General features: G+C 43.2%; 1 protein-coding gene across 1 annotated transcript; it reads right to left on the bottom strand.

Annotated features, from left to right (window-relative positions):
• Positions 1 to 15,801: 15,801 nt before the first annotated feature.
• On the bottom strand, positions 15,802 to 104,293 carry CDYL2 (chromodomain Y like 2). The gene is made up of 7 exons (XM_059713894.1): positions 104,132 to 104,293; positions 47,849 to 48,443; positions 35,706 to 35,923; positions 27,999 to 28,171; positions 23,769 to 23,979; positions 22,763 to 22,906; positions 15,802 to 20,498 (listed from the first exon to the last, which is right to left on the bottom strand). Exons 1-7 carry the CDS (start codon positions 104,153 to 104,155, stop codon positions 20,340 to 20,342), a joined length of 1,524 nt encoding a protein of 507 aa, XP_059569877.1. The 5' UTR covers positions 104,156 to 104,293; the 3' UTR covers positions 15,802 to 20,339.
• Positions 104,294 to 105,888: the final 1,595 nt, after the last annotated feature.

Here is a 105,888-nt window from a genome sequence, read left to right as displayed (position 1 = left end):
CAGGTGAAGTGGAACATGCCCTTCTTTGCCAACTGCGGGGAGCAGAATAACTACAGGCGGTAAAATTCAATTCCAACTTCCGTGACACCTGGTGTTAGTGCCTGAAGGTGCAGACAGATATTACACTTGCTGCGCGATCGGCCCCTTGAAAGCGACCTACAACTGTGCCCTAACAGAAGAGCGCGGCTGCAGAGCGCTCTGACCGCACAACAATTAGCCCTCATTATATGAAGATTCAAATGAAGGCACTCCAAAGAGGAGTGCCTTCATTAATTTGTCTGCTCCAGCAGCTGGGCTGCTGCAGCCCAGCCCTGCCACTGGTGCCATCTCAGGATGGGAGGTGAAGAGAAGGGAGGGGAGGGAGCTCAGGCTGGTGTTTGCCTGTGCTGGTGTGGGGGTGGGTAGATTGGAACCCCCCCCCCCCCCCAGGCCCCAATCCACATGCCCCCACACCAGGGCAGGCTGGGCAAGCACTAGCTTGAGCTTCCTCCACTCCCTTCTCCCTCCTCTTTCCCTGCCCCGCTGCATCCTCAGACAGCACCAGAACTGGGAGTGGGGGGGCAGAGCTAGGCAGAGAGGTTGGAGACATGTAGCCCCTTTTCCTGGATTGGCTTAAAATTTGGAGCTTAATTCTCCTGCCCTCCTGACCCATTAGCTAATGTCTGGGGGCATATGCCTCTTGTGCAGTGGTGGGATCTCTGCCTTCCCCCACTTCCTGCACCCCATGGACGAGCTGCTTGTGGCTCTGTCCCACACCCTGCCCCAGCTATGCAGCACTGTCCCCAGGCGCAGCCCCACTTGCTACCTCACTGCGGGGGCCTCAATCTGTCCCCCCCTTAAAAACAAGAAAAAAATATATAAAGGGGTACATGAGCTGAAACTTTGAGAGAGACCAGGGATTTTTCAACCTTTTTTTTAACAAGTGTACCCCTTCTAACTCATAGCACTTTGTGTGAAGCGCCATAAGCTAGACCAGGGAGCTGCACTTCTGTGTGTTCTTTGAGGTTTTGGCTGCTAAATTCAAGCTCCTAAGGGCAAATATAAGCCATTCTTTCTTCACAAGCTTAATATTAGTCAGCACTGTGTTCTTTCTAGCAATTAAATGGCTTGCTATTTGGCATGTTGCCATGATGAAGGAGGATACCATGGCAGGAGTGCATACATCATGGGCTTGACCTAAAAGCTGCTGAAGTCAATGGGAAGACCTCCATTAATTTTATTGTTTGTTGACTCAGCTTTTATGAGTAAAGATGATGATGATGATGGTGTCACCAGCTCTGCGAAAAGAACACCAGTCTCGCTATCTCCATTTTGCTCAGAGTTGGGATTCTCTGGAGCAGTATAAAATTGGCTTTGTGGTCATCTAAAACTTGCTGTATGATTACAGAAGATCTTATTTCCTTTGAAGAGCACACCTAGGCTTTCTGGTGGGGAGGAGGGTGAAAGAGCGAACAAACTGCATGTAACAGATATGACTCTCTGTGGGGAGGAGCTCGGACACTGGAGCAATGGGAGTGGGATGCCCACAGAGTAGTGTAGCTTTTATTTATGCAGTTCTGATGTCTTGGGCAAAGGCAACAGAAAAATAAAGAGGTTCAGATTTGTGTGGGGAAAACTGTGCATGCATATTTAGGCATCATAACTAGACATAGTAAAGTATGTGTGAATGTAAACAGTAGTTAGACACCTAAAGGTCATATTCATATGTAATAACTTATTTTGCACGTACAAATATAGATGCCTTGTAGCACCAGGTTGTTTTGCCCAAACAGCTGAGAGTCTGTCATTTGGGGCTTTTCAGGCACAAGCAATTAGTTGCAAAATGTGGCAGGTGCAAGTATAGAGCCAGATGGTGACCCTGGCAGTGTGCCTGTACCTGGGAATAAAGGGGCATTTTGGGAATTGTAGCCTGCTGAAGGGAACAGCTTCCTTGGGGCAGGCTTTTTTTTTTTTTTCTTTCCCATTAAAATAGGTGGGGGTTTAGCATTGCAGGGGAATGATGCTGCAGTAGGACCAGGTAGAGGAGTGGTGCAGATGGCTTCCCCTGGGGAGCTAGAGGAAAATCAGAGACTGAGCTGTAGCTTTCAGAGATTTGGTGTCTCATCTGGTATTAGGGAAGTGCAACTACATGTTGTCTCTTACTTGAGGCTTGCAGTGAATGACCCTGAAGATTACTTTTGCAAGGACAGCTTTGTGAATTTTGGGAAGTGTTATATTTGTTTCACCTACGATGCACAACACAAGTCAAAGCCATGAAATAATCATGTAGTAAGTGGTGAGAGGCTGACTTAAACTGACAAGCACTGGGGGACCAAAGCCTGCAGTCCCTAATCAAGCAAAATGCTATTTGAAACCAATGAAGCTTTTATCCAAATAGCAACCTAGTAAAAACTGAACGTGGTAGGAAAGACCATATTGTTTGGCCAAGAAATTTTGACTCCCCTTCTGTACCTGGCCAAAGATGCTATACTTATTGCACAGCAGCCATGCAGAAAATACTTTACAGCTGTAACCGAACAGACAGTCAGGGCACATCGAGTGCTGTAAAAATGGTGGATCCCGCTCTAAGATAACCCTGGATGGGTGTGGTATCAGACTTCAGCGCTATAGGTTAGAGTGCTGTTACAAACATTGGTGCCGTTGTGACTCAAGGTAGGTCACATTCTGCCAACATCCCATGAAGCATTGTAGTACCCCACTCGCCCACCCTCATGGAGCGGTGGTTTAGCCTAGGCCAGAGCTAGTCTCCTCTGCCTGAGCACCAGGCTGGTCCCTCCCCTGGGTTGTCACTGAAGCCTCTATCACCAGCCTGTCTTCTTCCTCCCTCTGAGTAGCATAGCACCATCCACACACATAAAACTGCTTATTACTGAATTTCTCTTATTGCATATTGTCATGGGTGCAGATCAATAAGTGCTGAATGTGAACCTACTTCTATGTTGCTTCTGCTCAGAGTTAACCTATCTTAAGAACTGATTCATCTGGACTGATTTCTGGCCATGGGCAAGTTTCCTAATGGAAATAAAAAATGTACTTGAACATGGCCAAAATCTACAACAACATATCTACGCATACTAATACGTTGCATCACTGCTAGGGAACTGGGCTTATTTAGTCTGAAGAGGAGAAGACTTGGGGGTGTTAATAGCTACCTTCAACTACCTGAAGGGAGGTTCCAAAGAAGATGAAGCTGAACTGATCTCTGTGATGGCAGATGAAAGAACAAGGGGCAGCCGTCTCAAGTTGTAGCAAAGGAATTTTTACGTTGGGTAGTAGGAAGAACTTCCTCATGGGCGTAGTAAAACACCGGAACAGGTTACCCAGAGAGGTGGTGGGATCTCCATCCTTGAAGGTTTTTAAGACTTGGTTAGACAAAGCCGTGGCTGGGATGATCTAGTTGGGGATGGTCCTGGTTTGAGCAGGGGGTTGGACTAGATGTGACCTCCTGAGGTCCCTTCAACCCTCATTTTCTATGATTCTATGCTTTCTGACTTGTCTGGGGAAATCAAATGCATGTGTCAAATGTAGACTGTGAGAAGCACTTATAATGCCTGTGCTCAGTACAGGATGAAGGACCAGAAACCCATGAGTCTAGCTCACAGACACAAAGACCCAGAAATCTTGGATGCATTCAGTTGTCTATAAAGAAGCAGAGTGTTTTTCTCTGTTCTCATGTCTTAAAGCTAATTTCTAATAATCCTGGTCACTCAAGTAATAGTTTGGAACCAGGTGCACTTGATAGAAAGCTGGTTCATCCAGTCTGTTACAGAGTTTGAGGTTTGCTGCTGGGAGTCCCAAAGACAGATATGTAGTGCAGCTAGCTCTGTTGGTCAAGCTCCCACGTTGTTTGTTTTTAGTTACTGTTGTCTAGTTGTCACTTTTCCTGGCTATATGAATAGTAACATCCAATGGGCTTGAAAAAAACAAAACAAAAAAACCAACCTCTGGGAGACTGTTCCTAAAGGGAACATCCTGGACATTATCTGACATTCTTCAATGGAAGGAGAGGAAACTCCCCCTCCCCCCCGCCCCCCCAATCTTCCTAATCTTCCAAAATAAGCAGTGATTTGATTTCACCACCCCCCGACTTCTGCACCGAGTAGATTTCCTGAAATCTGCACAGAACTTTGCAAGCCATCAGCAAAAAGCATCACTCTCCTGACGCCCTGATGAGTGGAGGCAGTCAGGTTGTCCCATTTGCTGGCTCATGCCCTAGAAAGGATGATTTAGGATCACCAGGGACTGTCAATACTCCATCAGTTCTTTTTTAATTGCCTGGAGCCCTAACATTACTAGCCGGTCGGACGCATTGTGTATTTGCAGGACACACAGTGTTGACATGATCCCGTAGCCCAGGACAGTACACTGTTTACCAAGAAATTGTTCCAAGGCTTTCAAAAGCATTGGATGTTTGCACTCCAGGCAATTACACTTCCAAGTGGGTGTTTTCTGAAGTGGTCTAGTGGATAATGCAGTGAACTTTGGGTGGGGGGTGGAGTTGAGTTTATCACACAGCCATTCAGTCGCATGCGAGTTTTAGAAATGTTGTCTCACTTCAATCTGAAATTGGGGTAACTTTCCTTCGATTTTCAAATGGAGCAGGGTTAGGTCTTTGTTTACTCTGTAAGGTACATCTCTAGCCTGCCCTCATTTTGTCTTCTTGCAATACATTAGAAAAATTGCCTGAGTTGGGTAATCATTAAGAGCAGCTACAAGTATGCAAAAATTGTACAGTTTGGGGAAGGGAGAGAGAAGATTGTGTATTCAGGAGTGAAATTAAGTCCACTAAGGCTTATTGGGTAAAGCTGCTGAGCTTTTTTACAGGTATCTAAAAAAAGGCTAGTTATGCATTTGGGTATAAACTAGGAAGCAAAATCCTCCCTGTAATATTTGAATAGCACTCCATTCTATTACTCCATCTGGAAGCTTTTGTGGGGGGCAGGGGTGGGAAATAACCAAAAAGTAAGCTTCATTTTGTGTTTTCAATCCCTACAATCCATAATATCTATTCTCGCCATCCTGCATTCTCCAAAGTGATTTCAGAGGCATTTGATGCAATAAGCGACTGCTTGTACTCAGAAGCATTTTGTAATGTCCTGATGCAAACCGTGTCTTCTTCAAACCAAGTTTGTGTTTGCCTGAGACTCTGAACCAAAAAGTCTCTGGACTTCTCTAATTCATTCAAAAATCACTTTAACTTACAGAAGGGATAAAGCTTTAAATATGAACTTTCAATTCAGGTGCATGGGGGAGTGATTGCATTAGTCTTGCATCTGAACCTGGTGTATGGTTTGGGTTCCAGCACTAGAATGGTTCTGCTTATGTCTCCTCTTAAAGGGTTACAGCTCTGCATAGTGGAAAGTAATGAGAAATGATTTCTTCTTATCTCTGTCTCGGACCTCCTCTGCAATCTTCTTCCTTCTAAAATTGCATGCCTTTCCAAACTGCATCTGCTACCACAAGTCATCCCAACTTTCTTCCTTGCTCAGGTTTCTATAAACTACATATCTAGATGTGTTTTCTTTTTTAAATATTGAAATAAGTTCAGAATAACAGAAAACAACTACTTGACAATGTGGTGCGTTGTGCCTCCTCACTTGTGACATCTATATTTACCTTGAAATCGCCTCAAAATGGGGACTTTATACACTGCTAATTAGGGGGGGGGAAGAATTTAATAAAATTCGGCAAGTACCATTTGGGGTTGAGATTCATAACGTTCCATTACACTGGAGTCCTCCATGTTGTAAGGGTGGCTGAGTTGGGTCCTAAATCTTTGCCATCCTTCTTTCTTTTGGAGGAAAGGCTCCTGCCATGTCTCATTCTCATTCAGTGCAGGTGGGCTCCCCTTCTTGATCACTAATCAGACAGCTAGTAGATTAACTAGCTTGTTGTGTGTGTGTGTAGGAGGAAGTGTGGGGGGGGTGGTGCACTGAACCTCTAAGCCAGGGTAAACTGAGACACCTAAGGCACCACTTGGGCCTCAGCATCTTACAGCCTACACGGGGTGTGTGGTGTTGCCAAAATTATGGGGTGTCAGCTGAAAGCCTCTGGACAATTAAGATTCTGGAGGTGACACGAGCAGTAGAGGCCAGGTGATACAGGAGGAGGTGCCCCTGACCTCTGAACTGAGAGTGAGAATCGCACTGAGAACTGCACCCTTGTGCTTCCACTGCTGCTTCCATCCATGCATTCAATAGTCCAGCTTTCCATCTATCTCCTTGCAGCCAGACCATCGCCCACCCATGGATGCTGAGACCCCAATGAGAAGTACCATGGACAAACCCATCGGGTCTGCCCCTAACACTCAAAAGTGGGGCAGTAAGTGGCATTTCAGGAAATAAAGGAACTTATTGTGCAAATCCAGCACCAGCTCCAGAGAGGGCATTGAATCAGAGGTGTCTTTAAGTGCATTGCCGAGCAGATGCAGGTGAGGGGTTCCAACAAAGAGTGGGAGCAGTGCCTCACCAAGACCATGTTGATGAGGAGGCATTATTGCCATGTGCTTAATACTAGACAGTAGTTTGGGAGCCAGGGGCAGACCATGCTGTTCTTTGAGAACCTATGCCATATTCTTTGCAAGAACAGGGCAGACGCCACCCCCCACACTGGAAAGACCAGGGGTGTTGTTGAGGAGGGAGGCCCCATGACCCTGTTCCCCACACAGGGGCTGTGGCTCCTGTTTGCCAAGCCCTTGCACATCTCTGCACCCTTCCTGGAGGCACGGAATGCATCCCAGTACCGGCAGAGTGGCTGCTGCACTGGTATGACCCGCAGGGCCCGTGCCCGCTCCTCCTGACACTTCTGATGAGTTGGGCCATGTGGGCAGATGCCATGCAGTTCGTGATCATAAGGTTCTCCCCAGTTCCATGCAGTTGTGATGGGGATTCAGTGCCTGGGGAAATGTGGAGCTCCTGGGAGGGGGAAGGAAGGGGCAGTAGGGGGAGCCAAGGCCACCACAGGCCCCCCTCTGTAGTCATAACCTTCTTGGATCATTAAGACTGAGATGCCCACCAAGGGCTGGGGTTGTGGGGGCAGAATGGGAATGGTGGGGTATAGGGGGAGGGTGAATTGCTCACTTTCCCCCTCCCTGCCTGGAGTTCAGCCAAGGTGCCAGCCCCACCCCCACTAACTCTTAAGTGCTTGAGAGCATGTCCCCTTCAGTGAGATCATGAATTGGCATACTTGACATGTCCTTGTCATTTCTGTCAGGGCCATGCTGCGCCCCATGGGAGACTCAAGCCTAAGTACAGATACCCTGAGCATTTACATATAAAGTTTCCCTCTCCCACAAAGGCACATGCAGAAAGTTGTCAATACCGTTTATTGAGGTCGGCAGCCAAAAGGGTAAACAACAGTTTCTTTCAGAGAGTACCCCAGTGCAGGGATGGGAGATATCATCCAGCTACGTCTCTCGGACACTGCAAGAACAAGAAAAAATTCCCCCCTTGTCAAAAAACCCTCAGACCGACCATGACATTTCCATTCAATAATAGGTGAATGTACTGATACTCAGTGATAACAGAAAAGAAACAATACAAACAATCAAGCAGTTCTGTATATCTACCAAATCCTAGGGCTGTCATCAGTCAAAGGACATCTGGCCAGGACTCAGTCTTCGCTCTGAGGCTCTATCTTAGGTGTCACATGGCAGCAGTCTGGAGGTAGGATGCTGAGGCCGCCCCCTTTTCCTTCCCCCCACTCCCCAGTGGGGTGGATGAGATGGGCTGGTGGTGCGCTTTTTGTCCATGGTGGCCTTGGGGACCCCTTCTAGGGGATGGCGACTCTCTTAGGGAGGAGGAGGAGGACCCAGGAAGAGGACCCTTTGTTACTTTCAAGTCTCTGCTTTTGTATTCTCCTTCTCTCTTGATGACCCTTCATCTATGACTATTGCTGCTTGGTCTCTCTGTGTCGTTGTCATACATCCACATAGCTCATCACATGCACATATACTAATTTGGTCTTTCTGAGCTGCCTTCTAATTTGGTCTGTTCTCCCAAAACTGGGACTCAGGTCCCTTCTCTCTGGGCCCTTGTTAGCTGGTGCCACCCTTATCTCATGTTATGGAACAATATGGTACATGCCCCCAGTTTCTCAGACTGTGTGTATATCTGTTAGATGGGCTGTCTAACACAACAAGGCCGCTTCGAAGGCAGTGTGAAACTGTATGTGAGACTCAAGCTTCTAGAAGTCAATTAACCCTTGCTGCCCATTCTGAACCATTCTAATGCATATACATATACCTATAAGCCAATTCCCAAAAAGCAAATGTTTAAATGCCATTCTTAAGCCAGCACCTCAGGGCTACCCCCAGCCCTTCTGGAACTGTGGGCCCATCCGCAGCACACTCTTCCCCCACTCCTGCAAGCTAAGGAACCCTTCCTCCTTGTCTGGAGGCTCTACAGCTATGCACAGAAGGCCAGCTCACAGCAGACAGCACAGTGAATCCAGGACAAGTGGCTGAATACGTGCTGAGCAAACAAAAGTTGTGCATATAAGTCATGGGCAAAATGAAGAGATGTTACAAACTCCAGTTGTAGCGTCTGAGCACAGACCATCCACTGTGGACTTCTGTCGCTAGGGGCTGTGAGACTGGATGGGGATACAGATCTGACCATATATGGTGGAAATGGACAGGCTGGTGGGCACTTCTACCCAGGTTGCTGAGTCTGTGACCCAGGGGCTCCAGATGGCCACCCACTATTTGGAGGATGTCAGATTATTAAATAATTATCTCAAAACCAACCCTAGCAAAACCCAAATTTGTGCTTTCCATCTGAGGAATCGGAATGCAGAATATCACTTGAATGTCACCTGGAGTGACCAGAGTCTCGAACATCAGAAACATACGGTCTGCTTAAGAGTAACACTAGCCCGTACGCTTTGTTAAAAAAAGCACATATTAAATACCAAAGCTAAGGTCAACACACAAAACAACATTCTGCGTAAGCTCACAAATTCCAAATCAGGAGCACACCCATCCCTACACACTACTTCCATAGCATTTTGTTTCCCTGTGGCTGACTATGCTGCTGCACCACCTGGGGATGCTCAAGTCACATTAAACATATTGAAACTGCCCTAAATGATACATGCAGAATTATAACAGGCTGCCTAAAACTGACTTCTGTTCCCTGCCTATACTCACCATCCTATATAGCACCCTCTTACATCAGGAGGAAAGAACCAGACGACAGTGACTGGCAGGTACAAGAGTCAGATGACTTCCACCTGCTATATGGATATCAACCAGTGCATAGTCATCTCTCATCAAGAAATAGCGTTTTGTCCTCTACCACACCATTGACCACATCACCAGAATCAGCCAGAACTACCCTCTGGCAAAAAGGATGGGAGAAATTAGGCATCAAAGCTGTTGAATGGAGCTGGCAAGGAATTATCCCCAGTGAGGAGTTAGCATCTGGCTTCAACTACAAATGCCATACATGGCGAAGCCTGAACAGATTGAGAGTGAGTCTTGGAAGTTGCAACTTCTTCATGAAACCATGGGGCCTCTATGCAACTGATCAATGTGTTTGGCAGCAGAAGCAAGCTATGGCTCATTTCCTGAGGTGACCTGTAGTACCACAAGGAACCTCACAAGATCTGCTAACACCAGAAGCAGTGGCCTGTGCAGAATACTGGAAACAGATCATATAGAAAGGCTGGGTTGGAGACATGACAAAGATGAAGAAGATGTGGAGGAGATACCCCATGGTGCAGCGGATCTGAGAGTTGCAGCACAAGGATAGGGACGTAATGCACACAGTCCTGGACCACTGCTGGTCGCCCCATAGATGCAAGCCCCCCAGGCAGGTCCAGGTCAGTCCTGAAGGGGCACAGGAGTTCTCTGAACGGGCGGGAGAGTGCAGCCCACCATGCTGCTGGGACAGCTTATGGCAGCCCTGGTTCATCCACCACCCCCCCCCCCCCATATCAGGAGGCCTAGAGGGAAGCTCATCTGCTCCCCATGGCCCCACTCCTGACCCAGGTCCTGCTGCAGGGGAGCAGGGCAGCCATGGTGGGGAAAATGCAGCCCCCAGTTTGGTATGGTTGCCTGACATAAGGCCCAGGTGCTGGTGAGGGCTGTGGGTCCATGGCCTTTGAAGGGGAAGACATGGCCTCAGGGCCAGGGGTCCTGTGTGGGAGAGCCACCAGTCTTTGGTGCCCACTGCAGTGATGCCTCCCAGTCCACAGCTCTCTGGAAGACACTGGGTCCAGGATAATACAGCTGTCCAGCTCCTACATGGATAAGCCTTGGTTTTGACTCTGGACCCCTGAAAGTAGGGGTCAAAAGCCCCTACCTTGTGTTTCCCCTCCAAGGTTTCATGTTTGGTGAGTTCAGGCCCTGCAGTGTTCCCCCTGCCTCCAAACCCCCTTCCAGATTCTGTCAATCCATCTCAAAACCCTGCCGCTGCCAAGGTTTGCTGTTCGGGACTGGCCGGGATCTGGTTGGGGGGCCTGTGCCTACAGGGCAGCCAGCATTGGTCCAGGACTGTGTGCATTACCTCCCTATCCTGGTGCTGTTTTATGTTAATTGGGAGGAGGGACCAGGCTGAGACACAGGCAACGTTCAACAGGTTTTCTTTATTAGACACAGGAAAAGTTTGACAACCACAGCATTTTAAACTGAGGCATGGCTCTTCCTTGTGCCACACTCCCCTGCACCCTGGTATGTGCCCCTGGGAGGGACTAGGGTGGGAGAGGGGATGGGGGATGGTGCCCAGGCAGTGGTGCCTGTGATGCAGGACCAGAGGAGCTTGTGTCAGGGGACCCATGGCCCAGTGCAGGGTGTGGGCAGTCATCTCCCTACTCATCTGGGCCCTACTCATCTGGGGTCCCCCTACCAGCTGTGCAGGCAGGCTCTAAGTGCTGTTCCCCCCACCAACAACAGCTAATGGTTGTTCTGCTTCCCCCGAGCTGAGATGGGGTACTTAGAGTAAAGCTCGGAAGTTAGACCATTTCCGCTGAGGGCTTCTTGAACGCTTATACGTAGCGTTTTTGCTGGCCACTCCTATATCTTGCTGGTTTTTTGCACTATAAGGCCTTCCCACTGCTGAGCGTTTGCTTTGCCAGAACTTCGTGTCGTTCCATGGAAATGTCTTGCAGGGCAGGCGGAACGGCAGGCAGCAGGATAGTTCTTGTCTATTCTTTGTGCTCTGGGCACTTCCCAGAAACAAGGCAATGGCATTGTGCAAATGCTTTCCCTCAGAAAATGTGCGTGGAGTCTAAAATAATTCAAACTCTGGGTCTAGCTCAAGAACGTTTATAGGGGAAAGCTCTTGCGTGCATTGAAATATCTTAACACACTCATCACTGTAGTGTACGCTCAGTGCTTATCCTTGTCAGTGCGGATTTTCTTTTACAAATATACACGCCTTTATGTCCCTGTGTCATTGCCCTGTGATCCTTGCTGAGAAATTAATTTATTCCCTGCTAAATGACAAACCGTTTCTTTCTCATTATTTAAATAAGAAATCACATTTTTATTTGCAAAGTATACTTTGACAGCTCAAGGTGAAAATTACCATGTCGGACCAGACGGACATAACAATTGGAACCCAACAATGCTTTGAAGCATTCTGTTGTTATGATACAACTGTAATAAGCATGTTTGTAAAACCAAAAGAAAGAAGAGTTGAATGTTTTAAAGCCAAATGTTCCAGCTATAGCAGTCTAAATGGTGTGAATTCTAGAACTGATTATCTCTGGCTTTTTTGAGAACTTGAAATCTTTCCAGACTATGATTGCTGGGCTCTTTTGACTTATCCGCAGAATAAGTAAGGTGTCTGTGTCTTATGCAGAGCTGGGTCTCACTCTGTTGAACTTAGCAACCTTCCCAGATGCTACTCAACAGTACCAAGACCCTAGGCTGAAATCCTGGTCCAGCAAAGTCAGTGGGAGTTTGCCATTGATTTCCATGGGGGTCAGAATTTCACCTTCATGCATTTTTTGTTGTTATGCTGACTTTCTCTTCTTCCATGTTATAGAGCCTCTCTTCAATTTGATGGACAGCCAGTCTGCATGAGAAACTTTTCCTTGAGGTCCTTGTGCTCCTTCAAGTTTTCTCATGAAGTCCTCCCCTTGTTTGCTCCAAGTCTCCTTTTTTTTTCAGTTCCTATTTTTCCCATCTCATGAAAGGACTTGTCATAATTATATGGCATCTTGGGATGCTTTGCTTTCTATTTTCTAAAATACATAAATTAACATGCAAATATTTTCTTCCCTGTGTCTACAGTGGCGTGCGCGCTTTTTTATCTATTTTTCTCTAGAGACATTCATCACTGGCATTGGCTTGATGTTCCTAGTACCTTGCTAGGGCTTTAACCTACACCACCAGGTTTGAAATATATGTGAGTATGTGTGTACATTTGTATGTATGTATTTTAAATTAAAATTGGATTTAAATTTAATCTTTCTTTAAAAAAATAAATCTGAGCTGACTGTAATCTAATGAAATCTATTTAAAGATATGCAAGCCATGTGTGTTGTTTGAAATTGGTGAAAGTCAATGGTTAAACCCCTGGAACCAGAGGTCATTGAAGTGATTAAACTGGTTTTGAAGAGCAGTAGCCCATTTCAGCTTAACTAGTTCAGTTGAATGGGCAGCTAATTTAGGGATGACAAACCAACTGGCAGTGGAAAAAGTAGGAAAGCTTCTTTAGTCTTTGCATAGAAACAAAATGTGAGAGGAAAAGATCTACTGGTCCTAAAATCTCAAAGGACATGGTGACCAGAAACAAACAATTCAGTTCACTACCTACAGATAATACTTCCTTTGTTTAATAAATCTGCAAATTATAAATAGATACCATGTTTAGATAACCTCTTTTTTTCCTTATGGATCCATCACGCTGTTTAACTCAAACCCCACAAAAAGCAGCATTTAAAAATGTTTTTTATTGATTGAATCCCAATTTCCATCCAAATGCAGCATGATATAAATTATGGGTAAAAATTAATCATGATATGGAAATCATATACTATATGTATCATTCACTATATTCTGACATAAAGTAAAAATCAAGAGCCAATGTATTAAGCTGCATAATAGCTTATTAAATGTGTATGGATACAGCATATGCTCCTTTTTATCTGAAAAAAATTCCAGCTTGAATGTGAAAGCTATATTTAGTTTGCAGCTAACAGGTTTTATTAGTTAACAACCAATTAGAATCAAGTTCTCTTTAGGAAAATAGCCACAAATTGCATAAGCTTGTAGGTTTAAATAAAGATTTGACTAGGTGATTTAAATATTCACTTTGCATGCTACCACCTTAGCCTCCCAAAGTGATTTTTTTTCCAGTTATATATTTGGTGAAGACATTGGAGATAATCAGGACTGGAGGCACTCATCTCCATCATTGATTCCTGTTGCTCAAGATAAGAAATGCAGAATAGAAACAAGGAGTGTCAATGGTGCTAAGTAGATTAGAAGTAATCAAGACTAAAAATTTAACAGTCTAAATGGCTGTTGTAGTATTGATGAAGGAATGTCTTTATAGGTTTCAAGTTGACCAATATGGGTGTGTACACAGGTGTGTAACTTTCTGATAGTTAAACTGACTTAACTTTTTTAGGACGACTTAATGGTCAGAGCATACACACGTACATGGAGCAGAGTTGACTTTAAATGTGGTGCAAGTTAATACATCTCCGAGGTGTATTATCTTGAGTTGCATTAGTTAAGTTGACCTAGCTGACAAGATGGCTGCTGCCATGTGAAGGAGCTGTATGTGTGTATGCTCTGATGTGGCTTAAGTTAAATCGACTTAGTGAAGTTGCCTTATTTTAAAATGACTTAGTATGCATGCATGCACCCTGTCTTCTTAACTTTAATGCTCATCAACACCACATTAGCTGCAAACCACGTGGAGGTAATTGCCTTTCCATGTAAAGTATAACAAGTTAACCTCTGACAAAAAGACAGCATTTTCTGACTTAAAATAACTAATTTTATAACTTGGTGATGATTAAATGAGATGACAAGTGTGTGCAAATCCAGGAAGGAACTAATATAATATGATATTTGGTTTCAGAGGAAAAATACTATGCATATGCGCAACCAATCAATTTGTTTCAAATTAAGAGGAGCAGTTGATTCTCAGTAACTCCATCTGCTCACTCTTTACCTGATGTAAAAATGGGCAGCTATTTTAACTGGGGCAGTTTAGCTTTCTTTCACTGAGGGCCACATGCAGTAGTTACTGCTGGGTAAGAGTGGGTGGATAGGTGCCATACATTGGCTGCTCTGTGCTAACTTTCCCTCCTTCTCCATTTTAACTTGTAGCAATCTTGCAAACACATCAATTAGGCCTCCGAGTGTAACAAGTTGATTAAGTCTCATAACACTTTTTTTAACATATGGGTGGGGTGCGGTATAAAGATGTAAGTGACTGGTTGAAGGGCATGTGGCAAGTCTAATGCAGAGCCAGGAATAGATCGCAAGAGTTCTGGCTCCAAATCCCCAGCTCTAACTAGCTGACCACATTACCGACTAACAATATGTGTAACCTCAAAGCTAAGTACTTTCTGTTGCACTGGAACAAAAGTGTTGTACAGTTCTTTCACTTAACTTTAATTTCTGTATTAGAATGGTGGGTTTATATATGCACCTTTGGGCTCGTACAAGAGAATATGAACACACCGTTTGTCTGATTCAGCTTTCTAGTAAAGGAAATTTTGGCATTTCCAATCTTTTCTTTAAGGATTTGCTGCAGCCTAGTTATAAATAATTTGTGACAGCATTATATGAATGTGTGTGCTTCCATTTATTTATGCAAAATAAGTTATGAATGTAAAAAAACAGTACCACCAAACTTTTGTTGAGAATCAGGTCAGGCCTCCAAAAATCATGTAGTTGTCTTAAATGTCATGGGGTAGGTTGGTTCCCATAGTTTATATTTCTGTTTGCCCTCTCATTTTTAAGCCTTTGGGTAACTCTTAGGACACACTTGTCAGATCTTTTCCATAACCATAGAAACTTAATTGAAAAAAAAAAAAAAGAAACCTCTGATTCTTCTAAAGTAACACGTTCCTAGCGTCAGGGCTGTAGGGAGCCAGGTGGTAACGGGTCCTTATGAAAACTCCCTCCTTTACGTGCCTCATACAGAGGGCATTTCCATTTGCTTTGCTGATCATGAGAAAGAAGAGGACTGTTCTTTTTTTAAAAGACGTGTACCTCAGGGTTGTACAGGTAGGTTGGAGAGCTGATCCCAGGTGATGGATAGGTTGAGGCATCCTGTCTGTTCACATGAGAACCCATGGAGGATTGTAGTCCTCTCTGAAGTTCCACGGTGGTGGATGCCAATTGCCCAGCAGACTTCTCCATGAGGATTTATCATTCAAAATCAGGCATCTACTAGCAAACCAAACCAGTTTTAATATCTGTACTGAGAACTGAATTGTTGCTAGTGATCCTTGGCTCTGGAATGACACGAGGCAGACAAAATCACGCTTTCTGTGATCCCATCTTTAAGTCATCTTAGAAGCTTCCTTTTGAAAACAGTGCTGCTTTGTGGTGTTTTTTTTAAGATTTGAACTGAAATCAGGATCAATGACATCAAACTCTGTTACATACCTGACAGTACTACTGATAACCATCCATTGCAGTTTTATGTATTGAAGTTCAGGTTTAAGGTCTGATGGTTTGGGGTTGTTTTTTTTAATAGAAACTTGTATTTCTAGCTTCTTTTTAAAATACTCTATGAAATATTTGACTATATTACTTTATAATGCAGAAAAGCAGCTGTTTACAAGTTTATAATGATCCCTGTAAAATTGAAAATCACTAAATTGAAATGAAGTTTCAATGTTTTTATTCAAAGCAGCTTCTCACAATGTATAAATACTGCATATTAACACACATGAAAAATACAACTTCTAAGGCACCCAGAAATGTGTCCATACACTAGTTACAGGACCATCAACAAATATATTGTGTACAATTTGATCTAGACAGTCAATATTTGATATATCAGAAGATACAAGTCCCTCAGTACTGTACCAGTTTCAGAAAATATTTACAACACTGTGATAAAGGGGTGCCTTGTACCCTTATAATAGTATATTATGTATTCATCATTACAAATATTAGAAAGTGTTTTAGACGGTTCCATGACGTTTGGACAAAATAACTTAAGGGCCTAATTTGAAGAGTTCTAAGTTCAATTTCTTGTGCAAGTCTGAAGTCAAATAAATTTACATAGACAAATTTTGGGATTTTTTGGTTCTTTGCTTCATCTCAGAGGTTTGGTAATAAGCCTTACCAATAGACATGCCATCATAGCTGACCATCACTCATTTTCCAGTAGCTTAGTGGATACATTTTTTCCCCTCGCACTTAAAAAGGAAAGAGAACGAAGTATTTGTAGCAGGGAAAGACCATTTGATCTTCACCATAAATGTCAAACTAGTTCACTTGCTAAATAACTAACGCTCTGTTAGAATAATGTAGTTCTTTGGTCCTTTTGTTTTTATGGAAGGCATATTTTTATTCACTAGAAATTGAAATCTTGTCAACATGTAGGTACGTTAGTGAATGACTTTCAGTGTAGTATTTAAAGTAGCAGGAAAGATATTTAATATGGCTTAAAACATATGGTTAATTGGGTAGACACAGATAACACATCCAGGTACTGAGTACTTAAATGTACTATGATTAAGATTGTCTATAAGTCTCTTATGTAAACTTCTTTAGTGTCTCCTAAAGAGTGCTGGCTTTAGCCAGATTTGACTTTTATAGACCCAGCCACGAAAAGCCTGAGATTAACCACTGTGGTTGGGAGCACAAAATGCACAGTTTCTATAGAACAAAGCCCAAAGTGACAAGTCTAACTATGTTGTTCAAAAGAAACAACCCGTATTCTCCTTTTCACAAGAAAAACTTAAGGCCCTGTACTCTGATTTTGCTAACTGTCTTCCAGCAATTACTTGGGGAAGTCCTTTGCTACATATGCAGGTATGTAGCTTACAAGATCTCTTGTACCTAATGGTAAGGCTTATTCACAAATGCAATACATTTACAAATTACACTTTAAGCTGTAAAGGCTGGCAAAAATGAAAAAGTAAAAAGACAAAACAAAAAAAATCCAACCAAACCTGCCTGTATATCCCTAGCATTAAAAGAGCATTTTATTCTAATGAAAAACTATTGGCACAAAACCAGTATGTCATAGATTAAAAGAACAATTAATAGTAGTGAAAAAGATTGCCTAAAACGCATACCCTAACCTACCACAGAAATATAAAAGTTTATATTCTGAAAATATATACTGTATTAAAGTTTGTAAGCGTATTCATTTAAACAGAAATGTACTGAAGTAGTAAACTAAGCAACACTTATCTACAGCAAAAAATATACATGCAAGACGACACAAAATAAATTGCTAACCTTTAATATCTACAAATGCAAAACTCTAGATTTTTTTAAAGATTGTACAAAACAATTTACACAAGAATAAAATAACATACTTAACAACAAATTGCATTTATAGTCTTAAATACTGTGGATATTAGTAAAGGTACCCAGACAAATATGTACAGTACATCTATGTATCTGAATACCAAATAAAGACAGAAACACAAGAGAGAATCAATTCTGAGCCTTAAATCCTCAAAAAGGAAGCCTTTAAAGTTTGTTGTTAATCTTTTTTTTTCTGACAGGAAAAAAATAAAGATGCCATGGAAAGTAGATTGTGACTGTATAGATATGAATAATTAAAATACTAAATACTGTTAGCACTTGCTTTAATGGAAAAAATAATAATAGAAAACACATTTCAGCCATTGTTTTGTCAAAGAAAATGCTTAGATGCAGATATTTGAAAATTTAGTTGATATGATGCATTTTAAAGGTCAAGAGACTTGAAATTCTTCTTTGCTCTAAAATCTTATATGGTAAAACATACCTTCATGTTGCTGAGAACAATTTTTCTAGAGATATCAGCACAAAAAAAACATAGTATTGAAATTGACTTCCTAATATTTTATGAATGCAGGACTTGGTGTATCTCTCTGGATGGAAGAAAGGTTTTGGGGGGGGGGGGGGGGGGAAGGAAGTTGGGGTATCCTGGTACTTTTCCACTAGGTTTTCCTGACTTCTAAAATCACTGCAAGCCTGATTGTGCAAATACTTCTGCATGTAAGTAACTTGGCTCCCATGAGTAGCCCCACTGAAATCAGTGGGGTTACTCAAATAAGGGATTCATATGCATACTAAAGTAGTAGGGTTCCAGCACAGGCCATATGCCTAAATTTAATTTTAAACCCTTTTCGGGGCTTTGCTGGAGGTCTGTATGAGTAAGTAACTTTTAACCTTATAACAAGTGATATATCATCCATTTGATATTTTACTGAAAAAGTTACTCTTAGGAGTACATTTTGGAAGGCAAAATTCACTCTTTATTCATGCCGACTATTGCTTTTGAAAGTATTTAAAAGAAATATGGATTAGGGATTAGATTCTGTCCATTTTTTAAGTGGACCTTCAATGGTGTGTTCTGACTTCAGTGTGGACCCATGCTTAAAATCAATGGTACAGCTGGGCCCCTGGAACATAAACATAACTCAAGGGTGAAAAGTACTTTCCATCTGACGATGCAAAGGGAAACTGGATGAAGTTTGCTGAAGCCTACAATTTCCTGTACTCAACATCTTGCCAATTTGACAAAGGCTTTGTTGAGACTCTGCATTGTTGAAGATTATGGGGAGAGCGGGGGACTTCTAACAACTTCCTTGTCATGGAGTTCCAAGCCATAATCCTTACACCGCGTTTGGGAACGGAGAGCAAGTGCACAAATCACAAAAGGAACAAACGTGCAAAGTTTCTGCTTCAAGAGGTTTAGATTTGGGCATACGAATATGGCAGTTCACTTGAGAGAACACGCTTATGTTAATTCCTCACTCACTGCCTACTAGCAACAAGGAAATTAGATAGATCCAGTGTTCGGGAGTCAGTCAATGTCACTGAAACAAAATCGGAATCACAAAGGCAATATATCTTGCTTTTGTTGGTTTTTTTGTCACTTATTGTGGACTGCTTCTCTCGACAGCCATAGGTTCTTGTAACCGGGTGGGAAGGTGGCCAGATGTGGACCGCTGGAAAAGCAAAACAAAACCTCTCTTCTATTCCATTCAAGGCCTAGCACCTTTTAAAGAACTCCTGGCCCCCACCCAGAGGCATCCGGAGCAGTGATAATTTCCCACACCTGAGGAATCGGACAACTAGTCTAAGGCTCATAAGGGTTTGTTTCTACACTTCAGACCAAGAGAGGATGTTTAAACCTGAAGAACAATATGATGCCATGTTAACGGCACCACACACCCTGTTACTAAAGTCCAGCTAACAGGAAAATAGTAAACGTAAATAAAGCATTCTGCTGGCAAGCCCTTCAATGCTCCTCGAGAAGGCAGGAAGTGAAGAGAGACGTGTATGGGACTTGCAATTTCAGCTTCCACTGACTTTTCTGTTTTTTTAACTCTAACAACCTATGATTCTACTTCATACATCTTTGTACAGTTTCACACGAACAGGAACGTACATGGCCGTCATGTCTAGTGCCCACAACATCTTGTGTGTTTGCTTTCTGTTCTTTATTGTCTACACAGCTCGCTGCTAAAAATATACTGGACAGCTTGCACTTTCATGTGATACCATTAATCCAGTCAAGGGAAGTACGGAAATAATATCAATGTGCTCAACAAACAGTTGAATACGAACCCAAAATAAATAAGTTAAATAAGTCCAATGAAGGAAAAAAAAACGAACAAACTCCTAGTAGTTTTTGCAAAACTAACTTTACATATTATACATATAAATTATCAGGTTTTCCTCATTACATTGTTAGAACTTTAAAAAAATAATTAAAATATTTCTAAAGTATCACGTTTGGGTCTCTAACATGTTATTTTGACCCAATGTTTAGACTGAGCCCTCAGTGTCAGTACAGATATGTGTTGCAATAGCAAGAATAAGTTAAAAAGGACAGAAAAAAATAATCATTACAGATGGTATGCCTTACTGGGCCAGAATCGTGCTTTTCCGCACATGGAATGTACCCTCCTAACTGGATGAGCATGTGAAGGATGCAGCGCTCAGTAGAGTTTATGTGCGCTGAGCAAGTCTGCCTCCATCTTTGTCACACCAAACCAAACCAGCCAGAAGCAGCTGTGTAACTTCTCAATTAAACTCACAAGGAAATCGACACAACCAGAAGTATTAAGATACACTTGTCACAAATTCCTCTCAAGGATGCCTTGCTTTTGCTTTTCATACACAGGTAATTTTTCAGCTCTGTTTTACGCTTGAAGCATTTTCTCTCTGAAGTTATACCAGGACCTCAGACTTCATAGATTTTGTCTTGCAAGTAGCTGAATAACGAATCCAGTCCTTTGGAAGAACTCCACAGCTGTTTTAACATCTGACACTCTTTCTCATTCACATCTTCGAGTCCAGATTTCAGGAAGCTCCGCACCAGGCATTTAGACTCTTCTAATACCTACAGTGAAAATATTAGTCAGTGTTTTATTTTAGTTGGCTAAAAGTACTGTGAAGAACAGTATTAGCAGCATGTTCACAGTACTGAATCTTGCAGCTTTCTATAACCAGTATAATCCTCTCTGCATTATATAGAGAAATCGGGCCCAGTACTGAACATCCATAACTCCAGTAAATTGGGATGGGAAGGTGGACTGTTTGTACCCAGCATCTTTGAGACCTCTGGCATTTGTATTTTTATACCAGGGCCAAGATTTTTAAAAAGTAACAACTGCCTTTAGGTAGCTCCATTACTGAAGCTTGAGATGCCTTCAAGAGGCCTAGTTTGCACAAGCGCTCTCTGAAAATCCATCCTCCTTGAGGCACCTCAAATTGGGCACCTATTTTCTGGGCACTGGACTTCTGCCAAACTGGAGCATCTCAAATTATTGTTTGTTTTTAAAAATTATGACCCTCTGTTAATGTCTGCTTTTTCATAAGTTAGATATGAAATCAGAACAGAAATGAAGAGGTGAAGGTCCCCCCCAAACACCTGTATATATTTATTTATCTCAATGTTTAAATCCACAAACCATTTTCTGTTGTAACATGTGGGTACAGCAGGGAAATGGTTGAGAACTGCTGACATAAGGATTTTTTTTATTAGAGGATCTCATTCCAAGTTCTTAATTACACGAGTAGGGTGGCAGGGTGTATTTTTCCAGGATGGTTTCAAAGCCCTTGATTAAAAGCTGGTTTAAGCCAAATGAAACATTTCCACATTACATATTTTATGTACAAAACTTATTTAACTAAAATTGGGATGGTAACAAGTGTTCTTTGCTTCACTGTGCCTTGGAGGAATGGGCTTTAATAGAAGCATTTGTAGAACAATGTTCTCTATGCAGCTCTTTAGTACACCTGAGTCTTTTCTTTCTTTTCAAGAGACACTTTAAAATGTGACTATTATAAACTGCAGGGTATTTTTGTGCATGAGGAAGGGGTCCATGTTATTCAATTTGTTTGTGACAGCCTATTTTGCATCTAGGCACCCAGACGATTAACTTGAATCCTTTTGATATTTGTAACCTTTCCCACAGGGAGCCTCCCACAGGTAGTCTACACCTTAACACCCGCCTTCAGTCTAACAGACATCTGCAGAGGATGTCACTGGTACTATGCTCAGTCAGTGAAGTAATGAAGAATGCAGGAGGGGCCTTGGGTGTTTTCCAGCTCATATAATACACCCTGTATCACTCTGCTCACATAGGCTGATGCTTGGTGGGTTTCATTCTGAATGTCTTTTATGAGATGCAATCTACGCTTCACTTAATTAAAAACCTTCTGTGCCTCTACTGTGTTTTTTACAACAGGTCTTTTAAGTGAAATCAGGGGAGGCTACGATTGTGCCGAAGACAGGCAGTGCAACTAAACCATTAAGTACAAGCGGTTCCGAATGATTTTATTTTGTTAGTGTTGTTTTACTGTGGCCATAATATTCATTACTGCTTTGCATGCCGCATTTTTAAGAACAAAGATACCTGGTACAAGGAAGGGGGCTGTGAAGCGGTATTTATTCACTCAGTCATTATACTCTAATGACAAAACAGGGAGCTAGTAATATCCTGTGGCCAGCCTGTGCTCCTGAGATCCACTTAGGGATCTGCCTTCCCTCCATGGAATGAGAGGCCATTCTCATCCTGACCCCAGTGCACCCTTTGTAGCACTGCAGGGAGGGGGGCTTTGCAGGGTCAGGAACTACAGGAGGTAAAAGAAAGCAGGGTTTGGGCAACTCAGTGGTGGAGCAGATGAGCAGGAGGAGGCCATTCACTGTCCCCTCGGTGGTTCTGCAGAGACCCCCCAGAGCAGTTAAGACCATTTCAGACTCATGCACCCTTTCCTTACAGCCCCCTGCACACTTTCAAAGGCTGTGGTACTGGCAACATGGAAGTACAGGCCTCTTGTGTACCCCCTGGACTGCATGTGGGTCCTCCAGGCTCAGTGATGAGGCTGACCATCCATTCTGTTGTAGGGAAATGAGAAGTGAAACAACCGTTCCTTCCCCTGGAACAAGGAGGACCCCAGGAGGTGTTTGGTGATTGGCACTCAGATTTCCTCGTTAGCCTATCTGGGAGGTATGGCTCCAGCTCCCTGTTCATAACTAGCTGTCTTCGCCTGTTCCCACTGACCTTAGTGATAAACACCTTTTGCCTATTACAGAACAGGATTTCCTTTGATTCTTTAATGGGAGTTGTAATCCAGTCTCAAAGCTGTCAGAGCACTTACCACAGCACTGCAAGATGCCATTTCCTTTACTCGCAGCATCACTTCTTGACTGAAGGTTGTTGGCCAAAATACTTGCGACACAAGTCCTCTGCTGCAGGCTTCCTGTGCTGTTAGCTTTCTCCCACAGAACAACATTTCATTTGCCTGAAAAACCCAAGAGCCACTTGAGATATCTTAGGTAGTGGTTTCCTTATATCTGTCTTCTTTTATGCCTGCTGCCTACTGTTTTTTCTTCCTGCTTGTCTCCCTATTGAGAAATATTTACAAGAGGCCTGTGGCAGTGATATCTAAATGTTATTCATCCCGAGAACTCTAGATGGGAAAATTTAAAATAGAAATATGCTGATATGCATCGTCACTGTACCATGGTGATTTTGTAAGAGTAGGGTGAAAGAGAACACCATTAAACTGTGTGAGCAGGCATGCAGTGTGCTGGGGTCACAGTCTGCTCTTTATTATATAGGTATAAACTGAGTGACTTTAATGGAAATCTTTTGGATTCGTACCAGCTGGGGAGATGCATGTGGCCTATTTAACATCTACCCATTGTGTGATCCTGGCTTGACACAGAAAGATGTTTCGTATCCTTCTTCCTGAGCTCTATCAAGATGCTTTGTCCCTGCTGTGTCATACTTTGGAAACTACCACTCTTGCAACCTCTCCTAGGCCCTTCTTGAATGTAGACTTTTGACTACATCGTGGTTTTTAGCAGTGGAAGGCCAACCTTTTATGGAACAAATTAGCCCTACAGCCGCCCTGAGTGCCACCCTGATCCCTTTCTTCTGCCCAATCTGCTCCTGTGCTTCTTGTTGTACGCTCCCTGCTTGCTCTGCTTTCTGCTTCCTGCCCCATCTGCTGCTATGCTGCCTGTTCCATCCCTGATCTGCTGCGTGCCACACACACACTGGTATTTAGTATTGCTAAGGGCAGTTTAGAGGAAGATTCATAAAAACACAACAGAACAGCATGAGATTAAATAGTATTGAACAATGCTAAAGAGTCTTACCAGTGCAACACCCAGGATTTGTGGGAATGTGTATGAGGAGCAGCCAGCAGGCGTGAGTCGGATTGTTGCATATGGTGTCTGAAACCAAGCCTTCTCACTTGCCCAAACGATATCACATAGTGGTAAAATAGAAGCTCCCAACCCAAGAGCAGGGCCGTTGATAGCAACCACAATTGGCTTCTTAAACTGTATAAAAGCTTTTACAAAATCCCTAAAATAAAAAGGGAAGATCTTAAATAGACACATTCTTTATTTAGACACATTCATACATTTAAATTCCTGAACATGAAAACAAGGATATACTTCAAATGAACAGAAGAAATGCACTAGCCAGTGTTTATGAGGTCAGAATTTCAGAATATCATCTAATCCCCACCTGTGCAGTTTTTCAGCTAGACAATGTGTTGGTAATTAATTTATCAGAATGCCATGGAATATCAAATAATTTCACCTAATTTAGATTTGCTTTGTGTTGAATAATTGTGATTAACCATGGGTGCTTTTTGCAGTATGGTTTGTTTGGAGATGCTGTTACTTTGTGCGGGCAATGATGGCTCATCAGTGGGTGATGAGTTTTAGGCTTGCTGGCTTTCAAACTGTTCAAAGGTATCAACATGGATTGAGGTAACTTTGCTTAACTACCTTGATGGAATTCTCTGAACACACGGCAGCATGAAACAGAAGGGAAAATCAGTGGTTGTATTGCTGTGCGCTTATGTTAAAGAAATAACTTAAGGTTGTATATCAAACATTAATAGTAAGGTACTTATACAGAGCCATGGAGTAGGAGGAAAAACAGGGTGATTTATAGGGCAAAGCTGAAGACCAAGAAGCAAAGAGGAACAAAAAATGGGAAAATCTTACAGTGGAAATATAGTAGGTGAGTCATAGCCTAGAGGTCGTTTTTTTGTAACTTTCATCTAAATACTACAAATTAAGGTAAATCAAAGTAGATCTCCATGTTGGCCTTTAAAGCAATGGAAAAACGATGATGAAGCAGTGTGATCACATGTAAAATGCCTGACTCGTTTGGGTGAACAGACTAGAGCACTGTAAATCCATCAGAAAAGTCACCTGCCACCTAAGAACTGTGATAAGGAATCCGTGCTGAACGGAACAGGCACTGATCAGGAAAAATGTGTGGGTGTAATTGTGGGCAAATTATGGGCTCCATAAACCCAGTGCACAGCAGGAGTAAAGAAGGCAAACAAGATACTGAGTTATATTGGTAGAAAGAAAAATACATATCAAATGCAAAACAAAGAGGTGGCACTGTTACTGCACAAGCTGTTTGGTAGATCCTATTTGGACTAGGATATGGAGCACTTCCACCCTGCCACAGGAAGGACATGATTGTGTTCTGCAAGCTTTTGGATGTGATTGAAGATCTCCCATTGAGAGGTTTCTGTCCAGAGGAGGAGGAAATAAAGGAGAATAGAGTTTGATGTTTGGGCAGGGTAGGGGTACCTGAGGGTAGGGCTGGGGACTGAAGCAGAGACCTGCTAGAGAATGTGGAAGTAGAAGTGGTTGGGTATGAGGGAAGCCATTTCTCTAGACGGTGCTTGAGGCTGAAAGCAGGAACGTGGAGTTGGGGGAGATGGAAAAGAGACGGGAAATGTGAGGCTTTTTTAGTGAGGAGGAAACTGGGAATTAGAGGGGGGATGGAACCGTGGAGAGGGGAAGGGCATTACAAAGAAACCCTGGGGTCAGGAAGATGGGGGGCACTACACAAAGCCCCTTGGAGGATTGGAGAACGGGGAACAAAGCACAGCATGTGGCATGAGGGGAGGTGCAGGGCCACTTGCAGAGAGCCCCTGAAAGAGTGGCATGGGAGGATGGCACCCAGGGACCTTGTGGGTGGTATGAAGCAGTGCGAGGAGCCCCAGGGGTGTGCAGTGTATTGGCCTGCACAGGCTACATAGTTTGCACCTCTGTTGTCCTCCCACCTTACTGTCTGGCCATTGCTACAGCAGCCATTGTTGGTTCAGATGGCTTCTCTAGACCTCCAAAGTACTGCGTGCCCATGGCTCAGATCTGCAAGGCTGCCTGTGCAGTTATTGGGTTAAAAGACCCTGGCTTCTATTCAACATAGTCTTACAACTGCACTGGATGTTCTAGGGAGGAAAGAAGAGAAGAGGGGAAATGGCATGTCTGGAAGGCTTTGTTTTAACTACAAGAGACGTGAAAATATGGCCACTGTAGGCACCTTTGGGTGGTCTCTGTGGGTGCTGTGGTCTCTCTGACGCATCGGGTCCTACATTATGGAGGAAGCAAGCCCGAATTCTATCACTTGGGACTGCGATTGGTGCATGAGCTTGTCTGGGACCCAAACAAAGAAACCACAATGTGACAAGAATTGTTTTTCATTTTACAACGACATGAACTGCTCTGAGTTGACACAGGAGTAAGAGCAGAGGGGAATTACTGTGTACTGGGGATGTCCTAATCAATAAGAGAAAGCAACATTTTTTTTTCACTCTTACTTCTGTGGTTTTTATACATTTTCAGGGAACAACTGGTCCATAGATAAGAACTGAGAGAATTAGAGAGAGAAAGTTATAATCTTTCTATGTTCATGATAAAATCTAATCCCAGTGGAATGATTTTTACTTTTCTGATGAGTAGGAGTACATTTCTGTGTGAATACAACTGATTTTACTGATGTGAGTAAAGATGGCAAGACTCAAGCCAATGCTATTTGAAATTAACGGTAAGGTTCCTACTGGTGTTGGTATGCATTAGGTCAAGCCCTATATTGTGCATGTATAAATATATATCTGGCCACACTCATCCTTAAAAATTTTAGATGAATAAACATTTAATGCACGTTCACACTTGGAGTATGCATGTATGCCCAGACCTTTTGTGCGTGTTTCCAATAATTTGGGGCTTGTTAGTTTTTGGGTGCCCAACTTGGAGAAACCTCAGAGTCATTTAGAGAGAGTACTCAGCACAGCACCCACCTTCTGAAAATCAGGCTCCTTTACGGTGTCCCAAACATTGTCAGATTAGAATCTAGGCCATAACACGACATAATTGCGCAGATTTTTTTTCTACTTTCAGAGTTTCACAAGGGTCAAGGCATCCAAAATGTACTGTAATAATCATGTTTAGTAACTGAGATACTGATACCTACCATACTGAAATCACTATTCAGATTGGCTTGGCTTCTGATCCATAAAGGAAATATTTATCATGAGACCTAAACTAGTTGTACTAACATGGCTAAAAGTCCGATCTGAAGCAAGTCATCCCCTTCAGTTTGCTTCATAAGCATCAGCATGTCCTTCACACACAGGCAACTGGTAGTGGAGGTATGGGGAGGGGAGGGGGCATGTGCCCCCCCAGATTGGCCTCTGACTTGGCACTGCTCAGGACGGGGCAGTTTTTTTGCCATGCAGGCCAGCAGCATGTTGGGGGTGGGGAGGGGGCGCTAAGTCGTGGCACAGAAGTACAGAAGTGGATATGGGGCTTTTGGCCCTGGGCCCACCCACAAATTGTGCCCTCCACCCCAGACTCAGGAGGCACCAGTTGCCTCTGCCTGCACACAATATGAAAACTCTCAAAAGAAGATGTATTTGTGGGAAATCTAAATTTGTAGTCCAAATGCTCAGTGGTGCAGAAAAAAGTAGTTCCATTGACCTTAATGACATAATGCTGAGGATCTGGCCACATGTTTTTACCTCTGTGATGCATGTGGGCATTGGTGATTTATAATGCAATTGATTTATAGACAACATGTCATAAATCCTGGTTTTCTATTAAAATAATCTGATACATATTAACTAAAGTCATAGTTTAGTCATGAAAATAACACCATATTTACATATTATTTAATATAAATTTAAATTTAAGAAAAATAGCAGAAAACGTGCTATTAAGACTGAAATACAGCAGAAGCCAGCTGTATTGAGTGAGTCTGGGCTCCACGAACAACATGAAGCCACAGCTAATTTTTTAAAGAAAAATAAACTTACATCTTAATTTGAATTTCAATTGAGGCAGAATTTTGAAATGGTATAGATACAAAGAAATAATGCAACAACATAAATCTTTACTGAAATAAGAAAGAAAAGCTACAGAAGAAACTCATTCATGTTTTCCACTAAATATACACTCCTTTGAATGTTTTTCACACTTGAAATATGAAACATTTTTGGACTTGATAAATATCTTTGTAATCACACACTACATTTCATCATTTAGAGATCACATATAAGCTTGGATCACCTTATAGCTTCTGCAATCCTAGTACTTTCCTTTCTTCTGTCATTGGATAACCTGCCAATTAAATATGAGTAATCTAGGCCACTACAGAATACACTTCCCACTGCGCTGAGAAGTAAGAGTTTACTGTCATCAGCTGATGCATTGCACAAGGCTCTCCGAACTTCCTTCATGATCTGTGGATAAAGAAAAGTAGACAATTTGGCACGCATGCCTTTGCAAGATCATTTTTCTAGCTAAACTGCATTGACTCTTGGAAACTTGCATGTTGGCCACTATGAGTCATATACTTACATGAATTATAAATATGTATATAATTTTAATATGCTTGGAGTTCTAATGCTTAGTGTTTAAAAACCCCTTTACATGTACTTCATTTTTAATAACCTAGCTTTTGTTTTCTTTTTCTGTGGGAAATTCTAGTTATCTAAACAGTATATGCAAAAATGTTTTACTTGGTACATCATTGTATTCTCAGTAATATGGTTACCCCAGCAATAGCGTAGTAACCTCAGTATCGATGAGTGAAACATATAAACTCCGCTCTTTGTTTCTTCATACAGTAGCATGGTTTAAATGAGAGGTGGGACAATACAGCTTTGAATACAGACTTATGGTGAATTTAGAATGCAGCAGGAATAGCCACTAAAAAGACAAGCTAATCCACAAAACGATTTGCTACTGAATCAAATTGTTCATAAATATTATTCAAAATTTGTAAGACTTTGAGCTGCTGGTACCATAGGAATAATAACCTACTATCCCAGTGGAACATTTTTCCTAATCCTTTTTTTAAAAACGGCAGAAACTTCTGCAGGGTAATTCTCATTATGACCCAATTCAGAAATGCATGCATACTTTTAGGCACATCTGTAGCCTATTAATGACTCTTACTGGCTTCAATGGCACAGGGCTTCGCCCAGTGAAGTCCATGGGAATTTTGGGCTCAGGTTCAGCAGGCAGACTTTGCACTCACAAATGCTACGCTTTATGAGAATAAAGATTCATTTGCACATGCAAATCACACTGTATGGTGCCGGCCTACTTAAATTCCACAGGCAAATAGTTTGTGCTGAAAGCTTTGAATTCTGGTCAGCTCAAGAGCTGCCCATAAGAGATGGCACAGTCAGTTTTGAGAAGGTCAAGCTTCCCTTTTGTAGGTGCACATCTGAGTGTTTGCAAGCCTAAGCCTACCCCTAAACAAATCAGGTAATGAGGAAGAAGCATTTGGAAATGACACTAGTGTGTTCTGCTCCCTTGCCCCTAGTTACACCTGCATTTGTAAATGTTTTACCTTCTTTGGTATTACCATCCTGTAAAGAATTAGGTGTTGCTTGGCCAAGACATAAATATGTGGCTCTTTTTTTCTTAATCTTCCGTTTAAGAAAAGTTTATTGATTTAGATTTAAATGGATTAAACCCAATAAAACCACATAAAACCAAACTTTTGAGAAGGGGTTTTACTGGTTACATATAAAAACACTTCTACCACCTCAAATTTCTCATCTTCTCAGCGTGAAAACTGTTTGCAGAGGAAACCAATAGGATTTTAAGGTCAGTCTCTGGGAACTGATACCTAGGATTGAGTTGAATAAGGATAGGCCACATTTGGATGCTATTCAGGGAAAACATTTATAAATGGCAACAAAACCTTATTTGCATTCCAACAAAATTAAGAAACATGCCCAAAATCAGACAAAAACCTCAGAATGTTTGCTCGTAAGTCAGCCCTTCCATTCTCCTAACAGTTTTTTGGTGTTCCTTCTTGACGTTGTCAATGTCTTTCTTGCAAAAAGTGCTCAGAAGTTGAACAGAGTATTTTAACCTTGCCAATGTCAAATACAATTACCCCGACCTGTACAGCCCAGAATTCTTTTGGTTGACAATTCATATTTCAAGTATCTTTTGGCATTACACCTACCCACACTTCTGTTTTTCGTTGATTCTCTATGGTTTTGATTATTTTCTCCCAGATATTTAAACATGCATATATAGACAAAAAAAATTGATAATATCTTTTATTGGAGCAACTGTGTAGTTGGGGAAACAAGTACAGTTGGTCCAATAAAAGATATTACCAAACAGACCTTGCTTCTTGCATGTTTCCTGGATCATTATGGCTGTAACAACACTCCAAACAGATGAAGCAAAGTTATTATTGACCACAGAGGCTGAGCACAGAGTTTGCTTCTAGGGATGCACAATAATGTATTTACTTGCAGTATTCCAAGATGAATATCATTTGGGTTCATGCCATCACCAAAGTACAACTCCCCAGTAAAATGGTGGGTGAAATGCATTCCTTTGTTGTTTTCTACCTGTTTCTAGTATCCCTCTAGGTTTTCAAAATATTTCTCTCTGGCATTTGCAGTTCACTTCCTTTTGTAGCCCTGCAACCGGTTTTCAGTTGATAGGGACTGTATTTCTATCCAAGTCTCTTTGATTTAGTTTTGTGAGGAAATTTCCATAAAACATAAAATTTCCATAAATCCCTACTTGGCTTAAATCAATCAAATCATTGAGTCATTTGCATCAGCTCTGTCCGTACATCTGTTGCTGAAACCACACATATATAAAGACCGCTATTTTTTATCCCGCTGCTTATTTTTTAGTCCTGTCAAAAAAGATCAAGCAGGTTTATCAGTCAGGATCCCCTCTTAATAACCCTTATTAAGAAGTATATAAATGTTTAACTAGGCCACTAACTTTCTAAGAGCTTTTTTGGGTAGGCTGTCTTTCACTATGAGTTTTCAAAAGCATTTTGGTGCCCTTCTCTCTAAATTTTACTTATATTCAGAAAGAATCTATAACATGGGAATTTACCCCTAAATTAATCAAGGGATCTTAACCCCCCCCCCCCCTTTTTTTTAAATAGATAGAAATACTAGTTGTAAGAGGCTAAATTTAATCATATTACTTTTAAGTTAAGTGTACAATTGTTGATTTCTTTTTAAAAGACAAATATTTTCTAAACAGACTGAAGTGGGAATAATATTTAGAGACATTTGCAATTATTTTTATACCTCTTTTGCAGGTATTACTTTTGGTGGTCTCGCATGAATTTTACATTTACTTTTTGTTGTTTATTGATGCTTCTCTCCATCCTTACACAAGGCTATCTGAGATAAAAACCCTACTGGGAAGACATAGCAGGCTTCAATCGTAAGTATTACCCTAAGAAGCAATCTGTCTTGCTCTAAGGACAATAATACAGATAGCTGTCAACTTGTACCTGCCATGTTTTATGAGAAGAAAAGTGAAGGTAAACCAGTGATGTGACATACATCCAATAAAACTACAAGCATTGCATTTTACATGGCGAGAAGTATGAATGTTGACATTTTATATGTGCACCTCCACTTTCAATCTTCAACTCATAATATGTACGAAGTAGTTAGATCAATCTTTATCAAAGCCATTAGCTGTTCAGACTATATTTTCTTGTCTGTTCTTCTGCTATTTAACTCAATGGAGTGTTAATTCCCAGCTGTATTGTTACCCTACCTGGGGAAAGCAAGAACAATGCTCTTATGTTTTTGATTGAAAGCTGCTCGGTGAAAAAAAGAAAAGAAAAAAGTATATTTAGGGGCTATATTTCCACAAAAAGTTGAACTCGAAACTTCAAAATGAGCATGTGACCTACAAAGTTAAATATATGCTGCTGGTGAGATTTATGCTGATTAAAAATATTACAGCTCTTTTAAAAAAAATAAACAGAAAAGCAAGCAAAGCAAAACTCCCAAGCCCCTCAAAACAAAAGAAACCCGTGCTGTTGCTTGATGCTAGTTTTTAAGAATTACAGAGTCTAGTTAAAGATATAGAGAAACAATCCTTTAGTGACATGATAATTTCCCTCCCCCCAACCCAGTTACAATAGTGGCACTGAGCCAATTTCAGGCAATGGAAATCCTAAGGGAAGGAACATAGGTGCAGTTCATGCTAAAAATCACCTGCATGAACTACAGCTGTGATATAGTTATTCACCATGTATTATTAAGTTTCATTTAGGCGTAGCCCACCTCCCTTCACTCTGATCAGAACAAGCCTAGTGAAAAGGATGTGAATAGCAGACTGGTGACGAAGCCCATTTCTTTTCCAGCATAAGTTTGCTGCCTCTTTGCTTGGCACATGCAGAGAACGCTATAACATGACCTCCGGATTCTTACAGGTCTTTAATTAAATGGAGAGAAGCAGCATAAGCTACTGGTTAAACAAAATTGTTAAGCCTCAAAGGAGGTATTGCCAGATGGCAAGAGCAGGAGAAATGACAATGGAAAGCAGAGCAGTTCGGGGCATCGGGGCTTTCACGGAGTTTGTAGCTTTATCTACTTATTCTTCCAGAGGTGACCATGTTTCCAAGCTCCTAGGACTGTAGCTATCATGACGTGGTCTGAGCAGATGTGTCCTTCTGCATTAGACAAATATTGTTTCCTGTGTTTGTAATCATGTTGTATTTTCTAACAAAATGGACACTCAGCGTTTTGTGGGTGTGTAGTTCGTGCTGGTAGGTGGCAAAACTAAAGCTCATCGTTCATCCACCATATATTGCAAGCTTCCCCAAGCTGCTCCACCAATTTGCCTCAACCGTGCCCACAAAACAGTACGTTTCAACACCAGGGATTTGTGCTGTTGAAGGCCTTGCTGTAATTGGTAACAAGGGTGTCAGTCTATGTCAGTCATGGTGTTGGATTTTGTGATGATACTTGAGGGCTGAGCCACTGATAGGGAGAGAAGGGGTTGAGTGCTTTCTGTTACAATGGGTTTGAACAGGTTTTAAACAGGCAATCTCAATCTTGGTATGTTACGGTAAAACCCTGTTTTTAATGAAGCTTTAAAAAAAAATTTCAGTGTTTGTACCTCAGCTCAGACCAATCTGAGTCCAGTGCTGGGCACAGTGGATGCTGTAGTTCTGAGAAAAAGAATCCAAAAATGTATGTTTAGTTCATGGATATGTGTGTGTTGCTGTTTTCAGCGCTATTGAAAGAAGCCAAGTAAATGAAAAGGGGTGAGCTCTATTGACATTTCTCATTTAACCTGAGCACTTCCTGGTATTATGGGTATGAGGTCTTGAGGACAGCAGCCCAAAACTGTGTCTGCTCAAAGTGTCGTGGCAAATCTTTGGTTTGCTTTAGTCCATTCTAATAAAACCGTTTCATATTGCTGTATTAATGGAGTGATGGATTCTATTGGAATGATGGATTTAAACTAGTATGTATTTAGAAGGGCAGTATCATTAAAAATGGATGTTTGGTTTACCTTCACCATGTTATTTCTTTATAAATATTGCAAATCTATTCATTATTTTAATAATGTAGGTGGTAAATGTCTATTTTTGTGGCACCTATTACCTGTGTGAGTAGATGAAAAACTGAGAATGCACTCTCTGCTGGATCTTAACGATTTAAAAAAATAAAATATAAGGTTTATCGTGCTTGGTCATGGCTTTAACTATTGGGCATCAATTTTAAACTGACACATTTCTTACTTAATAAAAGCAACAAAATCTTCTGTAGGACAGGGTTCAGTGTAGTGCCTTCCTATATTCTAACATTAAGAGCTTTGTAGTGACTTTATAAGCTAGAGCATGCTGGAGTGTCTGAGGAGGCAGTGAGGGTCAGATTGCTGAGGTCCTGCTATCATTTCTTGTGACTAGTCAGCCTATAGACCACCCAGGCAGACATGGTACTTCTGGTGGCTGTGGCAGAAGGTAGCTTCTACACTGTCTTTCCAGAAATGCAGGATATGCTCTTCTTGTCAGGCTAGCTTCACTATCACCAGCCAACGTGGAAAGGGTCTCAGCCCTTATCCTATACCCTCTAGAGCAGGCTGGGGACAAACATTCAATAAGCCTGAGTCTGAATTGATTCAATCTTTGCAGGTTAGTCTAAACTGGCTAGGCTGAACCGGTTTGTAACTGTACAGACATTACCTCTGGACTGAGGAAATGCAGGCACATACCTGCAATGACTCAGGCTAGAAGCCAGGGGGTGCCAGAGTAGACCTCCCTTCCCTTCTATAGAGCTGAGCTGTGAGAGGCGTGGCCAGGCCCTGGCAGGATGCTCTGATTACGGAGGGATTCTCCCCCCCTCTCGCTGCTCCTGACCAGCAAGGAAGCCAGCAGAGATTTGATAACACAGCATTTAGCACCCCATCAAGAAAACAAAAGTCTCTCTCATTAGCTCAAGCTCTTCTTAAACAACTTTTTCCATGGAAGGAACACAGAGACATTACCACCTACCTGTTGATTAGCTCTAAAAAGTCCTAAGCAGACACTGTCCTGTCTGCCTTTGTCCTGTCTGCCTTACACAGACACCTCTCAGCATTAGCTAGCATACCACATGCTAGCTATGTCTGTACTGTGGGAAAGGGGGAGGAGGGCAATCCCTGCTTGAGCAGGGAGTTGAGGGGGGTGGGGGGAGCACAGGGAAGCCAGGCAGATGCTGCTTTGCCTACGGTCTCTTCCAGAGCTCCAGCCAGGGAGCAGTGGGGTAGGGCCAGCCCTGCTCTGGAGCAGAGAGCCCTGCCCAGGGCTGCAAAGCATCTGGGATGCTGGGAGACTCAGGTTTAACTTAAACCAGGAAGGGGTCTGGGACAGACATTGCATAAACCAGTTTGACCCAAATCAGTTAAGTCTGATATTGCATTCAACCAGGTTTATTTCCAACTGGTTTCAGCCATTTTCAAACTGGTTTATGTGCACTGAACATCTGTTCTGTTACAGATTAAAACCCGTTTCTGATCACTTAAACCGGTTGATGTGTAATGTGTGTACCTAGCCCCAAAGTTCTGCCCATGGAGGGCTGCTTAGTGTGTAGGACATGCCGCTGACAGCTGCACATCAAAATGAATCTGTAGTGCATTACCTTCATGCAACAGGTATAACATCATTTGGTGTCCAGAGTGCCACCATTAAAAGGTCTGTTTGTGGGCCACATACAAATGCTTTGTGGGTTGCAAGTGGCCTATGGGTTGTCTTTTAGGAACCCCTGCCTGAATTGGTCTTCTGTTGCTCTTACAGTCAGGTAATGCATTATGTGATCAAAACTACCCACAAGAGGGCAAGGAATGAGGAAAGCTTTTTTGTCGTCTTCTCCCCTTGACCTTGTGCACTGGCCTACAGCAAGCCAAAGTCTGGCCCTGAGTACAGGATGACTGGAGCACATGGGGAACCACTGCATTCTGTGCATGCCTCCTGCCCCTTTGCAGTTCAGAGTAGGGTCAGTGCCCTACTTTGTAAAGAATTCAGTAAATGAGTGTCAAACAGGTGTTTAAAAATAATCAAGCCAAGAATCAAGTTGTACATTGCCACTTTGCAGTCTCATCCTTAGATGCACAGCCTGAGATTTGTGTGTATGTATGTAAATCCCTTGAAGTACTATCCAGTTCACATTACTTAGAGGTCATAGTTTCACTAAAGGGGGTAAAAGGCCATTAAACTATTGGATCTTAAAATGCTAAACAGGGATTACTGATCATGTCTTTCCTTTCCTTTCTCCTTATCTTCAGTTTAGAAAAACATTGAAAAATTAATTTCCATCACATTTAATCATCATCTCCTGTTGGATTAAACCCCAAGCATGTAAAATAAGGGTATATTTGACCTCAATACATTTTTAAAGATAACATGGAAAAAAATCAGAGTAATTTTGGGGTTAACCAGATCCCCACCTATTCAGGTGGCTTCTTTTGCTTTTTTGGCTGCATGCTTACCTCTGGGGTCAGTGCATTGTTATCTGATGTCTGGCTAGACAGCAGAATGTGCGTGAAACCATCTTCCTTCCGGACCACAATGTCCCTGAATCGACAGTTACTTTCATTTTGACGCACGCTGTACCTTAGCCTCTTATCAAATACGTAATCTTTCTCCCCATCCAGTTTCCTTTTCACAGTGCTGTGCAGGTTCAGGCCTCCATTGGTCAGAGAGGTACCTTTTAAATGCAAACAACCAAAATGTACACATGTAATCAGGTCTGTACAGGCAAAGAAAACAGCACAGCATCTTTTACCAGCTTAAATTTCACAACACATCTAAGTCAGCCTTTTTCAGGGGTGGTCAAAAATGTGCACAGCAAGCCAGCTGTGGCTAATAGATATTTTGTGGCCTCTGGCCACTCTTGTTTCTCCTATGGAGGTGCAGCTTTTACAGATATATCGCAGCGTACAGTGCTCTATCATGCTTCAAGCCAAAAGCCACTCAGTGCAGATGAATCATGGCATATGGGAGTGGTAGTGACAACATGCTGCACCTTTGTAATGAAGATGTGAGCAGTTGTAATTTAGTCTTTTATGTGGATTTGGGGTGATGGTTAGGTTCATGGGAAAATTCCAATTCAGTTTTCTTCGACAAAGCTTAGCATGATTGATTTAGTCTATTTTCTCTCTTCCAAAAGTACAGGTTGTTCTATTTATAATGAGCAAAAGCCACTGTCAATTCCAGCAGGATCCTCGATTGTACATCTTTATAGTGATGTAGCGGGGCAGGGCAGTTCTTATAAAAATATGCAAATAATTTACTACTAAGCTGCTATTCCTACCAAGCATCTCTCCCTTATAAGCCCAGCAGTCACTATTAATACGACGAGCTAGCCACTGCAATTGGGATGTTGTGGTATTTGAGCTTCTGAAATGTTTTCTTAGGTTTATGAAAGGACATAACTGTGACATGTCCTATACTAGTCTGTAATAACAATAGGTATACATTGCTTTTCACAGTCACCCATATTTAACATTGCATTCCATTCATTAGAGGTATTAATGCTGCTGCCGTTTTTCAGAATGCATAGTGATAGGAAAAAATCAAATAATTGGCAAAAAAAATATGATTCCTCTCTAAAAACAAAACCACCATAACAAAACAGCAGCTTACTGGGAAACATTCAGTTTATCCTGAGTTCTGCTTGTGGCCAGCTGTAACTTTTACTTAAGCCCATTTTTATTATTCCCATGGGATAGTCAGGTGGTATGTTAGCACTGGTTACAATGCTCAAGTAGGCCAAAGGCTGGCTTATGGGGTCATGAAAATATCCTTGGGACATTCTTTTTCCATGTTTTCTTTTGCAGTTACAGATATTTTAAGTTTCTCTGCCATTAAAATCAATAGATTGCATTCAAAAATAGAGGCAAAGTCACTATATTCACTCGAAACAGTGGGAAGCTTATTTTTTGTTTATACAGTGATGGGCTCAAAATTGCCAGCCCACGGGAGAAAATGAAGAACAGTGAGGTTTGTGTCCAGATCTTCATATCATCGTTGGGTTTTTATCTCTAGAAGGGATGGGGCCTACCAAAAGATTTCAGAATTTTTGAGTGCTGACAGTTGTACAAGCCTATTCTGACTCATGGCGCTTTGCAGAAAATGCCATGAGTTAGAGCACCCCCCCAACTCAACAGCTGCTCGCCTGCTGGGTTGAGGGGTGGGTGGGTGTGGGGAATTGAGCTCCACTTTGGAGCCAATTAAGCCTGTGTAGCCTGCCTCCAGCCTTCCTCCCCTAGTCCCCCCCGGCCCTCCCAGCTCCAATGCTGTCTGCAGGAAGGGAGGGTGAAGAAAGGAGGAGGACAAGCTGCGGGCTGGGGTTTGCCCAGCCTGAGCTGGAGGAGTGTCTCTAATCCACCCACCCTTCCTCCAGCTTAGGCTGGGCAAACCCCAGTCCGCAGCTTGCCTCCCCTCCCCCTCCCTTTCTGCAGACAGCACTGGGGGCAGAGCTGGACTGATACAGCCCAGTCCCAAACATACAACAGATTAACCCTTGCCATCAGAAGTTCCCTAAGGCACTCCAGAGTGGAGCACCTTCATCTGATCCCTCATTTGTTAAGGATTAATTTGTCATATAGTCAGCCACTTTTAAAGCACGCTGCAGCCATGCATGCGTGTGTCATGGCATGGCTCTAGAGTGCTTTCAGGGGCCAATCATGCAACAAATGTAACTTCTGTCTGTGCCCTTTGAGGGAGACGTGTGATGCAAACTGGAAAATGGATTTATATTTTGGACCACATATAGATTATAAAGAATGTGAACCCTGGTTTGAAACAGCTACCTTCTGTCCATAGTCTAGATATTTAATTATAGTTGATGTTTGAGTAGCTGATTGAGCTATCTGATTAGGCCTCGGTAAATAATGGATTGGGCAAATGTTCCCATTATGTAAATTGCCTGATTCTACTCTGCAGTTATCTGTATTAAAATGTATATTCAATGTTTAAGAGTATTTAACTGACAGCGTTTAGCCTTATTTTGAAATATATATATGTACATAAAAATTTTTTAATAATTCCCTATTTTCAGTGATTCAATAGATTTTTATAAAGTTAAATTATAAACAACAACTATTAGCTATATTTTGCAATGGTTTTGAAAGGTGGTTATTTCACTGAATTTTGAACTGAAGAATTGAATTCAGTTGAATTTTGAAAAAAATTGACAAATTTCAATCAGTTCATTAACTTAGAAAGAATATTTGAAGGCAAAAGGAATTTGTTCTTTGTTCTTTTGACAAGAATTGTTTGCAAATGCAATAAAACCAAAACAGATGTAATTTAATGCTTGAAATTTACAAATTACAACTTATATTTTATGCTGCTTCTGTATTTATAATGACTCACTACTAGAGCATAATGATTTATTTGTCTGCGGTTTATTCCTTTTTTCTGCTCTTTAATTAACTGCAAACTAAGGTCTTGTATCTTGCAAACACACATGTGTTTAAGAAAGAGTTGTCTGGGAGTCACTGGGGCTAGTTGTAAAGTTAAACAGCGTGCGTCAGCAGGATTGCAGCCTGATGTGAATGTTTACTGATTTGCAGTGCATTCAGAATTATCCCAAAACCACTTTACATGAAAGCATGTCAATCCATGATTGTTGGCAACCAGCTCTCCTCTACATCTTCAACTACTTTCCATTCACTAGCAGAATGTGTTGTCAAGAACACTTGTGCCTAACTGGGTGACCCAAACTCTTACAAACAGTAGAAGGGAAACCAATGAGCTTTCAAAATGGCTTCATGAACACTTGGCCTGTGTTCTGAAGTTGGTTAGAGAGGTTTTTCCTTCTAGCCTTGAAATCAAGGAATCTGAAAAACATCTGAAGTGAGCCCTTAATTATTCAAACAAGTATTTATCAGTTCAACTTTTCACATGTATTCTTGAGAACAAATACGAGTATTGGATGTAAAGATATTAATTAAAAACAAATAAATGGGGATGAGAATAATAATGAAGTAAATTCATCATTTTTATTTGAAAAATAAATCAAATATGTATATTTTTTCCGTTCGATATTCAATATGTTGTTTGGTCCATCAACAAACATCTAAAGATCTGACGAGCTAGTAAAGTCTAAAGAACTCATAAAATATGATGGAAGTTGCCTTAGGCTAACAGCAGGGTAATCTGCATATGACTGAGGAATAAACCACAGGTATTTTAAGTACAGATTCTAAGGGAAGGGTCAGGAACTAACCCCTCAGGGAAATCCAGCAATGAAGAAAGCCTCTTGTCAATCAGTGTATTATCATTGTTGGCTCCTTATTTGTTCAAATAGCAGGCCAAGGGCGGAGAAGTTGAATGTGTTAAAAGAAGTTAGCTTTAAACTGTATGAGATGCAAAGTGCATGTCAGTTGACAGGAATTTAACCAACAGGATGTCTGTACGCCACTCATACTGGCACTTGAAAAACACAAATGAGACTAAATAATTTTCAAGAAGAGCCGATTAACAATCCAGTAAGTGGATTGTTATTTTATACACTAAACCTAATCCAAAGTGCAGCCAGGATCCACAAATGAATCACCGTCATAATAAATGACAGCACAGAATCATAATAAACGAGATGATGTAATCAACAAAAGCCAAGGACAAGGCCCAAATTAAGCCCAGCCTAACTTTGTCTGATGACATGCACAGATGTAGTGGTACCAGCTTTACAGTAGCGCAGCTACTGGCAGGTGTTTTAGCAGGGCCGATGCACATAAAGTATGGATTATACACAAAACGTCGTTTTAAGAGTCCTCTCATAGTGAAATCCTACACCAAAATATTGGCCATCTCAAGTTGTTGGTAACTAAACATGCCTGAGGTATCCGCTAGGGATTGCCTAAGCCTTTCCAAATGTAATTAAATAAAGCGTCTTCCTCGCTGGCAATTTAGCCTGGGACAGGAATGCTGTGTAACCACTAGCGCCTGCTTTATACTTGGTAGGGTAACAGTTAACACCTTAATATGTCAAGATGAAAAATGAGTATGGTTCAGAGCAAATCTATGCATCCCCAAAACAATGTATAATGAATGCATGTGAAATACATTATGGGATGTTGCAAATAAACCCAGGAAGCTTCAGGTATCTGTGAATATGCTTTTGCCAACCTAAACATTTAACTTACTTTTTCGGTGCTCAGTCTATAAGACTGGATGTAAAAAGTGGGCAGGAGAGAACATTTTCTTATTATAGCTAGAACTTTAATCTATTTATAAACCACCATTCAATCTACAGTTAAACTCAAAGAAAGCACAAAGAAAAGGCATAGAGATCAGAAGGAAAGTTAAATAAAGGTCACTGTGGGATCGCACCATCATGTCACTGCTGTTCAGGAATGCCTACAAGCCTTGTTGAGTTCCAGGACCAATTGCAACTAGCACTCTAAAACCGCACAGAAACAGATTTACAGGCTAAAAAGACCTGGCAGTCAAAGCAGGAAAAGGAGGAACAGACAGAGGATGCAATTAGATTAAAGACCACCAGCATTTCAGGGGGAAAGCAAGGAAGACTCAAGCCTCATGACTGTCTAGTGCTGGCACAGCCTGCTTCTCAACCTTACCATGCTGTTAGCTCAGCCCTGATGGTTTAACTTGAACAGGTTTATCATCTACCTGTTGCAAGGGTATTCTAGAAGAGGAACTGAAAATAATACGTAAGGACATATCACTAGGAATGAACCCCCTGGGTCAGCTGAATCCTGTTCCCTTTTATCACAAATCTTCAAACTAGTCAGGTTTTGCCCCAACTACTCTGACGGGAAGGCTGTACATCACTTGTCTCGCAGAAGCCTTCTAATGTACAGCCTAAGTATATTAATGGTTAATTTATAGCTACTTGTTCCTTATCCTTCAACAGTTTTCTTCCTCCTTGTTTATCCCCTTGATCACAGAGTCCCAACATATCCCCTCTTTGCCTTGAGTCTCTTTTCAAAAGGCAGGCTCTCCTTTCCCCAGTCATCTTAGTAGCCCTTCTTTGCATGCATTCTTGAACACGGTGACCAGATCGGTACAGTCTCATCAGTGCTGTCTCCATGTTAGTTCCAGTTTGTGTTTTCAAGGAGCAGTTTTAGACCGAGGTAAAAAATAGAGCACTTGCCAGGTACCCCAAAGCAACTTACTTCTATCCTTGCCTCTTGTTTCTACCCCAATTGTGGCCTGAAAAAAGAGGGTATTTTTGGTTGTGTTTTACTGTCTGGACTTGTCTAGAACAAATGAAACAGAACAATTTAAAAAGAAAGAGGAACAGTCGACTAGGTTGGTAGAGAATATTTCAATTAAGAGCATCATGAAACTACAAAGATTTTCCTAATGGAGAAACACAGTGGTTAGTGATACATGACAGGCAGGAATTTTTCAGCAGATGGTAGGCAGAGCTAGAGCAGCACAGGAGAGAAAGAGAAAATGTAAAGGGAAATTTTTTGAGGCTGTCAAGAAACTTGACGAAACAATCACTCTGAATTAACGTATCATGAAAGAAGCAGACAGAAGTGTGATAATAAAAGTCAACAAATGTCATCAGAAAGAAAACTTGCAAGGTGGAGAGGACCTCAACAGATGTCCTGGACTGTACCTGGCATTTGGTAATAGTAAGCATAGCAAGCTATGGAAAAACTGTTCACGTTTGCAAAAGATAGACCTGGAAAGTGAACAGCTGACATCTCTTCTGCGCTGTAATGGCAATGGGTATCCTTTAGTTTTTTGGCCAGATGCACAGGAAACGAGAGCAACATAAATTCATATATGCCCTGCCCTACATAACTGATGGCCAAGTCTTTTCAGCTCTTTCCATTCCATAGGAAGTAGTGTTATGTGTTGTAAGAGTCTAGCTAATATAGACATACAGTGCAGCCTCCTCATGGACTGAATTCAAACTCCTCAAATCATTTTATGTTGCCCCCTCCTGTCCTCTGGACTAGAAGCCTGGCTCTTGGGTGAAGGCAGATATGAGTATGTCTCCTCAGTTGTTACCCCATCTGTAACATCATATTGTTCAACGTAGGTAACAAATTTAATAAAATAGATTAAAGAAGACTAAGTTTAAATGGGGGAATCCAGAATGGATTTTTTTGTAAAGTTACTATTTTACTAAGAGATGTAGATGAAATCTTGGAATTATAAAGGTGTAGATATTATTACTGTACATCAAAGGGTCTTCAGTCTTTTAACAGCTGCTGATTCCCCAACAAGCTTTTTTTGTGGAAGCTGATAAATACTGCATAATCTGGAGTTTCCAGGGGAGGAATTTATATTCCCCTCCCACACAGAGACTTGTGGAAGAGAGTGATGAGGGTTTCAGAAACTCTGAGGGCATCTACACATGTGCTTTAAGGTGGATTTGACTAATCAACTCTGCAGTAAAGCAACACCATCTAAATATGCGGCACTATTAGGCTGAAGTAACTTAATTAACTCCACCATACGATAGTACTGCTGCCTGACAAAGGTACTAGCCTACGCTGGAGATTAGTGTGCCGCAGCACACGCGTAGACAGTGATTAGGGATGGCTGGGGCATAAGGGTGCTCCAGTGCGGTGCTGCCTGCCGCTAACCCTGCAACTGGAGCACCCTCGTGCCCCAGCCAGCCCCTCTGCAGCACGCTGAGCTGGGGCAGAGCAGCTCCGGGCTGGCAGGCTGACCCCCAGACACCCTGCCAGCCGGGGCGTCGCTGTCCTGGCTCAGTATGCTGCAGTTTTAGCACACATGTAAACTCTGTGCCTGGGAGCAATAAACTCCAGTGTAAACTGCGCTGGAGTTTATTCAGTCATACTAATTGCATATATAGATGCGCCCTCCATGAGGAAATGTTTTTTGGCACTCGCTGCTCAGGAGGGAGGGTGCAGATTGTAGGAAAAGGGGGGTAGTTTCACAACCCTGCAGATCCTAGAGAACTTTCATGGAATGGAAACCCATGGCCTGAAGATGCTGGAGCCAAGTACAACTTCCATCAGTGCCTGAGTCTCCAACCACTCATTGCGACCTGAGTGCCTGGATCCTGTCACCTGACCCTTCATTTCCCCTCTATAAGACCAGGGAGAGGAACGGGAAGTATCTGAGCAACAGGGCTCTTCTTGAACCTAGGCCACTCTGGTGACCTCTACTTGCTTTCTGACCTCTTGGTTTCCTGTCTTGGCTCGCTCACAGACTGTGCTCTCCTCTTGCTTCCCCTTTCTAAATTCAGCTATTACCATGATCCAGCAAGTTTGATCTTAGATTTCCCCAAGACCCAGCTGCCTATGTCCCAGCACTGATACACAGATGCTTTGATCACTCTGTTTGAGAATTAAAGGGTTTGTTGGTGAAACCAGCTGTAGTGTGTGCAGGAAAGGTCTACCCAAGTGTGTTTGTATGTATATAAAATTGGAACCACTGGGAGGTAATTTAATAAGCCACTGAAACAAGTCCCCAAATGTGAATTATTTATTTCTATGGGTATGTGTGGTGTCTTTATAGATAGACAAAATACATGATTTTAAAAATTAATTACAGATTTAGTTTTTTGAGGTAATAACTTTGAATTTCTGGTTAATTATATCTTTAGTTCTTTATGCATTGTTCTAATTAGGGAGAATCTCTTGGTTCACGGTGATGGGATAGCGAACCATTCACCTCTTTCCAGTCAGCTTTCAGGGTTCATGACTGAAAACTTGACATTTCTCCTGTGTTAAAAGGAGTTGGTCATGTTAGTCCAATACTAAGTGAACATGTGCCTGTGTTGCAACCATCACCACCTGTATTGCCTTCCTCTAAGAGTGCAGATGAGAGGCAGAACATATTTGAATATGCTTGAAATACTGAACAATAATGCATATATATTTTTTATTTCCCTGTAGTCTCTTTCAAACTTCCTAAAATCCTTATAGCAGGGAACATGACTCCTCACAAAGCTCTAGTGTAAGCCATAACAAATAGCATTTTAACCTCTGTTGCCTGCTTCTCACTATCCCTACTTTCTGTCTGCTTCCTTTTGTGTTGGAAGCTCGGTCCATCTTCCTTTTTAACGCTGCATATTAGGGCTGTGCGAAATTTTGCCCGGTGTTTCGTTTCAAAGCTGTTTTGATGCACTTTGAGCTCAAAACAGTGAAACTGAAATGAAACAAAAGCCTTCGAAACAGCTTCAAAACAAAACAAAGGAACTTGAAACGTTTGAAAGTTTTGAAACGTTTCGAAGCCAGGCTTACTGGCTTCAGCACTGGTTCCAGCTGGCAGCACCCGGCTCCTCTCATCTAGCAGGCAGACTGGGTGCATGTACCCTCGGGAGGACTCTGGCACAGCCCCTGCAGCCCTCCCGGCAGTGCTGGCGGGCCCCCGATCTGCCCCTGCCTGCCCCCAATATGATCCCACATGCCCTGGATGTGGCTTCCTCACTACCCCTCTCCCCCCCAGCTGTTGCCGATGGTGGAAGTGGCTTCTTTGCATCCAAGGTGCACAGGATCAGGGCAGGGGCAGGTCCCTTCACAAACTGATTTGTCCCAGGCTCCGCACCCTCGACCTGAAGAGGGTGCAGGGCCCAGGGCAAATCAGTTCATGCGGGGACCTGCCACCACCCCAATCCTGTGTGCCCTGGATGCAAAGAAGCCACATCCAGGGCGCGCAGGATCGGGGCAGGGGCAGGTCCCCGCATGAACTGATTTGCCCCAGGCCCTGCACCCTCGACCTGTCAAGACGTAAGTCGGATCGGAACGGTGCTGTTTTGCATAGCCCTACTGCATATGCATTGACTACTGCACAGTGACACTGGTGGGGCTGTCACTGGGAATGCTGCTAGACAGAAAACATTCAGAAGAAACATATCAATGCTCAAGACTTAAAGATCAAAATTCAGCTTCACTTTGCTGCTGCCTGCAGTGGGGACAGGATGGAGCAAGAGACGAGGGCAAAACACAAGAGTAGATGTGAGACAGTAGGAAAGACAATATAAAATCTTTATAAAGAAATGTTCTAAGGAGCTTGATTCATCAGATGCCAGCTGGGGCCATTCATAAGGGTAAGAACACCCAGGAGCTCAGGCAAAAATTCCTGTCTTGAAACAGAGCTCTGTTATAGGTATTATTTGGACAAGGGCTGGTTTGTCTTCCTGGCCTTTTTTTTTTTTCTTTGAGAACAAATGCTAGGACCCTCATAGTTCTCCTCTTTTATTTTCCCCTTTTCACTTAAAACATAAACCCCCCCTGCTTTCTGAACAGGTATATTTTATACTGGGAAGTAAAAGAGATCAATAAATATAGAAAAAATATATTCCTCAAAAACAATTTGTGCACTTATGCTAGTAAGTAAAGTCTAGAAAAATACAATATACACTGCTTTTGCAGCTCAGTTTTTGAACACACCTAGGCCCCATTTCAGCAAGGTATACAAACCTATGCAGTGAGTGTTAAGTATGTCGGCACTGAGCTTTAAGCTCGTGAGTAGCCCCACTGGGGTTATTTGGACCACTCTTAAGGTTGAGCTTGTGCTTCCATGTGCTTTGTTGGATTGAGGGCCTTTAACTGGACATCAGAGTGTAGGTGCCTTACGTTCCATCTCTTGCCTCCACTAATACACACAAACTGCCCTAAAGATTGCATGCAAACCTAAAAGGTTTGAAGGTGAAGGGCATCTTGGTAATTCTCACTTCTCAGGCTTTAAATTTCGGGTATAAGCTTCCCATATATCTCAAAAATAACAGCAGAGGTGGCAATCTGTGACAGGTTTGGGGGTACCTATAAGATGTAACATTGTTGGATTAGCAAAGGAACACGCTGAATATCCTCATCTCACTAAAACCATAATTAAAGAAAGAATTTAAAACACCAAGATGGCCCTAGCAGCATCCCCAAGGTCAGCACAACCCCATAGGGCTCCTGTAAAGGAAAATTGTACCTCTCTAACCTACTAGAGTTGCCTGGGTGTGTCCACTACGTGGTGAATAATAAAATACTGGTGACACGATAGAATTTATATTGACTTCTGAAAAGTCATTGACAGAGTTATTCACAAGAGGCTATTAAGGAAACTAATACTGTCATGGACTAGAAATTGGCTAATAAAAATAAAGAGTAGGAACAAATGGTTACTTTTCATCATGGCAAATGATTAACAGTTGGCTGCCCCAAGGACCTGTGCTAGGATTGGTTTATTTAATATACGTGTTAATGATCTGGAAAGGGAAGTGAACAGTGTGATGGGAAAATCTGTAGAGAATACAAAATTAGGTTAGCAAAGACTAGAAAGGATTATGATGGACTTCACCGGGTCCTAACAAAGGTAGGTGAATTGGCAACATACGAGCACATGAAAAGCGCAGTGGAAGGGATCGCTAGACCTACTCATATTGCTGGGTTCTTAATTAATTGTAAGCAGCCAGGGAAAAGACCAGAGGGTCACCAAACAGCTCAGTGAAAACTTCCGCGTAGGATGCAACAGTAGTCAGAAAGCAAACAAAATGTTAGCCTGTATGTTGAAAAGCAGAGGGAATATTTCCCAAAACATTGTATTGCTCTGATACCATTCCATGGTACATGCTCCCCTGGAACGCTTAGTTTAGTTCTGCTCACACACTCTTGCAAAAATACAGCAAAAACAGGAGGGGTGAGAGAAGGACAATATAAACAATCAGAAGTGTGGAAAAATCCCCATGTGGGGATAGATTGGAAAGACTAGAACTGTTTAGTTGACTGGGGAGATGGATGGTAAATCAGATGTCCCATTCAACCTTTCACATAGTCTAGGAGCAAGGGGACAGTCGATGAAATTGAAAGGCAACAGAATTAAACCCAATAAAGGCAACTGATAACTAAAGCATAGAAATTACTGCTACAGGCGTCTCAGAGCTAAAAAGCTTAGTAGGATTTAAAAAAGAATCAGAATCTGGCATTAATATTGATAACAAGGAGCTCCACTGTTATGTTAAACTAGATAATTTTTATAGGACTATAAACCTACATTCTGCAGGGCCTAGGCCAACTACTATGTATTGCGGTAAGAGAGAAACTTCCCTCGGAGGCAGGTTATAAAAAATTTGATGCTGTGGTTTTCTGTACCTTCTAATGAAGCATCTGTCTTGCATTTTCTGATGTACCAAATGGTGGTCAGAGAGATGCGCTAACCTGGTGTAGTAGCTCTAAATAATTAGTCATCAAATGTTGGTAATAATAAACACATTAAAATTAACCAGACATACTTTTCACTGCATTTCAAGGCCACATTAATACTAATATTATTTCCAAGTCAAACCTCTCCCTTTCTGGAAAGCTGGGCCGCTGCACACACAACTGAGATGGTATTAGGTATTTGGTAATAACCAAAATTTCAGTGTTGTACCTACATCAACTGCCTCCCCCACTCCATGTCTACTCATCTTCCCCACAAACAGGACAGAAGCACTGAACAAAGCTCCAAAGCCCACACTGCCTCATGGCACTCAGTGGGAAAAGGAAGGGAGGTAGAGGAACAAACGGATGGAAGGGGTACAATTTGTGGGGAAAGGGTTTGGATCTTTTTCATTTGCTTCTTACCGTATTACCTGGGCAGCATGACAATTAATTTTTCATGAATGGCACTCTTTGTTTGCAATTTTCACAATTAAAACCCAACAGAAAGGACTGTAGCTGTTTAAATCACATACCGATTCCATTCACAACAGGCGAATCGTTATTAACTTCCAACACGCCCGGCAAATCGTGTTCTCCTTCGTGGTCATTTAAATCCAAGTTTTGCTGTTGTGAGCCATTCCCAAAATGTCTAGAGTCCTTCTCGTGACCAGCATCTCCATTCTGTAGGCCACTATGAGGCTTTTTCAATGGCATGATCTGTAAACCACTGGGGGTAGTTCGGTAAGTCACAGTTTTAGCAGCCCTGTCGCCAGCTGATGCTGGCTTTGCTGTATAACCTCTTTTTTGTTTTTGAAGAGATGGGTTAATCCTCTTTCTTTTATGTGCTGAGCCTTTAGACTTCCCAGATTCAGAAGGTCTGTGCGGTATTTTCTCAACAGATGATCCTCGGCTTTCTCGTAAAAATTTTGGTGTGCTGGCCTGTTTCCCATGTTTTGATCGCTTTTCCCTAGTCACGTGCAGTCCATTGAACTCATCAATAAATTCCTCGCAATGCAATAGGTGATGCTCAGGTTCCCAGGTGTCTTCATTGCTTCCATAGCCTTTCCACCTGATAAGATATTCCCATTTGCCCTTTTTGTTTTTCCTTTTGTCTACGATTCTCTCCACCTGGCAGAAGAAGGGAAAAGATCATGAGTTGTCTGAAAGGAAAATAATTCAAGTTCTAAAAGAAAAAATAAATATTTCAGAGCCTGATCCTCATTTTCACCCCAGACACTTTATGTAAAGGGGTTGGAGTAAAGATGAGGGTCAGGGACCTCATGCATGTTTCTTTACATATTAAATGAAATTGCACTGGACACGGAGTATCCCTTGAGCAGGTTACCCAAAAAACTTGCAAAAATCGGATGGAAAAAAGAAATCTTCATTTTGGCACCCACCTACTCCCACATCAGATGTCAGCAGACCATGGCTGATTATAGATGTGGATCTAGCTGGTTTCTGCATATGCTACCCGATACTCCTTTTATGCACCAGTGTTACATATGTCCATTTGTTAGACAGAGCTGCTGGTATCAGAGGGATGTAGCAGTCCCATTTGGTGTCTTAATAGCAAGGTCATTTCCAGGTACTCACCCATTTTTCCTCTTGGAGAAATCTTCATTGTAATAACATACAATAGTGTTTTCTAAGTATGGCCATATCTAATGCTGGAAACTGCGACAGCCTTCCTCTAAGCCGATACGAGGCTGAGGAGCAGTAAAGAACGTATGCTGTCACTGAAACACATGTCTGAAGTGAGACCCCCGCCAGCCCTCTTCATATGAAAGAGAGAAATATGGTGTCTTTTCCTGTACTTCCTATTTACTGAGCACTCAGGTCTGCAGACATGGTCTGCTGTCTGTTGCTTTACCTGTTTTACCTTTTCTATTTCATCTCTGAAAGAAGATGACCAATTAGAACAAAATGTGTGGTAATCCTACAAACTGAGGGGTAGTGTTCAATTTTGCGTGTGCCATCTTGCACAAACTCATAGTCTTCTAGGAGGTTATGCTGATATTTTGCACCCACCGAAGTGGATGTGAACTTACCCGCTCACTTTTTACTGATCTGTCCTGCAGTGCATAGGCTGACGCTAACAAAGTGATTTGCATTTGACACCAAACTTAATTCGCGTTTGCAGATGTTTGCAGTCGGTAGCAATACTATTAACTAACAATGATAAAGGCAGTTAGTGTGATAATTTGTATTGGTCTCTTGAAGTGAAAAGCCTGTCACAAACTGGGACACTTGCCTTCTCACACAAAAAAAATCTTAAATATCTGCTTGACAGTTGTCCCAAATTTCTGTTCTGAAATATTTACTATTAATTCCTTAACAGACCCTGTTAAAATTTCTAAGTGAAGTCTTATTGTACATGCAAATACAGAACTGTTTGCACAATTACTTTTTTGGCATGCATAAAATTGATGCACTTATTGTATCAGCTGCAGGAATGATGAAACATTGCTGACCAGCATGCTTGTCATTCTTGGCCACAGACGAGGTCCTCCTTGAAGTTTATGCCAAACTGACCATATTCATAATGAATAATAACTCATAATATAATCAGCTTGCTGCTCCTACCTGGCTCCTTCAGTGATGTTTTAGTTTAAAATTTTAGACATCACATTTACTTATGTAATTGGGTCTATGAAACCACTGAAGGTGCTGAGCAGCATGAAGAAGATGGGGTGTAAAAAAAGGGATGCTTCTATTAACACATGGTTTTAATGAGCAATTATGGGAAAAAGGATATGGATTTAAGAGTAGGACTTTTCAAGGAATTAAAATCCTTGTGCCAGATACAGAAGTTCATGTAGGCTCCTACCTTCTATTTCGGTGCCTAAAATTGATGGGCATTTAGATGCCTGAATATCTTTTTGGATCTGGGTCCGTTTGCTTATCTTTAGATTTGAAGCTATGAAAATGTAATCTGTTTTAATTAATTGTAATTATGATTAGCATCCTAGGATCCTGAAGAAATACACTTAAAAACAAAAATAAGTACCTGAGAGTTAACCAAATTACAATTTCAATGCAGTGCTTGTAATCAGAAATTAAGGACCGCTTTTCTAAAATTGAATAAAACGTGGTGGGTGTTCAGTGCTTCTGTGGATTAGTTATGAATCAAAGTTCACATACTTCTATTTGTTCCCAGACCAGAAGTACATTAAGGTAGACCAAGAGCACATATTGGTAAATAGGTTAAAATACCTACAAAATAATTCCATGCCCATAAGAGAAGACTTTTACCAGCAGCATCTGCTGGGCTATGCCTGTAACCTGCAAGCCATGCTCACCAAGAGAATGGAAAGTACTGGAGTGGGACAGCTGAAACTACCTGCCACTTCATTCTGATTGCTTGTGCCTGCAAGACAAAACCCTGGTGCGCCTGAGTTTATCTTCCACCTGCAAGCGATGAGTTAACTATTGTTTAATTCCTTACCTATGCAGACAGAGGTAGTGAGTTAGCATACCTGCTGGTTAAAAAAAAGCCCAAGGTAGAAGTTAATGGTGGAGACTATGCATGGAGTAAGTTTCTGCCTCTATCCCGTTCTAAGTTGTCCAGGCATTAAGGCAGGGGCACGCAAAATATGGCCCGTGTACCACATCTTGCCCACCAGGCAATTTCATCTGGCCCACAGGCACTCACCAGTTAATTGTACCCTGCTTGTTCCCACCTTCATGCGCAGAAGGGTCCGGCCCAGCCAGCACACAGCTTCCGGGCAGGGCTGTTGCTGCCACTGCTGCAGCTGCTGGGGGACCTGCTTGATCTGGGCAGCAGGTAGGGAAGCAGTGGGGCGAGCTGTGGTGGGGGGGAGCTGCAGCTGGGCAGGGGAGTATGGAGCACGTGCCCAGGGGGGCAGTGGGGGTGTGGAGCTCGGGTGGGCAGGGTGTGGATGTGAGGGAGGGTGGGGAGGTGTGGGACTCTCCCTCCACACACTCCCCCCAATGGTTCATAGCCCCTGCTGCTGGTGGCAGCAGCAACAGCAGGCAGGGGCCCTCGAGGCACTTGTGGCCTGCCCAGGCACTGCTGCCCAGCGCTGCACAGCTCCAGCCAGAGCTGCACATAGTGGCAAGGACTGCAGCCAGGCTGGCCTGCCTCTATTGTGTGGGGCTCCCTGCAGTGCACGGGTAGCTTCCCGCGCTTGCGCAAGCTCCGCACAATGGAGCTGGCAGCCTTCCACGTGCAGCTGCCGGGATTCTGCTGGAAGTGGCCGAGAGTCCTGCCTCCTGCTTCTGTGGTGGCAGGGAGCAGGGAAGGCCACTGGCTCCATTGTGCACGGCTTTCCCAAGTGGTGCGCAAGTGCTGGGAGCTGCACGTGCGCTGCGGGAAGCCACATGCAATAGAGGCGGGATGGCCTGGCTGTGCTCTTTGCCATCGTGTGAAGCTCTGGCCGGAGCTGTGTGCTGCCAGGCAGCAGTGCCTGGGTGGGCCATGAGAGCCCCAAAGGCCCGCTACCTCCTGCTGCTGCCACTGTTGGCAGGGGCTGTACGCCGTGGGGGAGTGTGTGGGGGGGTCCCGACAGCTCCCCCCCACGTGCCACAAACTCCACACACCCACACCCTTCCCTCACAACCCCCCCACATATACATACACCCTGTAACATACCCTATAACCCTCCCACACGTACAAAGCCCACACACCACCATACACCCCCCAACGACACCCCACACAATATACAAGAGTAAGACTTTATTTTTGAGCTATTTTGCAATCATCTCTATATGTATTACGCGAACATAGATCATGACAAAAATATTTTTTGTAATAAAATTCAAGTATGTTATAGTAGGTGTTTGACTTCTAGTATATGATTTGGTTTCTGATTCAGGTGGCAACCCCCCTTCCAAAATGAGTACTTGCAGGGGCAAGGGGTAGGACTTCTGGTGGCAAAGATAAGGGGTTAGGGGCAGGACTTCTGGTCCCAAGATGGTGACCAGGTGGTGTAGCACCTATGAAGGAGTGGTGTTGTCGAGGGGTGGTGCTACCCCTGTGGCCCTCGACAGCTCACCAAAACTCATTAAGTGACTCTCCAGCTGAAATAATTGCCCACCCTGCATTAAGGCAAAGCCGACATCAGTGGTTGGTTTTCAAATTAAGGACCACGTTACTCCTGGTGCCACCCAACTGGCTGACTGTGAACGAGTTTTGGAATACCTGGTGCAGACCACCTTGGCATGATGAAACTGCTGCCCAGCTTCCCTTCATCAAGCAGTGTGATGCTGAGCGTGTCAGTGCACTTTGCAGATGCCATGCTCAAGAGACGCCACGCTTCTGTTTATTTTGCCTTTTCACACAGTCTTCAGAGGCTCACAGCAGACCATCCTGCAGTCTCCTGGCTGTGATCTCTCCCCTTTAATCCAACGGGATGTGGATAGATGCTCCAGAGAAGAATTCACAACATACACCTACAGATCTGGAGGCTCCACAACAGCTACCATTCAGAATGACGTGCATCTCCTTGGAGAGGGACTCAGAAGCTTAGAAACTGGCTCCTCAAATGATCTCTAAGCAAAGATCGTCCCTGCCCAAACAGCTTCTGCATCTGGCCCTGGTACTGACTCCTCAAAAGCTTGTTGTTGAAAAGGAGCAAGGCATCAGTAGGGACAAGCTTCCCAAAATACTAACACGCATATATATATTACATACACTAGCAATTAAAATAATAGTGTGTGTAATATACATAAATATATATTGGTATATATTATACCTAGAAATTACTAGGAAAAACACAGTCTGCATGCCCCCTTTTAACTGTCATTATTCCTGCTATTTGGCTTCAAGTCTAGATATGATCCAGAAAAGCACTCACTGCTCTGGTGAATTAATTCTGCCTGTGAACTAGGGAAATGCATCCACAGAACTTTTGCTGGATCTGTCCAAGATACCTAATCCTATTGGTCATCAAACACTGCAAACCCATCCCAGTGTGGATTACTGGACAGATCTTAAGATGTCATGAAGCTGAGAGAATTGTGATGGGAAACACATTACTTGATAAGTAATTGATGGAAGTTACTTAGTAATTGATGGAAGTTACTCATCGTGGTGTCCTGTGACCAGTGGGGTCCCCCAGGGCTCTGTCCTTGGACCCATACTGTTCAACTTCTTCATTAACGATGTGGACACTGGAGTCAGAAGCGGACTGGCCAAGTTCGCCGATGACACCAAATTTTGGGGCAAAGCATCCACGCCAGAAGACAGGCGGGTGATCCAGGCTGACCTGGACAGGCTCAGCAAGTGGGCGGATGAGAATCTGATGGTGTTCAACGCCGATAAATGCAAGGTTCTCCACCTTGGGAAAAAAACCCCGCAGCATCCTTATAGGCTCGGCAGTGCTATGTTGGTTAGCACTATGGAAGAAAGAGACTTGGGGGTCATCATTGACCACAAGAAGAACATGAGCCTGCTATGCGATGCTGCGGCTAGTAAAGCGACCAAAACACTGGCTTGCATCCATAGATGCTTCTCAAGCAAATCCCGGGACGTCATTCTCCCCCTGTACTCGGCCTTAGTGAGGCCACAGCTGGAGTACTGCGTCCAGTTTTGGGCTCCACAATTCAAAAAGGATGTGGAGAAGCTTGAGAGAGTCCAGAGAAGAGCCACGCGCATGATCGGGGTCAGGGAAGCAGACCCTACGATGACAGGCTGAGAGCCCTGGGGCTCTTTAGCCTGGATAAGCGCAGGCTCAGGGGTGATCTGATGGCCACCTACAAGTTTATCAGGGGTGATCACCACTATCTAGGGGAACGTTTGTTCACCAGAGCGCCCCAAGGGATGACGAGGACGAATGGTCACAAACTACTACAAGATCGTTTCAGGCTGGACATAAGGAAGAATTTCTTTACTGTCCGAGCCCCCAAGGTCTGGAACAGCCTGCCACCGGAGGTTGTTCAAGCGCCTTCATTGAACACCTTCAAGATGAAACTGGATGCTTATCTTGCTGGGATCCTATGACCCCAGCTGACGTCCTGCCCTTTGGGCGGGGGGCTGGACTCGATGATCTTCCGAGGTCCCTTCCAGCCCTAATGTCTATGAAATCTATGATTTCTCTTCCATCAGCACCAGCTTCCCATTGGACACGATGTCCTATTCAGAGTCTCTGTCTTGATATATAAAGCTCTTTATCAAGGTGACTCTTTCTGAGCGAGCACCTCCGCTATGACCTACAGCAGTGGAGGACAAACTTTTTGGCAAGCGTGCCACAACCTAGCCCTACACCCTCCAAGTGCGGCTCCGATCTTCTTTCCCTGCCTGATCTGCTGTTCTGCTTTCTGCTTCCTGCCCTATCTGTTGCTGTCCTGTCTGCCCCCTTCCCAATCTGCTCCATGCCACACAAAGGGTTCCTTGTGCAACAAGGGGCACGCATGTCACAGGTAGGCAACTCCTGTCATAGATTCACAGATTCATAGATGTTAGGGTCGGAAGGGACCTCAATAGATCATCGAGTCCGACCCCCTGCTTAGGCAGGAAAGAGTGCTGGGTTTAGATGACCCCAGCTAGATGCCTATCTAACCCCTTCTTGAAGACCCCCAGGGTAGGGGAGAGCACCACCTCCCTTGGGAGCCCATTTCAGACTTTGGCCACTCTAACTGTGAAGAAGTTCTTCCTAATGTCCAGTCTAAATCTGCTCTCTGCTAGCTTATGGCCATGATTTCTTGTAACCCCCGGGGGCGCCTTGGTAATAAAACCTCACCAATTCCCTTCTGTGCCCCCGTGATGAACTTATAGGCAGCCACAAGGTCGCCTCTCAACCTTCTCTTGCGGAGGCTGAAGAGGTCCAGGTGCTCTAGTCTCTCCTCATAGGGCTTGGCCTGCAAGCCCTTAACCGTACGAGTGGCCCTTCTCTGGACCCTCTCCATGTTATCCACATCCCTCTTGAAGTGCAGCGCCCAAAATTGCACGCAGTACTCCAAATGCGGTCTGACCAGCGCCCAATAGAGGGGGAGTATCACCTCCTTGGTTCTGTTCGTCATGCATCTGCTGATGCATGATAAAGTGCCATTAGCTTTTCTGATGGCTTCGTCACACTGCCGACTCATGTTCATCTTGGAGTCCACTAGGACTCCAAGATCCCTTTCCGCTTCCGTGCCACCCAGCAGGTCATTCCCTAGGCAGTAGGTATGCTGGACATTTTTCCTCCCTAGGTGCAGCACTTTGCATTTCTCCTTGTTGAACTGCATTCTGTTGTTTTCTGCCCGCTTGTCCAACCTATCCAGGTCTGCTTGTAGTTGTTCCCTGCCCTCCAGTGTGTCCACTTCTCCCCACAGCTTTGTGTCATCCACAAACTTGGACAGAGTACACTTCACTCCCTCGTCCAAGTTGCTGATGAAGACATTGAAGAGTACCGGTCCAAGGACCGAGCCCTGCGGGACCCCACTGCCCACACCCTTCCAGGTCGATACCGACCCATCCACTACAACTCTCTGGGTGCGACCCTCTAGCCAATTCGCCACCCACCGGACTGTGCAGTCATCCAAGTCACAGCCTCTTAATTTGTTCACCAGTATGGTGTGGGATACCGTATCGAAGGCCTTCCTGAAGTCTAAGTAAATGATGTCAACCCCTACTCCTGCATCCAGGTGTTTTGTAACCTGGTCATAAAAAAAGAGTAGATTAATCAGGCATGATCTACCTGCTACAAACCTGTGCTGCTTTCCCCTCAGCATAATTTTTCCTTCCGGGCTCTCGCAAATGTGAGCCTTGATAATTTTTTCAAAGACTTTGCCAAGGATGGAGGTGAGACTGACTGGCCTATAGTTGCCTGGGTCCTCCTTCCTCCTCTTCTTGAAAATGGGGACCACATTCGCCATTTTCCAGTCCTCCAGGACCTGGCCCGTGCGCCATGTGTTCAAATATTCCTGCCAGCGGCTGTGCAATGACGTCAGCCAGTGCCTTCAATACCCTCGGATGGAGCTCACCCGGGCCTGCTGACTTAAACGCATCCAGTTCCTCCAAGTGACTCTGCACCTTCTCAGGGTCTACGCTTGGTAGTCTGGCGCCTTGCTGCTGCCTCTCTACAACCCCAGTGAGAGACTTGTCGTGCCCCTCACTTAGGAACACTGAGGCAAAGAACTCATTGAGGAGTTCAGCCTTGTCCCCCCTGTCCATTACCAATTGCTTCTGCTCATTTAGTAGGGGTCCTATTCCACCCTGGGCCTTCCTTTTACTCCCTATATATCTAAAAAACAATTTTTTGTTATCCTTTGCTTGGGTTGCCATCCTCAGCTGCATGGTAGCTTTGGCCTGTCTAACTGCGTCCGTACAAGCGTGAGCAGAGGAGGTATACTCCTCTTTAGTAATCTTTCCCTGTTTCCACTTTTTATATGCCCCCCTTTTAGTCCATAAGCTGCTCTGGATTTCTCTGGTCAGCCAAGGAAGTCTCTTGGCCCCTTTCCCCCTTTTTCCCTGCATCGGGATTGTCTTCCTCTGTGCCCGAAGGATCATTTCCTTAAGGCACAGCCACCCTTTCTGGGCTCTCATCTCTTCAAAACTCCTACTCTGCAGTGCGTCCTTGTCTAAACGCCTGAGTTCATTGAAATCAGCTTTCCTACAGTCTAGCACTTTCACCCTACTAGTTACCTTACCCACTCGGCGTCTTATGATGTATTCTATTATTTGGTGATCACTGTCCCCCAGATGGCTACTGATCTGTAGGTCCCCTACCATGTCATCCCTCGTTGCCAATACCAGGTCCAGTAAGGCATTCCCCCTAGTGGGATCGTGTACCTCCTGCGTCAGATGGAGGTCCTGTATGCAGGATAGGAACCTGCGTGAACGGTGGGACTTTGCTGTCTGCGTCTCCCAGCAGATGTCTGGGTAGTTTAGGTCCCCCATGACTACCGCCTCCCTAGTTTTTATGGTCTCCGAGAGCTGCCTCAGGAGCTTCAAATCTAGTTCCTCCCCTTGTTGTGGGGATCTGTAGCAGACCCCTACCACCAAATCCCTTTCTCCTTGACCTCCATGTAACCTAACCCACAATCCTTCTACTTTCTCCTCCTCCGATTCCGTTTTGATAAGGGTCGATGTATATCGCTCATTGACATAGACATTGACATTATTGTCCTACAATAACTGTGCTGCACCACGGGAGTGAACTATTGACCGACAGAGGAGGGACGCTGTAATGGACAGAAGCAAAATCTTTTACAGAAGCTGGACCAAAATCTGGCACTTACTCCCACAAGGAAGAAGAATGGCAAATGGTTGGGCATGAGTCTCATATTCAGCCCTCATTACACGGTATTGATTCAGATCGCAGTGCCATATTTAGTCATATTTCTCTTCAAAATGATTGGTTTTAATTTTTATTATGCCAGCTGAAAAATTGTCTCTTTATTATGCACCTACTTTAATAGAAGTAATAATCTTCTTGCATTTACTTTAAAAACTTTAAAAATTCATAAGTATTTTCCTTAATAAGAAAAAATTATTTGACTACTAATGATTAATGAAAATTACATTTTAGTTTCTCTCCTAGAATACACAATTTCTGGACAAGCATAGGAAAATCTTTGCACTTTCTCCATCTAATTATCCATTTTTTTCTCATCAGTTTTCTGTTTTATGGGCAACAAATACAATCTACTAGAAGCAGTTTTGAAAATCTTGGATTTGGCCTCTTGAATTTTCTATATTTGGTTTGGAAAACTGAGGGGCTATAGACAGAGTCACCAATTGTATCTGGATCAAAGGATAGGGGTATAAGTTGTTATAAATGCAACTGTTTTATCTGCACGATTCTGGAACCTCACCCATTATAACACAGCTTTATGCAGGCTCAAAGTTAGGATGCTTTAGCCAACCTGTGTTGCTACAGAATCGTACAGACATAACTGCTGATGCATGCTCCAGAATGGCAATTCTGTCCTTTTTTAAAATGATTAGGTGTGTTTGTCCATATACTGGATATTTTAATCTAGTAATTTTTAACTGCCCAGCACTATACTCTCTCTTATAAACCAAGTATGCTGTAGGAATACCATATTTAATAGAACATCAGAATTTTACACATGGCATTACCTTCCTTGACTCTACCATATGTATATAAGCTAATTCGGGATGAATTGAGGTGTTACTAAATATGTTTAAAGAGAACAAATGGAATGAAACCCTGACATCTGTGCAAATGCATTTTTAACACCACTTTCCAGCTTTCAAGTATGGATGATTTCTAAGCCTGGCTCTATCCCCAGCTACCCAAATCAGGAGGAAGTCATAAATGAGATGCCATACTTTTTGATTAAACATGCATATGGGCATACAGTATTAACTTCTCACTAAATCAAGAAATTATGGCACAGTAGAATTTCACAAGCAAAAATGTGAATGAAAAGAATTGTGCAAACCACTAGTGATTATATATGGAAATAACTGAAATTACACAAATCCATGTCTTTGAACTAGCCCTTAAACTTCTGCATCCAGGGTTTTCAGGCATTTCTACAGTATGAACTCCAGAAAAGATACCAATGCATGCAGAGAATAAAGCATACACATTGTGCTTATTTACAAAAAATAGTGTGTGGGAATCATAATAGTGGTCGATCAAATCTCAAAGAAAATATACAGTCAGTTCTTGGGGAAAAAAAAAATCCCAGCTAATTTCTGGTCAGTCACTTCAACAGAAATCAGTGTACAGGTGAAGCACGCTGTTCATGCCTCACAATTAGATCATGAGAACTATAAATCCTACATGAAATGCTTTACATTTCCAGCAAGACCACATGGAAGTCAGCCAGCCTGGCCCTGGAGATCAGTAACCTTTCCAGCAGGATGTGGTTTGAAGATGATATCTCTACATATAACTTCTCAAAACAAACAGGAAGCAGCACCTCTTTTTGTGGCCTGTATTTCTGTATGTAGATGGGCACGTTCAAAAAGTAATCTGGGATCCCCAAATACCCTCTGTCAATGTGCAGCATTAAGGCGCACAGTAAGTTCATGGCATGCACTAGGAAAACTGCCTTTTATTACTGGAAATTATAGGACTTGTGCTATTTTTATATACCTTCTTCATTTGGGGTCTTTGTCCTGCCCTGGGCTTCAGTGTGTTGTGAGTGATGGAAAGGGCATGTAAAGAATGTGCCAAGTAAAGAAAGAGAGCAAGATTTCTAAAGGAGATAGAGGTCATTTGATCCAACATGCCTGCCTTTTAAAAATTCATTATTGTCCTAACTTCCTACTGTTTTTTGCTTAGGCCACTGAGTTTTCCAGAAACAAATTTAAGTGTCAAATGTTTTGCTTCATTTGCCTTCCTTTTTGGTTTTTTCAGGTGTTTCTTATATTTCTATTTCATTTTACAACAAGTAAATTGTGAAAATGCCTGAATAATATATAACAAAAATACCGGGCCAGCTTTTCTGAAGTGCTCAGCCCTAGCAGTGCAAAAAGAAGGGAGTGCCTGGGTGCTGAGCCTCTGCTGAGGATCTGACCCATGCTACAAAAATCAGGGGAGATCCAGTGGGGCAGCTGAAAACTCACAGTAGTGAAGTCACACAATGAACTGGGAGAACAGAAGGAAAAACTAGCACCATAAATACATAAAAGGAAAGATGTACTTGTTCTAAACCACTCGCAGACAAGACATCCATTGACATCAGGGAAGAAGTTCAATGGACAACCTGGATGCTGAATAGGTGCTGCTGCATCCCATTCTCAGCTTGCTTCAAGATTTTACCAATTTCCAGCTCTCTAAAACTGCTCAAATGCCCATTAAATTTTCACCAACTTACCCACTTTCTTCCTGCTATCACATTGTAGGAAGCTATAGAGAAATTAACTCAGACTATAAAAGAGAAACGAGAACGTTTCAAGGCAGTCTTTGAAAATAACCTGAACTGTTTCCAAACGTGTGTTTTTTAGGAAGCAAGTAGTGGCAGCTACTTTGGGGTGAGGGGTTGCAGTCTGCCACTTCAATAATAATTGCAATAGGAAATGTAATCTCTCAGGACTGCAGGGTGACAGAGGGAATGGACACAGTTTTGTTTTACCTGGACCTCTGGCTCTGACATGAAGCGCAAGGGTTGGATGAATGCACGGTACAACACACACGCACCTACCGAAGAAGCACAGGATGGACCTGACGAGTACTGTAGCAAACTCCTGCTGTCCCTGCATGCCTACCTGCAGCTTTGATCTTCCTGCCCAACTAGATGGCAACAATATAGGAGATTCCTGCTATGTGATTTGATATTCCATTTTTGTACAGAGAGTTTTTGGCGATTTAGTTGGCTTTACATTAGCGATCAAGTGACTACAGTTTATTCTTATTCTAATGCAGATTTTTCATGCTCCTGGATCCGTGTTTTCGAGGCCTGGTGTTTTGCCTTTAAGTATACTGTACTCCTTTCTGCTAGTCCTATTTTTATAGTGTCTGACTGTATGAAAGAAACTGAAACAGAAACCTGACACTGTGTCAAACTAAGCAGTACACAGTTTACTCTTTTACGCGTGTGTCAGATTCTTTTAGTTTGCCTTGGCTGAAACCTGGACACAGACCTAGCCAGCTCCTCTTCATATCAACTTCTATAAAATGAAGCTTTAGCTCATGACCAGCGGCATATAAAAATACCTCCCCCAGAAAAAAAACCCACAAAACCCCAAACAAAAAAAACAACCCCTAAAAAACAACAAAACTAAGGAAGCTATACTCCTGCTCTACTCGGCATTGGTGAAACCACTTCAAGAAGGATGTGGAGAAGCTTCAGAGAGTCCAGAGAAGAGCCACTTGTGTGATTAGAGGCCAGAAGAGCAAGCCGTATGAGGAAAGGCTGCCAGATATGGGACTATTCATCCTGGAAAAGAGAAGCCTTTGGCGGGGGGGATTTGGTGGCAGCTTACAAAACTATCAGGGGAGAGCATCAGGGGCTAGGCCAACAACTATTCACCAAAGTGCCCCAGGGGAAAACCAGGAGCAATGGGCATAAACTCCTAGAAGAAGGTTTCAGACTGAATATAAGGAAAAACTTTTTCACAGTTCATGTGACCCGACTCTGGAATAGACTCCCAGCAGGGGTGGTGCAGGCACCTAGCCCGGAGATCTGCAAAAGGAGACTGGACCCTCATCTTTCTGGCGTTATTTGACCCCTGCAGTCCTTCCAGCCAGAGCAGGGGGGTTGGACCCGGTGATCTCATGAGGTCCCTTCCAGCTCTAAACTTTGGTGACTCCGTAAACTCACCCAGTGGACTAGAGTTTCAGCCTTTTCATCCTGGCTCACATCTCATGCCGCCTGCTGGCACTGTTGGAAGCACTACCGCTATCTGGAATTCACTTTTCCACAAACCGAACTCCTTGTCTCCAGTCACTCTTCTCCATCTCTCTTCACTATTTCCTTTTGACTAGTGCCACTATCAAGTTTCTGGTCTGCGTTCCCATAGCCTCCGTGTGATCCGTGGTTCCTCCCTTGCCGTTATCCATGTCCAGTCCTCACACAGGTCCAGAACACCTTCCTTTCTATTATCATTTCCTCACCGTCTCTGCTGAGAAACTCATTTTCATACCCATGTCTTTTCTTTGCAAGTTTTTCCTGGTTTGACCTTATTGTGTCTTTCTATTCCAGCTCGTCAAAATAATGCCTCTTCCCTTGAGTCCATTAGTACATACAAAATACATTAACCTCCTTCAGGAAAATGTGTGGTGTTCTGGTGCATTTCATACGTGGGCGGTTGCATTTAATTCCAAGTGTGGGTAAAATGCCGTTGTTTTGTGTGTGGCTCTCCTTGTGTGGAGGTTTGGACTTTGTTACAAACTTGCAGCTTTTGAGAGTAGCTCGTTAGCATCGGTCTGGTTTAAATGAATTGGGTCCAGGCCACAATGAAAGGCACTGTTTACTATACTGTACCAGACATGGAAAGCAGTAGTGTGTCATCTTGGATTTCCATCTGCCATTGTATTGACATTTAAGTTATTAAATGGAGACTACAGTGCCTACCGATTGAAAATAAGGAGGCCTCCAAGCTTTACTTGTGGAGGCATAGACAGTGCTACCATCCCTGGCTAAAGGGCTGTGTTTGCTGACCCTGGGTGGATTATACATGAATCCTGCTCTGGACAAAGAGATTTTGTGTCATTAGTTTAATACTCTATCTTCTTCAAGAACAGAGCCAGAAAAGGGGGGCTGAAGGATAACATAGCAACAGTAGATGTAGGACTCGAAGGGTCAATGAGGGAGGTCTCCTGCTATTGCAGGAAATGGATATAAACCTTTTCATAGACTTATCAGGCTCATGAGACGTGCACATGTTTGTACCACAAGCACACACGGTATCCTGGGGGTAGTGGTGATAGGTTGCTTGGCAGAGCAGTTGTAATCCTTAAATGTAATTATTTTGTAAGCAATATTGAGAGTTGTATTTTGGAAAACCAATCAGTTCTTTGGGCTCTAGACAGTGTCATTAGGAAAAATTGCTATTCTGGGAGAGTTTAAATTTACCTAGATTTGCATTCTTTATGTGCAAGAAGAATAAAATACTTTCCTCTGTAGACCATGCACTTACATTATGATATCAAAAAGAGTAGGATGCATAACGGCGAATAAGGTATTATTCGAGTAACCAAGGAATAGTTAATTAACACATTCAAAGTAGGTGCCGCAATAATCGTGTCCCTTCCAAAATAATAGGGAATACAATATATTCTTGTGAAAACAATCCAATCCCCCTTTTTCACAAGTGAAATGTGAAGATGCCTCTCCAAATAGTTCAGATCTCTCTCACTTACAAAACACTAAAGCACACAACACATATGGACAGCTAATGAAGATGGGTTTCCCATTTATTATAAAGTATGATGATGCAATTACATTGCCAAATTTCCATTTTCCAAGGCAGAAGTGGACTGTGTCCTGGTACAGAAAGTTAGTCAATGACTGTTCATCCTCAGTCCTTCTTTTTCATTCACAGAAAGCACAAAGCAAGAAGCAGGGCTTCCTGAAGTCTCAACTTATTATGTTAAGAATTTCAAGTCAGTTTTGATTGTACACTCTACAAATCTGCTAGCACAATTTATTTCACACTGAGACGGTTAGAATTTCATCCAAGACATTTGATGAATGCTTATTTTTATTTCACTACTAAAGTACAGCTGGTAGTTTTTACTATGCTACTAAATTTGTTTTGTAATGTTGTAATGCACTTTAGATATAGAAACAATAGATGTTTTTTCAGTGTCTATGCTAACAAAAGGAAAAAATACAAATACCGGTTCCTATTTGCTGTCATAAGCAAGATTTAAAAATAAAGCCCGTAAACATTGTTAATGCAGAAGAACTGAGAAATGGGTAAATGTTTTTGTTTTAAGCAAAGCTGGACTTGTCAAGTCTATTTTTGTGATATAGTGGGCGCATCTTCACACGCATTTGATCTGGGATCAGTAAACTACTCGCAAGTACTTACAAACTACTCCTAGGCAAGCGTCTACACATGCAGGTAAGCGGAAGCAGATTTGCTTGTTTCCTGCTTGTTCCTAATCCAGCTCCACGCTGCAGAGCTGAGCAGGGAACAAGCTCCATTGTCCCCACTAGCAGGGAGCCCCCAGTGCCAGCTCCACATTGTGGGGCCAACACTGGGAGACCCTTATCTGTGGCCACAGGGACAGTGCTGGGAGACCCTTATCTCCCAGTGCCGGCCCCACAACCACGCAGCTGGCGCTGGGAGACACTTATCTCCCAGTGCCAGGCCCAGGACCACGGAGCTGGTGTTAGGAGATAAGGATTTCCCAGCTCCTGCTCCCCGATCGCAATCTTGGAGCATGGGGCTTGGAGTTCCCTGTTGCCAGGACAGGGGGACGCAGTCCCACCTGGGCTCCGGTCGCAGAGCCCGCCCTAGCAGCAGGCAGTTCCTGGGAGCAGATTTGCTACTGCTCTGTTACTAATTGAAAGTAAATTTGTGACTTGCATTTGCAGGTAGCAAAGTTACTCTCGATTAACAAGGTTTACTGCGTAGTAAGCATGTGTACACAGAGATGCACATGCTTACTTCACAGTAAACTACACTACTGCGCATTTAAGTATCTCATGTAGACGTGCCCACTGGTGACTAAAAAGGAAACAAGGTATCAAAATGCTCAGTGTGCAGTGAGACTAAATATTTAGTTAAGCCCTGCAGTGCTTGCTAGTGGTAGGCAGTGCATGGATGGCTACCAGCTTTTAAAGTCTGTGGACCAGATCCTCAAATGCCCTTGAATTCAGTCGGTCTATGCAGGTTTATATCAGCTGGGGATCTCTCTCTCATGCTCTTGGGAATATGTATCAAACACAGATGGACCATGTGTGAGGAGACTGTATGTCCAGAAACACATGAATGAATGAACTGCAATGTTTGCTAACCTTTTAGTAAGAGTCCCATTCTGATTGCACTTATGCTACTTTTCTAATGCTATAATATCATTAATATAAACTGCTAATTTATCTACCTGAAATAAGATGAGAATCATTATTGTATTACTTTTGGTTTTAAAAAATATTACATAAAGAGATTAAAAAAAAAAAAAGAAATGAATGATGGAAAGTCCTATAGAAAACACATTCACCAGTTGTTCAATGAGATTCTTTGTCAATGAGAGCAGGCTATTATTATTCCTTAGGTGTTTCACCAAAAATATACAAATCCACCTTTACTTGTGAACATCTGCTGTATTCAGGAATACTCTCAAAGCTGATGAACAGTCGTTACACAAGAGTTGAATAGCTGTAGGTTCAATCACTATGCTGCCCACTTTTCCCCACTACTCTTATTCTATTTTACTTTAGCTGGTCAGGAAAGCATGTAGAGCCACATCCTCAGCTCGTGTGCATGGGCGCAGATCCACCGAAATCAGGGAACCCATGCTGATGCAGAAGATCGGGCCCCCACAGTGTTTGCAAACTCTGCTGAGGCCAATTTACCTGCCATCACGAGGGGATTTTGAGTATTCTTATGGGAAAACTATGGAATTTATAGAGTTCATGTTATATTCTGTATCACAATAAAAATGCTAGCGTACTGGATGGATTTTACTGACAGCTCTTACAGTAATTGGCTATATATTCTTTCCGCTAATGAGCCTTCTTTTGAAATCAGTGACTAAACTCCCATTCCCTTCCAAAGATGGAGGATTTGGCTCAAATTCAGGAGTACCGGTCATGGCAGTGATGATAATGGGAATATGAAGAGGTTAGTTTGTAAGCAGGATCTGAAGACACTAAGCAAGTCAGTACTTTTGTGACTATGACACCCGTCCCCAAGGGTGTCATCACCCATCGGCAAACAGAAACAATCAGGGGGCAGGGGGTGGCCATGATCTGCACATGAAAATGGTGGCCCCCACCACAATTGGGCCACAATATTAGTGAGCTGGGCCAGCAATTTAAGCTAGGTCCTACACATAAACAGTTTAGAAGCAGCTAAAAATATAACCTGAGGGCCATTAACGATGCTTTATATTAGCATTAAAATAAATGTTATGGGCATTTCACACTATTCATAAATGCAGGAAGCAATTATTAGTTTACGTAAAAGCTGTACCTGAAACTATTAGAGTTAATTAGCTCTGTCTGTTGTGTTTTATATTAATCTGTAATTTGTTCTTGTATTTCCTCATGCAGTCGCAAGTTATTTTGATCTCTTGTCGTTGTCATTTTCTTCCCATTTTTTCCTTCTCTCTATGACCTTGATTCAATGCCCTCTAAACTTAATGTAAAGATTTCTGTTTACTTCAGCTGGACCCCCTTGCTTCTGCCCTACAGGTCAGGCAGAGGTGGGGACTCGCTGCACGCAAATAATAATAAGAAGGGTGCAATTATAATGCTGTATAAATAACTGTTCAAACTTCTAGGCTGTGCTGCCTTTCTTTCAGTGACTCATTGCTTTACAAATGTTAGTGTTGTTAGCATCATAAAATAAAACCGCATATTGCTCCGTGGTAGATAAATACTTTATAGGTTTTTTTCCCCATAGGGGTGGTGAACTCATGCTAAACAGATTAAGGTCTAACCTTTTGGAAATACCTTCTCATTTTGGGTGAGCCTGTGAACCTAATTTTCAGAGATGCTGAGCAACTCTAACAGAAGTCTGAGATAGTGAGAGAGGCTTTTTCCTACCAACTCCCCGCAGCGAAACAGCTGAGAGGAATTCTCCAAGGGTTTGCTGGCTGCAGAGAGCTTATGTGCTTTAAAGATGAGAGACCAAGAGGTGAACGCAGCAGATGGTGGGGGGAGACCGGGGTAACAATAAGATCATACTAGTCAGGGTAAGCAGGAGTTGTGCAGCTCTCACCAACTGCCTAGCCATTGTCAAAGGTTTTACAACCATCATGGCAGAAATTAGTTTTAAAAGAGAGAAAGGGGATGATGCAGTGATTTTGTAGGTGTTTTCAGGGATCTCCTCTCTTTCTGAAGCCACAGCCTAGAAACCCCCCCATTAACAATGAGATCTCAATACCATGCAAGAGGGTAAGGAGCTGACATGAAGAGGGAAAAGAATTTGCATAGTGTAGTGGTATAATAGGATGTACCAAAGGAGAAAAGGGAGGCTATGATGTGGCTGAAGTGACTAAGTAACAAAGAATCCCCGAGTGGAAATTTTGACTAGCTATAAAAAAGGCAGGAGAGGCTTTTCAGGGGGTCAAAGAAAAGGAATTTAATGGTAGAGAAGATACAAAATGGAGCCTGGATAAGAGTTTTGGTTATGTGGATGGAGAAGAAAGTCTAGACGTCAGACATGTAGAAAAGAGTAGCAGGTTCTTGATATCACCTTGATATATGAAAAAGAGGACCAAGTCAAAGACAAGTCCCAAGTTACAGGCCTGAATAACAAGGAAGATGGGATTTTTGCCCATGGTGACTGAGAAAAGAGGGAGGGGAAGTTTCAGAAGAAAATAAAAAGCTTTGCTCCAACTCTAGTTGAGTTAAACTGGTGGTTGGATAACACCAAGGAGATGTCTGAAAGATAAATCAAGACCTTAGCTTGGATAGCAAGAGACTGATCAGGAATGGAGCAGTATATCAGTGAGTGATCAGCACAGAGATAGTAGGGAGAATTGTACCTGATCTCCCAGAAGCTGGTTTAGAAGGAAAATTGGAAAGGGCAAAAGATGGAGTTTTGTGGGACTCTTGCCTCCAGCTGGAAACATTTGAGGAAGCTCCTTGGAAGGAAATGTTGAAGGAGTGGTTGGAGTCGGAGTTGGAGAACTGACAGAGGACAAAGTCACAAATTACAGGGGCTCTTTCTGTGGACTCCTTGCTTTATGAGCTGCATGAACAAATCTGCTCCATCAGGTTTCAGACGGTCTGGCGTGGCACTATGGAGAAATGAGCCAGCAGTGAATACAATAAAAAGGAAGACAAGAAAAGCTTCAGATAGCTTCATTAGCTTCAGATAATCATCATCAAACTTAACAAGTCAAAACACAGAAATCCAAAAGTAAAGCCAAACCCCCAGAAAGGCCACTGGGAAAAATCCTTTTGAAAACAGCTTTTGGGGAAGCAAGGTGAATACTGAAGCCAGATTCAGTTTTTACCGCATTAGCTTCCATGGAGTTGTTTTGAATTTATAGTGGAGTCCTTGAATTCAGAATCCAGCACAGTATAAAACAGACTTATGGGTGCCTGGAAGGAACAAACTTCTGCCTTACTGACAACAGTAAAGACAGTTATGAAAGCTGACAGCAGAAATCAGGGCTGATGTATTTTAAAAAAATCGTCAGTGTAGCTGGTTAGAAATCTACATTGAAGAGACAGATCAGCCTTGCAAATGCAATGGACAAATGAGCAAGAGCATATTGATAGATGTAATGCAAGCATGTGTTCTGGGGACACCCAACTTGCAGTGTATGTGAACAATGTTATGCTCCCAATGTGAAGGGAATAAGCTATAACATTATGGTGCTCATACAAGTTGGATGTGCCTGCAGTGAGTCATGCTCTGACTACACTATACTGCATGGCCAGCAGCAGAGCGCTATGTCATTATAGAAAACTTAACACTTTGTAAATTCAGGGTAATACCAAGTATGCTGCATTCATCAGCTTAAACTATCTGCTGTTTTGTGTGGTGAAGAACAGGCAACAAAATAAGCTCTTTTCATAATCTCCCACTTGATTATAACTAGAACATAAAAAAATGTCTTCCTGCATAGTCACAAAAATCTTGAAGTGGTGGCAGAGAATGGTACAAGCACCGCTGCAAGGACAGTCAGATTGGTACACGGCAAAACCAGACAGTACGTTCTCCTTCTACTTTCCTTAGGCTCAGGTAAAAACCCAGATCCTGTCCCAAGGCACTTTTGGCAATGGCCAGTCTTCTGTATTCCTTGATCCTAGTCCATCTAGCTGCAGCCTTGCTTTGTGCACAGTTTAGTGCTCATTTAGAATTAATACCCGATTCCGCTGAGCGCTCAGCCAGTTTTGCTATAGTGCTCGGTGGAATCGGAGTTTCGGCAGGCAGGCGGGCAGGGAGAAGCGGCGGTAGCGAGTGCAAGGTGAGCAAGTGGCAGTGAGTGGGCAGACAGGCATGAGGGCCCAGGGCGGGATGAAAGAAACATGGCCCAGGGTGCGGGGCAGGAGCATGGGGCCTGCGCTGGTGTGTGGGACCTGTGCCGGGGCCAGTGGAAACCTGCACCCAAAGCAGGGCGGCAGGAACACCGGTGCCTGGGCTGGAGCAGGTGTGGAGGGGAGAAGCGACGGCAACAGAGGTGAGTAGTGTGGGGCCCACGCTGATGCCCGGGGCCAAGGCTGGCAGGGGCCGGTGCCCAGAGCGGGGCGGCAGGAACACGGGGCAGCATCAGTGCCCGGCAGCAGGGGCTGGTGCCCAGAGCAGGGCAGCAGTAGTGCCAGTGCCTGGGCTGGCACGTGGAGCCGGAGAGTCTGGCAGGCAGGCGATGGGGTGGGGAGAGGTGGCAGCAGTGAGAAGCAGTGTGGGGGTCCGGGCATGAGCGTGGGGCCCGTGCCCAGGGCCAGGACCGGCAGGGGCCCAGAGCAGGGCAGCAGAAGCACAGGCCTGGGCTGGTACGTGGGGCTGGAGCTCCAGCAGACAGGCAGGGGAGTGGGGAGAAGCGGCGGCAGGGCAGGCAGTAACCAATTAATCTTTACTTACATTAATTTCTATGGAGAAATGGGTTTCACTTAGCGCGCTTCTGCTTAACACTCAGTTTTTCTGGAACCAATTAAGAGCGCTAAGTGGGGGTTGCCTGTACTAGCTCAAGTTTGAAGCAGTCACACCTTAAGACTAAAAGCCTTCTCTGACTGTTCCCCACCTGCACAGCTGTGACTTGCCACTAGCGGGCTGGTGAGCCAGGACAGGTTTCTAACAGAGCCTATTAGGCTCTCCACTCCGCTGCCTTTGCCCTGGGAGCCATGCGCTGGCCGTGCTGCATCCCTTGCCCGTCTGGCAGCAGTGGCGAGTCATGCTTCCCATTGTCGGATGGGTAGGGGACACAGCATGGGCAGCGTGTGACTCTCAGGAATTGTCAGCAGAGTAGAGAGCCCCAAGCCCACAGCGGGCAGTCCGCTTCTGCCCTCACACTGCTTGGCTCTGCTCCTAAAAGCATCCCTGTACTTAAAAAAGGGTGGCGGCAGCGCTTGAACTAAAGCTCATTTAATGAGCTTTAGTTCAAGTGCCACCACCATCATTTTCAAGCTCTGGGATGCTGATCTCCTGGACGAGCCACACGTGGCTCCATCCTACTCCCTGACCTGGCCCTGGGGTCCTATTCACTGCCTTGGCTGGGCAGCACCCTCAGCCCCAGCCCTACTTCCTCCCTCACTGTGGGGGGCCTCAATCTGCGCCCCTCACATCCCTTCCCTCCCCCATGCCCTTCCCCTCCACAGCTGTACCTGCAGGGAGCTGCTCTCCACGCTGCCCAACTGTGCTCCTGTAAATCAGTTATTGTGTTGGTATTGGCCGATATATCTGGGGAATAATCAGCTATCGGTATTGGCCAAGAAAACCTTTATTGGTACACCCCTACTTAAAACTAGTTTCAAGTATTAATGTGTGGACAGTCCAAGGGTTAAGAGTTAAAATGAATGTGTCACAAGGCCCTTAATTGCTATCTCCTAGTTTCTCTAGGTCTGCCAGCTCCCTTCATTATGCCTGACCTGGAGGTTTCAGTGACATGTTTGCAGAATTTTGCAGGGATAGATGGTATTGCTGGGTAGTGGATAGGTTCTTCCATTTGGAGAGGCACAGAGGGTATTGGTCCACTGCCCTGTGGGCTCTTTTAGTGGAGATTTACAGAGTTTTATCTCGTCCAACTTGTTTAATGCACAGATGAGCAACTGGGAGGATTAGTCAGGGGACGTGGGTTACAATATCTCTTTGCTGATGGCAGCTAACACCGTGTCTTCCATTTGTATTACTCAGATGTGAAATAGAGTCTGATCCTGTGTCAGAATGGGGCTGGAGCTGAGGTGCACTCAGGGATGGTTGTTCTTATGCTTCTTTTAACCGAGGAAGCTTACCTGCCTGCCATTTATTAGTTACATTCACCACCTCCAGGTTATTTCCTCAGATGTTCCTGGATGCACATACAATGTGCTTAGTTCTGCTCTGTGTGGCAAAAATGGAGTTTCCTTTTCATTCTGATACAGACTTTGTTACACTTATTTCTGCCTTCATTACACTGGGGTTGGGTTAGTCCACAAGTGTACATGTCACTACACCAGTGGTGCTCAGCTGAGTGGTGGGGAACCAGCACACAGGTGTGATTGCCAGCTTGACTCAGTCTGCAGCCCGATCCCACAAGCCAGATCCAGCCACATAATGACCCTGTGCACTAGTCCTGTGCCATGGGCGAGTGATCTAGCATGCAGCACCACATCGAGCCCACAGGGCTTTCCCAGGGGTCTGGAAATTTGGCAGCAGGAGAGCAGCAATTAACACTTCCACTGCTCCCCACTGCCAAATTTCCGGACCTGTAGGGCACCCCGTGGACGGGATGACATGGCCCTGTGGGCTAAAGTTTGTATATTGGCTATCCTTCAATACGAGAATGATGTCTGCTGGGGGGGAGGGCGGATTAGTGATGAGTTTTAAGGTGGCCAAGGAGCCCAATCCATGCTGTGAAAGTTTTTCCACAGATATGACAAGTTGGGGGAGGGCAGCACAACTGTTGGCCAGGATGTTGTGCACTTTCCTTCCTTCTCTGCCGTTTCTCGGTTTCCTGAGCAAGACGGTTCTCTTCAAAGTGTAGCTTGATGTATGGTGCAGCGCCATTGAGACGTGTTACTAGCCAGCACTTCCCAATTTGTAGGGTTGATGCCATACTTCTTAAGGTATGCTTTCAAAGTGTCCTTGTAGCACTTCCTCTGTCCTCTATGGGTCCTCTTACCATGATTAAGTTGAGTGAAGAGGACTTGCTTCGGGAGATGAGTGTCAGCCATCTGCACACAGTGGCCAGCCCAGTGGAGTTGATGTTTCATGATCTTTGCCACAACGCTGGTTATGTTAACTGCAGAGAGGACGCTGGCTTTGGTGCAGTGGTCTTCCTGAGGCAACGCTGGTGAAACCATTCCAGGGACTTTGATGTGTCACCCACGTCTCACACTCGTAGAGGAGCGTGGGGATAACCACTACATTGTAGACCAGAATCTGAGTTTCCATCTGCAGATCTCAGTAAGCAAAGACACAGCAAAGCAGCTTTCTGAAGGATACACTGGCACAGTAAATCCTACGTTCGATTTCTACATCAAGACTGACTGACTGGGAGAGGTGACTGCCAAAGTATGGGACGTTTTCCAGAAGTTCTTCACCAATGGCAATTTGTGGGGGGAGGCCAGCTTGTGCTGGGGCAGCCTGATGGAGCCACCTTGGTTTTCCCAATGTTAAGGGAGAGTCCTGGGCTGTGACAGGCACCTGAGATAAGGTCAAGGGTGGACTGCAGATTGGCTTCAGTGTGTACATGGATAATACAATCATCAGGGTACTGAAGGTTGGTGATACCAGTCTTGGTAACTTGTGTTTTGATGTGAAGGCACCGCAGATTGAAAAGCTGACTGTCCATTTAATACTCAGCCCCAATTCAGGAGGAAGGCAGTCATGGATGAGAATCAAAATCACAGCAAGATATATGGAAAAAAGAGTTGGGGCGACGATGCAGCCCTGCTTGACACCAGTACAGACAATGAATGGGTCTGTCTCTGATCCACTGCAAGGGACTGTGGCAGTCATCCTATCATGGAGTAGCCTGAGGACACTGAAATTCAGTGGACAACCAAACCTAGCCAGCATCTTCCATAAGAGTTCACGATTGATGGAGTCAAAGACCTTGGTTAGGTCAATGAATGCCATAAACAGGTGCTGGTGTTGCTTTCTACACTTTTCCTGGATCTGTCGTGCAACAAAAATCATGTTGGTGGTACCCTGAGATGGTCTAAAGCCACACTGGGATTCTGGAAGGACATCTTCGGCAAGGGGGAGGAGGCGATTAAGAAGGATGTTAAGTAAGAATTTTCCTGGCAACAGAAAGGAGAGCAGTGCCTCGGCAGTTCCCACACACTGACTTGTCCCCTTTCTTGAAGATGGTCACAATGTTGGCATTCTTTAAGTCAGGTAAACTCAGCCCTGTGTACCAGCTGGGCTCCCCAGGGATCTGGAAATTAGGCACCAATTACCTGAAGAGCAGCAATTAACACTTCCACTGCTCCCCACCTCCAAATGTCCAGACCTGTGGGGCACCCCATGCATGGGATGACATACCTTTACGGGTTGGAGATTGAGCACCACTGCATTACAGCAGTCACAAACTTGAATTGCTGAAGGTGTCAACAAAAGGTGCAGATTGTAGTCATCTGCCTATTATTAAGTGATGCTTAGTGTAGAAAACATTATACTGGTGCTCCAAGACTTGCACTGCCTTTTAGTTTCTGGGTAGAACTTTAAATGCTGGTTTTGACTTACAAAGCTTTAGGTCACATTTTATATCAAGGCTCTACTTGCAAGTGGTTTATACAGTTATTAAAAGGTTTTCAATGAATGGCTAATCAATTTAGAAAGATCATCATAGAGTCCAGCAGCTAATTAGGTTGTTTATAGCCGTGGCTTATAATCAACCATTATACCATCTACTGATGTCCATTGCAGTCATCCATAACTCCTGTTACTCGCATGAAACTTGTTTATGCTAGCTATTAATCATTGAGTAACTCTGTAGAATATGTATACATTGCGTCTGTCATGAATCTATATATATAGATTTACCAAGGTTTTTATAGCAGTTGAAGTGATTGAGCTAACACAGAATCCAGACTGCCGGTAGGGGATTTCCCATGAGCCAGCCCTGGAACTTCCTCCTTTCCTTGATCTGATGGTATTTGTTGACTCTCAGGTCGCATAACAAGAATTATCTATTCTCAGAGACACATAAGGGAGAGATATGTCAAAGGACTGGGGTTGGTTAGACACACCATCTTATATAATGTGTGCTGTTAATCATTAAATAGGCTAATTTTGATATTAAATGGGCTGTACTGCAAAGTAGCTATTGATAGACTAAAGTCTCATTTATGCACGCAGAATGCAATATGCATTATCAACATTTGCATGAGGATTTGGTCTGAAAGTTGTAGGCATTTGGGATGATCCCTGGCTCCTCTCTGGTCTGCTACACACCTTACCAAGTCACTTTCCTTTTCTTTGCCTCAGTTTTCTTGTCTGTAAAGGCAGTGCTATCTAATCTTGGAAAGGTGTTTTTATATAAATATCCATGTAAAGTCTGCAAAGTGAAAATTATTATAAGAATGTGTAAGTCTAGGGAACAATGTGAAACTGGGAGAGAATAAAAAGATTGCTAACTTACGTTGAGTATCATCTGCATTTAGTATTTAGGCCAGTTGATAGCTGCATTTAGCATTTATGCTGCTAGATTATGCAATTCAGTGTCCTGAAAAGACCAAGAAGATCCAGGCATGCTAGGAAAGGACAGCAGGTTCACATAATGAATACCCGTTTCCCTTTGCTGAGAGCAAGGATGCACTAGGATTAGATGACTCTGCAATTATGTATGGAATTTATGATCCTATATCATCCTGTCCTGTTCTCCAAAGAGCAGGTGCATTACAAAAGCACCTATAGGAAAAATAATGCAAATAATACACAACATAGGGGAATGTTATATTCTTACTGCTGCAACAGACCTGCCTAAAATACAGAAGATAGATATTGAGGGAAGCATTTCTCTCATACTTGTTAGCTGCAGCCCAATATAAAAAACATTAACCTCAGTTACACTGGGATCTTTACAAGGATATAAGAATGAGGACAAATATATTTTCCAATTTAAGATTATGTGCACACACATTTAAGAATTTTAATTCAGTGTTGAGGAACCAAGAATTCACTGGAGAGTCATAGGGAGTCATGAGAAAGTAACCAATCCAACAACTGTCATTTAACAATTAGAGAACATCCCCATAGATCTTAGATATCTCAAATTATTGATTTGGATTTTCTATTGTAATAAAGGGCCACCCACATCTATGACACTTCATGAGCAATAATAATTATTACTTAATTATAATACAGTTGGGCTCATCTCAATGAACATTTCACTGTGTAATATATTGCAGACTGCAGTGATCCAAATTTATGCATTTGGTTAAATGGTCAGGACATGCTGATGGCAAACTCCAGTAGCTGACTGGCTTTTAAACTTGACTACTGCTAGTGGGCAATGAAGATAAAGGTAATCAGGTTTACAGCTAAAAAGTTCTGCATTACTCTGCTAAAGACCTTGCCCTTGGCTGTTGAATGTCACATGCAGTGTTCAAAATATACAGTCGGCAGTGGTGGGGCAAACAGAAGGCATGCAGTACAATATGTTACGTTATCTCAATGATTTTCATCTTTTTGATTCTGCTAATACAAGCAGTTGCAAATAACGAATGCCTGTTTTTTTTTTAAGAATAGTTGCAAGCTATGAGTTACTTTTCAATGGATCTCAGAGATTTGCTACAATGCAAATAATTACTTTTTCATAAATACCCACAGGAAAAAACTGGGAAATGCATCAGTTTAACTCCTTACTGATAGACTGTTCTAAGACTGACGGTACTCAGGAAATGATGGTATAGGAAGCTGTTAATACACCTCTGTAAGGTGGTTTGAGTAGTTGCTCTAATAAGTTGAACATTAGCTAAATTTAGTAGCTACTTAGCAATTGTCCCTGCTAGCCATGTAGCATCTTTTCATTTTTATTCAAGGTGGCAGTCTGGATTAAGCTATTGAACTTGCAACTGTTTTCAGATGCACAGTCTGACTTAGTAGTATTTTACACCAACCTTAAGACCTGGAAAGTTTAGATCCAAGTCTGCTAATAAACCACTGCTATTTTTCTTGCAGAACATCATTTCAATTTTTCTTTTCAACGTAGAAATCTGAATTGTTTTAACTATTCAGTTTCCTACTGTTTTTTGCTGTGCTTGGTGGTAAGTATGTGGGGCCAAAGGCTGGCAAGAAAAATAACCTTGGGATTTTTTTCCAGACTCAGTTCTAACCACAAGGTTTGCATTTAGGAATCCAGGAATGTTCTTTACCCATCGAGTAACCAGGTTGTTTTGGAATTAAATCAGCAATAGGCAATCCAGTCATATAACTAATTGTGAGGTCTGAATGTCACTGTTTAGTGAATAGCAACTGTTAGTAATCTGAGTGTGCTGCAGGTAAAGTGAGCAACAGTAGTTCATGCTTTTCTTATTTCTGAGTCTCAAGATTTTCTTTAAAAGCCACTGGAGTTGAACATGAAGCTTTTGTCTACTTCTTCCAAGCTGTGACTATCTTGAAAATTGAGACAGTGCATTGGTGTGTGTGTGACTGTGTGTATGAGTGTTTGTGTACAAGCACTATGGCAGAAATGAGTTTTAAAAGAGAGAAAGAGGACAATGCGGTGATTTTGTAGGCGTTTTCAGGGATCTCCTTGTCCTGAAGTGGCAGTCCAGAAAACTCCCCATTAACAATGAGATCTCGATACCATGCAAGAGGGTACAGAGCTGACATGAAAACGGAAGAGAATTTGCATAGTGTAGTTATATAATAGGCTGTAACCAAAGGAGAAAAGAGAGGCTATGATGCGGCTGAAAAGACTAAGTAATAAACAATCCCCGAGTGGAAATTTTGAATAGCTATGGAAAGGGCAAGAGAGGCTTTTTAGGGGTCAAAGAAGAAGAGTTTATAGTAGAGAAGATACAAAATGGAGCCTGGATGAGAGTTATGGTTATGTGGATTTTGCCCATGGTGATTGAGAAAAGAGGGAGGGGAAAGTTTCAGGAGAAAATAAAAAGCTTTGCTTTTAAGTTAAATTGGTGGTTGGATAACACCAAGGAGATGTCTGAAAGATAAACCAGGATCTTAGCTTGGACAGGGAGAGACTGATCAGGAATGGAGCAGTATATCAGGGAGTCATCAGCATAGAGATGGCAGGGAGAATCGTACCTGATCTCTGTCTCACACGCAGACAAAAGCTCCATATATGTTAATAGTAGGATTGGGTATTTGACTGGTAAAATAAAGTTCAGTCAATTGACTGGTCGCATAGTGGTCAAAATTGTAATTAACTGCCAATAGGTCCAAATTATAGACAGAAGAAGCACAAGTTTTCCATTTAGAAATGTGTAAAAAATAGTAACAAAATCATATAGTAGGGTTTTTTTCTGTAAAATTGCTATAACCTTTGACTGGTCAAAAATATTCAGTCAATTGACTGGTCAACTGACAATATTAGACTGGTAAATTGACCAGCTTGCCAACCCTAGTTAATAGTACCTACAAAAGAAGTAGTTTCCTTTTTTTAATATTTCATTATTTTTGAGAGGAAAGAATACACGCTGATTTCTTAGAGTGAAAGCTAGTAGGTGATTCACAAACTAGAACTAAATATGACTCAAACTGGAGTCATAACTGTTGGTGGATACATGCCTTAGTAAACTGCAGGTTTTCAATGAGAATGCTTAAAATACAGGGCAAATGCTCTGTTTACAACCTGATTTTAGAGAAAGAGAGAGAGAGAGAGAGAGGCACTGCATCATATATCTTCTGGTTTCATGTCCTTATTTTGTAAGCTGCTATGAGCACTGATGTGACTCTGTGCGTGTGTCTACGTGAGATGTTTACTGTGGAGTTGACTAATTATCTCCACAGTAAAATGCCACTGTCTACACGTGGTACTACTGGAAGGGAGCAAACTAATTAACTGGAATAACTAGAAAACTGGCTGAAGCATCGGGCCCCGAGGCTGGAGCATTGGGCTTACAGGAACTAGCTGGCATCAATGCCGGCTAGCCCCACGCTGAAGCACCCTTATGCCCCAGCCAGCCCCTATGCAGCATGTTGGGCCAGGTCAGAGCAGCCCCAGGCTGGCAGGCTGACCCTTGGGACTCCTGCCAGCTGAGGCTGCTCAGCCTTGGTCCTGGGCACACACGTAAACACTGCACCCAGGAGCAATAAATTCCAGTGCAAACTGTGCTGGAGTTCATTCAGTTGCATTAATTTAATGTGTAGATGTGCCCTGTATCTCTTAGTATGAGCTATACAATCATGTCCTTCTTCACATAATTAAAGTTTAAGAATTAAAATGCAAAAGTTTAGGTGTTTATCCTCTATGGTTTGGAAAGCTTCTTTGGGTAGATGTGATATCTTTTATTAGACCAACTGAGTAGTTGGAAAAAAGTTCTTTGCAAGCTTTTGGGCACACACGCACTTCTCCAGGCACAGGGAGTCTCAGCTGTTCTGAGATCTCCAAGAAATGAAAGAAGCTGAAAGTGTGACAGGATGTCAGTGAGAATATAAATAAGTGGAAATTAGGAAAACAATGAGAGGAGAGAAGGGAAGGTGGGGGGGAAAATGAGAGGGAAATAATGCCAAAGCTAAGTAAGGGAGACTACTCTAGTTGAGTTCCCCAAGTTAGAAAAGAGGCTGTCTATGAAAAAGTAAATAGCTGGAAATTAGGAAGACAAAGGGTGGAAAAGGAGGGGAGGGAAGGAAGGGAGGGAAAGAAATTTCTGTCCAGAAAAACATCCAAATAAGATATTACAATGTGGAGAACTAGAAGAATTTTTCTGATACCTCCATCTGAAGGAATATTTCCACAACCAAAATTAATCCACTTTCAACACAAATTCATTCGATGACAACATCAACGAGAAAACTGATGTGAAAAAATCCAAAACTCCCTCAGATTGGACACCTTCCAGTGGACAAAATTCAAACCTGAATCGTTACATTGACTGTTTCAGAGAGAGAATGAACAATGACATACTCAACAACAAACACCACTATAACAACCTCTCCCTCTCAGAAAAAAGGGCCATAGCATCTCTAAGAGCCAACTACCAAACAGTAATAAAATCAGCCGATAAAGGAGGAGCTATAGTTATCCTGAACCATGAAGACTACATAACAGAAGCCAATGGACAACTCTGACATTACCTACTAAACAAATTAAAGGAAGATGCAACTCCTCTTTTCACCTCAAAACTCAAAACCACCTTCACATCATTTCCACCTGAACTACAAAGAAAACTTCAGACCCTGTTCCCACCACTACCCAACCCAGGGACTTTTCTACATGCTCCCCAAAATCCACAGACAAGGGAACCCCGGCAGACCTATAATTTCCAACCATGCCTAACAGAAGAAATATAAGGTTTCATCGAACCCATCCTAAAACTGCTCGTCATCCAAAGACCGAGCTTCATTCATTTTGCACTTCCTGCAAAAACTCAAAAGCATAGACCACCTTTCCAGCATTACCCTCCTGGCCATCATGGATGTCACTAGCTTATACACCAAAATCCCACACCAGGATGGCATCCAAGCCTGCCTCACATAACTAAGAGTGAGATTACAACCAGAATACAGACCTCAGGCTATCAATGAACTCATATACTCCATCCTCACACACAGCAACTTCAGTTTCAACAACCAACACTTCCTCCAGACCATGGGCACAGCTATGGGCACCAAAATGGCCCCACAATATGCCAACCTTTTATGGTCCATCTGGAAGAAGAATTTCTCAAGAACTGCACCATCAAACCCATGCTATACCTGAGATGCATAGATGACATCTTCATCATTTGGACCAAAACCCTGCAGTCTCTGATTGATTTACACCAAAATTCAACAATCATCACCCCTCCATCAACTATCACTTGAATACTCTAACACCATTATTTCCTTTTTGGACACTATGATCAATATCCAAAATGGTAAACTACAAACCACCATATACAAGAAACCCACGGACCAACATACATATCTACACCAGCAGTCACCCTAAACACACCAAGATAGCTGTAATTTACAGCCAAGCGCTCCGAGGAGAATACCCGTGATCGCCACCTCACAAATCTCAAAAGGGCTTTCACCCAAGAAAGACACTCCTCAAGAGATAGATCGCACTTTTGAAATAGCCACCCGGATACCACACACAAATTTACTGCAGTACAAAAAAAAATCCCCATGAATCACACACCGTTAGTTATGACATTCCCTGGCACCTACAAGGAAAATCCTCAAACAATTGCAACCCATACTAGAAGAAGACCCAATTCTTAAAGAGATCTTTCCAGAACCACCCATCCTAGCCTTTAAACAAGCACCAAACCTCGCTAACCTTATCACCAGAAGGAAACTCTCTATGACCCAAACCGCACCTAGTTGATCCAGACCATACGAGGACAAGAAATGCAAAACCTGCCAACACATCTCCACCACTCCCACAATAGCCACACCCCACAACTGAACCATCACCAGTCCTGGATCTTACAGCTGCACCTCCAGAAATGTAATATACCTCATCCAGTGCACCAAATGCCCTGATGGAAAATATGTAGGAGAAACCAAACAACAACTGCGTGCCAGAATGATGGATTTTCAGTGTGCGTTCAAAGACAAAAATATCCAGTTACCTGTGAGGGCACACTTCTCACAAGTCAATCACTCCCTCTCTGATCTCTTAGTTCTAATCCTCAAAGGGAACTTACAAAACACCTTTTGTAGACAAGTCTATGAACTTCACTTCATAAATCTACTGGATACAAAAAATCATGGACTCAATACAGACGTTGGCTTTATGACACGTTACAACCTGCGTGGCTTCTGATTCACCAGGTACCTGCCCTTGACCTTACCATTTACATTCCAACCCCCCCACTTCCTTCCCTCCCTTCCTTTTCCACTCTTTGTCTTCCTAATTTCCAGTTATTTACTTTTTCACAGACTGCCTCTTTTCTACCTTGGAGAACTCAACTACACTAGAGTCTCCTTTACTTACCTTTGGCATTATTTCCCCCTCATTTACCCCCCTCCCTCCCCTTCTCTCCCCACTGTTTTCCTAATTCCCACCTATTTACATTCTCACTGACATCCTGTCACACTTCTTAGCTTCTTTCAGAACAGCAGAGACTTCCTGTGCCTAAAGAAGGGTGCTTGTGTCTGAAAACTTGCAAAGAACTTTTTTCCAACTACTCAGTTGGTCAAATAGAAGATACCACATCTACCCAAAGAAGCTTGCCTGCCTATGTCCTTAGACCAACACAGCTACAACCAAAAATCTTCTTCTATGGTTTTTATCTTTTATAGTTTTATCCTTCCAGAAGCTATGCTACTTCAGACACTGAAGACTTCTTTATTCATCAATGTTTTCTTTGGCAAGTAGGCCAAGAATGATCCATACTGTACACAACTGGATTTACACAAGATTAAGCAGCACTTGAGATGGAATGGGACGAGGGGCAGTTGTCCACCACAAATGACATGATGAGTTTAGGACCTGCTGAAGAATGACACATGGGCCAGATTCTATTCCTCCTGCATGCTGCTTTTTAAGGGTGAGATGGTGGCGTGTTGCAAAGGTATATAGATTAAAATGGATTTTCAGAACTTGAATGGGGTGCAGCAGAATTGCCCTATGGTTCCTAAATCCACTCAGATACCAGTACATAGAACAGAATTTGGCCTGTGGTGCTCTAGAGTCTTTCAACATGAATGCCCATCTTTTATTATGTGACTGGAACAGATGCAAAGCAGTGTTAAGGATGCACAAAGTCATGGATCTTGAGGCTAGAGGGACCGTGATGACCCTGTAGCTCAGGAGTTGTCAACAGGGAGTACATGCACCCCGGGGGGTACTTGGAAAGGGGCTAGGGAGTATGTGTGGGCGGGTGGGGACACAGCACCGCCACCCACTACCCTGCACTGCCGCCTCCCAGGAGCAGGGCTAGGGAGGGGTGGGGCAAGGGCAGCGGCTCCCCTCTGTGGGCCGCACAGGCATCACCCGGCTGGCCGGCCACAGGGGGCAGGGTGGGGAAAGCTTGCACGTGGCCTTCCCTCATGCTACTGCCATCCACCACTCCCCGCTGCCAGAAGGGGTCCACTCCTTAAAAAAGGTTGAAAACCCCTGCTCTAGTTGGATGATCTGGTAACATGGGAATACATTTATCTTAATAACTCCTGCATCATAATCTTAAAATCTGGCCAGGATATACCTTTAAAAAAAAGCAAACCGTCCTTTCTTAATTTGAAGAATTCAGGTGATAAAAAATTGAGGTAAATTTTGTAAATTTTTCTAAATGCTAATTAGACTCAGTGGTAAAGTGTCCACTTTATTTTTAATTTGAACTTGTTTAGTTCCAGCTTTCAGGCACTGGACTTCCTTGTGCCTTTGCTTGATAGGTTAAAACAGCTAGTATATCCAGTTCAGTGGTTCTCATCCTGTTTAAAATCAAGGCACACCTCGGAAAATGCCAACTCTTAGTTTCCACTCCTTTTCTTGACTACAGGAAATAATAGAACAATTTTTCTGTGGCAAAGAACTCAGAAAGATTGTAACAGGCCAGAATGTAATACTGTGGATTCCTATGTGAAAACGTTGGGTTTATTTTGTGAATCATGTTTGCACACTTAACAGTGCTAACAATATCTTACTAGTCTTTTCTTTTTTTTTGCCATCTGAAAACTTTACAATTACTTTTTTCCTGGTTACTTAAGGTCTCAATTTTTTACATTTACTTTGAAAAATGATTATGAGGCTAAGAACAGATCCCTGCAGGACCCCTTTGCAACCCTCACATTTGATGAAGATTCCCCAATAAACAATCTAAGTGATCTGAAATCTGATTAAGGGTAAAAGATTGTTTTGGGTACAAAAATAATTAGTACCTACTCCTCATCAGGTTGCTGCTATAAAAACACAGTTGGCTGCTTGCTGTCTTAGTTACATCTGGAATAATATGTTCAGTCCAAGAGGCAAAAAGAACAATTTCCCTGTGTCCCACCTTGAGTTACTACACATAGCTAGACACTTGCCCACATTTTGCCCACACGCTGCTTTACGTTTGCATTAATCATTACTCTTTCTTTCTGAAGTGGGACAGCAATGTACACCCTCATTTGCTCATAAAGAAATCCAAGTGCTAAATGCTTCTTTGAATTTTTTTCAAGTGATAGCATTATGTATGTCTGAGTCACTTAAAAACCAAGTCACGCGCAAGGGTAGCATACATTCTATAAGAGTTTAATAATCCACCTTTTAAAAAAAACAACATTTCCAGTGCGTTCGGGTTTTGTAAAGCACACGCTGCGCATCCAAGAACAGTAATTAGATCAGCCAGTTCGGAACACAGGTGACTGGTTTAAAGAATGTTTGGGCACGCACTAATTTGAAAAGGATACCTGCAGCCGAACAATCGATGTAGAGGACATCGTTTCCCAAATTGTGGGGCTCCCCCTGGGGGGAGGCGCAAAAGGTTCCCAGTGGGGGCATGTATTCTTGGTGGCAGCTTGCAATCATCCCTCTATTTCAGGTGCTCTTACACCTCCTGTTTTTTAGCCACTTCCACCAGTTTCCTCACCACCAGTTCTCTCATGCATCCATACTTCAGCCGCCACGTCCCCTGCCACTGCTGGAAATTGCTGCTGGTGAGGGACCCAGTGGCATCTGAAGGAGGTGGGGCGTGTGAGAAAACCAGTAAAGTATGGGGGATGTGAGAGTGCTCCATTTTCCTACAGTGGGGTATAAACCTGCTAGGTTTGGGTAATACTAATGCAGGGGAATGAGACTGCAATACTTAGCTTCAGTGGGTCAAGTTGCTGGTCCCCCAGGAGGTGGGTAGACTAACTTGGAAGAGCTCTAATTGGATTGTTCTTTATGTCTTCACAGCACTTTCAGGATTGATATCCCTCAAATATGCCTGCCTTAAAATAGGAGAGTGGATGTTGCTGACCCCAAGAAAGCATTCACTAGGCACAAATAATTTCTCTCAGAGTGGTACAGTGAAATGAAGTAGCAAGAAGATTATCTTCTCAAACCATAGACACTAATCAGGGTCACTTTTAAAAGACAGCTTGGTGAGACTGAATCGTTTGAATATACTTAAAAGCACCTCTAAAATACCACAGTTTGGCTCCAAGAGCAGACACTAAACTAAGATATAAAAATGAAGTCATTATTTTTCCTCCTGAAATTCATGACTAGCGAGCTTCCACTGAAAAAAGTGAAATCTCTACATTTCAGAGATCAGGGAACACCTGAGTGCCAAAAACTTAGTTGCCTTGCCTTCTTGGTACATGAATTCATTGGTCCAGGCCAGCCTAATATGACTGATTATACAGGTACAGCTGTTAAATCAGGTGCCAAGAAACATGTGGAGGAGCCTGAAAAAGGAAATATATTTCTTCATACAGTTAAGTTCTAAAATGTCCTGAAGTTTTCCCATATTTTCTAGGAATTTTACTAAAATTTAGTATTTGAATAAATGCTCAGCATCTTCAAGCCAAGTCTACAAATAAGGGTTGGATGGTAATCTTCTTGCTGGTAAACTATAAAGAAAGAAGTGGGCATCCCTGTATTTATTAAAAGAAAAAAGCCTCACAGCAACTATATAATTTTCAGTTGTTAGTTTTACTTACAGCACAGGTCAATTCAAAGCTTCCTAATATCTAGCCTTTTTGTCGCAGTCAGTATTATGGAAAAAATGAGTGTAATTTTGTCACTTTTTTGTCTGGTTGTTTAAAACATCAACACTTTTATAAATTCTACAGGTAAACACCGTATCTTGCTACTGCTCTGGAAACAAAACTTGGTATTGATGTTGACTGAATCAGAATCCCAAAGATGGGATGATAAGGGATATGGCGCAAGATGAAGGCATGTAACTTTAGGACTCTCACTAAAGAGAACAATGTTTGCTGGTCACTGATCTGGAAAAGCAGGAGTAGCATTTGCTGGTGTCCTGGAGATTATGTGAATGTTTATCTAGCAGAAAGTGGGCTACTTCTTGGGTCTGCAGCCAGAGAAATTAGGCATCGTTCCTAATGTCTAGCACCTCATATGGTATGCTAAGATTATCCACCTCTTTTTGGCAAAATCAAGGACTCCTTGTCCCAGGAAATTTCAAAATATGGCAATTATGCCCATGAGCATGATCACAGAATAATAGAAAATTAGGGTTAGAAGGGACCTCAGGAAGTCATTTAGTCCAGTACCCTGCTCAAAACAGGATGGTCCCCAATTAGAGCATCCTAGCCAACGCTTTGTCTAGCAGGGTCTTAAATACCTAACCTAAACTTCCCTTGCTGCAACTTGAGCCCATTGCTCCTTGTTCTGGTATCTGCCAGAGAACAGTCCAGCTCCATCCTCTTTTGAACCCCCCTTCAGGGAGTTGAAAGCTTCTATTCAATCCCCCTCAGTCTCCTCTTCTCTACACAAATAAGCCCAGTTCCGTCAGCCTTTCCTCATAAGTCATGCGCCCCAGCCGCCAAACCATTTTGTTGCTTTCGGCTGAACTATTTTCAATCTGTTCACATCCTTTCTGTAGTGGGAGGCCCAAAACTGGACACAGTACTCCAGATGTGGCCTCACCAGTGCTGAATAGAGGGGTATAATCACTTCCCCCTATCTGCTGGCAATGCTCCTACCAATGCAGCCCAGTATGCTGTTAGCCTTCTTGGCAAAAAGGGCACACTGTTGGCTTATATTCAGTTTACCGTCCACTGTAACCCCCAGATCCTTTTCTGCAGAGCTGCTGCCCAGCCAGTCAGCCCCCAGCCTGTACTGGTGCATAGGATTGTACTGTCCTAAGTGTAGGACTTTGCACTTGTCCTTATTGAATCTCATGAGATTTCTTTTGGTCCAATTCTCTGATTTGTCTAGGTCTCTCTGAAACCCAGTCCTACCCGCCAGCCTATCTACTACAGTTAATTCATCCAACCAATACTTCCTTAGCTTGCTTGCGAGAATGTTGTGGGAGACTATATCAAAAGCCTTGCTAAAGTGCAGTTATAACACATCCACCAGTCTCCCCACATCCACGGAGCCAGGCAACTCATCCTAGAAGGCAAACAGGTTGGTAAGACATGACTTGTCCTTGGTGAATCCATGCTGACTGTTCCTAATCACCTTCTCCTCCAAGTGCTTAGAAATGGGTTCCTTGAGTAGCTGAGCCATGATTTTTCAAGGAACTGATGTGAGGCTGATGGGTCTGTATTCCTGGATTCCTCTTTCTTCCCTTTCTTAAAGAACTTAGAGCACTATATTTGCCTGTTTCCAATCATCCAGGACCTCTCCTGATTGCCATGAGTTTTCAAAGACGATGGCCAGCAGCTCTGCAGTCACGTTGGCCATCTCCTTCAGCACCTGTGGGCGCATCCCATCCGGCCCCATGAACTTGTACACATCCAGCTTTGCTAAATAGTCCCTAACCTATTTTTTTACCACTGTTGGCTCCTCACCTCCTCCCTAAACTGTGCTGCCAGGTGTAGTAGTCTGAGAGCTGGCCTTGCCTGTGAAGACCAAGGTGAAAAAGGCACGGAGTACTTCAACCTTTTCCTCATCCTCTGTCACTAGGTTGCCTCCCTCATTTAGTAAAGGACCCACACTTTCCTTGATCTTCCTCCTGTTATTAATATACTTGGAGAATCCCTTCTTGTTACCCTTCACATCCATTGTTAGCTAGAACTCCAATTGTGCTTTGGCCTTCCTGATTTCACCCCTGCATACCCAAGCAATGCTCTTATACTCTTCCCAAGTTGTTTGTCCAAGCTTCTTGTGTTTTAGCTCACTGAAGAGTTCCCTGCTAAGCCAAGCCAGTCTGCTGCCACACTTACCATCCATGACTACATTCCCTACCAATTCTTCCTTGTTTGCGAGTAGTAGGTCAAGAAGAGCATAGCCCCTAGTTGGTTTCTCCAACACTTGCACCAAGAAGTTGTCCCCAACACTCTCCAAAAGCTTCCTGGATTGCCTGCGCACTGCTGTATTGCCCTCCAAGTGTATGTCTGAGTGACTGAAGTTCTCTAAGCAAACCAGGGCCTGTGATTGGGAAACTTCTGCTAGCTGTTTGAAGAAAGCCTCATTCACCTCATCCTCCTGGTCTGGTGATTTATAGCAGACCCCCACCACCATATCACCCTTGTTGCTCTCCTCTCTGACCCTAACTCAGAGACTTTCAACAGGCCTGCCTCCAGGTTCACACTGGAGCTCTGAGTGATCAAATGGCTCTTTTACATAAAGCACGACTCCTCCTCCTCTTCTCCCCTACCTGTCTTTCCTGAATAGCGCTCCAGTCATGCAAGCTATCCTACCAAGTCTTTGTTATTCCACTCATGTCATAGTTCCAGGACTGTGCAAGGACTTCCAATTCTTCCTGCTTGTTTCCCAGGCTCTGTGCATTCGTGTACAGACACCTGAGGTTAACTAGCTGATTGTCCTACTTTCTTAGGAAGAATGACAATGCCTCCCTATTGTCCCCTCTTCGTTTGCACTTCCTCCAGGTCACCTGCTTCTGCCCTTACATCTGGTCTTTGGTGTCCATCTCCTGGTGAACCTAGTTTAAAGCTTTACTGCAGCAGGAAATGGGGTGTCTTGTTTTAGCTGTCTGAAAGAGCTTGTGAGGGTCTTCAAAGAAGAGAGATGGGAAAGAAGGCTTGTAGATTAGACTGCAGCATTAGTAATCAAACCAACTCAGAATGCTGCCTGAGGGTATGACTTGAAGTAAGCAAAGGAAGAACTGTAGTACAATTGGGCCACTGGAAGTGTCATGGATTGACAAAATTACTTTGGATTCAGTAAAAAAGTTAATATTGGGTTGACAGTTTTTCTCCCTCAGCCCCCTAGCAAAGAAGAGGTGGAAGGGATTGTGATAATTCAGATGTTATCATCCTTGTTAATTCTGTTTATAAGGAAGGGGCAGCACTATATTACTTTTCCCTGTAGATCAAGGAGGCTGGCATCCTTATGATACATGGGAAGGTGTGCTACTTCCTTGAGCTGCATACACTAAGAAGTGAAGGAAGAAACAGGAATGTAGAACCAATGCAGGGAGCTGTACAATAGGAGCCTGGTAACATGAAGCACCTGGCTGGGGTTACTTAATCCCAGTGCTCTTTCCTGCCCAGAGCAGGGGGTCGGACTCGATGACCTATTAGGTCCCTTCTGACCCTAGAAATCTATGATTTTACGAATTCCTTTTCCCTTCTAATGTAGTTCTACATTTCCCTATTATAGAGCAGCTCCCCCACTTCCTCCCTTATTTTTCCCTACTGCAGGTAAACATCTTTTTTCTTGGGCTGCCATGCAGGTAGCATTCTCAGGGCCTTTAGCAGAGCCTAGGACACTGTGGGCATGTCTACATGTGCATTTACGCTGGCTTAAAGTTACTACGCTGGCTTAAAGTTACTACTAGTAAGTTATTGCGCAGTAAGCAGGAATAGGCCGGCATCTAGATGTACAGGTGTTAAAGCACATTAACTCTGTGTGTGGACTGACATGGGATTAAAGTCAGTCCACACTAAAGTTAGTCCCAAGTCTGTGCACACACACACTGTTACTGCACAGTAAGATATCTACACATGCATTACTGTGCAGTAACTAATTGAGCATAAATTTGATACCCAAATCAGTGTAAGTCACCATATTTACTGCACAGTATGCACGTGTAGACGTGTGCCTGTATTGCACAGTAATTTAAGTTACTACATAGTAAATGCGCATGTGTAGATGCACCCTGTGAATATTTTTCTCTTGGTTTGGTGGTACTGTCTTGTTTTAGCTCTCTGAAAACCCTTGTAAGGGGCTTCAAAGAAGAGAGAGGTGAAAGATGGCTTATAGATCAGACTGTAGCATTAGTAGTTTCCGTTTTAAAATATGTAAATTAGGTATTCCCTTAAGTAATGCTAGAATACTTTTATGTCAATCTTTCCCTAATCATCCATGTCAAAGGATATAGATGCTGCCTTAGCAGAAGTCAAAAAGCACTGATATTACATCATTGTTAGTTTTGATATATCACTTAAACAGTGCACAAATAGCTATGCCAAGCCAAATCTCTTCAGCACCCTGAAACATACAGTCTATTCTTTTGGTTGATTTCATTCTTTTTAATAGTATTTTTAAAGTTAGCTCTGAGGCTTCTTTTTAAATGCATTTGCTATAATATAAAATACGTTTGTGTATAAAATCTATAAAATATAGTTATCAGCTAGCAGGATTAGTAGGCAGTGACATTATTTCATAAAAATCTCTTAGATTCATACAGACAATATTCACTTTTGAGTGTTCCTAATTAGACAGGCCAAATTATATATTTGACATTCCCAGTTCATTAAGAGAAATGTCAACTAGTTAAGAGTAGCTGTATTTCTTTCTCTTTGAATCACCACAGTAGTTTATTGGCCTCAGTTATTCTTTTTTTATTTACGTTGTAGAAAGTAATTTTCCACTATACACTTTTCCCCAGAGCAGGAGGCATCATACATGCTTGTTGATTTGTTGAGCCCTTTCTCTAGTCATATCTCAGCAGTAAGTGTAAGAGTAGTGATATCTTAGGGTACCTTTCCAATAGGAATAGTGTGGATAGGAAACCTAACTAGTTTTAAGATGGGGCGTGCAAGATGTCTGAAAGTGATTATACGAAGTGGTAGTGTGTCACAGCAGGAGTGAGAAACGTGGCGGTCTTTCCCAGTTGCATGCTCCTAAAATTCAAAGGAAAGGGTCTATCATGGTCTCTGGCCTTTTCAAGGTCAGTGGCCGTAGTGAATGTCAGAGAAGCTCTTGCCCTTCACTAACATTTAGCTAACTTTGGCTGTGTGATCAGTGTGAATAAAAAAGTCCCAACCTTGCCTACACTGGAGACGTTTTGCAGAACATTGGTACCTTTTCTAACACTGTGTCTTGTGCTCTGATGTCAACAATTGGGAGAGGCCTCAGCATAGGTAGACTGTAGGTCTGCTAGCCATTTTTAACATCATATAAATTAACTGGCTTAGAGCAAGACTAATCTCTAGCTACAGCTATAGAGCTATCTATGTTGGCACTGCCAATATTATGGATGCTGGTATGGCTTGAAACAGCAACGGTGTGTGTTTTGCAAAAGCTCCCTAACATGGACAAGACTCATAGCTCCAGATGGAGGACATTATTACGTAGTAGAGGCCAATACTGAAGGAGCAAGAGCCCTCCATGAACTCTCACTTCTACATAGGACACATTATGCTTATTAAAGTAATGCTCTGTCCTAAATGAGCTGCAGATTTACTTATCCTTTTCCGTGGCTCCTGTAGCTCACTTCTCTCAAACAACAGCAGTGATAGGGCACAGATCTAGTTGAACAGTTAACATCTTTGAAAAGGCAAACATATCTCTGATTCAGACCTGAATGTACCCCAGTTCCAGGACACCCTTTTCAGTATTTCCTGAGTCACTAACTAAAAGTAACTCTCAGAAATGGAGCTAAATCTGTAAGTGTAGGTCACCTGAATCTAACTCAGCTAATTAGATTGTATTTGGCAAAACACAGCAATATTATGCAATTCTACTATGGAAATATTAGCTGTTCGGTTAGATGTGAAGCTTAGCTATTAAATAAAGTATCTGATTCTGGGAAGCTGAAACACCAAATATTCAAAATTTGGCATGGCAAGCTGCTAATTAAACACTGCCGCATTTGAAGGTGTATACAGTTGAATATACAACCAAAGCATATCTACAGTTCTGGGTCTAAGTCTTAAACAACAGCTTCAGATGCTGTGAATTCTGGAACAACTGCAGGTTGAAATCTCATCAGATCAGCTGCTCTCATATTTCAGCCTATGAACAGTAGGGATGTTGTGAAATTTGGGAATGGCTGTCTTCTGGGGCAGCAGGAGCACAAAGAAATGGAAATCACGCTTGGGAGAAGAATGGCATTTGGGGGAAGATTCTGCTGTCAAATGCCTGAATCTACAGCGTTTAACCTGGGAATAAAGATGTTAATAGCAAGTGAAGGAATTTGGGTTGGGGCTTGGAAACAGAAGCAGCTATAGAGAATTTTCTCCCTAGCCTGTGAGTTATGATTTCTTCACAGATCCTGAAATGAACTGCAGAATACCAGATTGTGATCATTTTAACACCGATGAGGAAGGGAGGTGGCTCTGAATCCAGAAGTACAAGTGTGCTGATTGCTTAAAGGCAATGCCCTTTCTCTCTGGTTGGTACATCGGCTACTCACAGCAGTTGTTAACTTCGCCGGAGAGAACTGGCACAGTTCAGTGTACAAACAGCAAGTCCAGTTCAGCAAAAAAAAAAAAAAAGATTTGCCTTTGTCTTCCAAACACAGCAGGTTGTCAGTGGCATTTGATACGAGGAGATGCAGCACAGAAAATAACAGCAGCACAGTTGTGGAACAATTCAAATCACAGCCCACAGCAGCTTGTCAACAACTGGTAACCATGCACACAGTGCAGTATTTGATACCACTTGTAAGAGTGACGGGAGCGCTAGCCCTGGCACTCACTGGAAATACTGTAAGTACGCTGGGTGTCTGTTGTAGGGTCAGAAAGTACCGATGACGAAAAGGATCCTGCTTCCTTATGACAAACTGAAGAAAAGGTAGACAAGTTATTCACCCACGAGTGACAGCCGCCTTTCCTTTCTGCTAACGTTTCCTTGAAGGCTATCGAGGCAGCCAAATCAACACTTCATACAGAATGGTGAAACACAACCGACACCATCCACACGTTGAGTTGTGATGCTCCTTGATGGAAGCCTGTCCTGATCTAGCAAAAGACTGATGAGAATAATAATCTCGTTCCTGTGACCTGTGCGAGGGGAAAAAATGTTGCCTCCTTCTTAGCTTGGAATTTCTGTTATCGTGATCCACTCGATAAATGTCGTGCAACATGCTGTTTGTATAAGGCCTTAGTCAGTGGGGAGAGACAACAAGGCCGCCTTGGCACTCCTGCTTTCATCTGTCTTCTGATGAGAGTGCATGCCAGTGCATGGGAAAGGCACCAGAAGTCATTTATTGTTGGAAAGGAGGCAGCAGGGGAAGAGCAAACAGGAAGGAAGATGACGAGCCTTCTCCCAGTGCCATCAGAAGAGCCGTTTCTAACGGAGGGCATGGGGGGGGTGCAGATCATTCTGCAGCTGTCGGGTCAAGTCACATCCGTGACACTAAGTCTGAGGGCATTAGATCCAGCTTTATTTCACCCAAATTATGGACGGATCAGGAATAGGTCCACCGAGGTGGGAAGCTAACTAAGCAAAGATCTAAATCCTAATACGAATGCAGTCACTTAGCAAAGTGCTCAGCCTAGATGGAGTAAGATGTTTGCTGTTGCTTTACGTCCGTGACTCTTTTGTGCAAGGGGCCCGTGGCTTCCACAACATACTGCAGACACAGCGCCTTACTACCAAGTGCTAAATAAGATCCAGTAGTCTAAAAAGCTGCCTCAGAGCCTTGATTCATTACCTTGATTGGGAAGAAAGGGAGAGGGGAGGAGGGAGTGCCTGTGGGTGTACAGTAAAAAGCAAACTCTTCGTCTCGCATAAGTAAATAACTCTATGAATCCTAATAATCCTTGAAGCACCCATGTGTCTAACCTTGGGTGTGTCTGACTGTTCAACTGTAAGCTCATCAGGGCATGGTCTGTCTTCATATGGGCCTCTTATGACACACAGGAGAGCAAATTATGACAATAGCTTTAGCTAAATTGTTCAAGTCCAGGTCACACCCTCCTCCGTCACATTCATTTGATATTTGGACTATGAGTGTATCTGCACATACTGCGCCCTCCCAATTAATGTCTTCTCTGCAGTTTTATCCTCTTAGTCCTCCTTCACAAATCCATCAGTTTAGTCGCTACTTCTTTGTGGTGGTTTTTCTTGTACTACTTTCAAGACAAGACCTTGTGTAGCTTTTTCTAGCAGTCTGGTGAACTGGAGGAAGTCTGGGAATTTCCAAGTATCTTAATAGATCCCAGTGAAATGCGATGAACACTGGGTACCTCCCTCCCTTTGGTATTTTCAAAAGAGCCTATCTGAAAACACTAGTTCGGGTGAAGTTTCAGCCAGGTTATATTTAGAGGGAATAACACCAAGCTGCTCTATCATTTGATACTTCTGGCCCAGAAGTCTGCAAACCGGAACCCAAAGTTAAGTTTCTGAATCTATATTCAGGCAAATTCATGGCCTGATTTTCAAAAACTCTAAGTGCTTAACAGGTGTTCAGTTGGATGGTGCTTAGCAGTGCTACATATCAACCCACTTCTGTCAGTCTAGGAGCCTGGCTCTTTAGGCACATAGGGCACCTCGACACGTGCTCTGGGGTGAGGTGGGGCTTTAATTAAAACAGCTTTCGAGAGCTACTCTAATTAAAGTGCCTGCAACGTCTTGTGTATGTAGCGTCCCGCACTTCAAAATGGCGGCAGGAGTGCTTTAACTAAAGCTCGTTCGATGAGCCTTCATTGCCATTTTGAAGCATGGGGACACTGAATGCATGTGACCAGAGATGGCCCGAGCAGGGTACAGGGCCCCACCCCCAGATGAGAGGAAGCTGGCGGCGGATTCGGGGGCAAAGCATCGGGTGGCAAGCACCCAGACATGAAGCTCTGGGGCCCGGGGCGCAGGGCCCGGGGCAGTGACCTCGATTTACCTCCCCCCCTCCGGGACGGCCCTGCACATGATGCTGCGGCTGCTGGTGCATGCTAATTAGCACACTCCAGCAGACTCAGTTAATCAAGTTTGCTCAAATGTGTGCTAATTAGAATATGTTGGAGCAGGCATTGGGCACATGTATAGGTGCCCATAAATATTAATAAGATTTTGGTTTGTTTTTTCCATGGGGCTTTGCTTCTTTCTCTTCTTCCACTTCAGAGTTGTTCTTTCCTTTCTCATTACCAGCATCTCTTTTCTTTATTTTTTCTTACACAGCCAGATGAAAACAAAGCTATTTTGTCTTTTTGCCATCCTGGATCTCATACATTAATAGGATTATGTTTTCTCCCTGGTATTTTTTACTTCACTCTTCATCTCCTGCTACTTTTGAAAAGAGATCCTAATTTTCTGGGTCCTAACTTATCCCATTTTCTGCTGTCCTTACCTTTAGCCCTACAAGCCTGAATTGACTTTGCCTATTGCTTGGTACCCTCCCTTACTATTTTCCTCTGCAAAGCTATTGCAGTCATGTTAGTGAGTTGCCCCTTGAGAAGCCACACTGTTCACTTCTTGTGCCTCGCACTCTGTTTTTCAGAGCAGCATCACACTGGGGCACATTAATTCTGCTGTCCCTTTAGGATTTTCACACTTCCTCTCATTACTCACTAAGTTACTTAATTCTCCCAGAGTTGCTCCTTGACATCTAATAATGTCTTTTTGTTGCAATTTTGAACTGTTCTTTATTATGCTGTATTCAAATAGCTTGTGATCAGCTGCTTCAGGAATTTCCATGTTATCTCTGAGGTCTAAAAAGGTCATTTTCTCTTCTTCATGCCAGTGAGAATGGGATCTTGGATGCCTTTTCATCTGGTGGAGTTTGTACTCCTTGACTTTTTGGATCAGAGTGTACGTCTCTCTATACCAGAGGGAAAAGTCTCTTGAATGATGCATATGTGGCGACCCAAGAGAGATCTAACTTGTTTCCTGTGGATCCTGTAGTGCTGAGTTCATGAAGATGTGTGCTAAGAAAGGTTAATTTTTTGTTTTCTTGAATTTGTGTATTCAGATATGCTCTAGTTTGCAGGAGTAGCTCCACTCTACCATCTTTCAATTATGTTCCTTCAGTCAGAATCTCTGTCACTTATTTCTTCAAGAACTTCTGGGTTGTTTCATGTTCTGCTTGTATTTGTCTGCAGATGCTTTAGTACCTAAATTTACCTTTCCCTATGATTTATGTAATCCTTATATCACATTTAAGTTGTCATGTAAAATGTCTTCATTTTTCTGTCTTGTACTGCATGTCAGTGCTCAATTACTGGAGTTCTCCTATGTTGCTACAAAATTTGGAGCCCACAATACAAATCCTCATGATTATCAAACCTAGAAAACAGTTGTTACTACCTCTGCTTCAGCAGAAACTATCAGCTTCAATTATTTCTCAGAAAGAAGGCTTTCTGATACTCTATATGAGTCCCAAACTCTCTTCCATCTGTGCTCCTGTCTTTTTTGCTTTGAATATTCTTTCCCTACTCATGATTATCACTGGAAAAATGTCTGAGCAGTTCACCCACCTTACTTCCATCATCCAAAGTATCAGGAGTCCATCATGATTTCAGCAAGCCCCGTTCATTCACTTACTTCCTACATGAATTACACTTAGCAGGAACTCCTCGGCAATGTTGAGGATATGCTCCACCTTCCTTTCCACCTTTTCTACCTTGTGACGTCTGCTGTTCTGTCGCAATGAGTTTTCTGAAAGAAGCAGTCCTCCAGCATATTCATTTGCTAAATGTAATGATTTTTTACACTAAGTCTTGTTAATTACTGTTACAAATTCATGAGGTTTTAACAATAAAAAAAAAAGCTGTTGCTGAGTTTGGGAAAATTCCAGCTACACAGTATTATACAGGAAGATCCACTGGCATATTCCAGCTAACTTTAAAAAACTGCTCGTTTACCAAAATTTTATTATATTGTGATGTTTTCTTTTTTGTACTCCTCCTATCATCAATGACTAATAAGCTATGTAAACAGACACTTTCTCCCCTACAATCAGCTTGTTATATTCCCTGATGTCAGAACACAGTTCATAACATCACTGTTCATCATAGTGAATGAAAAAGGGATGTCACAAGTGATGATTTTGGCTTTATTGAAAGAATCTGGCAAGTGGCACAGGACAACTGAAAGGAGGACAGCTATTCACATTCAACCATATTGGTAACCGACCTTTTCTAGATAGGAAATAAGCAAAAATAGTAATTTAATAAGTTTTAGGTGAAACGGGGCCATATTGGGAGCGTACTGTTGAGTGCAAATGGAAGTATATATTCAAAAAAGAATGTTTTCAGAAGAAAATACAGTATTCTACATAGACTGGATATTTCTTCCAATGCATCAAAGCATAAACAAGTGAAAGCTGTGGAATAAATCCTTCTCAGGTCTTAAAATTTCTTGGTTCAAAGCAAAATAATAAACCGGGAAAACTCTTTTAGGCCCTTGCAAACCCCTTTGTTCATTAACATATCTTTAGAATTACAATGATTTAATAAATTACCCCATTTGAGGCACGTCACCAAAATGCCTTCTAGTGTATTGTCATCGCCTTTGCAGGAGGTTTGGGCAGAAACTGAGGTGGTGAGCTGAGACTACTTTTTATTATGCATGACGTTACCTCATTGCCGCCCCCATACTCCTACCCTTCCAACTGTTTCTTCCACCTGTTGCATCTTATCGGAAGGCCAGACTGCGAGCCTCCCTGGGGCCGAATCTGGCCTCTTTACTTGTTTACACAGTCCTCACCACACTGAGCATCTACTTTGACTCGCCCTCAAGGTGCTTGAATGACACAAATTAATGTTAGATTAGAGCCCCAGAAGACAAACTTGTAAGACCAACATGAGTGATCTCAGTAGGCTGTATCAATATTTCCATCGACACTTACGTTGCTTTAATGACAATAGTGGGGTGCTTCATGGAAGTGAATCTCCTTACTGACACTTCTTTGGTGTTTTCAGTTGCCCAGAGTTGGTTCCTTTGACTTAAGCAGTGCAAAAGGGTGCTGAAATGGTTTTTCGCAGGGTACCCTTACAAGCCCTGGTGATGAATATACTGGGACTGGGGCCAGCATCAAGAAGTATAAGTCAGGTGGGAAAAGGCAAAACTGTAGCACGTAGCATTGTGGCCATTTGGGTGAGACTGCCACCCACAAGAAGCTAGCACTGCATCAAAATCAGATATGAAAAAGGCTCAAACCTGGCAACTTTTCTGCATTATTTTTATTTTCATATTACTAGGTTGCCTATACTACTTGCTTTTCAAGATATATTGCAATGGGTATTCTGTTCCCCCTGCTTTACTAAGATCACTGGTCGTGTCCAGATGTGCAGGGGCATGCACTTGCAGTGGCACAAATAGTAGTGGCACAAATTTGTGTCACTACTTTGTGCTGCAGTGCACACCCCCGCACACGTGTGTTGGTGGGGGACAAATTGTCCCGCTTTAAGCAAACTGCCCTTTCCCACTCTTCCCAGATCCCAGAGTGCTGGAGTAGCTGGGGCACAAATTAAATAGTAGAGACCCTCTGGCTGGCAAACAAGAGCGTCTCCCTGGAGGACCAAGCATTTGTTTGTTCCCATGCATGCTATAGTAGCATGCACCGTGCCACGTTTTTTCCTCGGCATTTTTATTTGCTATCTGGAAATCTGTTTTAACATTCAAGGTGTGCGGTTTGTGGCGCCACAAAGAGGTTTGCGGCACCACAAACCGCATGTGCCTGCATGTCTGAATGAGGCTGCTGGTTCCTACGCACTGCATACATGTCAGCCTAACAATATCAAGAAGGATATGAGAAACCTTAAAGATATGCTGCAATATGCAGATTTTGAATTACAACAGATAACTAGAGATGACTGACTATTGATGAAAATATTATTTTCTGCGTGATGAAAGGAAGTAGATTGAACCATATTTTCCCTCAGCTCTATACTACCAATTTGAAAGGATAAGGTCTTTGTAATAAAGCTATTGTGACACCATTATTAAACACGGCAGAAGGACATTTTTGTTTCTCTGAGAAACAGAAGAATGATCTTATTTTCATTGATGTAAAACAAGCCAGGGTTAATACGTTTCATCATCATTTTCAGCAAACTGCATATATTTTACATTTTTAAATAGTTCAGGATGAACTTTGAGAGGCTACTTGCTTAAAATAGAAAAAATAACAAACTTCTTAATCATAACTGTTGTTAATTCTGAGGTGCCCATGTCATATTGCAAAAATACAAAGATATATGAAAAAGAAGGGACAAGGACAACAAAAAAAATCCTGCATGGATGAAAATACAGAGCCAAGAAAACACTGCTAAAAGTCAAGTGAATGGACAAAGACACATTATTAACAGCATAGTTAGCCATTACAATAACTCCTTTGATGTAAAAAAAAAAAAAAAAATCAGCCAATTTTCCTCAATATTAGATCACATTTGAATTTAACAATTATTTGGATTGGGATGGTTCTAAATATTTTTTTTAACATACAGGATAGAAACAACTACATTATTACAGGGCGCTTTGGAATAAAGGATATGAATCTAAATATAGAATAATGTTTGCAATTCACAAAAATACTATAAAAAGTCACAATGCCATTTATAACGAGCTGTAGACACAAACAAACTTTGAACTTAGACAATGAAGGGAAAGGTACTCGGTTTAATTTCTTTTCTAAAGCATTCTTCACCCTGCATTCTTACTGGTGGTTTAACTGTAAGAGACGGTATGTTTCCAACAGTTTGTCTAACCAGGAATCCACGTCACAAATTCCTTCTTAGGCCAAACTACAGTTGGAGGAACTTTCAGGATCCAGGTGAAAGAGTTCCACCAAGAGAGTCATACAACACTAACATGCAGAAGAAAATTTCGTGGTTTGCAGTAACATTTTTCATACTCGATACCTCCCACGGCCATTTACAATGCAACGAGGAAGTTGAATACTGGTAACATCATGACAGCGTAGGTAAACATGACAGCCACTATGTGCATACTAATAATTTTGGACACTGGAGTCTCTTAGTAAGAAAGTAACAATTACCAGTTACCTCATACTTGTTTTTTCCCTGAAAGCTTTAATCTGGAGAACTACATGACATGGGTAGGAGAAACACCAGCTTAACCTTTTATTGGCAGGCTGACACTTCAGTTCAAGTTGTCGTGCAGAACAGAACCGACTCCAGAGCGCTACGAGCATTGGTACAAAGCCTTATTGAAGATGGAAATGAATCTAGACAGATTTGATCAGGCAGTAACACTTTTTCTGAATAAAATATAATATTATTACAAGCTATGTGCATGTAGGTAGCACTGGTTCTTCTGGATACTCCTGATTTTGATAATCCTTTGGTGTCACAATTCTACAGAGATGCATGGTTTAATAGCTGATTCGTCACAGAGGTAGTAGATGAAGTATTCTCCTCCGAAATAGTTACACATAATGGGGCTAGATCCACAGCTGGTACAAAGAAGTGTAATCCTGCTGCAGTCAATGTACAGTCAACAGCTTGACTGTACACCTGTTGAACAGCTGAGGACCTGTTCTGATAAACTGCGGTTTTCTGATCTCATTCAACTAGAATTGGTTGCTTGTAAATTGATATATTTTCCTTATATCTCCGTTGAAGTCAGTATGCTGTTCTTATGACGTCAGGTACAATCCCACAACAACCAATCTATTTGTTTAAAAAGAGGTTGATTCTGGTTGGGAGATGATTATTTTTACTTCTTAAACAAAGATGATTTTCTCCATAGGTCACATCATTAATAGAGGACAACCTTGTTCAGTGGTTGTAAAATATATTCCTCCTTTCCAGAAGTTTTCCACAAGATATTGTCATGTTTGCAGCGCTGCTCCATTCTGAAAGTGACTCCATTAAAAGAGCATTTTGCGCTCCCATCTTTCTTATCGCTCAAAGACTCACATTTTTGTAGTTGTTACCCAAAGGATATTTTCTGTAAACACAACCTGGAATCTGAAATTCCAGGTGCGTGCTTATTGATTTGCATTTTCACCCATGTAGTAAGGGATTCAGTGTCCTCAGTTATGTCTGTACAACACTTGCCTCCTTCAAATTTTGTCCATGCTGATACCTCTACTGGGGTACAGATGAAACTGGGAGAATCTGACACTACAGCTCAGATGGAGCTTCACTATCTTGTCGAGGAAATATTGTCACATAGCCATACTAACCAGATGTAGTTTAAAACTTATTTTTGTCATTGATGTAGGTGGCAGGCCTCTGGACGCACACCAATATTATAGCTTTTTATTTAAGAGAGTTCCGTTTTTAAAAGTCACTTTTCCAAATACACTAGCGTTTTAAGTAAAAAATGTCCATTAGTTGCTAACAGTTTGAAATAATTAAATTATTGTGTTCCTGAGAAATCTACAAGCCACATTCCTCTTGAGAAACTTAACTGCAGCTCACAAGATCTCTTACTTATGATATTGCAATATAATAATAACCTACATAGAAATTGGGATTTCCAGTACTCTTAAAGGACGTGACAAAATGTTATGACAGAATGTTTAGGGTGTAATCTCATTGTTCTGAAAGCTCTGATTATGTTGGTTTATTGTAAACAATACGAAATGTAGAAAATTTCAGGTCAGAACAGGAATGGAACAGGAATGCCAGCCAGCTTCAAAAGACTCTTCACGGGATTGATAACAGATATTAGATGTATGCCATCAGCTGGAGTTCGTTTTTTCCCCCTCCAGCTCTACTAGGGGAACCCTCCTCCCCCAGTACTTAAATGTACTGGTTCATTATAAAAGTTACGGCTCCTAACCTTTCATTCATATATTTTAATATTGGCAAACAGCCTTGAGAAGCCCAGTTCTTTTAAGAGAGGGTCTTATGTTAGATGTTGGAACTGACCTCAAGATGGAGAATACAAAGGATATGCCAAAGCAGCGGCAGGAAACAGAATTAGCGCCAGTGAAGAAAGTTGAAACGTACTTTTGGATATGTTAGTTATTCTATCTTTTACTGAAATTAATGAAGACTTTCTATCAACAAGTTGTCGAAACTGTCAAGCAAAATAGTGCACCTGCTGAAGACCATTATGGATATGCTGTTGCCAATGCTTTATTTAATTTTTATAGTTGTTTATAAATACTGTGCAACACATTTCTTTAACACTCACTAAGATTTCCTCTCCTGAGAAAATATAGTGATACCGTAAAACCCTCTTACTCACTGGAGAAGCCCAGACTCATACCTGAGTGCAAAACAAGCAAAACAAACCTTATCATTTTGTTCAACCAGTGAAGGCGTAACTGTGCTAAAGACTTATAATACTTCAGTCTAATTTAAAAGTTCCTAAGTGAAAATTTTAAACTATTTTAACATGAAAAAGAAAACTCTCTTTTCCTGTTGCCTTCAAAACCAGCATGTTCTAGTATCTGATGCATGATACTCACCCTAGACGTAGCCAATCTTGGTTGTAAAATTACACCAACCTAGAACACAATGCTAATTAGCACAGACTTTTCTCTGGGTGTTTTTCAATTTGTAGAATAAATGACAATTATTTCAGACTCCTACAAGAAATATAATAGAACAAACTTCAAGTAGAAGTGACTAGATGTCATTTTTTTTTTTACATTGAAAAGTACATCAGGATCACAAAACATTGTGCTTAGTTGGCTGTAATCTTATTTTGCTTTAAAATCAAGACATTCATTGAATATATCTTCAAGTCAATATGTTGGAAAAATCTGTTTTCAAAATAATTTGACAATAGAAAATGATGAACTGATAGGCGACATATCTAAATTGTTTTTGAAATTTAAGATTTTTCACTGAATTACATAAAAACCAGTAAGGAAAAACTGACCTTGGGTTACGCGTGTAATAATGACTCTGTAGTCATGTTTACTGTGACCATAGTAAGTAGAAGTAAAATCATTTTGAAGCCAATAGCAATTATCAATTCTTACAGAAGTAATAATTATCACTGTCTTATTTACTGAACATCAGGAAGAATCTGTGAAGGACTGAAATATTACTAGAGTCGTTCCACACGTTACACATGTTGCAGTGACAAGTGTATCTACAGTTAATTTCTTTTTCTTTTGAATCACAGTTCATTCATTCAGACATTTTACGTCACTTAACATGCATCATGCCATCCTCACAATATTTGACGTGCCCTAAAAAGGGACAGATGCCACATCCAAACAAGAAATGAGGTGTAAGCTCCAAACACATGAAGTGTCTGCGGGGATAACTTAATCTCCCGCTTCTAACTGATATTTGACATCAGAGCCTACACAACTTAAAAGCCTCTTTTTAACGATTCCAGGAAACCCACTGAGATCTCTTGATGTGGCTTTATTTTGGGGTGTTGAGAAGTTGTTTAACCAAAACTGAACATCTGCACTTTTGCAACATATCAAGAATATGAACTGTTCAGCTTCCCAGTGGTTTCTCCTAGCTCAGTCACAAGAAATGTCACTGTGGAAAGGGATTTACACCAGATAATTCGACTTCCTAATTCACACTCTGCACATACTTGGATCATCACTCGTATGTCAAGTGGATGAATAAAAATTAGTTAGCCATTCAGGTCCCAAACTTGTCAACCAAGTCGAGATGGAAAGCCTTGCTTTTATTTACCCACCTTGATGGCTACAACTCTTCTCTACTACTCATCGATTAGCAAAAGCAACCCAAAAGGAATAGAGGTGGGCAGCGTTTCACAGGCTTTGAACCACCAAACCTAGGAAGATTTGGCTGTATTTCATGCTGCAGTCCAAGAGGGCTTCACCCCCCCAGCCTGGAAAAGACCCAGGGCCTTCAAAATGATTGCACTTGGATTGCTCTGGGTTACAGATCTGGGTTTTGTAAACCATTTTCCCAGTATGTTGCTACTTATAGTATTTGCACACAGTATACCATCTCCCAGTCCCACAGGCCATCTTCACAGAGAGAGGGAAGGCTCGTAAGAGAGCATAGATTTAATTAACAAGTAGAAGCCGTAACAACACAGCCAGCGTCAACTCCTTCTAGAGACACTCTAGACATGTAATGAAATGTCCCTGGAGAGCAAAATGATCTAAAACCCCAGACCTTCCTGATAGGCAATTATTTCATCGGAGGGGACAGCCCAAACTCATCTTTGATAGAACAACTACTGATTACAAAGACGTTGCATCAGGGATGAAGCCGGTTTGGGGTCCTCAACAACTAATTGAAACTGAAGCTACCCAACTGAAGCTACTGCAAATTGAACCTACCCAAACTACTAAGGAAAGGTGGGGAAGAAACCCAAGTTGGCAATACTAATTCAACTCACAATCACCGGACCTCTCATCTTGGGAGACGCTTGAACTCTACTACTTTCAAGAAAGCCTGATGCCCCATTCAACCCAATGAAGATCCACCTCAAACCTCAACCACAACCTCTGCAAGGGGATTTCAATGGCAACAAGAGGCACGAAAAGATCCCTGAAGGCCACTAGACTCTTCTGGACCTAAACCCCCAAACTTGGTCAAAATGGGGAACAAACCCCGCTCCAAAAACACCATGTCCCCGACTGCTCTTAAAGATAGAAAAACTGCACCTGCTTGGAGCATGACAGCGGTCAGCTCCAAGCCTGGACTTGGTGGGGCCAAGCAGGAAGCAGAGCCACCACCCTGCTGGGTTTTGAAGTCTGAAAATGGGGCTTTGCCCAACACCGGCTGGATGGATTTGTGGACCTTGGGTCTACCACTGTGGTGGGCCTTGAAGTCTGAAAACGGGGTTTGGCCCAAAACCGGCTGGATGAATCTGTGGACCATCATGGGTGGAGTTTGAAATCCGAAAGCAGGGCTTGGCCCAACACCGGCTGGAGTGATTTGTGGACCTCGGGTCCACCACCGTGGTGCGGTTTGAAGTCCGAAGATGGGGCTTGGCCCAACACTGGCTAGAGGCATTTGTGGACCACCGTGGGGGGTTTGAATTCTGAAAATGAGGTTTGGCCCAACATCAGCTGGATGGATGCGTAGACCGTGGGTCCACCACCGTGGTGGGGTTTGAAGTCCAAAAAATGGGGCTTGGCCCAACACTGGATGGACGTATTTGTGGACCTTGGGTCCACCACCCTGGTGGGGTTTGAAGTCTGAAAACGGGGCTGGGCCAACACCAGCTAGATGTAATTGCGGACCACCGTGGTGGGGCTTGAAGTCCGAAAATGGGTTTGGCCCAACCCCGGCTAGGCAGATTTGTGCACCACCCTGATGGGATTTGCAGTCCGAAAACGGGGTTGGGCCAACCCCGGCTGGACGGATGCGCGGACCGCCACAGCGGGGTTTGAAGTCCGAAACCAGGGCTTGGCCCACCACTGCCTAGGTGTATTTGTGCAGCACCACGATGGGATCTGAAGTCGGAAACCGGGCTTGGCCCAACCCGGGTGGACGGGCGTGGGTCTGAAGTGGGACGCGGGGCTGGCGGGGGCCGAGGCCGGGCCGGGCCGGGGCAGGGGCGCCCCGCGGACTTTACCTGGACTTCCCGCACTCGCTCGGCGGGCGCCGCAGCCCTGCCCAGCCTCCCGCCAACTCCGGCTGCCCCGGCGCCGCTCCGCCTCCCGCCCGCAAGGCCTGCAGCGAGCCGGCCCCGTGCGAAGTGGGGAGAGAGAAAGAGCAAGAGCAAGAGCGCGGGGCGGGCGGCTCCATCCCTGCGCCCGCCGGCCCGGCCCGGCCCGGCCCTGCCCTGCCCTGCCCTGCCCGGCGCGGCGCGGCTCCCCCAGCCCCAGCCCCAGCCCCGCGCAGCCCAGCCCGATTTCCTCCGGCTCTTGGGGAACTCGCCCGGCTCGGCTCGGCTCGGCGCGGCTCGGCGCGGCGCGGCGCTGCCCTCCTCCCCGCGTCCCCGGCGGCGGTGCCTTACCTCGTAGAGGTCCCCCGAAGCCATGCCGGGCGGCGGGACTTGGCTCGTCGGCGCCTTCCCCACCTCTCCCGCTCCCCCCGGCGCCGTCCCTCGCTCTCGCTGTTGAGTAAACTGTGTTTTGCAGAATGACAGGCTTTGGGGCTGGCTGTGCGCAGAATCAGAGGCGAGAGACACAGGGAGGCAGGCGGCGGGCGGGCGGCGGGCGGGCGCGGGGCTGGCGCAACCAGCAGCAGCAGCAGCGGCGGCAGCTCGGGAGCAGAGAGCAGCGCTCAGTGTCCGCCCGGCCCCGGCCCCGGCCGCGGCCCCGGCCCGGCTCCCCGCACCCCCAGCCCGCCGGCAGCCAGGGGCAGCCCCGCAGCCCGGCACCCCGGAGCGCACTCGCAACTCTTCCCACCGCACGCACCAGATCACATAAAAGCGGCGAGGGGGGAGACCTGTCATGCACGCACATCAGCATCAGCCCAAGGTCAAGGCTGGAGGCTGCCCGTGCAAGGGGGGGGTGAGGGTTTCTTCTCCCCTGCACCTTGAAGGGGGCATCCTTTCCCTGAATGGAAAATGGGGTCGGCTTTGCTGTCACCCCCCTCTTTGCCCATCCCCGGCGGATGGCCACTAACTTCCCCTTCCTCCGATTTCAAGAGAGCCCAGGAAATGGAGGTTGTTTTCGCGTGGATCCCAGGCTGCTGGCCGTACCCACCCTCGAGACCGCCCTTCCCAGAGCGTGGGCCCCCGCCGATGCTGTCCGTCGGGCTGGTGCCCCCCGCCCCTGACGGCCCACACGGATGCTGTTGGTAGGACCGGTGCACCCCCAGATTCAGGAGGCACCAGTCACTCGCGCCCCAGAGGCAGGCGGGTCTGCTCCGCTTTGGCAGCGCAGAGGCATGAGCCTGCTCCCCTCACCTCCTCTTTTTCCACTTTATGGAAAGGGGAGACTCCACCCTAGCTGTCTCCTTGGGGCCATACGGCTGGGGCCAAGCAAAACACGGGGGCATCCGAACCCCAAGCCTCCAGGCTTGGGCCTGCAAGTAGGATGCCCGCCAAAGGTTTTGGAAACATCTGAAGCCCTGGATGGGTGCCGGTAGTACAGTTGTGGACAGACTCTGGGATTCAGGATTTGTTTTGGCTCGTTTGGTTTGGCACACAGGAAATTAAAATAACAAACAAACACACACGACCCCTCCTCTGTTTCCACTTCACAGTCTTCCCGGCCTTGCTCAGCTTCCGGGCAGCAGGAAGCTGCTGACCCCCAATGGAGAGCTGCCTTTCATGGCTTGGGATGGGAGATAGACTTCCAATGGCAAGGAAACCAGCGCTGGAAAGGGGCTGTGTTTTGGGGAAATGTTGTGACCTCAACGTTTCAAGAAGTCAAAGGGTCTTTTGCCACAGGCCATAGTTACGGTAGCACATGACCGACCCTCCCAATCCTTCCAAGCAGGGGGATGTATTTGCTCCAGCTAAGGAACCATCACCTTCCAAATAACAGCTCATGGACAAAAGAGAGGAAAGCAGCTGGATTCTGCTTTAATCCAATTATCCTCTCTGGGCGTCATGGACAAACACCCGATTGTCATTGTTACCAAGCTTCAGGCTCCCTCCATGTTTTTAACCTACAAGGTACCATTGACACACAAATAATCTGGCCTTTGCCAGGCCATTCTTGGTAGCTGACACTGGATGGTGTTGGGACAGGCTCTACATTAGCCCTGTTTTCTGTCTGTCGCCTTCTTATTGGTTTTTACCGTCTTGGTTTTACATTTTTG

This window comes from Alligator mississippiensis, chromosome 10 (assembly GCF_030867095.1).
Source record: "Alligator mississippiensis isolate rAllMis1 chromosome 10, rAllMis1, whole genome shotgun sequence".
Taxonomy (NCBI): domain Eukaryota; kingdom Metazoa; phylum Chordata; order Crocodylia; family Alligatoridae; genus Alligator; species Alligator mississippiensis.
Note: the sequence above shows the minus strand (reverse complement) of the source record. Positions and strands in the feature narration are given on the sequence as shown.

Bases quoted from the DNA above. Each gene is read 5' to 3' on its own strand.
- CDYL2 (XM_059713894.1), bottom strand. From the start codon at position 104,155: ATGGCTTCGGGGGACCTCTACGAG. The intron at 28,172-35,705 runs GTAAGCATGCAG...CTTTATCCACAG, and splicing joins ACAATGCACTGACCCCAGAG to ATCATGAAGGAAGTTCGGAG. The intron at 20,499-22,762 runs GTAAGTGCTCTG...TTTTCACTGTAG, and splicing joins TGGCATCTTGCAGTGCTGTG to GTATTAGAAGAGTCTAAATG.